The sequence below is a fragment of the Artemia sp. Qi Xiang Cuo genome, chromosome 9 (genome assembly GCF_049724085.1).
Source record: "Artemia sp. Qi Xiang Cuo chromosome 9, ASM4972408v1, whole genome shotgun sequence".
Taxonomy (NCBI): domain Eukaryota; kingdom Metazoa; phylum Arthropoda; class Branchiopoda; order Anostraca; family Artemiidae; genus Artemia; species Artemia sp. Qi Xiang Cuo.
Window position 1 is genome coordinate 52,393,002 of NC_142802.1, and position 125,367 is coordinate 52,518,368.

At 35.4% G+C, this 125,367-nt stretch overlaps 2 protein-coding genes across 11 annotated transcripts; one reads left to right on the plus strand and one right to left on the minus strand.

The window, feature by feature from the left end:
* The first annotated feature begins 15,618 nt into the window (after positions 1 to 15,618).
* PIP5K59B (Phosphatidylinositol 4-phosphate 5-kinase 59B) lies at positions 15,619 to 91,243 on the plus strand. Of its 7 annotated transcripts, none has more exons than XM_089094688.1 (16): positions 15,619 to 15,647; positions 32,044 to 32,137; positions 37,340 to 37,509; positions 44,646 to 44,894; positions 47,937 to 48,254; positions 58,220 to 58,354; positions 61,618 to 61,707; positions 64,379 to 64,527; positions 67,213 to 67,345; positions 68,910 to 68,997; positions 72,949 to 73,068; positions 76,147 to 76,329; positions 78,319 to 78,526; positions 80,362 to 80,507; positions 87,856 to 87,917; positions 90,321 to 91,243. In XM_089094688.1, exons 1-16 carry the CDS (start codon positions 15,624 to 15,626, stop codon positions 90,330 to 90,332), a joined length of 2,181 nt encoding a protein of 726 aa, XP_088950814.1. In that variant the 5' UTR covers positions 15,619 to 15,623; the 3' UTR covers positions 90,333 to 91,243. The 7 variants fall into 7 exon arrangements, with proteins under 7 accessions (XP_088950814.1, XP_088950816.1, XP_088950813.1 ...); XM_089094690.1 differs by having other exon boundaries at positions 80,362 to 80,465; positions 87,841 to 87,917; XM_089094687.1 differs by having other exon boundaries at positions 87,841 to 87,917; positions 90,321 to 91,242.
* Positions 78,430 to 120,557, minus strand: LOC148948788 (uncharacterized). Of its 4 annotated transcripts, none has more exons than XM_089094696.1 (5): positions 119,456 to 120,557; positions 116,879 to 117,067; positions 109,126 to 109,318; positions 103,225 to 103,784; positions 78,430 to 78,558 (listed from the first exon to the last, which is right to left on the minus strand). In XM_089094696.1, exons 1-4 carry the CDS (start codon positions 119,604 to 119,606, stop codon positions 103,340 to 103,342), a joined length of 978 nt encoding a protein of 325 aa, XP_088950822.1. In that variant the 5' UTR covers positions 119,607 to 120,557; the 3' UTR covers positions 78,430 to 78,558; positions 103,225 to 103,339. The 4 variants fall into 4 exon arrangements, with proteins under 4 accessions (XP_088950822.1, XP_088950821.1, XP_088950820.1 ...); XM_089094695.1 differs by lacking the exon at positions 78,430 to 78,558 and adding an exon at positions 98,385 to 99,012; XM_089094694.1 differs by lacking the exon at positions 78,430 to 78,558 and adding an exon at positions 98,385 to 99,073.
* Positions 120,558 to 125,367: the final 4,810 nt, after the last annotated feature.

Consider the following 125,367-nt stretch of genomic DNA (forward strand, 5'->3'; position numbering starts at 1 on the left):
TATATATATATATATATATATATATATATATATATTGGCAGAAACTTTACGTATTTTGGCAGATATACGTATACGTATTTTGGCAGAAACTTTCTCAAAATGCCTTTAAAACCTACTCGAGACTTCGAAATCTACTAGTAATTCCTATAAACATCTGAGCTAATTATATATATATATATTTATATATATATATATATATATATATATATATATATATATATATATATATATATATATATATATATATATATATATATATATATATATATATATATATATATATATATATATGGGTATATACTTAATAGGTATATCTGGGTCTATTTTTACCTTATATCCTGGAAGGTCATTTTTCCCTACATCATAAGGTCCAGTTGCAAAGGCTCGTTTCAATTTTAATAAGACTGTCTCTACTATTTGTTTTCTTTCTGAACTTAACGGACCCGTTTTAATTATCTTTAAAAATTCGCTGTCTTCCCATCCTATTTTATTGTCCACCATAGAGAGGGATTCCTCTTTACTTTCTATTACTCCTGCTGCTAAGAGAGTCGCATTCCTTAAATATTAATTGTTTATAACCTTATATGAACCGAAGGTTTTGCCTCATAGTAAGTTTAGAGGTTCATCGCACGTATTAAAGTAAACTATTTTTATTGCATTGTTATAAGTTTCACATAGCGAAGTAGATAAGTGTAATTGTGTCTGAATATTTGGGGTAAACATTGTAGTGTCACCATGAGCTACAAATGGTGCTGAGTGATTTGATAATTTGGCCTTAATGATTTTGAAACAATTGGCCTGAATACAGACCTGATTTGCTATATATGTTAATCTCCTTCCCGAAATTTTTTCCGTGAAAAACGCAAGGGAATTTATTTCCTCCGTACCTGTATTTCCTAAAGAAATTTTATTATATTTTAAATTTAACGTACAATCTAGTTTGTTTAACATATCATATCCTATAATTACGTCGAATTTCAAGTCTGGGACGACTAAAAATTTCCAAAATAATCTTTCATTCCGTTTTGCCTCATCTGTAATGCAGAATGCTACATTTATCTCTCCTATTAGTGGTAAAGTCCCTCCACTTAAAGATTTCACGTTTCGAGAGGATGGTTTGAGGCGTCTACGAACCTCTACTGGAAATTTTTGAAATATTTCCTCCTTTAACAAGTTTCTTTGACACCCGCTATCTATAAAACATTTTGAAAAATTTTGGTTTGCCATCTTGGGAGTTCAAATAAATGGGAAAAAACTTTGTTCAGTTTAATTTTCCTGTAACGCGCTAAAATAAATATCTTAATTTTAGTCTGTAAGAGGGTTTGTGATTTTATTTTCAGGCTTGGGACGTACCTGCTCTAAGTCCTGCGTTATTAGTTTTTTTTCAATAGGATTTGATGCCATCCATTTGTCTTCACTATGCCCGAATTCTTGGCACCTTATACATGCTAGACTTTGCCAACAATCTTTACGATAATGTCCGGGTTTTCCAAAATTCATGCACTTTGGAACTTTGCAATCCAAAAACCATACACCGATGATTAATAGGGCTATGTCTACATGATGAAATGTTCCAAATTCTTAAATTGTCGATTAAATCCAAGGAAACACTATGGTGCGTATGTAAAATAATCTTGCCTTAACTTTTTAAAACGACGATACACATCAAACTAGACATAACATAAAGAAATTACTGTAAAATAAGAGGGGGGAGGCTGGATATAGGCAAAGATCTCCTAAATCAAGATCTGCAACACTAAGAACAGAATATCTAATTATATTTGAATTAAAGTCATTATGAAAATGCAAGCGTCTATTACAGGCAAATAAAAGTCTCATACTAACGGGGATATATTCTGGGAAGGGCTTTATAACCGTATCAAAACACCGAGAGTAAGGAGGACAAAGTTCACAAGTATGGGAGTACCATAACATAAGACATTCAACTTTCTCACTGCAAATAGTGTCATGAGTATGTAAGATTATTGAACCTTCCAAAGTTTTAAATAAAACACACTTGTAACCTGCCATATTAAAAGGTAACTAAAGGACATAAAACAATTTCAGCAAAATGATTGGAAATCTGTTTGTTTGGCTGACCTTGTTTACAAGAGGGATATTGCTTAAGGAAACAGAAATACATAGCCGAATAGCCTTCAAGGATATTGGTCAGATCGTCCCAATTAACGGAATACATCAGGTAATATGGTATGTTAATACGGAAAGCCTCAGATCTGATTTAGACGATCTGAATTTGATTATTTTTAATATTGAAAATATTAAAATTATGGAACAAATAGTCAATAAAGACTTAGAAAAGGGAAAAAAGAATTTCACAGAACTAAGAGAAATACATGACCTAAAGGAATATGTAATAGATAAGTGCAAACTATTACATTTAGAATTAAGTGAAGGAAATAGAATTCTAAAAATATTAGAATCATGAATGACAGATAATACAAATCGAAACAAACGAAGTCTCTTACCACTTTTGGGAAAAACAATAGGATGGGTCACAGGACTTCCGTGGATGGGTCCACGGAAGAAAATGTAGAAAACATTCTTTATCAGGTAGATTATTTAACGGAAAAAAAATGAAAGGTTGCTACATATGTCGGACAGATCTATATCGTTAGTAAGTGACCTCGACAGAGAATTAAGAATGGAAAGAAACAAAAGTTTAGAAATTTTGGGAAGAACCTCTAAGAGAATTATCGAGTATATATCAAAGGAAATTAATGAAATAAATTTCCTAAAATTACAGATAAAAAAAGAAATGACAAAAGGTTCTATCCAAATAAAAAAGCTAGTAAAGAAAATAGAAACAGTAATCCTTTCTATTCTTCAAGCAGAAAATAAAAGTTTTCTGTTCATTGTCACAGATCCGGCAGACATGCCTAGGACAATTTTCGAAATTGAAAATTCACTACCAATAGGTTATATAATATCGGTAAATTGCAGACGATACGGCTTACTGGAGCTTTATAAATCGACTAGCTGCAATGTAGCGACACAACAATTGAAATTGTTGGTTATTTGTGATTTTTCTATATCAAATAAGCAAGATGGGTTCAGAATATTCGAAATGTTCAACATTCCGTTCCCAGTGTCAAACACTTCGTATTTCTTTCAAATACAAAATGAGTTCAAATTTTTTGGGTTAAGTAAAGATCAAACGAGATATTTTTTAGAAGATGATAATATAGAAAAAAGATGTAATTTAAAGAGTATACCACTATTGTGCAACCACCAATTTATTATTAGAAGCACACAAATAAGCTCCTGCAGTTTAGCAAACTATATGGAAAACAATGCATTAATTAATAAGGAGTGTCAAACCAAAATTATAAAGGAAAATAAAATCTTACTCCAAAGAATTGGAAGGGAAAAGTATACAATCACATCTCCTTTCAAAGAAGAAATAAGAATACATTTCGAATGTAAAACAGAGAAAAACAGTAAATTCACATATATAAAAGGCAGCTCAATAGTGAAATTGCCAGAAAAATGTTGTCTAACTGTAAAAAGGCCAAAGATGAACAACACGTATAGGGGACAGATCACTAAAGAAATGGCACCTTTAAATATATCGATAATTATCCTAGAAGGAAACCTCTACATAGCTTGTAACAATACTAATGGCGAAAAGAATATTAAGAGTTAATTTATATTTATTTCAAGAACTACACTAAGATCTAGATTGGCATAGCTGAGCTAAGAAAAATTCACCTTTACTAAAAGGACGAAAAAGGACGTAAAATGACTAGCTATTGGACATTTTTTTTCAATACCCTTAATCTATTTCTATCTTTATTAGGCCTAGTCTCTATTGGAATTATTTTTAAAACATTGAGAAAACTATGGTTAGACTATAGGAAACAAATTCTCAAGGATTCCACGTAAATGTAGAACAGGAAGAGATTGAACTAAATTGATTCTTAGCAAGTTATAGTTTCATTAAGAAAAAATAACTGTACTAAGAATTTTAAGTGTGGGAGGTTGTAAAAATGTGGGATACATCATAACCTGACTAAATTGTAAAGACAGTAAAGTATGACTTTTGCGTAATGATAAGAGTAACGAAGTATTAATTTTCTTTGTGTAAGGAAACAAACAACATTAGCTAGATTTTGAACAAGTGTACCCTTGATCTAACAAGGACCATAAAATGCAAATACAAATAGTGGACTGCCGCTTCAAACTCGAGGGGTCAACGACAATAAGATATTGCACGATTTGAATCACATGACCAAAAACAGGGTTTTTAATAGAGAAAGCGGATACTAACTTTTTGAACAAAGAACTATTATTAGGATGACATCAAACTGGTCTCTGACCACTGACAGGAAAGAAGAACAAAATAGAGAGAACTTAAAATAGGGATTGAGGAACGAAAACGGGGTAGTCTTTTTTTGGAAATGGAACAAAGAGTAAGTGTTTACTTTGTAATAACGATAAGCTACCACTGTCTGTCTGAAATTCTCCTTGGGGATAAAAGTTTGAAGATAAAGGTTAAAATAAGAAGAAAAACCTCTAAAGGGCTTTCTGTCACTTGGAGATAATTTTAATACGTATATAAGAGAAATTGATGATTTTGGGACTTATAGTTTCATTCGTATTTCCACCTAAACGAGGCTTGAGCCATTTGGACAAAACAGCATTTTTTTAAGGTTACAATAAGCCAATATTAAATTTCTTCCCAGAATTTTAGGCTTTGAATAAATGAGAGTTTAAGGGGGAGAGAAAACCTCAACCAAGAAGAGAAAGCTCGGAGAGCCATTTGGGCTTCCCCTTTACCGCCTAGAGTCCCTTGAGACTTAGCTTGACTTTACAAAGACCTTATATTCGAAATTGTATTTATCGTACAATAACCTTTCTTAAACCCCCCCCCCTTTGTGCACTCTTCAGACGTTTATACGAAGAGGAACACACCGTTCCCCTTTTAATCACTTTTTCATTTCGTTAATCCCGTACTGCATGTTTATACAGAGGTAACCTTAACGTTTATACAAGCAGGTTAAGGGAAAAAGGGGATCAATATTACCAGCTTAAGAATTTCTAAACCTTTATGTCCAGATATTTTCAATTAAGTTTCCCTGCTAAAATTAAAGCTTAATAAAGGTCAAAGGAATACACAATCCTATCAAGAAATTATAAAGTAGTCTCTTGGTTTGGGTTGATGAAAATTGGAATTAAAAGCAAACACGGTTACTCTTAGCCTAGCTCAAAAACAGCTTGAACTTAAGAATTCTTATAATCCAGAATTCAAACCCTGACTAGCTGTTCAAGTTTAACCCCTTTAAGCTGAAACACTCGTTAGCTTAGGATTAACTTAATCTTTTCTTTTTGGTATGTATCGTTGGATTTGAACAAGCAGATCTTTTGACCTTAGAAGAGATTTTGAAATAGTCAAAATAAATAGAATTAGAATAATTTTCATTTTATGGTATATTATAGATAAAATCAGTTGTCACTGAATTCTGAGTACCGATTCTTACCCAACGCCTCAGTTTGTATCACGCTACCAAATTTATTAGCCCTGCAAGGAGGGGCAACCTTACAGCTTCTAGCAATTGAAATACGTCGTCATCAAAGCCATATCGCACTTCAAGCGTTCTGAAGTATCTACGAATAGTCGGAAGTGACGGCGACTGAAAAATACCAACTTTCTTGACAGTCATATAAGAAGAGGGCGAGGTGAAGTAGAGCGACAAAGCAATTTTTTTCTCATCTTCTGTGTATGGTAGACGTTTTTTTCCTCTCCGAATTTCAGACTGGATCATCCTTACCGTAATACCACTAAGATGGGTGTTTGCTGCATCAAGATTTCTTTCTTTTTTGCTAGTTTCAGAAAGCTGTTTCAGTTTTGCTTTCATTACACAATTTCTAGCACGGCATCTCGATATAATTTTTTCTTGGTTTTTGATGATCTGTCTAAACCTCTTTTACGAGGAGTATACCTGACTTGATTTTGTATCATTTTCTTTTTCGAGCTTGGAAACTCCTCCGTGCACTCCATTTCTACCCTCTCCCCCATCCCTAATTTTCCACCTGTTGAGTTCTGAGGCAGCTCGTCAGACCTTTTAACTTTTTTAGGTAAGGGGGAGTTTTGTTCGTCACGATGTCTTTTCTTTTTTAGTTTTGTCAAAACGGATTTTTCACGGATATCTTCATTTTCACATTGTGGGGACTCTACATTTTCTAGGAGTTACATCAAACTGGTTATATGAGGCAAGAGCGTTTCTCTTGCCATTACGAAAAAGCCTCCTTCTTCCCGGTCTAGCAAGGCCATCACGGATTTCGGGAGGTCTACCCAGTCCTGAAGAATGGCATGCCCGGTTTGGTCCTTCGGGGAAACTTCTGGATTCAAATTACGAGTTGCGACGAAGGAACAGCTAAAAAAAATCGGCAAATATCTATTTTGCCTAGAAGAATCAGTTATCTCTGAAAAATGGGACACATTTTCTTCTTCGTTAATGGTTTCTAAGGCAGGGACGAAAGTGAAATTAACTTCATTCAGCTTGTGACTTTTCGGAATTACAACCATAGCATCACTTAAGGTTGCTTTGAAACCTTTTTTTATTGTCTTAGACTCCTTCCTCACAACACAGTCACTTGCAGAAAACAGCCTCTGGCCTTCGGTAGCCTCTGGATTAGTGGGTAAGAGCAGAGCTGGTATAGTATTGAATTTAACTTTCCGACATCTGCTGTGAAGACCCTCTTCCTCACAAACAAGGTCCGATGGGCCAAAATGGCGGTTGCACACGATGGCATACTTCCTTATATAAGCAGTAAAATCGGGTTTTCTCAAAATATCCTCCCGGCCACATACTGTTAGCCATTCTGTTGCCCTGGAAAATCAAATGTAAAATTAAGCGGCTGAAATCTTTGAAATATATAGCTAAAAATGTATCCCCTTTAGAAAAAAGTTTTAGAAATATATTGGAAATTGTGCCATAAAAGGTCTAAGATTATACAGACTCAGCAGTAAGAAATGCATATTATTTATTTTCTGGCAAACAAACTGGAAGAATATTCTATAATAGGAGCTTTTCTAGCGTAAAGCCCCGTAAAATTTTGGATCTGCCACTAAAATGTGTGATGTCCTTCAATTTTCTAAAAACTCACTAAGAATTTTACGAAAAACACTTCTTAACAGATGTTTGGTATTTTCTTGGATAGGGCTATTGTGGCAACTTTTACCACAGCAACCAATAATTAGAACCCAAGTCCTAAAATTGGTCTCTATCAGGAACCCTAATCGCTATATAAATTCACAAAGCGCAAATACTTTCAAACAGAGGTGTTTATTCTTTAAAGCTCAGGAAAGGTTTACCAATTTTATACGAAAAAATTGATGTAAAACTAACCGAGTTCTTATCTCTTCTCTCCGCAAAAAAATGTAATTAGTATTTTTAAATTAACACACTAACTAAATTCTGATAAAATAAATATAACGAAGTGAAAAAAAAATGATAAACCATCCAGTGTCGGGTCCAGAGATGGGGGGCAAGGCGCGCCCCCCTAATGTAGTCTAAAGTAGTGTAATTTACCTAATTAACGCAAGTTTGCTTTAATTAAACTTGCTCCTAACGTAACTTTATCATATCAACCTATTTTGCACCCCCCCTAAAAAAATCCTGGATCCGCCCCTGAAACCATCAGATCTATTCCACCAGTTATTAGAAGAAAAAAAATCCTTATGTTCACAAATTTCATCAACCCCCCGCCCTCTTTTTTAGAAATCCTACATGGGCCAATCAGTCAAGTCCACTGCATATAAATAATAGATTAAGTCATAATTTGTATATAAATTAAGTCATACCCGTGAGATGGGACAGTTGCAAACCCCTTGGCCGGCTCACCAAGTTTTTTCTGCTTTCGCAATTACGAATAATACAATTTCGAACCATTTCTCATTGATTGACGCATGGACACTAACCCGCTAATGCATGAAGAAGTGGGAGGAGCTTTTTGTTCGCGCCGAGAATGAAGAGCCAGAAATTATCTGTGGTAAAGTTACTGCTAATTATATATACAGCGGTTGAAAGTGATTGGATAGCGACTAACACCCCTCTCAAGCCCACCAATTTCCAAAACACAACCAATCAAAATTTTGAGATATCCATTTTGTTCAACGTAAATGAACGTTCTGGAAATTAGGTCTTTTAGGATGATAACCCCCTCAGAGCCCTCAGTGCAAGGGTTGTACGTTATGCCCTGGGGGTATATAAGGTTTATATAGAAAGTTGTTGTATAAATCTTAGGCAGCGCGATCACGCTGCCTAAGTAAAGAACGGGGACACTCGAGAACGAGACAAGAAACAGGGACTAAGTAAAGAGGAGGAAACTCCCCCACTACCCTCAGAGTAAAGGTTTTAAGTTATGCCCTGGGGGCATATAAGAACGTTGTTGGCAAAATTTATTATTTATTAATTTTTTCCTTTAGAGCAAGGCACTTCGTATCGAAGAAGTTGTCGTAGAAACTTTGAAAAGGGCTCATTTAATTGGAAATTGCAGTGGCTTGTTCCACTTTTTCATAGTCGAAAGTGATTGGAAGGTGACTAACACCCCTTCCACGCCCACCATTTCCCGAAACACATCCAATCAAAATTTCCAGATAGTCATTTTTTTCAGCGTAGTTGATTTTCAGAGAGAAATTATGTTTTTGACGACAGTCCCCCACAGCCCTTAGGACAAGGGTTGTAAGTTATGCCCTGGGGGTATATAAGGTTTTTTATAGAATGTATTGTCGTAGAAACTTCAAAAAAGGCTCATTCGATTGGAAATTCAAAGGGCTAGTGCCCTTTTTAATAGTCGAAAGTGATTGAAAGGCAACTAGCACCCTTTCCACGCCCAGAGAGCAACTAACCCGCCTCTCACGCCCATCTTTTCCCCAAACACATCTAATAAAACTTTGAGATAGCCATTTTATTCAACGTAGTTTTAAGTTCTGGAAATTAGGTCTTTGAGGTTGACAACCCCCCCACACAGCCCTCCGGGCAAGGGTCATAAGTTATGCCCAGGGGGCATATAAGGGTCTTATATAACGTGTTGTCGTAGAAACTTCAAAAAGGGCTAATTCGATTGGAAATTGAAATGGCTAGTGCCCTTTTTAATAGTTGACAGTGATTGGAAAGCAACTGACACCCCTTCCACGCCCACCATTTCCCCAAACACATCCAATAAAGATTTTGTGATAGCCATTTTGTTCCACGCAGTTCAAATTTCAGGAAGTTATACCTTTGAACACGACACTCCCCCCACAGTCTTCAGGGCAAGGGTTATAAGTTATGCCCTGGGGGTATATAAGGTTTTTATTAAAATATTTGTCGTAGAAACTTGAAAATGGGCTCATTCGATTGAAAATTTAAAGAGCTAGTGCCCTTTTTAATAGTTGAAAGTGATTTGAGGGCAACTAACCCCCGTCTCACGCGAATCTTTTCTCCAAACGCATCCAATCAATATTTTAGATAGCCAGTTTATTCAACGTAATTGAAAGTTTTGGAAATTAGGTATTTAAGGATGAAACCCCCCCCTCAAAGCCCTCAGGGCAAGGGTTGTAAGTTATGCCTTGGGGGCATAAAAGGTTTTCATTGAAAGCGTAGAAACTTCAAAAGGGCTCATTCAATTTGAAATTGAAAGGGCTAGTGCCTTTTTTAACATTTGAAAGTGATTGGAGAGTTACTAACGCTCCCTCTTACACCCACCATTTTCCCAAACACATCCAATCAAAATTTTGAGATATCCATTTTTTTTCAACGTAGTTGAAAGTTCTTGAAATTAGGTCTTTTATGATCGTAACCTTCTCAGAGCCCTCAGTGCAACGGTTGTAAGTTATGCACTGGGGGCATATAAAGCTTATATAGAAAGTTGTTATAGAAATTTCAAAAAGGGCTCATATGATTGGAAAGTGAAATTGCCCTTTTTAGTAGTCGAAAGTGAGTGGAGAGTAATTAACATCCCTCTTACGCCCACCATTTCCCCAAAAACAATCAATCATAGTTTAGAGATAGCCATTTTGTTCAACGTAGTTGAAAGTTCTGGAAATTATGTATTTAAGGATGACTAAACCCCCAGAGCCCCAAGGGCAAAGGTTGTAAGTTCTGCACTGGGGGCATATAAGGTCTTTATAGATAGAGTTGTCGTAAAACTTCAAGAGGCTTATTCAATTCGAAATTGATAGGGCTAGTGCCCTTTGTAATAGTCAAAAGTGATTGGAGGGCAACTAACCCCCGTCTTACGCCCACCATTCCTCCAAACACATCTAATCAAAATTTTCAGATAGCCATTTCGTTCAACGTAGTAGAAAGTTCTTGAAATTAGGTCTTTAAGACTGACTTCCCCCCCCCCCACGCACTCAGGGCAAGGGTTGTAAGTTATACCCTGGGGCCATATAAGATTTTTATTGAAAGTTCTGTCGTAGAAACTTCAAAAGGGCTCTTTTGATTGGGGCCATTTTTAATAGTTGAAAGTGATTGGAGAGCGACTACCACCCCTCTCACGCCAACCATTTCCCCAAACAAATCCAATCAAAATTTTGAGATAGTCATTTTGTTTAACGTAGTTGAAAGTTCTGGAAATTCGGTCTTAGAGGAAGACAACCACCCTAACAGACCTTAGGATAAGGGTTGTAATTTATGCCCTGGGGGCATATAATGTGTTTATAGAAAGCGTTGTCGTTTCCAAAAGGGCTCATTCGATTGGATATAGAAAGGCATATTTCCCTTTTTAATAGTCGAAAGTGATTGGAAAGCTTAACATTTTTATAGTAAAGATCGATTTGGGTATAATGCATTATTTGTTGTTGTTGTTGTTTAGACCAGGGCACTTCGTATCGAAGGAGTTGTCGTGGGATCTTCGAAAAGGGCTCATTCGATTGAAACTAGAAAGGGCTGATGCCATTTTTGTCGAAAGTGATTGGAGGACAACTAATCCCCCTTCCACTCCCACCCTTCCACGCCAACCCTCCCATTTGCCCATTATGTTTAAAAACTAAATGTTGTCTTAAGACTAAATCAAAATGCAATGTGATAATGCTAATTCCCAATAAGGCATCTCAGCAGTATCCCAAGAATGACTGAGGGTATTATGTTCAAACTTTCGGGGTTACTTCTGCTCTTAAAATTTAACCAAATCGAATTAGCGTAAGTGTATCCAAGATATCAAAGAAAGTAAACAGTTTTTTTTGCGAATGGTGTCAAGTTTTCCATTTCAGGTCAACTAAAGGATGTATGAAACTAAATTAAACAGTATTATTTGTGTCCAGATTTTTAAAAGGGTGTATATTGTTAAAAATTGCTGAAAATTTTTCTCCAGCATACAAATAGCAGGCCAAACTATAAAGTTTTAAAAAACAAAAAGTTTTGAAGTATTATTTTCGTTTTCCCTGAAAAGACTATGTCAATATAAAACGAACAGAAATTAATTTAAAAAACTTTTTCCACAAAAGTTTTCAAAGAAAAAAAGAGAACTCCATTAAACAAAAAATGAGTAAAAATATTACTATTATTCTCCATGACCACACTGCCTTTTCTATGACGAAATCAATAAGAATTCCGAATAGGGATAGGTCTTTTTATTAGACAGTCAAACGAAAATATAAAACAAAGACTCTAAATATTTCGATGACACAGTCGGTCATCATCATCAGTAGAGTTACTAACTTATCAAAATTAAAACAAACTGCTTTTATACTAAACAAAATAAGCACCTCCGGGTCAAAGCAAGTTACCGGTCCATTGACTTAAAAAGTTCACTAACTGTTCTTGAATTTTTTAATACTGCTTTGAATAAAGGTGGTACAAGTTTCTTCGAAATTGCAGGTCAAAGCAGGTTACCGGTCCATTGACTTAGAAAGTTCACTAGCTGTTCTTCAATCTTGTAATACTGCATTGAATATTCCTCCAATTAAAAATGAAAAAATGCTGAATTTACAGGTGTTAAATTTATCATTTTATTCTTCTAATAGCAAATGAAATGTTGCTGATTCTGAAGTTGGTCTGTCATCCCCATATATACGACGTTACTATTATTCTCCATGACCACACTGCCTTTTCTATGATGAAATCAATAAGAATTCCAAATAGGGATAGGTCCTTTTATTAGACAGTTAAACAAAAATATAAAACAAAGACTCTAAATATTTCGATGACACAGTCGGTCATCATCATCAGTAGAGTCACTAACTTATCAAAATTAAAACAAACTGCTTTTATACTAAACAAAATAATCAAATGAAACTCAGAGAGGAGAGAAACTAACAAAATGAAAAATAAAATCAAAAAGGGTTAAAAAACGAGGATTTTGTCAGCCAGTGGCGAACCATGAAGATGAACAAAATATAAGCAAATATTTCGACAAGGACCTCCGCCAAGTCGTCCTCAGTGCTAAACAAAAAAGAAGACAAAGAGAGAAAAAAAAAACGAAAATCTAACCTTTCGAAGTTTACTTTACAGACAGAACATACACTGAATAAAAACCAGACAACAATCAATGAAAATGAATTTACCAAGATGATTGGGCAAGGATCTTTTGCCTTGCAATAGTTTTAGCTGGTCTACAATTTCGGTTTTCATTAGATATGCAAATAGGTTCTTTTAAGTTATTGGTCTAAGAATGTATTTACAAAATAATCACTTCCGGGTCAAAGCAAGTTACCGGTCCATTGACTTAAACAGTTCACTAACTGTTCTTGAATTTTTTAATACTGCTTTGAATAAAGGTGGTACAAATTTCTTCGAAATTGCAGGTCAAAGCAGGTTACCGGTCCATTGACTTAGAAAGTTCACTAACGGTTCTTGAATCTTGTAATACTGCGTTGAATATTCCTCCAATTAAAAATGAAAAAATGCTGAATTTACAGGTGCTAAATTTATCATTTTATTCTTCTAATAGCAAATGAAATGTTGCTGATTCTGAAGTTGGTCTGTCATCCCCATATATACGACGTTACTATTATTCTCCATGACCACATTGCCTTTTCTATGACGTAATCAATAAGAATTCCAAATAGGGATAGGTCCTTTTAATAGACAATGAAACGTAAATATAAAACAAAGACTCTAAATATTTCGATGACACAGTCGGTCATTGTCGTCAGTAGAGTTACTAACTTATCAAAATTAAAAAAAAATGCTTTTATACTAAACAAAATGATCACTTCCGGGTCAAAGATGATGATGACTGACTGTGTCATCAAAATATTTAGAGTCTTTGTTTTATATTTTCTTCTCATTCTTTAATAAAAGACCTAACCTTACTTGGAATTCTTATTGTTTTTGTCGGAAAAAAGATAGCATGGTTATCGAGTATAATAATAAAATTCTATATATGTGGATTAAAGACAAACTTCAGAATCAGCAATATTTTATTAACTATTAGAAGAATAAAATGATAAATCTAGCACCTTTAAATTCAGCATTTTTTCATTTTTAATTGGAGGAATATTCAACGCAGTATTACAAGATTCAAGAACAGTTAGTGAACTTTCTAAGTCAATGGACCGATAACCTGCTTTGACCTGCAATTTCGAAGAAACTTGTTCCACCTTTATTCAAAGTAGTATTAAAAAATTCAAGAACAGTTAGTGAACTTTTTAAGTCAATGGACCGGTAACTTGCTTTGACCCGGAAGTGATTATTTTTTTTAGTATAAAAGCAGTTTGTTTTAATTTTGATAAGTTAGTAACTCTACTGATGATGATGACCGACTGTGTCATCGAAATATTTAGAGTCTTTGTTTTATATTTTCGTTTCACTGTCTAATAAAAGGACCTATCCCTATTTGGAATTCTTATTGATTTCGTCATAGAAAAGGCATTGTGGTCATGGAGAATAATAGTAACGTCGTATATATGGGGATGACAGACCAACTTCAGAATCAGTAACATTTCATTTGTTATTAGAAGAATAAAATGATAAATTTAGCACCTGTAAATTCAGCATTTTTTCATTTTTAATTGGAGGAATATTCAATGCAGTATTACAAGATTGAAGAACAGTTAGTGAACTTTCTAAGTCAATGGACCGATAACCTGCTTTGACCTACAATTTTAAAGAAACTTGTACCACCTTTATTCAACGCAGTATTAAAAAACTCAAGAACAGTTAGTGAACTTTTTAAGTCAATGGACCGGTAACTTGCTTTGACCCGGAAGTGATTATTTTGTTTAATATAAAAGCAGTTTGTTTTAATTTTGTTAAGTTAATAACTCTACTGATGATGATGACCGACTGTGTCGTCGAAATATTTAGAGTCTTTGTTTTATATTTTCGTTTCACTGTCTAATAAAAGGACCTATCCTTATTTGGAATTCTTATTGATTTTGAGTAAAAATAAAATGAAATAATCTATCAAGCGTGAAACTACCACAAATCAGCATCGATAAATAAATGAAACCCAAAACGAACAGAATTTACAATGAATAACCGAGTCAAAAATTTGCACTTTACTGAAAAAATACAACTGAATTTGCATTGTCAGTTTAATATACATATACTGATATTTAGTAATCAAAATGTTATTATTATTTGATTTATTAAAGTTATAAAAGTAAAAACATTTATATTTGTTCAGTAAAGTGCAGATTTTGTTCTGGCCTTGGGAAGGCATAGGGGTTTTACGGCCAACTTATGTTAATTTCTACTCGTTTTGAGCTTGACTCGGTTATTTATTGTAATTTCTGTTCGTTTCGGGTTTCATTTATTTATCGATACTGATTTGTGGTAGTTTCACGCTTGGTAGATTATTTGATTTTATTTTTGCTCATTTTTTGTTTAATGGAGTTCTTTACTTTTTTTTGAAAAACTTATTTTGTGGAAATTTTTTTTAATTAATTACTATTAAAGAATAAATGAAACCCAAGACGAACAGAAATTAAATAAACAATCATAGCGAAAAGTCTACAACGAGTAATAATATAAATAAATAAATAGATCTTGAATTGAGTAATTCTTAGTTTGAATTAATTTCAATTTAGATTGTTTGTTTAATTTCTGTTTATTTTGAGTTTCATTTATTCTTTAATAGTAATTTCTGGTCGTTTTGAGTTTGAATTTTAACAGGTATTTGTATTTGCTGAGCTTAAGTTTAAAATGGCCTTTACTTTTCTTTGCAAAAACTTATTTCTCGGAAAGTTTTTTTTAGTTAATCATAGGAAAAGCTAACGTCTGGGGATAGGTGGCTCAAGTACCCGGACTTCCCACAACCCATCAATAGAATTAAGAGCTTTAATTGGGATTATTGGTTTTTAAATGATAAGAAGACTTGGTTACAGAGGAGGATGATGAATTCTTGAATATCTGATGATACTTTTTGGAGAATCAAAGGAGTGAAAGGACTAATTGGTAGTTCCTATACCCTGTATGCACAATTTTGGATTTGGAACTGCTTCAATGTAGTGAGGGATCAGACTGACCATAACGGTCAATTCACCTCTTTAGGGGTAGTTTGTAGAATAGTTGTTATGGCTGGTAAGGACAAGTTATGTTTCAAATATCAGTGTCGCTCTTCTAAACGTTCTCTTATACTTTATTTCCATGAAAAAAGACTTTTTATATGGCATCGCTGTCATAGGTATTTCTTTTAATACATATTTTGTTGCCTTAAAAAGGGCACAAAATATGGAAATGCAAGGAATCAACACTGTAAAAATCGATTGTTCAAATACTTTAAAATACAGCTCATAAATTGAACCTATATTTTAATGTACTGCTATAAGCTTGTCCATAAAATTATGAATTTACATCCTAGCTGAATTGAACTCTTAGGTCTTAGCTAAATTAGTTTATCAAATTACTCTGGACTTCTTTTTCTAAAAAAAAACAAAACGCTATTTGTGCTGGAACGGTGAGTTCAAGTAGAAAGAAGTGTAATTTCTAAATCAATTTCTTTTTGGCCTAACGGCACTGCCATGGTCTAGGTCTAGTAATCTGGTAAATTTTTCACAGTTCATATTATTTGACTTACAAATAACCCACCCCTATATATACCAATTTAGGGTAAATATTTGCTCATTAGGGGGGGATGGGGTAAAGTTTAAACTTACTCATTTGTATCAGAAATTAACTGTAGGCCTACTCAAAACCTTTTAAAACTGGGATAAAGTTTAAATTAACATACTAATCAGATAGATAAAAAAAAACATACCACTAGCATCAGAATTTCATCCTGATTCCAAATATGACATTCACTTCCATCACAGATTATTTTCAAAATTACTTCTAAGCTTCTTTAAGTTTCTTAAATTTTCTCTTTTTTATAGAAGTGTCATGGCAGTAATTTGATTTGAAAAACACTAAATTTTAATTTAGTATTTCTCATATCAAATCACTGCTCAACAAGATTTAGTTTATTTCAATCCAAATTGGAGCTTTCAGGAAATTTAGGATGTTTCAAATCAAATTGCCACCATGACATTTCTTAAAAAAAAAAAAAAAAAAAAAAACATTAAAATTGAAGAATCAAAAAGTTTAGAATTAATCTTTAAAATAATTTATGATAGGCCTAGAAATGAGTGTCATATGTAGAATCAGGATGAAATTCTGGTGCTATTGGTATGTTTTTTTTTATCTATCTGATTAGGCTAGTGTGTTAATATAAACCTTATCCATAAATTGTACTAAACTGTCTCAAAATGTACACCCCCCTGATGGTCTCAAATAGGCTATAGCCATAGGATATATACAAAATAAAAAACATTAAAGCATTAAAATTCTTAGGCTAATTTAAACCATAGAAAATATTTCTATTATTCAAAATTGTCTTTTGTCAATAATTAGCATAATGTCCATATTGAATAGGCCTGCAATATATAAAATCACTTAGATTTTGGTACATATCTCACGCCAAAGCCCAAAACACTGCCTTTCATGACCCCCGAGATACGCAAGGAAAGAAACAGGAGGGGACAGTACTGGAGAAAGTACAATAAAGGAGGGAAGGAAGAACACTACCAAAAGTTTGCAAGAGCTCAAAACAAACTAAGAAGCCTAACTAAACAACTTTACGCATGGTACAAGTCCAAGCTAGCTGATGATAGTAAGAATAACCCAAAGAAGTTCTGGAAGTACGTATCAAGTAAGGACCACAGCAGACGGTCAGTAAAAGCACTCAGCACAGATGATTGCAAGGAAGTGACCAACTTGAAGGACATCACCGAACTCCTCAACAGGCAGTTTGCGTCGGTTTTCACCAATGAACCAGATGGTCCTCTTCCTCATAGCCCATCATACAACATCCCTAACCCGATGCCACCTATTCTACTCTCCCCCCCCCTGTTGTCCAAAAGCGACTTGAAGCGCTAGATGTCAATAAGTCCGCCGGTCGTGATAACTTGCACCCAAGACTATTGAAGGAGCTTGCCAAAGAAATTGCACAACCACTATGCAATATATTCCAACTGTCGCTTGACTCAAAAAGGTACCCAAAGACTGGAAGTTGACCCATGTCACCCCAATATTCAAGAAAGGTGACCGCATCAAAGCCTTAAACTACAGACCTCAGCGGTGGCAAAAACCCTTGAGCGGATTGTGAATGCTGATATTTTGACACATCTCTATAATAATAATATACTTTCCCCCAACAAGCATGGCTTTCTGCCAGGAAAATCGGTTGAGACCAATCTCCTTGAGACATACATCATCATAACAGATTACCTAGAAAAAGGAACCCCTGTGGACCTGATTTTGCAGGACCTTGCCAAGGCTTTCGACAACGTACCACACAACCGTCTCAGACTGAAACTTTCAGCAGCAGGTACCCACTCGGACGTGGTCGATTGGATCATGGACTTTCTGACTGGTCAGAGTCAGCAGGTTCGACTCTTCACAACTAATGGCGACAAGGTCTTCTCCGAACCATGTGATGTTGTAAGCAGAGTCCCCCAAGGTACTGTTTTGGGCCCTACCCTATTCCTTATATGCATCAATGATATGATGAACAGAACAGAAAACAACATCACTCTCTATGCCGACAACTCCAAGCTGTTTGGGCCTGCAAACCAACAAAGTCTGCAGTGTGACCTTCATAAAATCCAAATGTGGGCACAAGACTAGCTACTTTAATTCAACACATCAAAGTGCAGTGTCCTTCACTTTGGAAGCAACAACCCCCGTCACCAGTACAACATGTCCAATCCCAATTGCCGCTTGGGATGATGCTGATCCCTTGATGTGCCTGAGTTTGCTTGTTTGCTGTTAATGAGATAAAGCTATCACATTACTTTGAGGTTGTTTTCCTTTTGATCTTTACCCTCTATGGATAGATTTATAGTTAAATTAAATTGAGAGATCTTGTCCATTTCCTAGAACAGGTCTTTCCCTCTGGGTATTTTCGCCAACGCCATCTTTTTTCTGAAGTAGACTGGCACGCCATCTATATCGCCAATTTCAACATCAGTGCGTTCATATTATTAAATTTTACTAATAAGCGAGCAGAAGAGGGGAGTTTCTTGTCGCAAGGGCCGTTGTACCTGCCGGGAGTGTTACTCCCTTAAACTGCGGGGATCAGGTAGCAAGAAACTACGCCTCCCTCGCTTATTAGCTTAAATAGCTCTGTATTCTATAATTAGTAGAATTCGTCAGTCGTGCGCGCAACATCCCATGCTGCTGTGCATAGAGCTTGTTACGTCATGATGTTTGAACAGAGTGAGAATTTGCATTATTCGCCCGTTTTGAATTTCGTTCAGCGAAACAATGAAGAGGGAATAGATGATGAGACTATCAAAAGATTTGGAGCGGAGTTTTTTGATTGCTAAGTGATTTTGATCGCAAAGAAATGGCTGGGCTTGAAGCTGGATCCTGATGCGCTATTTCAGAAGCGAAACGGAACGAAGGCACCATCTAGTCACCTGGGTGATATCTTGGAAATGCTGAGAAAAGGTGATTCAGATTGTTTTACAATTCCGACTTTCGTCATTCGAAGCCCTTCGGAAGTGCCAGTTATCCCGGCTTCGGCTTACTCGGCTTTGCTCTCGAAAGTCAATGAACTGAACTTGCATCTAAAAACTATATCCAATCAGTTCGAGTCTTATTCAGCCAATTTTCCACCGCTACCCCAGCCTGGGGATGCTGCTTCTTCACTATCGAGTAGCCATGCTACAGTGATTGTTTCAAACCTCCCGCAAACAGTTTGCAACCCCAAAAGTCGAAAGGAATTCTTAGACCAATTGTCAGGTCACGAGTCAATTTCCAGTGTCCGCCCACGAGGTGACAAGTTGTATGTCAACATTGAGAAATCTGTTATTTCGGATTTCTGCAATTCAATTAGTGCAGCCGCATCGGGTGCTACCACTAAAACTGTGCTTAAGAGTCACCTTGGGATTGCTAGAGGTATCCCTGAGGATTTTGACATTGCTGGACTAAATTCGTACCCTGGTGTGACTGAAGCCACTCGTTTCGGCTCTTCACAAACAATTAAGCTAGAGTTTTCGGATACATTCGCAAAAGGCAATGCCATCAAGAACGGCCTGAAAATAGGTTACGAAATATTCCGTGTGTACGATTTCATCAGTGTACCCCGTTGCTGCTTCAAATGCCGATCCCCAGATCACATGATGAAGGATTGCACCAGTCCTGTTGAGAAATGTGCTCGTTGTGCCGGTAATCATACTGCCACTAAGGAAACGCCTTGCCAAAATAGCCCCAAATGTGCGAACTGCAACGGTGATCATACATCCTTTAGTTTGAAATGTCCAGTGCTCAAGTCTCGCGTTTCGAGTAGTGCCCGAAAATGATGCAGTCCCTTTCAGCTGTCTCGTACAACATAAATGGTACCAGAAGAAAAGAGCATGTTATTGACGAACTTGCATGTAACTATGACATTGTCTGTTTGCAAGAACACTTATTATCGTCGGCTAATACAAACCTGCTAAAAAGAAGTGCTAATCACGTCGTTTTCGTATCGGCGGCACGAACTACTTTCGGACGGCCGTCGGGTGGGCTTGCTTGTATACTGAACCGAAATAGTGTTGCTTGCTACTCGCCTGTGCTTTTTCACAGTGATCCTAACATTTTGGCCGTGCGGATTAACGATTTAGTGATCGTAAATGTTTACTTGCCTTGTGACAGAAAATCGGTTCAGTCTCTTAACAGATTCGCTAAGACTTGCAGTGTATTACAGAAACTTTTGGAATCCGTCTCAAATCAAGGTTATCGTTTTTTGATCGCCGGAGACTTTAACGCTGACCTGCTGTCATCGAATATTCGCTCAGATTTGATATTTGATTCGCTGCCGCAGTTTAAGCTGGTGGAAAAAACTTGTATATATTCTTATCTTCATCATTCCGGTAGTCAAAGTAATATTGATCATGTTGTTTGTTCTCCGGGCCTACCCGTTTCTACTGTAACTGTTCATGAAGATCATTGCGATTTAGATCACCTACCGATTTCGTTTGTTTTTCAAATACCGATTTGTACTAATCGTAATGCTTTACAAGCAGGACGAAGATGGGTTTTCCGTCGAAATTGGAATAAGATAAATTTATCGCTGTATATTTCTACGCTAGCTATGCTACTTGCTACAATTCAAGTTCCTTTCCACCTTCTACAGCTTAGTTGTAAGTCTTCAAATGATAAAAATACTCTAAATGATTATTATCTAAAATTAGTATCTTGCCTTAAAACAGCTGAATTGACCGCTGTACCACGGGAGCGAGTCAGGCGAAACACGCGTAAACCGGAGTGGTCGTGGGATCCTGAATTGAAATCGATTAAAAATAAAGCAAAGTTTTGGTTGCGGATTTGGGTTTCTTGTGGTCGTCCGTCTGAAGGGGTTATTCATCAAATAAAGCAAAAGACAAAATTAGAATATAAAAAATACCTGCGCTCGACTAAATCAAAAATATCGAATTTCCCGTTAAGTAAATCTGATTGGCAAAAGGTAATTAATTCTGAAAAACTTGATGATTCTTTTGCTACAAGCCCGATTAGTGCCGGTGGATGGCATAGTTATTACAGTAAAGTTTTTAGTTCAGTGAATTATCATGTCCATTCGGTTTTTTCGAAACTTCTCATTGCCGCACTTCCCGTATCGCTGAGCCAAACTCAGATTTTGTCTGTTGAGCTCTCTGTGGTTCAGCAGGCAGTAAAAAGGTTGAAATCAAATTCCCTCGATTGTGATGGCATTTCTGCCAACCATTTAAAAGTTGATTGCCCACTTCTTTTTCAACACCTGCAGTTGCTTTTTCAAATGTGCTTGTGTGCGTCTGCGGTACCGGATAGCTTCCTATGTGGGTCTGTAACATCAATTCTTAAAAGAGGAAAACCTCCTAGCGATTGCTCGTCGTATCGGCCAATAACTGTGTCATGCAATCTCAGTAAAGTTTTTGAATATGTTCTTCTTCCGTCCATATCGAGTGCACAGTTTGGCGAAAATCAGCTAGGATTTTCGTCTGGGGTGGGGTGCCAGCAAGCCCATCGGGTTCTAATTAATCTTCTTATCGATGCGACAAAAAAGGGATATGAGCTCCATCTTTGCGCCTTGGACCTTTCCAAGGCTTTTGACAGCGTCGTCCACTCACAAGCTCTGTTTTCCCTTTTTAGTCATGGCATTAATCTTTCTCTGGTTTCTCTCCTTCGTTATTGGTATGCCAATTCTTTTCTACGAATAAAAGCTGAAGGGGTTATTTCCGATTCTAAAATTCCGGTTCGGCGTGGTGTCAGACAAGGTGCTGTCCTTTCCCCTTCTATCTTTAAACTTTGCATTTCTTCTGTTTTATCTTCTATCCCAACCACTTGTATTTTTCAGGCGATTAATCTTTCTTACATAGCGTATGCTGATGATATACTTCTAATTAGTAGGACTAGAAAAGGTCTTTCTGTTTCTGTATCTACAGTTGCAACAAACATTAGTAAGATTGGTCTATCACTGAATTTCTCTAAATGTGAATATCTTTCTTTTAATAGTAATTGTAACTCTCCTTTAGATTGAGCTTCTTTTTCTGTACCATGTGTTTCTTCTTTTCGGTGGTTGGGTATAAACATTGCTAAAAATCTTAAATCTCTCCGAGAACAAGCCGTGGCGAATTGTAAGAAAAAGATCCAAGTATCTTATTCCAAAATTGTTGCCAATCGGGGGAAATACAGTAGGAAGACCCTTGCTAAATTGTATTCTGTTTTTACTGATCATTCAATTTTGTTCCTTTCTGGTGTTTATCCCATTCTTGGGCGAAAAAATACCCGGTCATTACGTTCTTATTATTTTCGGTTCTCGCGTTTTCTACTGTATTTGCCTCCATGGTACCGGAACCGTAACCTTGTTTCAGTTTTTGGGCTTCCAGATATAACTGAAAATCTAGTTGAGCTTGCTGACAAACTCCCCCAGACAGTGAAGGCTCTCCCAGCTCATCATGGGTTTGTACGCCTCCTTCATTGATTTAGTGTCTTTGCTGTATATTTAGTCGATTTGTATGTATTTTTTCTTTTCTTTTATTTATACTCCGCTTTTGTTACCTTAGCGGGTTAAAAATAAATTATTATTATTATTATTTGGATTCAAATAATGGACAACAAGAAGGAAAGTCATATTTTACCCATTTAAGGTCATATTTGCTCCATAAAGGCATCCTATGTCTTTATCTATGTCTGTTGTTTCGTTTATTAGTTTATCTATGTCTTTTGTTTATGTTGTTGTCTAGGATGTTGAATATGATGTTGTCTCTGTTAATATTTATCTATGTTGTGTTCTGTTTTTGTTGTTACTGTAATGTATATCAGATGAAAATGTTAAGAATGTTTTTTAGATGGTTCACATTTGTTAAAAAGAGCCCTTAGGGGCTGGGGGGGTGGTAGAAAGGTAACAGAACAATCAAATAATTTAGAATATATAAAAAATAGCAAGGAGCCTTTAGGATTCATTTATAGATTTAAGGAGGGACCCAAGGCCTCTTGTGAGTACTCTTGATCAGATTTGATAACAAGAAATTTTTTAGAGAAGAGGAAAGGGGACATTTTCTTGGGACAAAATTTAGATAAAAAAAAAAAAAACGTCCGTAACTTGTATGGAGAAAATAACATATAATTTCATATTTTGTACTGTATTTGCCCCTGTGGTACTGGAACTGTAACCCTGTCTCAGTTTTTGGGCTTCCAGATATAATTGAAAAGCTTGTTGGGCTTGGTGAAAATTTCCCCCAGACAGTGAAGGCTCTCCCAGCTCATCATGGGTTTGTCCGCCTCCGTCTTTAATTTCGTGCTTTTACTGTGTATTTGCTGTGCTTTTACTGCGTATTTAGTGTTTTATTGTGTATTACTGTGTATTTAGTCGCTTTGTATGCATTTTTTGTTCTTTCTTATATCTATACTCCGCTTTTGTTAATTTAGCGGGTTAAAAATAAATTATTATTATTATTATTACTGGCTAGCTTAGTACTAAAGACAAGTCCCGAAGAAAGAGATCTAGGAGTGCTGATAGATGAACAACTGAAGTTCCACGGCCACTGGCAACAAGCAGTTTCAAAAGCAAATTCAAGCCTTGGTCTCCTCAAACGCACTATAACCAGCTGCTCACGTACAGTCTTTTAAGGCTCTATAAGGCTATAGTTAGATCTGTTTTGGATTTTGGTATGTGTCTCACCTCCCCTTCTTATAAGAATGATACCAGTCTAATCAAAGGAGTTCAGAGACATGCCACGAAGTGCATAGCTGGCCTACAAGATCTCCTGTACAACAAGAGACTGGAACGCATGCAGCTGCCAACACTTGTCTTCAGATGCCACCGTGGTGATATGATGCTGACCTACAAGTATAACGCACAACCAAATAACCCCCTCTTTACCAAACATTCAAGTCAGCACCATACAAGAGGACACTCACATAAGCTGTCAAAACACGAATGCGGCAATACTTCTTCTCCAAGCATGTTGTCAACAATTGGAATAGCCTTCAAGCTGAAACGGCAACTTCACCTACGGCTGTGTCCTTCAAGTCCAGACTTGACAAGGAATGGAATAACAAGTCATGGAAATATGAGTGGGACTGTCTGTCCCACTCAACTACTGACTGATGTCAACTTTATCATAATGAGTGTCTTGCTAGGAGGCTGATGCTGCTTGTCATACCCAACCATCTTGCGTACTCAATCCAAAGTTGCTGTTGTGTGGTGGTGTCAGCTCTATACCACTGAGAATGGTCTTTACGGGCCATACCTACCTTGTGGCCACCACTACCAAGTGGGCTTAAATTGCATCTCTCAAGCAGACCTCTCCTATGGCGTGTCACTGGGCCCTAACACAGTGACAAATTTTTGCCATCATTGACCCGGAGCATAACATCCAGTATGGACCTTAATTTGCTCCAAAGTGCGAATTAAGGTAATTAAGGTAATATAACTTTACCTTAAATTGCACTTGCTAGCAATATGGACAAGTCTAGTGTATGCCAGTTAGTGATGATTGGGCTATAGGACATCAGCTTCATCCATGGGCATAGGGAGGGGGAAAGGGCAGGGGGGCAGATGCCCCCCCCCCTAGACCTTCAAATTTACATTAAATATGGCTGAAAAAGCAGATGGTTTGGAAAAAGCAGTTGATAAAACTCCATCACACTCTTGACTCCCCCCTTGACAATATGCTGCCTACGTCCATGGCTTCATCCCAATGAGTGAGCCATGGTTTGGTCTCCCATTTCTTATCAAGATTTGCTTTGAAACTTTCAATGGATAGTGAACTCACTGTCATTTTTCTCAGATTGTTCCAAAGGCCTATGATGCAGTTGGAAAAGAAATGGTTCCTCTTCCTTGTATTAGCATGCTTCTGAAAAAGCTTCACTGAATGACCCTTGGTTCTTGATGATAGGGCAGGCTGGAATAAGTCTTTGTCATCAGACTGAAGCAGTTTGTAAGTCATTATCATATCACCTCTTTGCTGATGGTATGTTAGAGTTGGTAGCTTGAGGCACCATAGTTGGCATGCATACTTTTTGTCTTTGAGCCCCATTACACATTTAGATTGCCAGTCTTTGGTCAGATTCAAGAGCCATCTGGTAAGTTTTATTAATTGGTATGGCAACACACTTTCCAAATTCTAATCTTGGGCTCACCAGGCTCCTGTAGAGTTTTGTGATTATTGCTGGGGATCTACTTGACCCCAGATCTCTTTCAGAGGTATTCTCAGAAAGTGGTTGTCTCACATCAGCATTTGCTGACATAGAGTATTGCCATCATGGATTGTTTCTTCTGAAATGGAGAACCTTGCACTTATCTACATTAAATTTGAGCCTCCATATCTTTGCCCCTTTTACCAAAGCTGTCAAGATCTGACTGTATTGAGGTTGCACCTTGCTGAGTTCCTACAGGACCAATGAGCTTTGAGTTGTCAGCATACAGGCTAAGTTTGCCTGTAAGGGTCCTTAGAGTATCATTAATGAATACATTGAAGAGTAGAGGTCCTAAAACTGTTCCTTGAGGAACCCTGCTTAAGACCTTTCTTCCTTTCTTCCCTTTAGGAAAGACATGATCCAGTCCACCACATCATCTTCAATTCCAATTGCCTTCAGTTTCAAATGAAGCCTTCAATGGCAGACTTTATTGAAGGCTTTGGCAAAGTCTAGAAAGACCATATCTACTGGGAGACCCAGGTCAAGGAGCTTGGTTATGTGCTTATACAAGTCAATCAGATTGCTTTCAACTGATCTGCCTGGTCAGAAAACATGTTGTTGTTTTGATAGAAGGTTATTTGTGATGAAGTGTCTAAGAACAGCAGTGTTGACGATACCTTTTAGGATTTTCCCAACAGCAGATGTAATACTGATTGGCTGATAATTGCAAGCTCTGCTCTTGTTGGTCTGTATTTAAGAGCACAGATCTTCATTATCAAAACAATCTGTATTGAAAGAGGATATACCTTCCAAATCCCTTCTGGATGTTTGATGGTATGAAAGCTAAGGGGAAAGATTTTCCTTCCAACCCAGCTGTGATGTAAATGGAGACAGTTCTTCTCGATGGTGACGGTTGCTTGATGGAAAAAATATAATTAATTCTGTTAAGAATACATATCTGTTAGATATTTCAACTATTATGCAAGGGCTCTGAAATGCCACAGCTATTTTGTTTCTACCAGATTTCTACTTCTCTTGATGAATAACAAAGTAGACCAGTGTCTAGGCAGTGACATGCAAAGTTTCTAACTTGTGAATAGGGCCAAATCTGCTATAGATTAAAGCTTGGATTTGAGAAAGACTGATAAAAACAAAAATGTTTGCAAACAACAATGATTGTGCCAGCAGTGCACTGCTGCTGCTATTTTTTGCCCCTGCTGCCACTAACCTTCCCTTATTGGCATGGCAGCATCCTTCAGCCAGGGTGGGGGGGGGTCTGGTGCCCCCTGCCTCCCCCCCATTATGGGTGCCAATTTTCCTCCCCCCACAAGAGATATCCTAAATATACCACTGGCTATAGCATATTTGGTACCATAAGAGGGTGGGGGTGGGGTACAGCATAAGGAAAGCAACCATGATGTTTAAAAAGAGCATAAATTAAGGAATCTAATAGAAGGCTACTAATTTTATTTTAGTATGATGTTTCCTTTAGAAGTGATCATGCACTACAACCTGCCTATTTTTAATTTTGTCAATAGCTCACAAGTGATTTTTCCAACAAAAATTTGACTAATTTTCAGTTCTTTTTTGACAAAATTGACTTGTTGTCTATTTTAATAACCAATTGTGTCTTCTCATAGCTCTCCAGCTATCAGATTGGGAAAATTGTTGCCAATAATTCTTCATCCCCTTATGTCTAAGGCAAACTTCATGTATAAAAAAATTGAGTCCACCTTTTTCTTCTTCTGATCTTGTGGTAAAGTTAAAAGATCTTGATGTGAAAAAATAGGCTTGTTAAACACAGTTTTTTTCACTTGAGACAAAGATAATACCCATCCCATTCTGGGTAATGGTGTTAATAGAACCCCTGTGCTTGTTTATGTATTTGACAGACCACTAACAATTAGGAGGGAGGCTATTAGAACATAAAGCTTTAATTGACAAAGCCATGCAGAGACTTGAGAATTTTGACTCTGTCTTGGCCATTATGTGACAACACAGGTTGTGTCATTTTGTATGGTAACACCTGCATCACTGCAACCATTAAAGCCCTCACACAAGTTTTCAGCAAGGTAATTACAGAGGTATATCCACCAAAAGTTGGCCTTAATTGATCCTCCCCCCCCCTCCCTATTCTTTGGAGAATTTTTTTTTTAATCATAAAGTACAAAAAACTCCCCCCCCACCCAGGACATAGAAAAATACCTTTTTGTATCATCATTTAAAAAAATATATTGTCCCTTTCACTGCATATTGTGAATTAGCACCAGTTTTTGCCTGTCTCAGACCCCTAGCTTTTAAATCTCACCCATAGAGTATATGTGTTTTGTAAACATGTTTTTTTTCTTAAATGGAAAAGAAACTTTGTCAACCCCCATTCTGATTGTTACAGAGTTTTGGTTCAAAAATACTACTCATGTCCAAAAACAATCAATTCCACAACATAGTAAAACCACAAAATTGCTGGAAAACCACATTACCACAACAACAATTCCATAATTACTGGAAAACCTCATTAAAAAGAAAATACAATGCTTAGTTTAGAAATAACTAACAAAAGCCACAGTATGCTAATTTTGTATAGTGAGTAAAAAATAATGGTCTACAAGTTAAATTCTTATTGGTCTTCACTTATTCAAAGATAGTTGCTTTTTATTCTGTTTGCCAGGCTTATGATTTCATGTAAGGGTTTCAGATCAAATACTTTAAGTCAGTATTGATGATTGCTTGCAAATAAACTCAACCAGCAATTAAAAGAAAAGCTATAAGAACAAGATCCATGAGATAGAACAGATGCAAATTTGCATTTTGAGAAAAAACACCAGCTTTCAAGTTACATTACTCTTGTTTTTCATCTATGCAAAGTTAGCTGTATATATTTTTTTTACCAGTTTTCTGATTTTATGATGATGTTTGAAATGGCACTTTAGGCCACTATTTATCTTTGCTTGCAAATAGACTTATCCAACACTCAAAAGAAAAACAATTCCCTGGCATCCATACAAAGTCTTTCTGTCATTATTGATATAATATTTAGATTATACCTTAGGGGAACCTATCAATCATTATTTTGCTCCAAAGTGTGAATTGAAGTAATTAATTAATTAAGGTAATTAGCTAAATCCCAAAGTTCATTTTGCTGGAATTAAATGTCATGATTTTTGGTCTAAATACACAGATTTTGTACTTCTTAGCATTGCAAAAATCTTGCAAGTCCTTTGGGGACCTTGAGGTGGAAATGTATGCTCCCCCTTTTTGAAAATTCATTTTATCCTTCCCCTTTTTGGAATCTTGTAAGTCCTTTGGGGACCTTGAGGTGGAAATTCATTTTATGATCCCCCTTTTTGAAAATTTATTTTATTCTCCCCCTTTTTGAAATCTTGCAAGTCCTTCGGGGACCTTGAGGTGGAAATTCATTTTATGATCCCCCTTTTTGAAAATTTATTTTATTCTCCCCCTTTTTGAAATCTTGCAAGTCCTTCGGGGACCTTGAGGTGGAAATTCATTTTATGCTCCCCCTTTTTGAAAATTCATTTTTTTTTTGTATTGTAATTATGCAGTGCAATGAAAACAAATAAGCCAAACTCCTTTCTGGCTCTTTAGGGGAGAGTGGTTTATGCTGGGACGGATTTCGGAGAACCTACAAAATGTATGGTTAACATTGGAGTAGAACAATGGTTTATGGCACAAATGAAAGCCCCAGGACTGCAGCATAAACTGTGATTTTTCCAGATTTTTATTTTTCATAGCTAGAAGGAAAAAAAGGGGGGGGGGTGTCCCTACTTATACCATTTGTCCCACTAAATACCAGGGGTGGTATATCTTGGGAAACGAGGTGGTATACTCAGGGACATAGTAAAAAGATTCATGTATTGGTAGAAAACTTTGACTATTCGTCATATAAAAACTATATTAAAACTTTTACTTCAAAAGTAAAATATCTTAGGCACAAGACAAGAGTACCATTCAGTAGACAAAAAGTATGATGCTGCTCTGGAAGCTGTACTGGGTGCTGGAGTAGGAGGTGACAACTTTTTCAAAATGTCTTCTCTTGGAAAAAATATTGAGTCTTCTCGATCTAGCCACTTCCACTTTCTTAGACCGGCCATGCACATGACACTCACTCTGACACTGTTCTCGTTTTTTTCTTGGACAGACCCAGGAAAATACTCTCCTTCGTAAACAACTTTAACAAAATCTCCTGTAGAGACACTGTGAAAGACCTCTTCCTCACTTTCATCTTCCAATTCACCTAGTTTCATTGAGTCATCACTGTCATCATCAAGAATCATTTTTTCATCATCACTTCCTTCTGAATCCATGAATAGCTTTTTTGTTGTCTGGTCTTTTTTTGCTTTTCCAGTTCTTCCAGCAGTCCCAACTTTTCCTCTAGCCTTACGACCCTGTGCTTTCTTATCTTTTCGTTTGGTTTCTTGTTCTTCAATCTGTCTTTTCACCGGAGTGTCAGTAAGAATATTTGTAGAGCCTTTCTTCCTACCTCTGCCACTCAGTACACGTGGCTTGGCTTTAGTGTATGGCCGAACTTGTTCTGGCATCACAACAACTGAAACGGGTGTAGAGGATTGTTCAGGCCCACTTGGACTGGGGATTTCTGCCAGGTTGTTTCCGGTTTCAACTGAATCCAAAGCACGAGGTACAGGTCTGTCAGTTACAGCAGAGGTTAGACAATCCTTTTCTATAAAGATGCCTGGGTTGTAGGACCATATCCCTGCCTTTTCGAAGCCCCTCATTATGTTGTTTGGTGTGAAAGATATGGGGAGGCTTTGGCCAACAAGAGATACAATCTCGCATATTGTCACAATCTTCCCTGGGATGAATAGCATCCAGTTGTCCACAGCCTTGTTGTATTGGCATTTGAAGGGAAAATACACAAATGTCCAGTGACTGCAACCTGTGGCTGCAGTGAGGTGATATTGTTAGCAAAGTGATATCAGACAATTTCGCAAACTGCACAACTGCATAACAAATGTGGGACTTATGGTTGTCCATTATCAAAAGCTTTGGGTTTTCAGGGGAAGCATGTGAGTAAGTCTTGAAATGTTTGAGACATTCCAGAAACAGTTCTTGGTATGGCCAGCCAGAAGGCAAAGCTCCTCCAGCACAGTTAGCAGGAGCACCAGTCAGCATGCGAGGTTGAAATTTCTGGGAATATAAGGTAGGGGGGATGGTACTGCCTGCTGTCAGAGATGGTTCCAACCATAGTCATAAGGACGTCACACTCAGCTAAGGTTACTTTGCCCACTATTTTCTTACCCTTCTTGGCAAAAACTTTTGGAGGAACAGTGGTGACTGAGGTTTCATCACAGTTGAATATGTTGCTTGCTGTAAATATAATTTTTTTGAATATTGAGTAAGTTTGAAAAAAACTTCTGTATATTTTGGTTGTTAAGGCTTGTGGTATGCCCCAAACTTGTTGTCTCTGGCTTTCTAAGTGAAACCTGTGGGTTTTAAGCCCGAAATCAAGCCAGCCAGTCTATGCCAGCTTCTTTGGAGTCTGTCCAGGCGTCTGGGATAGTCTTGTTGTTTGCAACAGCGTAGTTGTAAGCAAGGGTTCTGGTGTCTTTCCTGGTCAGACCATAGCTCATTCTGCTCGTTTGCAGTAGGTATTGAAAGAGTGATACTTCTTCAGGCGTAAAAATAGTAGCAAATCCAAAGTTTTGGGCACCACTGTTATTTCCTTTTTCGTCATCACTGAGTTTTGAGTACTTTTGGTAATATATGTGAAGGGCTGAGCTTGACACTCCGTGTCTTTCCTCCACTGCCCTAATTTTTAAGCCAGCCTCTAGGTCCACAATAGCTGCTTTAATCATAAATGCTGGTCTAATTTCTTTTCAGCAACCAATTTAGAATATTCCTTCCACTTAGCTCTTCGAAATTGTGGCATGTCTTCTATTCTGATGTCAAAGAGGGAGAGAGAGAGAGAGAGAGAGAGAGAAAAGAACTCTTACTGTATTCTCTGAACTCAATATAAGAACTGAAGATATCTATAAAACCTTGCCCCTAGAACAGCTAAGCCGCCTATGGGCTGTGGGTGGATTCTATTCATAAACATGGTATTTCCAGCCAATCCAAGCCCTCACCGGTTGCAACACCAACTCAAATGAATCAACTTTATTACCCTTTTCTCTCCCCGTCAATTTCTACCAAAATTTACTCACCCATAGAGCTACGCACTTACAATTTGTGACTTTAACTGCTTAGGCAATAAAAGAAAAAGGTGTTACCACTACTAAGAGAAAATTGAAGGTTTTCCACAAAGAAGAAAGTGGTTAATTACAAACCAAAAAAAGAGAAAAGGAAAGAAAATTTATCTTAAAAACAAGAACCAAAGGTTCCAACATGTGGTATATCATTTCCCACTACATACCACTTGTCCTTGTCCCAGAATATACCATGCAACCTCTACTTTCCAATTGTCTCCGATTTTTTTTTTACTATTGCATGTTTTTCCACAAGATGGCCACACAACACGGCCTGATGTTTTAGCTTTCGTTTGCAATCTTACACACATAGTTTCTGCAAACCATTACAAAATAAAACACAAAAACTATTGCCTAAATATTTTTTTGGGGATATAGCTGAAACTTTGAAGTCGATTTTCTCAAAAACGAAAATAGCAACTTCCCAAAATGATAGAACTGTCATGTCCGCCATTGAATGAACTATACTAGGTGACTTTATTGGATTTTTTAAAGAATGCTAGATGGCGGATAAGTACCATGTCCCACCTTATACCCCGTCCCTGCATATACCACTTACCCCTACTAATTAAAAAGTCCATGATGTGGGTGTGTCATTAATTATATCCAAATGTGTCTCTTCTTCTGTGCTGTAGATAATTTTCTTATGTGATAGTTCATTCCATCTCTTCAGAAAACATCTTGTATGACTAACTGTGATGTGTACCTCTATTTAAAGGAATTTTTGAAACATTTAGTGTTTATTGTGAGGTAGAAAGTGGGTAGTTATATTTTTATTTTGTTTTTAGAATGACATGCCTGAAGAAGTTAAATCCAATACTGGAATAGATATTCAATTAGAAGTTAACATCAACAAAACGCCTAAGGATGGTAGTAGTACTGGTAATTATAATATTTTTTTTTTGTCTGTAGGGTGACATTCCTATGTGCAGTTCTAGCCAATGTTCATGTTCTAGAACTGATTATGTTTATATACCATATTAGAAAATAATAATGGGTGATATTAATAATAGTGAAAATACCAAAAAAGCACACAACTATTCTAGTTATTATTTACATGCCTTCACACAAGGGACATGAGGGGGTTAAGGTGTAATAACACACCTTCTCCAAGATCAGTATTAATTAGTTTATAATGATAATTTGGATCTAAAAACGTGCTTATTTGGATTTTATTAAAATACAATTTAAAAGCTACCATTAAAATAGTAAATAATAACAGAATGCATACTTTGGAAAGTCATTACAGGATACTATTTTTCATCAGAAAATTCTGGTTACATACCAAATGTAAAAATTTGTGCCAGGAACGTTATAATTTTCGATATTTGATGTATAAAATTTGTTTTGTCAAAATTTGACAAATAAAAAGAATAAATTATAGCTTTGAAATCAGCAAAAAAAGTTCTGTCCAGATTATATTTTCCCAGCTAGATCATTCAATGTAATTGCAACCATGCCTTAGCATATATGGTTTTGGATTTCTTTAGAAACTTGGTTGGTTTAATCCTTTCATGGGGGTAAGGAACCACAATTTATTTTACTTCTCTATTTTTTTTGGTTTGACATAATTGAGGATAATTAAAGAAGGCTTAAAAATTATACTAATTAGTAAGCATCATTAAATGTTCATATGTGGCTCCAAGGTTTTTTTGTGGTAAAATATGTTGTTAAAAAAATATTGGTTTTTGTTTAAACTGCTTAACAGGTTTATTCTAGAATACAAAAGATTATATTTGGTAGGGCCTATGTATTTACATGATTTTTAACCTTTCTTCTTTTTTTTTGCCTAAATGTACCTGCAGTATCATGCAAAAATCAACTTCAGTTTCTTTGTGAGACACTATTGTTGTATGGATAAAAACTTGGATTCTTGTTATAGAAGTACAACAAAAGCATGAAAAGTGATTTTCAAAGGTTTTGTGTTCTGAAAGGTTGGGTGGAGGTGCCACTTACAATAGGGTTGAAAATTGTTTCTTTGATAAAACTTTCCAAATGTATAATCAAGACAGCAAAACTGCAGAAGTAATTCTTTTACCATCTGTTTGGCCTTGAGAAGTAGAGGTGCTGTTTACACCATCCACAACCATTGTTTGAATGTGAATATTTGGTATATGGATTTACATTAAGACTTCAAACAAACTGAAATTATCTTGTAGCATACATAAGGAGGGCTTAACCCCCCCCCCCTCTCCTTATCTCTGTGCCTGGATTTTAAAATGAAAAATAATTTCTCCATCAAACCCCCTTTCTTCACACTAAGTTCAACTTTTTATCATAATACTTTCATATTAATGCCTAATATTCCCCATTAAAAACTACTGTTTCTACAAGAACAAGAGGATTTTCAGCCCCCTCAGCACCCATATTGTTTGCTAAATCCAAATATATTCCTCCAAATGAAGGGAGGTCATAGGTTAAATCTGCAGTCTCCTTTAGCTGAAGCACTTCTCATGCACATTTCGAGAATTTTGGTGTGAAAATACACCTTTGGGGGTTTTACATATCCCCTAACACCACAAAGGAAAAATAATTGACATCTATAAAATGGTAGAATGTGATATCAATTGTTTGGTCACAATAAAACTGCACTAGAACTTTGAACTTCGGTTCAGACAAGTCCTCTCCCAATCATGCAACAACTGATTTAATGTAAGACCCTCCTTCTCAGGAAAAAAACAAAATGCCTTATTTTGTAGATATCAGTTTTAAACCTTTATTGTGTAGTTGTTGAACATGTTGGATGTCATGTTGTAATCTGCTTAAAAAGCACATCCCTTTTTGGGGGTGTTTGAAATCCTTTTCTAAAATTAGATAAATTTCTGTATGCTAGGAACTTTGTATGAGCAAGTTTAAACTTAATGAATATTACATATTTAGAATCAGAATAAAAGTAAGATTATTTTTATTTATGCATTGTAATCAAAGTCTTCTTTTTAGAGTTCTGGTTTTTATTGACAAAGATTACTCTTTACTTACAGTGTTTGTTTAATTTTTGTTTAACAGTGTTTAGAGAATGATAAGGTCTCTGAAGGTGTGTACCCAGTGAAATATTTCTTGAGAGATTGGGGCAGATCTGAAAGGTTGAAAAATTATTTTAGGGTTATAATCGTCACGTTTTAGATAGGGCTCACGTTTTTCATGCTTTAGATACCCCGTTCCCCTGCAAAAAAGTTCCATCGAGCCCTCTCCCTAATAGCTGATGGGTAAATATATACTACTTAAACTAATTGTAACTAATTGCTAATTAAAAATTAATTATAATTAACTACGGAAGTCTCAAAGGAATCATGTCAATCAATTGAAGCTTAAAAATATTTGTCTGTAGTAAATGTTTATTTTCTATGACTGTATATATCTTTTGGGAGGCATATGCTGCTGTCTGACACTATGACCTCTGCAACTGGGGTTAACAACCATACAAATAGCCTTTTGGTTGTTTTAAATTGATTGACTGTCTCAGAATTTTTACTCAATAGTGTTTTGGCCCTCTTTGATTTAAAACTATTGTGCATACCACAAAAATAGCAGAATCACCACTTTACTATTATGCAATGTATTTTGTTATTTTAAAAGGACACTGAAAATTCAAACTTCCGTTCGAATAAGCTCTTCTCAAATGTTCTATCGCCTCTGGTTCGATACAATCACGCATCCAACATTCCTTATCTTGCAAAAATAAGAACGTTTCGAAATTTTGTACAGTGGTACTTGGAACCTCAACTCTAGGAGTCTCACATATACTGAAAATGATGGCCTAAATTTCATCAAGATTGTCCACCTTTTTTAGCCGGAATTCCCACAAGCCACTACACTAACAAGAAAAAGGTGTTCTAAAAATTTCAAATTGCCGCACATCCAGAGGCGGATCCAGGATTTTTTAGGGGGGGGGGCAAAATAGGTTGATACGATAAACTTGCGTTAGGAGAAAGTTTAATTAACGTAACTTTGCGTTAATTAACTAAATAACACTACTTTAGACTATGTTAGGGGGGCGCGCAGCCCCCCTCGCCCTCCCTGGATCTGCCACTGCACACATCTGTCGAAAAATATGAACCATTCTTTACCCTAACCTCTTCCCACATATTTTTTCTTTTCCAAGGAGGACAAAATTGCTACAAGAGGCCATTACCGGAAAAAAAAATGCTTATTTAATCAACCTTAATAAAATTATCCTGTCTCCAAGCTGAAATCAATTCTTTTGATATGTATATTGTTATCAGAATCGCTCTTTTAGGGAAAGTTTTTAGTGGCATGGATGGTCTTTACTTACAGGTTGTATTACAGGCCAATTCCCACTAGTGATCTATAGGATGCCCTCAAAGAAAAACAAAGCCTGAATTTATGTTTTATGGAAACAACTCCATATCCTTTCTTTGATGACATTTAGAAAATCTCCAACATCGAATTTAAGAAATCCTTTAGCTTGAGGATGCTCCTGAATAGCCTCGAACCATACAGAGTAGAGTACAATCTTGAGGGCCATTTCAAGTTAGAACATATGTCAATTTTCAACTTACCATACTAAAATAAAATTTGTTCCAAATCTTGAACTTCAAAAATGTATTACTTTAATGCTAAACAAATCAAAATAATTCTAACCATCTTTTGTACCTTGGAAGGAGAGGCAATCTGTGCCTTTCTCATCCTCTGGAAGATCTTGGCTCCTCTTGCCAGTATTTTATTATTAAGAAGAATAGTAGGCTATAACATTTGGAAGTTTTTTAGAGAATTTTTTTTGAATACAGGAAAATTGAGCTTGTCATATGAGCAAATTTTGAAGCAGTGAATTAAGACAAATTGTTTCTCTTTCAGGCAGAGTCGATAGGAAGTTGTCCTTATATACTCATAGGAAATTTTTCACCAGTTTCTGTTAAAACCTATCAACCTATAGTGACAGATGTTCTGATTACAAGAACTTAAGCTCCCTCTCCCTATTCCTCGCTAAGGTACGATTGGCTCTGAACCCTAAAAGAGCAAAGTAGGATACTAGCTCTAACTTCCATGAAGTGTGATTTCATCTGAAAAACTGTTCTGGTAGATATAATGATGACAAGAACGAAGCAACCTCCTTAGTGTACCTTTTTTAGATGTAGGATTGTATCCAAACACAAAAAAGCGCAGCTATGACAGCAGCCATTTGCTCCCTAAAAAGTTTGGTTGTGATCCAAGACCTCCTTCTGTCTGGCTGTGATCTGACAACCCTTCTGGTAGATGCCTGACAGCAAGAATTTAGGGACTCCTTTCCCTACCTTTTCCTTCAAGTCTTGCTGAGAGCCATGAACCTGATCTTTTAGATGTTCTGATCCCTTTCATTTAGGGTTCCTCCACCTGTCCCATCCCCCAAAGAAGTAAATACAGTCCTGAGCTCCTAAAGGCATTACTAGGACATTTGCTCTAACTTCCCACCAAGTTTAGTCAATATCTGGCTGTTCCAATGAGTGAAGTTTAGACTCCCCAAACGAAGGTAAGTAGAAATGTACAAAAAGCATAGCTATTGCACCATCTCTTATTTCCTTTCAAATTTTATTGATATCTGGCAATCCTTGTGGTCGATTAATCTTTTGGGAATTTGGAGCTGTAATCCAATCTTTCTAAGGGATCGGGAAGGGGGTTCCCAAGTTCTTGTTATTGCCATATCCATGGGCGTAGGCAGCATTAGGCAGCATATTGTCTAGGGGGGGGGGGGCTAGTTGATAGTGTGATGGAGTCTTATCAACTGCTTTTTCCAAACCATCTGCTTTTTCAGCCATATCTAATGTAAATTTGAAGGTCTAAGGGGGGGGGGCAGCTGCACCCCCCTGTCCCCCCTCCCTACGCCCATGGCCATATCTACAATAAGAGGATATTAGATCCTAACCGAACTTAGCGGAAATTATGAATGTGTCCTAGTTGTACCTTTCAGGTTCCATACTTGATCTGTCCATCTTCTTTAGGAGGAGGAGTTCCCTAAATCTCGTCAGCAATTTCAATTTTAACTTGCAAAAAATACTTAAATATAAAACGTACTGTGAAAGGGCAAATACTCATACAAGTAGCAATAAGTATGCATGGTTTTTAATAAATCATTATAAACTATTACAGAAAATGTGGAGCGATTACCAAGAAGTGGAGAGGATAATGCACCAGTTGAAGAAGAACAAGCAGAAGAAGGAGAAGCAGCTGCACATTCAGCGCTTAAACCGTCAGCCACAATTCGAGAAAAAATTGGTCACAGAAGAGTTATGGAAGGTGGCCAAGTCACTTATAAAAAAGTAAGTCCGTTTTTCTATGAATGCTAATTTATTGTGCAGATCAGTCTGCCTAAGAAGATTACCTGCTTGAATAATTTTCTGACTAAAATTTTCTGCCTTATAGTGGTCCTGCACGCTATTACTAATTGAATAGCATGAAAATTAAAGATCTTCTGCTGGTAGCCTTCAAATTTCAAAATAAAAGTACACTGAAAATCATGCTATTGTTTAGCTTTCCAATGGATAGAATTGTTGAGCTGTCTCTTACGTTTCTACTGTGGTTGAAGTAGAACTCGATAAACTGTCAAATTCATATTCATTTAATTCAAAAACAAGACATAGCTCTCGTGGGCAAAGCCCAAATATGATGTCTCTTAGTCATAATTAGCAAAATAAAGTTTTCTGATAAGACTTCGTCAGGATAAATAAACTAAAGGATAAAAACACTTGAGATTGAGAATAGAATTGTCTGATAAAACTTCGTCAGGATAAAATAAACTACAGAATAAAAACACTAGAGATCATTGTAATATTTCACAAAACTTGGCACAAAGCTTTTACTGTAGCGCATGGTGTTACAGTGGACTGGGGATAGTTTCGGAACCTTCTCAGCCACTTCCCTGGGGGGACGAGATCTTATAGGGACAAAATGTGGGGGAAAGAATGATCGGTAGATGCGATGTTGAAGGAGGGAGGAGCCAAATCTTTGGCATAATTTGTCTCGGCGGGAAGAAAGGGATTCAAGTTTAAATTCTTTGAGGTAAAAGGAGTAAGGTAGAGGGGAACCGCCATAAATGATTTGCAGTGATCTCTTCTGAACTCGTTCTATTTTATCAGTTTCATCCTGGGTAAGGGCAAAGTGCCCAACCGGACAAGCATATTTAACTAAGGGGCGGATGAAAGTGTAAAATATTAGTTTCAGCTTGTCCTTAGGAACTCAAAATTTTTTCAGTGTCTTTAGCATTTGGATTGCGCCGTTAGCTTTTTTTAAATTGTCTTTGTATTCTCCCGCCATGAGAGGTCAGAAGAAATCACCACACCAAGTAAAGTTATTTTATGGCTTATTAGCTCGGAAGTGATAGGAGGTTCAAAAGAAGGTTGAGTATTCTGAAGTAAAGAAAATGTCGTGACCGAGCATTTGTCTTTACTCACGACCATGTTTAGTTCAGTCGCCTCTGAGGCAACTTGGTCGATGAAACCAGCAGCATCGCTCTTCGAATCTTTAGATACAATTTCCGTTCAGGACAAGTCGTCAACGTATTTCCATCTGTCCTCCAGCTCAGCAGCAATTTCATTTATCATGAGGAGGAAGCCCAGCGGCCCGATCACAGTTTCTTGTGGAATTCCACAAAAGCTGGCAGAGAAGTGGAAAATTGGTTTTTATACTTTAGTTTGCTCTCTGTTTGTTAAGAATCTCTTGATGATTTTAATAATAAAGCTGGGTATATTTTTTTCCGCCATTTTTTCTAAAAGGATTTTGTGATCAACAAGGTCAAATGCTTTTCTGAAATCAATTGCAATTAAATTTATCCATTTTACAGGTTCATCCAGGTGTTTTAAAATAAAATAAATTGAATTAACGAGGTAATGAACTGTCGAACACTTAGGGATGTTACCAAATTGCTTTCGATCAGTTACTTTCAAAATATATTTTTTCAGCCATGCGGCAACAAAGCTTTCGTATATTCTGCTAAAAACTGACGTAAATGTGATCGGCCGGACACCAGAGAAATCATTAGCTGCTCCTTTCTTTGGAATGGGGTATATTGTGGTATTTTGTGGTAATGGGGTATATTTCTATCTTGTGTAAGTATTGGTTCGCGGTTCCCACGAGGTCTATTTCTTATTTATTTATATCATTGATTTTTTTTTCTTTCAATATATATGTAGTAAGTGATTACAATAGTGAGTCCTGCCCAAACAAATCTGTATAGATTTTCACGTGGTAGGTCTGTTTGATATGATTTTTTTGTGAATATTGGTCTTTAATGAAAATGAATTCTCTCTCTCTCTCTCTTTGGAAAATATCCTGTTTTTGTTATATTATTGAAAATTATCTGAACGGGAAATGATAATTCTTGAGCAAATGCTTTAATGAGAGCAACTGGAATGTCAAAAGGGGCAACGGAAGTTGTTTTTAACGAAGAGAGTTTACTGATTATAATTTCTGATGAAATATCAGCAATTAGATTATCATCTGAAGGAGCAGTTAAATTTACTGGAGGATCCTCAGGTGGAAGAGGGGGGTAGGACTGCACAATTGAAGCAAAATGGGCACTTAAATCATTCGCAGTTTTCTCTAGAGGCTCCTCCTTCATGAAGTCAACTGGTTGAGAACTTTTGCCAGTCAGACTTTTTACTTTACTGAAGAACTGCAAAGGCGTGGACTCCAAAAGATGGTCAACTTCATTTTCATAGTAATTTGCTCGTGCCTTTTTGATATTCCATTTTATTTGGTTTGCCAACTATTTTGCTTGGTTCTCTTGACCTTTTCGTATTAGGTGCAATTTATGTTTTATCAGTTGCTTTATTTTTGAATAAAGAATTTTATTTCGAAAACTTGAATTGAGAGCTACTATTACATAAAGGTGTGCCAAGCCCACAAAGAAATGACGCATGGAAATTGCTCAGTATCAAAACACTGAGCTGATTTTCCATTTATGTTTAAAAATTTGTCCATTTCTGAGTGGGAGTATTTGAAATGGCCATCGAAGTTGGCATAAGATTACATATTCGAAGCAAATATTTATGTTTAGTGCCTACAGCATTTTTGGAACTTGGTTAAATATTCACTCATGTATCAGGCAATCTGAAATTGCTCTGAATTTATACGTGATTCCATTTAAATCAATTTTTCCTGTATATAATCTGACAGATCAATAAGAGATGTTTTTATGGTGGAAGCTCGTAGCCTGACAAACCCATCTGGTAGATGCCCTGAAGACAAAAACGAAAAAACCCCCAAAGAAAAACAAACTGATTTTGTAGTTGTCCTGAAGACAATTTTTTAAGACCCCTTTTCAATTCTCCTTCCAGGTGAATTGAAAAGAGGTGAATTAAGTTCCGATCCGCAAAAGGTATAAATACTCTTACTTCCCGCCAAGTTTTGTCAAGATCTGACGACTCCTTTTAGTAGGCTTTCTGATGACAGGAATCTATTAATTTCCTATTGTTCTTGCATTTTACATTGTCAGTTTCTTAGTGGAAGTCCGCACTTTTTTAATTTTTTGAGTGAGCTGTGATAATAACTTTTAAGAGTTTAAGTAGTTTCTATATTAAGTAATTCAATTTTGTTTGACCAATTTCCACTAATGTTTAAAAATTCTTCCATTTCTGAGTGGGAGTATTTGAAGTGGCCATCGAATTTGGCATAAGATTACATATTCGAAGAAATATAAACCCGTTTTATTATAATAATAATTTATTATGTTATTATCTCTCCCCTTCCCTCTTGGTACCTGCAAAAGAAATTTACGTCTGAGGAGCAAATTTAAGAAAGAGAGAGAAAATACTCAAGCATGACAGTAACACAGAAACAAGTCATGGGTGTATTGCAGTTTGACTCCGTGCATGATTTTCCTTCAAACTAGGTACAACATGCCTAATTTTCTGCGCAAAGGTCGGAAGAAGGAAGAATGGGTTTGATAGAGTTGCCACTGATGCACTTTGACTCTTTAATCATACAAATTGAAAAACCTTACGTGATTCTGGTTTTTAAAAAAGAAGCGAATAGTTGAAGCGTGGCAGGTGGGGGGGGAGAGGTGAAGAAACTGCCTTGAGTCCATTCTTAATTTCAGCTGGTTCTTGCAACGAACCAGGTTAAAGCTCGTTTTTGAGCACACCGATTATTTCATTTTTTTTTTGGCATATACCAATACAAAGTAGTTATCAACCCCTCAAAAATTTTAAACAATGGTGTACCTCAGCTACGAACCTTGTGGAAAAATTCGATGAAACATACATTCGTGGGCTCTTTAAAGAGTGCTGATCATCATTAAGAAGAAAATTGTATATCTTTTAGCTATAAAGCTGATTTTCTTGCTACCCGGCCAACTTTCTAATTTGAATACACCACGATTAAGAAACGAAGAAAGGGAAACCTTCAATTCCTTTAACAGTGAAGGAACTATTAAAGTTTAGAAAGCGTATGTCATACCCTTACTGTGCCTCAGTCCCAACCAAGGAAATAAAGTAACAAACTCAAACGGAATCACAAACGGGAATTAAAGTAGATGGCATCACTTTAGGACCTGCAGGAAATGCTTATTTTTGGATATCTACACTTTTTCATTTATTATTGATCATAAAATATTGTAGCAACAGGGCCAGGAGAATTTTTAAGGACTTTCAGACTTCAACCTAACATCAATTTGAAAGTGCCGCCTGCTTTGCTTTCCTGCTTGAGTGCAGAAGTATGCCTTGGAAAAACAATAGCTAGGAAGAACAGTTTCAGATAGTCCTCTATGATGCAGACTATAGAGCCAGTGTTTCCACTTCTCCCGATTTTTCGGGAGATCTACCGAATTTCTGATCAATCTCCCGACAAAAAAAGAAGATACCGAATTTATCGAAAATCTCCAGAAAACTTTTTCCCCGGAACGTTTCACTTTGTGGTCATTCTTTTTTTTTTACCTGGCAGTTGTTTGTGGTCTTTTAAAGATCTTCCTTAACGTCCCAGGCAATTGAGGCCGCATGATTTAAATATGTTGACATACGTTTGCCCATTATCCATTCTGCAGTGGTTACATCTATTTTCTATTTTTGATCTTTTAAGCACCTTCAAGGTTTGTAATTAACAAATTATTTTCAATTCATAAACTAACAACAGGTGTTGGGCTTGCACCAAGAAGATGGGAACTAGCACTATGTGGTTCCAGCTGATTCAGTAGGTTCAAAATGATCCAAAGTTACTACAAATTTAAATAAATATGACAAAAATTAGACTTTGTCTGCAGTTGTTCTGTAGAACTGAAGGGGTTTGCCTCAAACGATCCAATACAAGAAATAGAGACGAAAATTGCAGCATTTTGAAAACAATTTACCATTTTTGCTGGTTGACAAAATAGTCCCATTCCTGAAAAATATGCCGCATAAAAATGTTACTGATAAAGTAAGATTGGGTAAGCAGAAAGTGACGAATATAGTCCGCCAGGGCCTGTCATTGTATTATAAAACATAAAACCGCGAAGAAAGGATGAACACGAGCACAATTAGTGGTCGAAAAGTGCCATTGACAAAGAATAGCGGGAACATTTCGATAGTGCCAATGATTAAAACAGTGACTCTGACAGCCGTGGATTGCTGGAAATCGGCTTTGAGTACGAGAGAGCTCCTTGGAAACCAAAGGTAGCAAAGTTTATACAATACTTGTTCCTTGCTGTTTCTGAACGTAGCTTCATAAAGACTGTTCAGCTTACTCAAGAAGTAAAGACAGACAGAGGGAATCATTTGGTAACAGTAACTTTGGCTTCCACAAATCAGACGAAACTTGAAATGAAACGAGACGGAGTTACAGCAGACACACTGACGGTTGACCAACCCCTGAGAATGAGGCTGAAAGTAGTAATAGAGTATGCTAGCGCAGCTGAGTTACTGCATGATCAGAGGAGGCTGCTCATATAAAAAGCCATGCGATAGACACAGATAATGAATGTAATTCGGTATATGTATCTGAAAGTTATACTATTCTTTATACTTTTTTTTCAGTTATATCGATACTAATGAGCTATGACTTTGCGTTTTCTCTTTATCATTTGCGAATACCTCTTGGGATCGTGGTAAAAAAGATTAGGTAGTCAACTCAGACTGAATAGCCAAAGTTCTAGTGTCTCTAATCCATTCAGATTTTCTCTCCCATTCCTGAAATTAGTGGAATCTCGTGTGGAATCTGAAAGGGCGAGAAAAAGCAGGGGTCGATGAAGAAAAATGTCTTAATTAAACAGCTTTAGAGTCTGAATTAAATATGACTGCGCTTAGTTTAAAAACTAAATACATTTCAAGCTTCTAGCTGCTTCCTTTTGTCATGTTTGACAACGTTGATCGACGAATTTTCTTTCCGGAATTGCAGCTGGCTCCAGTAAATCTGCACTCCAAATATTTAGAACGTGGTAATTAATACTCAAATCGCTTGAACACCTCCATAAAGTCAATACAAAATACAAAAAACAGAAAATTCTACCAAATCCTGATATCCATCTCCCGATTTTCTCCCGAATCCTGAGAGCCGTCTTCCGATTTTGTCCCGAAAATTGTCAAGATTTTACAGATTGTTTGAAAAGATAAGTGGAAACACTGTATAGAGCCTAAATTTCCTGGGCTCTAGCTCAAGGGTAAGGGGAAACCATCATTTTTGCCCCAGGCAAGAACTATGCGTAGCTTTCCAAAATATAATATCATCGTCGTAAATTCTGTCTGTGACTCGCTCTATTTGTAAAAGTGGCAGTAAAAGCCTCGCCATTTTTTCAAAATAAAAATTTATCGGTGGCATTGAAAAAAACAGGGCAAAAAAGTGTTGCCCACTTTTAATGAAACGTTTGTGTTCGTACTGATAACCAACATCAATAGTTGTTTAAGCAGATTTTTAATCTTTCTTAGCCTAGGATGTCCACTTCATTGTGTTGAGCGGGGGCGGCAGGGTTTTTTCCGGGGGGGGGGAGCAAAGGTTTTTTTTTGTCAGATGAACGTCTTTTCTTACTTATTTTGTTTGCTAATTTTACTAGGGAAGGTTTTGCTTTTGGACCCATTTTTCCTTAATTTTTGATATTCATCGACATTCGAGCACACAGTGACGGTTGTGTTTGAAAGGAGTTCCATAGGGCTTTTAAATTTATATTTAAAGCAATATTTTTCAGAATATTTTTCTGAGAAGTTGGCCTATCCTTCTAACGTACTATAATGATTCCATAAGAACTGAAAAACTCTGGATTTGGTTGATAAGCTATTACAAGCTTTAACTTTGTTTTTGAAGCACATATTGGCCGTGTTTTTCATTTAGAAAAATAAATGAAAAATTGACTCATAGTTAAGCTCAAAGGACATAATAAAATGCTCTTTAATTTTTTTTAAAAGAGTTATTGGAATGCACAAAAATTCATTTAATTGGTGCATCGTGGTTTTATGGAACTATTTTAATGAAAAAATTTCCCCCTTTATTCTAGATTCAGTCGTCGCAAATTACTGGCTCCATTCAATTGGGGATTCACCAAGCGGTCGGAGGGCTCGCATCCAAGCCAGAGAGGGACCTGTTAATGCATGATTTTTACGCCGTTGAAACCGTATATTTCCCACAAGAAGGTTCTGGCAACACGCTTCGGCATGACTACTCGCCGTTTACGTTTAAGACCTATGCTCCAATAGCATTTCGATATTTTAGAGATTTATTTGGGATTCAACCTAGTGATTATTTGGTAAGTCAAACAAGATTCTATTTTGTATTTTGTATCCTACTTTTTTTTCTTTTTTTTTTGGCCTCTCAATTATGTATTTATAAGATGTAAAATTTAATTGTTCATTGTTAATCCATGTATATGCAAACTTCATCTACAGTTTGAAAGCATATCGTTTGAATGAGCATTAAAATAATGCATCTAAAATTATAGTAGTATATAAGAGGGATATGGGCTGTTCCCTCTCTACTTGGGGAAGTTACAAGTGAATGACGAAATGGTGTTAGTCATTACGAATGAGTGACGAATTATCATTAACAGTTATCTGACAAGTGTATAATCGACTTCTTTTTACTAATGTCAATTAAGCCACCCCAGTAATTCGGAAAAACACAAACTTTTAGGGATTAGAAAATATAATCCCTAATAGCTCTGGTTTTCTGTTTCTGGTTTCTGTTCTGTTTTTCAGACAAATAAAAACAGAAAAAAAACAACCGAGATAAAAACAGATATCTCTTTTTGGAAAAAGAGAATAATAACCGTATTTAAACAAAAAAGGCCCTTTTACCTTACTTTTGGAACATTAAGAATTGCAAAACTAGGATCTATACATCCTCTACACCCCAAACACTTCTTTGTGGGCCAATCTACAGCTATTTTTTCGTTTTTTGTCATAATGCTAGGCCTTGAACTATTTCATAAGATTCAAAATTGAATTATTTTTAGTACTGTTTTAAAACAGACCAGTTTTTTTGTTGTTGTAAATCCGTTAAGATAGAAGGAATCAAATGTAGAAAAGATGTATTGCGAATGAATACAAACGAGAGAAAGAACAAGAAGTAAAGGCAGGAAGACGATGTTACATACTCGTGAATGCAGTTTAACATTTGTAATGTTATATAAGAAATGTAATGCTTAAGTTGCCACTTAACAATCTTTTGAACTTGCAGCAACCCACAAGGAAGAGTATGTTATATCAGATAAACGGGGAATAAAATTATTTTCAAAATCAATCTAATGTTACAATTCGTCTCTGACGCGTTGATTTAAAACTAAAACGCCGAGTACAAACAGATTATCACCTTGAATAGTCACAAAATCATCCTTAAAGTTTCCTGCTCGAAAGTAGCTCCTCCCTTGCTTGGTTATATGTGATAATTTTTATTAATAAACAAATATTAAATGGATGTAAATCTGAATAATTTCGTTCTTTACGCTAGGATTGACAGGTAGTCTGACACAAACCAGTTTAAAAAAAAAAAGTAAGGCTTTGAATAAAGGCTTTGCAGACATAGCTTTTTCAAAATAGAGTCACCGTATTTTGCCAGTATGGGTTTTAGGGTGTCTAAAAAAATAAAATAAATAAAAAATCTCCATAATTGCTTCTCAAGCAATCCACCGAAAGAACTTTGCGTAAGAAAGTGTTGTTCAGGAGTCCACCCATTTAAAGATGCTATCTAGGACTAGAGACGAACCTTTCGTGCTTCGGAATTAAGGGGGTTGACGGTTTATCGTTCGCATTATTGTAAGCAACATCTCCAATGCTGACCAAAGGAGATAGAAGTAGAGTGAGCGCATTTGTTATCAAAGGTGCTTTGAAACGTAGCGTAAGCGGCACTGGTAAAAGGGGGTCGGGTCCACTGCACTGCTGACCAAAGAGAGTCGAGATGAGATGTAGCATACGCATTATCGTCTAAAGGGTCCCCGATTCATGTCGAGTCGAAACAGGTACGATATACCTGTTCTTTCCAAGCTGGGGATGGGGAGAATGTGTAGGAGATGGGCCCAAGGATCTCACTTTGGACCGTTCTGTCATACAGATTAAAAATCCTTGTATGATTGATCTCAGCAACATGCATAATATCCACCTTTATTTTAGAATTTATTTATGAAGTCTCTGTCTTATATAAACCATTTCTTAAAATAGAACCCATGCTGGGTGTTGTACTTATCATGTTGACTGTGAGGGCACTTGTTTCGGATTTAATTTTTGTTGTGAGGCCATTCGAGAGTGTCCGAGGACAAATGAGGCTCTGAAGATATGTCAGGTTACCCTTCAACCTGTTTTGACTTTTAAAAAGGTCTAGAACTAAGAACTTTTTATTGATTGTGCCCTTCCCCAAGTTTCTAGGGTCACTTCTATAGTGACAACAGGGAAAATGTAGGTGATAAATCGATCTAATAAGTCATTGGTGTTGCGTTTATTATGAAAATGTGTCTATGAAGCCTTTGTTTTATATGTCTTTTTGAATAATTTGAGGTTTTACCTCTTGGAATGCCCTTATTGTGTATTCTTCTCCCTTGAGGTACCCTTTTTTCGATATTTTGACCGTTTTGGTTTCGATGGTAATCTTGAAGCTCTGATCCAACGCCACGAGGGGAGGGGGAAATCGCTGTTCAATTAGTTTCGGACTACAAAATAAGCTCTAAAAACTTTATTTTCCGTTGAATGGGTTTCCCCCAAACTTCTAGGACTCTCTTTCAAATGTTGAAGCCATAAAAAAATGTGAAACATATTCTCCTCGCTAAGCCAATGCTATTGTGCTGACTAGGATTGACTATGATGTTACTCAGATTTGTTTGTTGCAAACGTTCATACAACATCTTTGTTAACAATATTCGAAAGAAAGTATTTAAATTTGCCGCAAGACACGGAATTTGGCTCTTATTATGTTGAAGCAACTGAAACATTTAAACTGCTGTTCTACAATAATTTCTATTCAAGATACACTACTACTACTACTAACAACTCACCGCAGCACCAAGCCGCCTGAGACCAACACAGCTACGCACGCCCCTTCTCCATCCCAATCTATTCAAAGCCTCCCTCTACACCCTCCCAGGAAGTTCCCATTTCCTTTTAATCTTTCTTTGAAATCCTCCCACCCCAACTGCGGACGACCTGCTCTCTGTTTAGACCTAGACGGTTGGTCAAAAGGACAACCTTCGGCAATCTGTCACCCTTCATCTGCATAAAGGGCCCTAGCCATCTTAACCTTTCTCTCATATAGAAAGTGGGGTTGAATTTCTTTTTACATCCCTATTGAGTTTCTTTTATTCTAGGTATCCCTGGCAGATAGACCCTTGAAAGAACTTACAAACCCAGGTGCCAGTGGCAGCATGTTCTTTTTAACCGAAGACGATGAATTCATCATTAAAACCGTGCAGCACAAAGAAGGAGAGTTTCTGCAAAAACTTTTACCTGGATATTACATGAATTTAGTGCAAAATCCAAGAACCACACTTCCCAAATTTTTCGGTTTATACTGCTATCAATGTAACTCCAAGAATATCAGACTTTTAGTGATGAATAATTTACTCCCGAGTGACATCCAGATGCATGAGAAGTACGATTTGAAAGGTTCTACTTACAAACGAAAGGTATTTATAGAAACAAATAAGGATATATGGGCATATAGAAGCTGGGGTGCATCCTCCTCTTGTCGCCATTTGTTATATCACTTACCTTAATATGAGTCTGTTTTATAATAGGCGCAGCTTGGGGATATTTGGGTCTTACTGAAACTAATTTTCTGCAAATGATATTAGCACAGGGGAAGAGAGATAGGGGAAAATTCCTTAGTTTTATTAGTCTGAAAAACCCCCTCTCCCCCCTAATTTCGGGAAATTTGGAAGATCCCTATTTTAAAATACTCTGATCATCGATATCAGAAACTGTTCTTATAGATGAATCTTCTCTCTAAAAACCCTTTTGAAATTTAGAGTTTTTTGATGCTCATGGCTACACTGTATAATACACAGCCATGAATTACTGACTTTTGATAGTATAACCACACTTGATATGCCTTAGTTTTAATATGCGAGAGGAGGTCAGAGGAGGTCAGATGCTGTATATTCGTGATGACTGGTCTTTTAGTATTCTCAGTGATTTGTCTGTATTTGATGAAGGGTTATGTGAGACTATTTTTGTTGAAGTTGTACCTTTGGGCTGTAATCCATTTATTTTCAGGTCTGTTTATCGATCTCCGTCGGGTAGCCCAAAAATATTTTTTGAAGTTTTTGAACCGCTGTTGAAAAATCTGGAAGCGTTGAAAAAACCGGTTATTATTTCGGGTGATTTTAATTTTGATCTTTTGAATCTCGATGTTGGAAATAATAAGGAGTTTTTAACTATGACGTTGTGTTCTAATTTTCTTCCAAGTATTTCTCTGCCGACAAAAGTTACAGCTAACACAGCTACATTATTAGATAATATATTTTTCTCTCTTGTTTTATTTAATGCTGAAAAATAGTCAGTAATTTTGTCTGATATGTCGGATCATTTTCCGGTGAGTGTTCTTTTAAATTTAAATAATAGTAATAAACAACATCGAGATTCAACAATGGATAATTCAAAAAAGCGATATACATGGATTGATTGTAAAGTTCTACGTCAGTTAATTGGTGACCATGATTGGAGTTCGGTTTATGGCTCAGATGACGCAAATGCTGAGTTTTCAGATTTTATTGATCAAATGATGTGACTGCGGGATCGGGATTCTTCAACACGAGTTTCGCATGGAAAGTTTGCGCAGAAATTTGACCCATGGATTACTGAAGGTATTTTGGCATCGTTAAAACATAAAAATAGAAAATTTAAGAATTATTTAAAATTACAGACACCTGAGTCGTGTGAAGAATTAAGAGTTTATAGGAAAAAGCTAAATTCAAATATAAGACATGAGAAGAGAAAATATTATAAAGAGAAATTTTTGGAGCATAAACCGGATATGTGAAAAATATGGCAATTGATAAATCAAAAGATACGCCCTCATAGTCGTAAAAATGCTAGTGTTAATTGCCTTGTTTTAAATGGAGAAAATGTTACAGAGCCCAATGAAATTTTAAATGCTTTTGGAGATTATTTCAGTAATATTGGTTCTAGACTTGCATTGACTATGAATATGCAACTGAATCCCCCTTCTGTTCCAGTTAATGAGCAACATGCAGAAAATTTGTTTTCTTTTTCTGAGATTAAGCCTCATGAGATTGAAAAAGTTATTCTGAAGCTTAAACGGAGTTTTTCTAAGGACGAATTTGGATTTTCGGCTCAAACCGTAAAGCAAATAGCGTCAAGCATTTCACCTTTGTTGGCACATATTTTTAATCTATCACTTATGCATGGGGTTTTTCCTGAGCTTTTAAAAAAAGCAAATGTTATAGCATTACCTAAAGCTGGGAGTTCAACTAACCCTTCAGATTATAGAGGCATTTCTCTACTTTCGGTTTTCAGCAAAATTTTGGAAAAACTTGCAAATAGTCAATTACAAAAATATTTATTTGATAGTAAGATTTTACACACGTCTCAATATGGTTTTATAAAAGGAAAGTCAACTGAACTGGCAATTCATGAGCTATTACTAAATATTAATGATTCAGTAGATGATGGTCAACACGCGTTGGCGATTTTTCTTGATGTCGCAAAGGCGTTTGACACCGTAAATCATTCGTTACTTCTTTTTAAACTAAAGTCTTATGGGTTTTCAACACAAGCTGTTAAATTTTTTTCATCTTACCTTTCTGGGAGACGACTAGATTGTGTTGATAAATCTCGTGATCTCCGTTCCGAAACTTTTCCAATTAATTATGGAGTGCCTCAGGGGTCTGTTCTTGGGCCTATTCTATTTATTCTTTTTATAAATGATTTGCCAGAAGTTTTGCCTCTTTGTAAAATTATAATGTTTGCTGATGAAGTAGTAATTTTTGCTTCTCACCGGGACCTATCAGTTCTTTTCCAGAACCTCGGAAGTACGTTACTAACTGTATCTGATTGGTATTCAAGGAATTTACTAGCTCTTAATGAAAAAAAATGCCAGTATATGTTATTTTCGCGAACTGGATCAGTAGTGTCAGATACCTTCTCTCTTTTTTGAATGGTCTTGAATTAAGACGGGTGGATCAGTTCAAATATCTTGGGATTATTTTAGATGAAAATTTGTCGTTTCATAAATATGTAAAAACACTGTCGTTAAAAATTTCCCGAAATATTTGCATGCTAACTCGTCTTTGTCACTTTTTTACTAAAGCTATTCTAAAATCTATTTATTATTATTTCGTCCACCCATATTTTATCTATTGCATTTCGGTTTGGGCATCTACCTTTCCGTCTGTTTTCAAATCTCTCCAAATACTTCAGAATAAAGCAATGAGGATTCTTTTTAATGTTGATTGCAGAACTTCAGTTAGACACCTATATGGGACTTCAGGAATTTTCTCTGTGGACCAACTTCATTTAATTTCTATCTCTAGTATTTGTCATGATTATCAATATAGTAATTTACCTGTAAATTTCTCCGGCATTTTCTCGACTAATTCTCAATTTCCTAATTATCCTACTACGCATCGTTCAGACTTTTCGTGCGAAATTCGCCCGACATCGAGAGCGGGATTCAGCATCCGTCACATTGGCCCAAAAATATGGAACTCAATTCCTGCATCAGTTCGAAAATGCAGCAATAAGCGACATTTCCTAAGATTGGTGAAGAAATATCTTATGACATGCTAAGCATTTTGTTCATTATGATTTTCTTTTTCGTTGTTGTAAAATTTAGTTAGAAAATGGCTGTGTATTTTCGTTGGCAATATTTTCAGCGCTGAAGTATGCCACCAGGCATGTGCGGTGTTTTGTGACATTTATTTATGTACGTGTTATAAATAAAAATATTCTACTCTACTCTATATATATATATATATATATATATATATATATATATATATAAATATATATATATATATATGTGCCTTAAGCACAATGAATTGCTGTAGATTATGTGATTCTAATGATGAAATATGAACTACTATCTTTTAAAAATGTGCCGTAAGCACAATGAATTGCTGTAGATTATGTGATTCTAATGATGAAATATGAACTACTATCTTTTAAAAATGTGCCTTAAGCACAATGAATTGCTGTAGATTATGTGATTCTATTGATGAAATATGAACTACTATCTTTTAAAAATGTGCCGTAAGCACAATGAATTGCTGTAGATTATGTGATTCTAATGATGAAATATGAACTACTATCTTTCAAAAATGTGCCGTAAGCACAATGAATCAATGTCCCTCTCGTGTCCCTATTAATAGCTGAATCTACGAACTGATTCTGTTTTATTTTTAAGACCTTCTCAACGTTCTGAACTAAACTAATGTTGTTAGAGATAAGGCAAACAGAATAAAGTTGTAGGAAATGGTGGGAATCTGACCAAATTTATTCACAAAATGTTATCGCAAGTATTTCTGGTTTTTGGTTAATCTTGAGAGCCTTACTCCCAAACCTATGCTGACAGATCTTATTTTTATTTTATTGATTATAGACAAGTACATCCATTAAAACATTTTCTACAAGAACAAGGGATCTTGAAACACCCCACCGTGCAGAAAACAGGGTATCGGATCTGTCCTTTAATTAAAATAAACAATTTAGAAATGTAATTTGTAGCCTTAAAGCATATGGAAATATTATGTTTTCCTAATGATCTTTTATATTTCACTATCACTTGGCAAATATGGTACAACCGTGAATCTTTTTCCTTTTATTGTTTCCTCTGAATTGGCATTGACTTTCTTTTTTCTTCGTGAAATTCTTGATACGAGTGCAAAATAACCATATTAACAGAATCTTCTTGGTAAAAATTGTGCAACAAGATATTTCTAATAGTCAAAACTCTGAATTTGCAAAAGGGTTTCACTGAGAATTTGGTCGACCAAAGAAATAACAAAACATCTTACAAAGGAAGGCAACAATCGAAATTTAGATAACGATCATCAATATTTTCTTTTCTCCTTTCTTTTTTTCTGGAAATTAGCGATGAGTGCCATTTTTATAGCAACACAAATTTCCAAATAAGAACCTTATTAAGGGATTCCAACTCTAATGCAAATGTAAGTATATTATCAAATCTTTTCAAATGTTTCGAAAGAAACGCTGTAGAGTATCTAACCAATACTCCTAAATTACAGTCCATATTCCTGAACCAAATTTTGCATGAAAATCTAAATCTCTCAAATTTGTCTAAGATTCAATGTGTTCTGAAAATAAAATAGATAACAATCTAGAAATGACCTTGTCACCTAACGAAACGTTGAACAAAGGAACTGTGTATAAATGTGGAGTGAAATGAGTAACTATTAATAGTCTCTACCAACCTCACCAAGGTATCTGTTGAGAGCAACTTTTCGTTCTTTTTTTATCCGTTTTCAGGTAACCTTTAACCAGCAAAGCTTCACATGTTTTAATTCGCAATTTATATCCATAGACTTAATGTTAAAACTAGCCAGGCTAAAACGTTCTTGTTTCTAATTAACTGCAATGCACCTTACCGTCTTTTGATGCTGGGTACTTGATTGTTGGAACCACTGGTTGAAATGTAATTCATGAAAAAAGTTGTGTGTTTGAGTTTTGAATTATTTGATTGCTGAACAGAAGTAATATAGAAGTATTCAAAATGGACCAATAACTCTGGATCTTTCCTTAAGTATAACTTAATATTAGAGCTACAGAAGAGATGTTTAGGATTTCTTGAGATTCATTTAACTACGCTTTCTGCAAAATACGAAGATTTCTGAAGCTCTGTTCTTGTTTTTCTGCTATTCAATTTTGTCAAAAGGACCAAAATTGTATGGTCCTAGATTCACAACTTCTTGAACTGCAACAAGCGTAGCTAACAAACGAAGATAAGCAGGCTCAAGCGTTTAATTCAAAAACCCAGGACACAGCCTGCAAATAAGCACACATAAGCAAAAGCAAAGCAAGCAATTAAAAAGCAAACACAGTCAAAATAAAGTACTAATTTCAAGCTAGATGTGTGTTACATCTCCCCTTTTCTCAATGAAAGTTCATTTACTGTGCTCTTCACTCAAGGGGGTAACTTCATCAAAGATTTATTCTTGTTGGTGGTTTGATTTGTCTTCCATTACGCCGATACTGTCTGTTATTCGGCGTTACTACAACGTACGAGCGGGGACGAAAGTCTTTCTTCACAACGACTGCTGACAGCCACATCCCATTCTCCATTCTTACTTCGACTGCCTGACCAGTTCTTAATGGATTTTGAGTCTTGGCATGAGCATTGTAATCATGCTCCTGGCTTTCTCTCTCTTCCATCCTCGAGGTTAGTAATTCAGATCTGGAGATGACTGTGGGAGTGAGGTGGTCTACTGTACAAGGGATGGTAGATCTGGTGTTTCTGCTCATTTGCAGTTGTGCTGGAGACACAAACCCGTTGACAGGTGTGTTCCAGTATTCGAGCAACGCCATCTGTAGATCAATCTTTGCGAGCTGCGATTTCTTGATCATACCTTTCGCAATTGATACAGCTTTTTCAGCCAACCCATTAGACTGGGAATGGTTTGGACTAGATGGGCTGTGATAGATACCCCATTCTTTCAGAAAGGTCTTGAAACTGCCTGAGGTAAACTGGGGTCCATTATCTGAGCTAAGGACATGTGGGATACCAAAGCGTGAGAAGTCTTGTTTGAGTCGTTCATTGATCTGGTTAGTGTAGGCGTTGGTGCCTAATTTGCCGATCTCGAAGCGGCGCCTGTAGTAGTCAATCGTACCAGAAACTGCTTACTAGACAGGTAGAACAGATCAATACGAACGTGTTCCCATGGGTATTTGGGTATCTGATGCTGAAGGAGCGGCTCCTTAGCAATCATCTTCTGATAGGTACAACAAGCATTGCATTTCTGGATGTATAGTTGACGGATTGACTCAACCCAGGCCAGTAGATAACAGATCTTGCTCTCTGTTTAGTTTTCCCTATGCCCAGGTGTGATGCATGGATGCTCTTCAGAATTTTATTCTGCATGCTTCTCGGAACGACCAGACGATCGTTCTTAATAACTATTCCATCGATGACGGTCAGATCATGTCTGACCTGCAAAAAATCCGTAATGTCAGCCGGTATTAGGCTTCTTGTTTCTGGCCAACCCTCTTGTATGATTCTCTGAAGAGCTTTAAGTTGTTCGTCTTTGGCCGTTTCATCCTTCAGTTCACTGAGTGGCTGAGCTTCTCACAACTTCGAGGAGTCCTCTTTTGATGGAATGTGAAGCCGTGAGAGGGCGTCTGGGACAGGAATATCCTTGCGGGGTCTGTAGGTTACAGAATAATGATAGGTTTGTATCTGCAGCAGCATTCTCTGGAGTCTGGCTAAGGACTTAATGATTGGACGGTCCATCAGTGTTCCAAGTGGCTTGTGGTCGGTTACTATGTTGAAGTGTCGACCAGACAAATACTGGTGGTAGTGACGGCATCTGAAATTGATCGCGTACAGTTGTTTTTCTATTTGGGAATGGTTCTGTTCAGTGTCTGTTAGTGATCTTGACGCGTGTGACACAACACTGTTGTTCTAAAGCAGAATCGCACCAAGCCCAGATTTTGATGCATCTACTCACAGCTTAATATTACTGCAAGTCGGATCAAAGAAAGCTATTCTTCCGCAGATGCACTCTTTTAGTTGCTGAAGAACCTGCTCGTGGTCAGGGATCCAAATGAACACCTTTTGCTTCAGCAACGATCTCAACGGCTTGTTTTGGGTAGCCAGGGTTGGAATGTACCGGGACAGGTAGTTGAGAATTCCAAGAAGGGTCTGCTGCTTTTCTCGTGATTTTGGCGAAGGCATTTCATGGATAGCCTTGATCTTATTTGGATCCGGGTGGGTACTCTCACCAGATAAAATGTGGCCAAAATAAGGGATGGATGTTACTTTCGGGATGTAATTTTCCTTGTTCATTTTCACTTCCTTCTTTTTAGCTCTCTGCAGCGTCTTTCGAAGATTGACGTCGTGCTCCTCTTCTGATTTGCATGAGATGATCATGTCGTCACTTATGACAGAAAAACAAGCCAATCTTGCAAAAACTTCTTCCATGTGTCACTGAAATTCGTCTTGAGCTAATTTAAGGCCAAACGGCATTAGTTTGAATTTGTATCGTCCAAAGGGAGTATTGAATGTCGTCAACTCAGATAACTCGTCGTTCAGACATAAAGACCAATAACCATGCCGAGCATCAAGTTTCGAGAAGTGTTTTGCACCCTGGTGCTTCTGGGTCGCTTCATCAAATGTCGGCATCGGGTGATGAGGCCTCGTGATCGCCTTGTTTAGGTCATGGGGATCAATACAAAGTCTAAGGCTCCCATTTGCCTTTTCCACAACAACTACAGAGTTAACCCAGTCGGTTGGGTGGGTGACTTTCTCAAATATGCCTAGACTTTCCATGCAGTCATGCCCTTGCTTGAATTTCGTTTGTAGTGTAAGGGGAATCCGTCTTGCAGGCTGCACTGATGGATCAGCTCCTTCTGGAAGGACTATTTTGCAAGTCCCTTCAATTTTGCCCACTCCTTCGAACAACTATGAAAATTCATCTAAGAGTCGGCTTGTATATGCTGGATTATTCTGAAGGCTGAGGACTAGTTTGACAAGGTTCAGCTGCTGACTTGCACCATAGTCCAGTATTGGAGTTGGAGCAGACTGCACAGCGAAGAATTCAAGCAAACCTTGACTATGATCCTTGTATGCACATTTCAATCTGCAAGTGCCAATTACTGGTATCTTTTGACCAGACCAAAGAAACTAGTAAGGACATGATTAGTTGCGTACATTTTCGGCTGTGATTTCAGCTTGTCGACGAAGTGCTTTGGAATTATATTGGCTTGTGCCCCAGGGTCAATCGTGAATCGAACACTAATCTGCCCATCGATTCTTATGCTTGCATATGGCTGATCATCTCCATTGTCTGCTGAGTTTTTTTTTTTTTTTTTTTTTTTTTTTTTTTTTTTTTGACCAAGTAATTACCCGTAATACATTAAAGTGTTCATCATCTGTAGTCTGATGTGTAGATTCAATAACATTGGCACTTTTCTTCGCACTGTGACAAACTTTAGCAAAATGATTTTGTTTGCCACATTTACTACAGGCGTTCCCCCTAGCAGGGCAGTTGTGACTCACTGAATATTGACCACCACAGAAATAGCAATCAGATTTGGATGCTTTCTGGATGCATGAGTTCGGGTTTTTCTTAATTGTATCAACATCTTGTTTGATTGCTGGGTTGTTCATGCTGCCTTTGGCAGACATTGTTCTCAGTTGTGCCTGGGCTTCAGTGTATGTTCTGGCGATTTTGATAGCTTCAGCTAATATCAGCGCTTATCCTGTCTGAAGAAGTTTTTCCCTGATCCTCTGATTGTTCGTTCCACGTACCATTTCGTCCATGGTATCAGCTGCATAGGAACAGTCACGTACAAGAATCATGAGTTTGATAACATATTGTTCAATGGTCTTGCTATCATTTTGATCACGCTGATGGAACGCATACCAAGAGAAAATTGGGTTAGCTTTTGGGCTGAAATAATCATCAGACTTCTGCAGGTATACATTAATCTTGTTTTTTCTGCATCAGCTAATGTCCAGCTTCTGAATATGTCACGTCCTTTTTCTCCCAGCCAGATTAACAGGTATGCACACTGCACTTTCTCCGACTTTCCCAATTCAACTGTAGATAATGGCGGTGTCCATGTCCGTCTATTTTGACACCATGCAACAAGCGTAGCTAACAAACGCAGATAAGCAGGCTCAAGTGTTTAATTCAAAACCCAGGACACAACTTGCAAATAAGCACACATAAGCAAAAGCAAAGCAAGCAATTGAATAGCAAATACAAACAAAATAAAGCACTAATTTCAAGCTAGAATGTTACAGAACCTCCTTACGTAAGGGCCGGGATGCTTGCATGTATTTTCGTTATAAAAGATGTTTGAAAAAAACAATTACGTTGAAATTAATTGTATCAGTGAAACTGAAAATGAGTACTTTTTTTCTTGAGGCTGTTTAGATGTAAACATTATCTTTGGTTACGTTCGATTTTTTTAATTTAATATTTATCTTTTATGTAAATCTTGAAGTAGTTTCATCATTTCCTGCTTCTTATTTAAGTCCATGGTTAATTTCAGTGTCAAACTTGAATTTGCGGGATGTTCTTTTTGGAATCATCCAAAGAAATAGAACTCACCTGTGGTGAAATGAAGCATATACAGGGAAATGGCTAAACTTAATAAGGGTTGATTTCCTTGTATTTTGTAAGGATTAAGCTTGTGAGGTTTTTCCAAATCGCAGTTACTGTTTCGTCTTCCTTGTTTCTTAGATTTAGAAAGCCATCACTTAAATTTGTGTTCTAAGAATATTTCAAAGTTATTCGTTGAATGGTTTAGCTGTTATTTGAATATAAGACCAACAGACAAACACATTCTAAGACTTGTATTTATAGAGAACTAGTGAAAGAGTTGCGTCCTTGATGATTCGTGCTTGGTAATGAATTTACAATCATACATCTATTATTATTTTTTTCAGGCTTCCAAGGAAGAAAGATCAAAGAAATCTCCAACTTTCAAGGACCTTGATTTCATGGAGATCCATCCAGAAGGAATCCTACTGGAAAGCGAAACCTATGATGCCCTTATGAAAACGATGAATAGAGATTGCAGGGTATGTTCCGTTCGTTCTTCTTTTCATTTCCATCACTTGTTAGCTCTAGCCTTTTTTTTATATGTTTGTTTTTTTGTGTCGCTCAAAAGATTAAGGGACACTGGGAAAGGTTGAACGTCAGTAACCTAACCTGGTTTAAATAGCATATAAAAATGGTAGTATAAATCAGAAACTGATGGAAAGTGCACCCTCCTGTCTGGTCTTCAAGGAGAGAAAAAAAATTCATATAGTGGCACCTTGAAAAATCGGAAAATTGGGCTTTTTTAGATGCCACCAGGTACAGCTTATGTAGTATAAGAAGATATTTGTATTGCTGCTTCGTCTGTTGATTTTGTTATGGGCACTTTTTCTGTTTTTGTTTTTGCTATTATGCTGCTTAGCTACTGTATGCGGCGCTAATATATTTTATCCCCATTGCTTTTATCCTCATGTAACAAAGGTATGATTCCATTTTGTCTCCTATTTTCTTTGAGTTTCGGCATAGACATTTAAATGGTACCCATGTGAGTTGAAAAAAAAAATTGGTTATAGGGACGATGCTGACGCGCAGTGTGCATCAAATCTTGTGGATTTAATCATCAAAATATGCTTCGAACCATGAATGCGAAAATAAATGATTTGATTGGAAGGATAGTTGTAGGCTACTCCGTAAGACCAACAAGTTGTTGATTTAAATTTGAAAATTGGGAAAATCTGCTTGAAATTTTCCTTACTGTTTTGGTTGGATTAGGACAACTGTCTCCTAATAAAGAAAATAGCTAGTATATCTTTTATATTAAGCTTTCGATGTTTAATTTAGTAAGTTTCAGTAAGAACACAAAATTGACGAAGCGGAATCCTATCAATTATGAGAATTGGGGAAGACTGCTAAAACCTTGAAAAAAATACTAGCAGACATAATAGTGTAGGTATAAATCAAATTTCTCTACTGTATAGAAAAACCCTGCGTTTATTTAGTATTTAATTAGTTATTTGATTTGTATGGAACAGTAAATTCTACAATCAAAAGCTAGAAAAAGATTGCCAGTTGTGCCTGTTGGTACAGGGTTGAAAGCTCGGACTAGTTACAAGGGAATGTTGGGGTCTACTCAGAAATAACAAAATAAGTCAGAACCCGGTGCGTAAATTTAGTTAAATCCATGTACCAGAATTTAGAAGTTGGGGTGCAAAAACGATTTAGATCGAAGCTGTATAAGTTTAGTCTCGACTCTGTGAATACAACGTTGTTTTTTGTTTTTTTTTTGTCCCTGTTCGGAACTCTTATTTGTTTCGACTCTGTGAAAAAATAAGCTAAACCAAACATACTTACTTGGATGGCGTGCTGAACCTTGTGTGAGCCAGAAGCGTGTAAAAATTTTTGAATCTGAACGATTTGAGGACAAAAGTGGGCCAGATGTCTTGATTGTTGATTTGATAAGGCCTGACTTGATTGTTCATTTTAGTTTGTCCGATTTAGCTTTGCAATTTCTGTTCTTTATAAGTTTGGCTTAATTATTCATTTAATTTCTTGGGATTTTGTGTTTCATCTTTTGTTTTTCATTTGTTAAGTTTGACTTAACTTTATTTCTACGCATTTCAGGTTTTAATATCATTGTTTTTGACAAAATTATTTTTGGAAACGTTTTTTTTCAATTAATTGGTATAATCGTTGGTTCGTAGTCGAGTTTCGGCTTCATGTATCGTTTCCACAGCTGATGTTTCAGGAGCTATAAGATTAAAAAATCGGATTTGAAACCGCGTCAAATGCAGAATAGTGTTAATGTAGTGACACAAAGGACCAGGAATTGGTCACATGATAACTTGCTCTTGGAGATATAAATTCATACGGGTTACAATGCTTCCAGACATTGATATTAAATTTTTCTGGATCCATTGCCACGGTTTTAACGAAATGTCTGTCATACGACCAAAACAGATCAATAAATAAGAATAACACTAGATTTTCCTCTTCAAGCTCCAGTATGTCTATGGAGTTTAATCAAGACCTGTCCCAGGGAAAACATTCATTCCATTCAAACGAACATGCTAAGGGAACTGACATTAATGGGGGTGCTACCATTTCGACTAACCGTCACAATGTGTAAACGTCATAACATCTAACCATCAGAACCACTAACCGTCATAACATCGAAAATTTTTTTATAAGTTTATATAATAGTAATAAGTATATAAGCACATCAGGGGGGGGGGTAAAGCATAGCATATATTAAATACGTAACCTAACCTAGGTACACTTTCCCCTCTAAGCCCCAAAAAACTAAAAGTTTTAAAATTTTAGATGTTATGACGGTTAGTGGTTCTGACGGATTTTTGTGTCGATGCTATGACGGATTTTGTCAATGTCCTGACGTTAGTGGTCCTGACGGTTAGATGCTATGATGCCTTTCCACATTAATGTCATCCACATGTTCAAGTGCGGGCACAACTGTACTTCTTTAGTCGCTTTTGCTGCCCGTCGATATTTAGACTCCTCCTGTTTCACTCCCGTAATGCTCTTAATGCTCTCAATTTCAAAAATGTCTTTTGTGGCAATGTCTAATGCTTAACATACTCGAATCTACTGATAAAGCCTAATTTCAAGTGAAAACTTGGGATTGCTTTGAAACATACTCTCAATCTGTTTAGTTTAATTTGTCTCTGTTTTTCCCGCGTGAGTCTGGCACAAAAGTATATCCCTCATTATTAAAAAAAAAATTAGCTTCTCTATTATTAAACTTAAATGAAACAAAAACAAAAAAAACAGACATACTAAATACATGTCTGAACCAAATTAATAGAAGCGGTTTATAACTTAAAGGTGACAATTGTCCTGTCTTTTTAAATGTAATCGGGTTTCCGGCCACAATTTGAAAAAGTTTCTGGAAGCTCAACCTTGGATCCCTCATGGAAACTCGTGTGGTCTTGCAGATGAAGCAAAATAAAAATTAATCATTTTGGTGAAACGGAATTTATAGACTGAATACGGCAGACTTTAAGAAGTCTAGGTCTTTTGGGAAAAAATCTCGAAATTTGGGAATAGATCTCCTCGGGAGGTTTTCGTGGAACACTTTGAAAAATTAACTCCTTTATAATCTGATTTACTATAATAAATAAAAGAAATTAGAACATGAAAATTCTCTCATATAATCTCAAAAATATTTTGTCTATCTATTTCTAGTTATTTTCAAGACAAAACGCCGGAGTTTAGGCTCTTGATTTACCTTGACATTAATGCATATCTTTTTGTTACGTTTTTCCACCTAATAAAAATATTATTGTTCCAGGTATTAGAGTCATTCAAAATCATGGATTATTCGTTGCTAGTTGGTGTGCACAATGTTTCAAAAGCTAGAAATGAACCAGTTATTGAGGAGGTACTTGCTAACATTTTTTCTAGGATTCAGTATAGTAAGTCGAACCATAGCGTTACTTAAGTCAAATGCTTTAAAAAAAAATGTTTAAAAGACTACGCTTATTTTTTTTTTTTTGTGTGGCCGCTTCCTCCTCAACCATCCCCAACTCCACCAGGCCTTCCTAAAAATGTTGATTGTTGAATTGTGATGTATGTACGAATTTTTATGCTCTTGCATTACCCTTAGGGACGTCCTTGAGTATTTTCTTGGATAGGTGAATCTTGGATAATACGCTAATGGTAAACCGTCATTTACATGCGGATTTGTTTATTTGCATAAACAGAGTAAAGATAGCAGACTGAGAATTCAATAGATTCTTCAGATATATATATATATATATATATATATATATATATATATATATATATATATATATATATATATATATATATATATATATATATATATCATTAAAGCTTTTCCATACATGTTTTCCCGTTCGCCGCAAGATGTGCTCAAGGCAGCTTATTATTTGAATTAGGTCATCAGAAATTCTAATTTTTTCTTTACCTATTAAGTTGTATATTTTTACACACTTTACATATTGTGTCTATCCTTTTAGCTTTATGCGGCCTGATTGTCCACTAGATTTTATTATTTAAATAGAAAGTTCTTAACCATGCCAAATTTAAAAGATATGATGGGAAAAGAAGCTTTTGGTGCCTAATTAGTTGCTTTTGTAAATATAAAATAATTTAGTATTTTATTTTTGTCTAGCAATTTGTTGAAGAAAAGGATTAGTCTAAATAATTGACTTAGTTGGACAGGAAGTATCCAAAAACACAAAAACAAATTGAGTTGGAAGTATAAACTTGATTGCAGGATACATTTTTGGCTATAGGAAAAGCTGACAACCTCGACAGCTTTACAAAGATTGTTAACCCTATTTTGACTCTGCGTTACTCTTGAAATATTTTAACCTTTCTAGATCCTTAAATCACCTCGGAAGTTTTTGTTTAAAACTGTCAAAATTTTTTAAGCGAATAGAGTTGTCCTATCTCGTAGTTTAGAGACTTTTTCCGCATCTAAGCCAAACCATAACATTCTAAGTGATGACATGTGATTTAACCGTTTTAATATTTCTTTTATCTGGGTTGCAGTGGTAGCTAGCAACCGAGTAAGAGACGATCAAGTCCAATGTTAAGAAATATAATAACCCGTAACTCCTAAAAATATATAAACAAGATGATTATCTATAATCATCTAATCATCTGTATAATACCACACGTATTTTCTGGCAAGAGATGTGATATCATAGTATAACATGATATAGTAAAGATATCATAAAGATAATATAACACCCTTATTGCTTTTCTGGGATATGATGCCAGATTTGAGGTTCTGCTGCCTAATTCCCTGGGATTTGTTATTCGCTAGATCCTGCCAAGAAAAACCGAAGGCTTTTTCCTTTCTGTGATATATTCATACATGATGAATGGTTAATATACACGTTTTAGTTTGGAGTTACATTTAATAATAATAATAGTATTGTATTACCCGTCAAAAGCAAACAAAAGAGACGGAGTACGCAAAAATACAAGAAAAAGAAGAGTAGGCCTAGACACAAAGTATGCGTAATTAATACTCACAAGCACGAAAAGACTGGTTAGACCATGGCGAAAACACAAATACAGATCTACTGAAGGAAGATTTCAAACCACGGATGGCGTTTGATATTGTTGTTAAACTTTGAGATCTGATGGATGGCTGAAGTTGGGTCTGTTTTATTATAATTCCTAATAAGAAAAGAATTTCGGGACCAAAGTGGGAGACGAAGTAAAAATTAAGTAAGTTGCGTCACTTGATGTTTTACATAATTTATCTTACAAGACCCGAACTTCGCAAGCCATTGGAAGCAAAAAATTCGATTCCAAAGGGCTCTTCTTTTGATGTCTTACAAAACATTAATCAACAACATAGCTGACTCATGGTAACAGGAACAGAGTTTGGTCAATGGTAACCGCGAATTTTAATTCGTATTTTGAAAAAAAATACGGCTATATTAGGAAGAATCGTCATTTAAAGCTGATTCAGGAATGGTAACTATGATTTCTTTACTTTAAAGAGCGGCTTTAGTAAATGTGATAGCTTTAAAATAAGATAGCCTACAATTTTTGACAAAATGTACATTTTTTGGGTAGCAGAGTAATTAATGACAATGCTGTTCGTTCTTCACTAGGTTCTTACTAAGATAAAGGCAAAGGCATTTTCCTGTGTGTAATGTATACCATGATTGCGGCATCTGCTGCGACCTAGTAAAGAGCGAGCTCGATCCATAGTAATCGAAAATTTAAAATGCGTTATAAAAAACTCAGGATAGGAAGAATCACCATTCGAAACTGATGTGGGACCGGTAGCTATTATTGTCGTTAATCTAATATTAAAATAATAGTTGAATAAGGACTTTGAAATATGTAAGAATGTCAAGCCGGAAATATTTTACAATGTATTTTTGTACTCCTGACAAAAAATGAGTTAACCTTTTCATCTTTTATGAGCGCATCAAATATATTAGACTAATAGGTGGCTAGACATGATTTACTGTCAGTTCGTAAGACCCTTGAGGTGACTAAAAGGGTAGAACTTACTGAAAACTTCCTAATTGGAAATAGTAACATCTTTATGATTTTAGGTTGAAAGAGACGATCAAATTGATGTTGAAGATTCTTCACGGCCACCTTTAGCGAGGTCCAAGTCAATTAACCGCCAGCGGCTCATTGCTAACTCCACTGCCTTAGAATCTATTCAAGTAAATAAAGAAGAAGATGAAAATGATTTCCCGTAAGATTTAAAAGGAATATTTGTCATCTATTTATGCTCAATGTGATAAAGCTGCTTTACTCCACCAAAAGTTGCACCTGGTGGTTTGGGTCGCTACGGTCCTCCTAACCTGAATTATTACTCATTTGTAAAGTTCTTATCATTTGTTTCATATGAGACTGGATACATTGACTGAGCAAAAGGGATAATTGTGTTCTATCAGGTTATGCATGTGATTATTACCGTGTGTTAAGTCAAGTTTCTGTCTTTCTGTCGATTCTCTTAATTTGTAGGTAAACATTTCAAGGTTGAAACGTGGATATTTATGCAAAATCATTTTGGAATCATGAGAATGGACGTAAGTTGTAATCATAAAAATGACAACAACCAAAAAAAACGGAGAAAGGAAGCTTGTTCGTGAAGGGCGATTGTCTAACCTATCGATCTTAGCTCGCAAGATCTGAAGACCCGAGTGAAGGGAGGAAGGCAAAGTGATGGTTTATTGGCGAGGGCTAAAATGATCTAAAACCTGTGGTCTACTTGAAAAGAGGGTGGCTGTAACTTTTGCTAAAGAGTTGCCGAGTCTTAAATCGGTCAATAGTATATGGATAAGGGCGGTATGGTCAACCGAGTATAATCATTCTAGGGATCAACCCAGACATTGCTTAGCTAAAAACTGGAGTTCTTGAGGCTACATAAAAGTATTTTTTTTGGTGCTACAGCTGGCCTGACTATCCCTGTTTTTGATCCTTTGGAGTAGTGCCAAGTGAGCTACAAGTACCCAAACAGGGACGGCCAGCCAGGATGACTGTCATTTGGCAAAAGAGAAGGATGATCGTATTGGGCAATAGAAGGCTTTTAGAGCGAAGAATTACTCCGATTATAGATGAATTACTCCGATGCGTTTACTCGAGTTGAGCACTGCAAGAAAGATGAGCTCAGAAAGCAATTCTTGAAAAACTTGGCTCCTAATTCTCTTGATGGTTTTGTTCTTAAAGACCTTTGATTAAGAGGTACACAACGTCTTTGTTTTTACTCTATTGAAAAGAATCTTCCAAATATCTGGCTATTTTTCAATCTCAAAAGATCCATTCTTTGGGACAGTCACAAGGGATGTTGTATCACTGGCAATATGACATAGAGGGTTCTCTAGATTGTCCGTCTTGTTACTTATGTTCATAGATCGTGGCATTTGTGTATAAGGAAGAGAGTGGGAAACCTACGGAAGGAAAATTGTCAAGTACAACCTTCATATAACGACCATTAAAGAAAATATCAAAGACCCGATGTTTTATAAAAATAATATTGCGTTTCAACAAAAGGGTGCTCAGAGTCCAAGTTTGGAGTTTTCCTCAATTCACAGGGATAGGACAGGGAGGGGACTATGACATACAGACCAAAATTTTTTTTCGGATAATTTAGTGTATAGCCATCTCAGGTGGCTGTCATTTAGTCTCATCTTTTGATGGGCAAAATAGGAGGATGAAACAAAAACGAAAATTTGCACTGATTAATTTGTGTTCCTAAGAAATGACGCATATGAACCTGAGAATAGCGGAAATAAACGCTGTAATGTTTAACGTAATTGGATTAAGCTTTGTAGATGCTGAGTTATATAAGACTGCTAAGCTATGCCAGTATAAACTGTGTGGCCTTGTGGTTTTGTGTCTGATTTTGTTGTATGTAGTATTAAATTTTCGTACTTTAGTTGTCCTTGTGTTGATAAACTTCAAGTAAGTGACTCGACTCGAAAATTCAAGTACGTTGACTCGAAAATTTGTGTTTGGGTGATAAAACTTAAAACGTATACTGTCTAATGCACAATTTTAGGCATAATTTTCCTTTCATAGAATCTCGACGTAATATTTTATAATGTGTTGTATTATTCAAACCTAAAATTTGTCAATTCAAAACATCTTTTAAAATGTTCCATGTTTGCTCTGTGTCTTGCTGAACAAAAGTCCCATTGGTTAGGCTTCAGTGGTTTCTCATGATGGATTAGCTCTAACGGTGGTTTCAGAAAATAAGAAAGAATCTTGAAAATGATCCAAACATGACTATACTAGAGAGAAAGTTACTATTAAAAGAAACCTACTTAAGTTTCATCTGATTTTTTTTTTTTTTGGTGTGTATAAACATTCACGTATCTTTATTGCGAACTCACTTTCGTATCTGCAAAAATTGAAAAACTATAGTCGTAACTGACACAAAGAAAAGCATTCTTCAGCTTTAACTATTATCTTACTTTAGTCTCTTAGGAGAGGGGCGAAAATAAGCACAAAATAAATACTATTTATATTTTTTCAAATTTAAACTAGCCCTTTTTGGGTCTTCCTCCGAATCCGGAGCATCCCAAACCCACGGGCTCCGTAGCAACATCCCTAGTTGTTTGAATATTGTTTTTGGGCGACGACCTGTAAAGGAATGTGTATCCTAAAGAAAATAATCAATTTTAATTCTTGGTTAGATGGAGGTTATTTATTTATTATTATTACGATAGTGTTCCCTGTACTTTTTCTTTGTTCTAGGTCTGGTATAATTCCTGCATGGAATGAAAGTGGTGATCGTCTAGCACTTTAAATACGATAGAGTTCCCTGTACTTTTTCTTTGTTCTAGGTCTGGTGCAATTCCTGCATGGAATGAAAGTGGTGATCGTCTAGCACTTTAAATACGATAGAGTTCCCTGTACTTTTTCTTTGTTCTAGGTCTGGTGCAATTCCTGCATGGAATGAAAGTGGTGATCGTCTAGCACTTTACCTTGGTATTATTGATATTCTACAGTCATATCGCTTCAAGAAGAAATTGGAGCATGCTCTGAAATCTCTAATTACCGATGGTGTATGTTTTTTATTATTATGAATATTGTTATTGTGAGCAAATATGTGGGATTTACTTTTGATTCTTTTATCATGTCGGTAAAATAATTCACAAGTTTGTTTCAAGAATCTTAATCTTAGATTTCAAGAAAACTTGAATCTTAGATTCAAGTTTTGATTAAATTATTGTATTTATTTATAATAATAATATTCATTTACCTACATAATCAAAAAGCTGGTTGTGAAGTAAAAATTAAGAAAACGAACAAACAGTAATAATCGTAAAAAAACTAGTAAAACAAACTGATCAAACTATGATTATCTGCAGGTGATTGCAGGTGACAATTGAACTCGGGTCTTTTACAAAATTATTGTCGAAATAACCTATGAGACTGAAGACAGTCGGGTCTTTGGTAATTTATCAGGCTCTTGTAGAAATGTCAATTACTTGAACATTTAGATTTTATAGATATTAAACTCTAGGTCATTTATTTTTCTTCTCGGATTGAATCACATTCACTCTTTACTTTTAACAGATAATTAATGAGGCCTAATAGCTACTAAATATACTTAAAAAAAAGATAGCGAAACTATGAAAGAAATTGTACCTTTTAAACCACAGTGCCAATTTTTCCTTTTTTAGGACTTACAATTCTTCAAACGATTAGTTCTTCAATAATTCTTATTATTATAGAATTATTATAATTATTATAATTATTTATATAATTATATAAATATAGAACTTATAATTCTTCAAACGATTAACAACCAGATTATTCTTGCAATCGCAAAGATTTAAATTCTTGGATTATCCAATTATTTTACTAGATTGTTATCTGAAGTTAAATATTTTATTTTTATAGTTGTGAATTTTAAATTATGCATGTTCTATTAGGTTTGCGTTGCTTTATTTAAGAATAACTAATGGGTGAAAAGTTTAATGGGTTACCAATATTTTACTTTTTTAAGCTGAAAAGGGGTACAATAGGAAAGGAGTGGTCTATACTCTATTCACGCGTGTGTGTATGTTTAATTGTATACCCATAGTCATCTTTACTTATTTTTGGTGTGGATGTCGCTCTTATGTTTGTGATCTATGGTGATTTAGACATATCAGCAAGTCCAAGTTTGATGGCTGTAACAAATCTTTGAAAAAACCTTTTCTTGTTAAAGAAAAAACCCGATTTTTTTTTTTTTTTTTTGCTCATTTCGATTACTTTTCTCTAACCTCTTTGTTTCTCATCTTGGGAATACATCATAATTACGTGAAGCCTGAGCCTGGGTGGACCACTAAATTATGAGTTAAATAAGAAGACATAAAAAAAGAACAGTATCTTATTGGGGTACCTGTATTTAGGAAGGGCACAGAAGAAATTCCTGCAATAGTTTGTCCGTGTCTAAGTCACTCCCCTGTCCCAAAAGGGAAACACTGAGAAATGTGTAAGTATTCTGATACTTAGTCTTGAATGTTAACATTTCTGGGAAGTGTCAGATCCCCCTAAAAAGGAAAATTTCCTGATTTTTGGAGTCTCAGTCTTTTGCACCTGTTTTTAATGGCACTTCATTGAATTGATTTTCTTTTTTAGGATACTGTTAGCGTGCATAGGCCCAACTATTATTCCAAGCGCTTTTTAGACTTCATGAAGTCCAGAGTTTTCAAAAAAATCAACACCCGTAAGTCTATTTACCTTCTTTTCTTTTTCGGATGCTTGCTTGCTTCTTTTTTTTTTTTTTTAGCTTGGTTATACTTTCAGTCCTTTATGCTGCCCAATAAAGCCCGAAAGACGTATTGTTATTTTCTGTTTTTGATCTACTGTGGAAATTGTTTTTCTAATAAAATATTCTTCGTTTTGGCAATGAGCATTTCACCAAAGCAAATAGTTACCGTTTTATTGCTCGTTCAAGAATCTCATTATTAATCATTCACCTTCAATTGAAAATAATCAGCTGTAACTAGTTTAGTTGAGGCAAATTAGTAATAATTAATTTAGTTAAGATATATTGGTTTTATTTAAGGCAATTTTTTGATGCAAGAACCTTTAAGGTCTTTTGTTCCTTAATCATACGTTGTTTTAATATTAGTTTGTTTTAATGATGGGGCCTGAAAGTCCCGGTATGTAAAAACAATTGCATGGCCTGTAAAATCTAAAAGTTGTTTTGCCTTGAAAAGCCTGCCTGGTTATTGGTCCTTCCTGTTTTTAAATTTGTTTTATCTATTTCTTTATTTCTAAATTCGTTTTATCTATTCCTTTATCTATTTTTATCTATTTCTGTATTATATGAATAATAATATTGCAATAAAAATATTGTTACCGTCGATTGGTACCGGTTAAAGTTCTAATAAATCTGCTGAAATTAAAATGATGTAAAAATATTGATACAAAAATTTGCAAGATATACCCCCCCCCACCCATAAAAAAATAAAAAGCTCTTCACCATCTACAAAAAATAGGATATTTAATATTTTCTGCATAATTTTTCGCCTTTGCACTTCCGACCAGTAAAGCGTGTTAATTAAGCTTTATATTGTCAAAAAAAAAAAAAAAAAAAAAAATGGTCCTGAACCATCTTTTGGGGTCATGCATTCATTGTGATTATTTGTGTAGGTCAAATCAATTAGCGTGTCGCCAAACTTTACGGCATTGCTTAGTAATTATGATAGTAATGAAAAGTAGGAAAAATATTGCAGTAAAAAGATTAGTTGGTACCGTCGTAAACCTTCCAAGAGCATTAGAAATCTGTTCAATAATGCAAAATGCTCCTGCCTCTAATATAGAAGCCATTCTATTTTTAAATATTTCATTGATGCACTGTGAACACTCTACTGTTTCCCCATGGTAGTTTTTACATGCTAAGCTGTCTTACCAGTAAGTCTGAACTTACCTCAAGCAATAACTTGTGTCACAAGTTATCACACATATTTCACATTTGATTTGGGGTAAGCAAAGTATACTTTACCCGGTGGGTCTTGATGAAAATGTTACAAGGTATGACCCTTACGCTAGGACTAAGTTTTTTTTTTATAACTTCGAATCATAATTCTGATGTTTTATAAGTGAGATATAGGTATAATTCTACGTTTCAAAAGCCCAGGATATTTTCTGATTTAAAGGTCTTGTATTGGTGTCCCAGATAATTATTGAAATATCGAAGTTTTCCATGACCAAAAGAAGAGAATGCCTAGCTGGTAAAACGCTTGCAACCTTAATATTTACAATGGTCGTAAATTCATAAATGTTTCATTAAAATGTCTCTGTGCCGTATAGTTTTATTTAGTCAAGTTTGAAAAGGTAAACAACAATTTATTGCTTAATATTTCTCAGTGGAACTAATTTGGTCTACCTTTTCCTTCTTTTTTTCTAAATTTTAGAAAAGATTTTGTTTAAAAATAGTGTAGGCTATTTATCTTTTGGTTTTGTGACTATCGATCATTAACTGACATTGAAAGACAGGGGATATTATTTGCTGAATAATCATAGCTGAATAAATTTTAAAAATTTTTGAATTCTTAAACTAGAGTTGAAAATATATGCATATTACAAGGAACTGTAATTTCAGAAAATTTTATTATGTATCTTAGCTCTATGGAAAAGCTGCATGAAATGCATAATTGGTTTTCAAAACGTCAAAAATCGTTAAAAAAAAATTTATTTAAAGTCATCGGTAAAAAAAAGTTTTAGGGTTGCAAATTTATATTTGCTAGCAAAACTTGTGTTTTTTTTACAATTGAAAAAAGGAGTGTTTACTGTCAGTCGTTCTTTTTACTTTGCGTTTTCATATATTGCTTATCTGTTGAAGCAGAAGTATGATAAAATGCAGGTGTTTGTATTTAGGCACTTTTTAAAGATACTAATGCAAGTGTATATAAAAACTACATACCAACAGGTATATTCGGGTTTGCTACATTGATATTAAAACTCCATTCCAATTTAGCAGCCATTCAGGTGCCGTTTTTTTCTGATGTTAATAGTAAATTAGTTATTATCCTGTTGAATAATTCATTACTCAAAATATTTTATTTTTCTCCACTGGCTCCGGGGTAGTAATTGTGACTTTAGCACTTGCTTTACTTTTAGAAGAACATGTTCATGTAACTAGGTTCGTGATTGTGGTAAATAAACCACACTGTATGTAACAAATATGATGCTGTCAAGCAAACAAAAGTAAATTCGTATAGAAGCTTAGCTTAAAGCTTCTTATTGAAACAGTGACTTCTTTAGTAACTTCGAATAAAGTAGTGCATTTAGTTTTCGCTGCAAATATTATAGGCAGTAGAATTTTAAATACTTTGAGAATATTATCCTGGTCAAGCTCAATTGGGAAGGATTCTAGTTGGGTGACATCAAAATAAACGATTTTAGTTTTAAGCGATGTTCTCGAGAGCAAGAAAAGATTAAGGGCTTGAAGCTGCAATCACTATAGGGTGACAATACGGCAAAAATGTTCCTAATGTTGTAGTATTATCCTACCCTTTCTTACTTCTGACAATCGAAGGAGAAAACCTAGCGGACAGTCACGATCTGTTTAATTTGGTATCAGGTGGACATTACCAAATTCGATTGCAGAGATTGAATAACACATTATTACAGAAAATGTCTGCAAGTGCCAATTCAATGACACATTTTTCTTTCTTCTTTTCTTTTCTTTTTTCTTTTTTTTTGCACGATAAAGCTGAATGAAATGCTATGAAGACTAGAGGATATTGTTTGTTGTTAAATTTCTGTTTTAAAGCGGTTTGTTATTCAGTTAAAGATTTTTGGCAGACCAGGCGAGGCTCCAAACCAAGAACTATAAAATGTCATACTGATTAATGCAGGGGATGTGTGCCCGGTTTGAAGCACTCCCCCCCCCTGAAATTTTTGCACGCAGAAACTTTGATTATCATTAATCTTTTTTTTGTAAAACCCCTCCAATTTTTTTGCCCCCCCCCTAATACAGAAATCTTGGATACGGTTCTGCTTGTCGGCATAGCATGTAGTTGACTCATTTCATTCAAAAGATTGTTCTTTCTTTGCACGAAATCAATTACCTGCCAGATGCTGGTGGAAAATTAGAATGATTTAAAGCTGTTTACATGATTTGAAATAAACCTGAGCAAAAATGGCAAAAACTTAGTTGAGCACCTGGAGTCATTTATGGTTGAGGACGCCTAGTTTATGCATAAATCCATGTTGTACAAATTTAGGGAGGGGAATTTAATTCATGAAAGCTGTATGTCACTCCTGTACTTAATTGGCTTAACATGCGTTAAGGGATAGTATATACACAAGTCTGTATATTCTGGAAAGCTGAAAGCTGAAAGGGGAATTTAATTGTGGAAAGCTGCATGTCACTCTTGGTATTTAATTAGCTTAATTTGCATTATATATTTGTATTAGAAGGATAGTATATAGATATGTCTGTATGTTCTGGAAAGCTGAAAGGGGCATTTAATTGTGGAAAGCTGTATGTCACTCTTGTACTTAATTGGCTTAACATGCATTATAAGTTTGTATTAGAGGGATAGTATATAGACAAGTCCCGTATGCTGGAAGCTTCTTGGGGAGAGAGGTAATTTGAAAAAAAAGAAAGCTGAACTAAGTACACTGCTTACGTTGCTGATGTAGTCTGCTTGTGTTATTACAGCCTTGAGACATTCCCCATCGAAGAAGAAAGCCGTAAACCGGAACCAGCGACTAAGTGAGACACTTAATTCGGTATCAGATCCCTCACAGCCCGGACCAAGCAGGGATGTGACAGATTCGAGTGAGTCTTTCAATGGCTTGCTTGCTCCCCTCACCCTATTTATTCATTTGCATGAGTTCACTGCTGTATCTACTTTGATTATTCGCTTTTAAAATTTTGCCTGATATAAGGTCAGAGAATGAATGTTGCAAATTCAATAAATTGTATTAGTAAAAGTTATACGTTACCAGAATAAATTTCCTGTAGAGTCTACTATGCTTTATGGTACCGTATTTTTGAAAGAATATATTTTACAGTTAATTGTACAATAATCTGTCTAAGTATTATGACTATATTGATACTGTTCATAGTATTTACTTCGCACTCCAATTCAATATAATGAAATTTATTTGTACATTTACTTAGCTTAGCGATGGTTTTGCTTTGGTAATAGCCACCAATCATTGCTAATCCTCCTTCTTTATTCACAATGTTGAACGTTTTTTACCTGTGATTGCGTGCAAAATGTACGGTTCAGAAGCCAAGTTGATTTACTCAGCCTTTTAAATTCTTTTAGATGTTAGTATCTATGGACTTAATTGACTCTTGGACTATCCTCGGATGGCGTCAATCTTGTCGAGTTTTCTGTAGTTGTTTTCTAACGACTTCTCTTTGCACTTTCTATAGTTTACTGCAATGCTGCTGGCTTCAAGATTAATCTGCAAAAAATTTACGCTTATTGCTTGAATAGCTCAGCTTAAGCATATCTTCTATCTTTTCCTATCTATATATTTAAAATCAGATGTATGTTTTTCTTTCTGTCTTTGTACTAATTAGCTACATTAATCGAGCTAAGATCTTCAATTTTTTTCAGAATAACCTTGGAGCCATAAAAATTAATTTAACCTGTAGTAATAAAATAAGTCTCTGAAAAAAAAGAAACCTCGGAAATTCGGACTTGAAATAATGTTATGGGAATGCCGAAGGTCAAAGCCGTCGGCTGTATTGTGCGGAGGAAGACAGTAAGAAATAATAAACACTTTCGACCATCGAGGGCTAAATAATTTCTTTGAAAGCAATTTGACTGAGTTAAAAATAGTCTGACGTCTAGGATGTTCTTAACAATATTTGGACCATTCTTTGTCCTTAAGTACTCAAAATAAACATACAAAGGAATCCTAGACCTTTTTATTCCACATGTTTGGCGCATTTGAACAAAGCCAGCTATGAATCATTATTTTTGTTTTTAATTCAATCCCAGATATTTTTATGGACTTGATCAGTTTGGCCTCGAAACGTTTCAGTGGTGCAGCAGAAAACTGATATTTCCATTTTTTCCTAGGACCACCCGCTTTCGTTGTTAAAAATAAAATTGCATGCCAAGTGTTAAAAGGTGCATAAATATATATGATACATCAGGGACAATGATTCCCTGTTGACAATGATTCACCAATAACTGAAATGATGGTGGCACGCGAAAACATACCAGAGGAGTTAATATGAATGTCACTGGTTGTTCTTTATACCATCGGTACGTTTTCTGATTGGGTGCGGAGGAGACGTGTCCCGTTGAATATGTAGCAAAGGGAAAAAGAAACTAGTTTCATATGCAACTATTAGCTTTATAATCTATACTTGTATTCTCTTTAGTACGTCGAGATATATTCCTAAAACTACATCGCATCGATAATGAGCCAAAGCGTCTTTCGAATGACGAAATTGGCTTAAAACCTTAAAGGTATAAGCTGAAATTTTAGTTCTAGCGCAGTGGGATAGGAAAACTTTAATGGGAGATTTTAAGAATACTTCTTCTTATAATTTGTAATTTTGCCCATTTTGCTTTGCTGACATCCACGTGTTTATAACTTAGAACAGTTAAGATGTTAAAAAGGGCTACAGTATCTGTTAGTTTTACCTGTAAATACTCGTAGTTGATGTTTATAATGAAAAGATAATCAATTGTATTCTGTGCATAAAGCATAAAAATGAAATATATCGCAACATATTAAAGGCAATGACTTCACAGAGTACCCAAAATGTGCAAGAGGTAAGATGCATTGAGGCTTTAAGAATTCATTGATTACGCAAGTCTGCAGGATAGTTGAAAGAAGGAATCTGTTGGTAGAAAGTTACTAGTATTGTCTATGCTTTTAAAGTAATGTCAGGCTAAAGACACAGCTTTCAATTATGAAAGACGATATTTATAGTTAATAATAACTACCCAAACTTTTAGTGTAATTGAACTTGGATCGGAGTAGTACTTTTGTAGTTGACTTTAAGTGACCTCTTCACCAGTTCACAAAGTAAACTGAAGAATAGACGAAAAACAATGCAGAATTTTTTTTTTTTTGCCATCTCGAAGATCAGATTAGCTAAGCCCTTTCTGCTGTTAAATGGAACGAAAAACTGACAAAACTCTTAACTAGGGAGTAGTGCTTACGGGAATCTAATAGGAGAGTACATTTCTTGTGTAGTGCTAAAAACGAACAATCCTAACCGTTTTGGATGTGGTTACTAAAATAACATTGTCTGGCCAATTGAAATGACAAAGAAAGAAGAAAAAATGTTGCTTCTAAAAAAGTCACTCTGAACTCCAGGTCCTGGAGTTATAGTCTCGAGTCTTGGAACTTGCCTGCAGAGTTCCGAGGCTGGTGTTACTTTTTTTTATGAAACCCTTGAAATAAAATATATACATTTCATTTCAGCTTAAAATATATACATTTCAGCTTAAAAGATGCATGAGTGAAATGGAATTATTAGCTCTGTTTCTTTAATATTTTTTGAACTGTTAGGATGCTTAGCAACATGGTAAATAAGGATAAGTGTATGTTTAAGTAAGTTTTTCTTGGAGAGTAAAAAACAAAAATAACAAATAGACACCGACTGCAGATTAGTGTTTCCAAATGATGCGATATTTGAAAGACTGTTCTAGTCTTTGAAATTAATGTAATGGCCTGCATTCTTCAAACTTGATGTGTGGAAGAGATCTATTCACTTTGCTTCGCCGTGCTCCTCTAAAATATGAGAAATAGACTTATGCCCATTTTACAAGACGGGACATGATGGGGTAGAAAACTGATACATTTTAAAGGATCCTGTGCCTGGTCGTAACTTAAAACCCTTTCTTCATTGTTTTTCTACTTTCTTTTACCTATATAGAGTTCCAGAGAGAGCCTCCTTCTGTCAGTGTTCCAACTTCGACAGCTTCTCCTGTCAACACCGTGAATCTACCAGCAGTCTTGAAAGATAGAGTCCCCTCTATGCGAATTGGCAAAGCTCCCCCTCCTCCTGTTCCACCACGTTCGCCAAAGCGATCAGTTGAAAGTTCGACCACAGCACCAGGTGATTTTGGTGTCTGCATGACAAACAGAACTGTTGTCTTTTTTTTCTACCCTTGACCCTCTATATCATTTTGCTCCGATCCTGAATTGATTAATGCATATGATTATTCAGCTTTCAAGTTATATGTGGATTGGCATGTTTTTTTTCTCCTTTTTTTCAATTTTACCTTTTGTCATTTTATTGGTGAATGGCTTGCTACGTTCTACCATAAATGCTTCTTTTTAGCTGAGTTGTGTATTCGCTCTAGTTCATACCCTCTATTCTACTTTTATGCTGTATGTAATTTATGTTGACTTATATTTAACCTTATCCTCTTTTTTTCTCAATATAGGAAGAGTGACAAGTTAGAATTGTGTATTCTATCTAAATTTTGGGCGTGGGAATCAGGCGCGTATATAGAAACTTATTTAAGAAATACTGATAATTCTTGGGGGCCATGGTCCAAAGTCTTACATTAAATTAAATGGACAATGGAAATTTTGGAATTCTCAAAATGCTATAAAAACATGTCAAAGAAAAAAGTAGTTTAAACCATGTCATTTGGGGTCTTCGGGTATTTATGACGCCACATTTTGTTTCCTTTGTTTATGATTACTGAATTTTTCAAATTTGGTGGTTTATTTAAGCTTTTTTTTCTTCTTTCTTTGTTTCCTGTTTTTGAACAGTTTTATATCTTTCTATTGTTGCTTTAAACTATATTTTGAAAAAAAATCTTTTGACAATTTAATATTGATCTTAAAAACCAACAATGTATTTTATCCCCAAACATTTTTATGCTAATTGTTTCACAACATGAAAAAGGCGGATCGATGCAATGTGTTCTGTGATCAATGCATTTTGGCTACCTGTTTTTTTTATGGAGGGCAAAAAACTATCCTGAACCTCCAATAATGCTTTTTATGATTTTTGTGCAACAAAAAGGATTGTTTGATTCTCCTTGCTTGTTCATATTTTTTCATTTCTGGGTAGTTTTAAAGCAGAAAAAGTGGTTTGTCTTTTCTTCATTTTTTCTTAGATTTCCACGTCAAATAAATTATTATTCTTAAATTAGTGAGCGTATAAGAAAGTCCTCGAAAACCGAGGAAGACCCAAATGACCAAAGAATGAAAAGAAAACATTTTAGGCCTTGAAAAATAAAGGAATTTTTACAAGTCAATTTGTGTGATCCATATTACTCTTGGTCAAGCGTATGTATAAGCAAACATACTAAAATCATGAACATTTTCTACAAGGTGATTAGTATATCATAATCCAGTACAGGATCTCATTTATTATTTTTTCCCCAAGATTTTATTTTTCAGAAATTGATGGCTTCCTCTAGATATGTGCTCAATGTTATATTATGTTTCATTTTGGTATACAGCTTTGAATTACCTGTCCAAATCGATGTGTTGTTATTTAAACCTTACTTAAGGATAAATGAGACAAAATAATTTTTCTCTTGGAATACATGAGGCCAATGTATCTGTTGCTGAGAAACGACCCTTTGTTATTTTTCCCCCGAGTTTTTTTTTCCAGCAATTGATGGATTCTGCTTGTTAGTCGCTTAATGTTTAATCGTGTTTCATTTCGGTAGCAGAAACTAACAGCTTCAATGAAATTAGCCGTCTAAATCGATTTTAGTATTATTAAACCTTGGTAGAGGATAAGTGAGACAAAATAATTTTTCCTCTTGGAATACTTAAGGCCAATGTATCCTGTTGTTGAGAAACGACCCGGATAAGTAATTTTAATCACCATAATACTGTTTCCTTGACACTTGAAATGAACATTTCGCCTTAGTAAATGCAATTGAAAACGTTTTACATAAATATACTTCAGTAAAGTGCTTGCCAGAATCAGGACATTTTTTTTTATTTTTAATCTCGTTTAGCTATTGTAGCTAAATTTCAAGCATAAGCATTGAAACAATTAAAAGGAACTATGATTTACTATGGAGTACAATTGAAAAAGTATTCAGAATTTGCCTTGACATTGCTTTTTATTTAGAGAGTTTCAAGACAACACGATTTCTGCATATAGATGGCATTCCTAGTAGTTCCTCGACACCACCTCCCGGTTTTGAAGAAGCTCTGGACTCAAAAGAATCTCCTGTCACAACGACTGATGCTGTCATTTATAATTCTTATCATAGAAGAACCGTTATGAACTCTGTTGCCGGAAGTCCTGGCTCCTCTGTTAATTCTGACGGTCCAAGGTATGATCACTGTATTATTTGCTTTTGTGAATCTGCGAAGAGAAATTAATTATTTTACAGTTAGCTCAGCATCTAAAATGAATAGTATCTGGGAGGAAACGTAAAAGCTTAGGAAGGAAAAATGTATGAAATGGTTCTTTTGCTATGGAACAGTTCATTTTTGAGTCTTAGAGTAATATGTGTTGTGGTTTTAGCTCATACTATTTTTAAAGGCAATATATTACAAATATTGACTTGATTTTTTACAATACAGAACAAACAACGTACGCTGCAAAAATTGTGTTTATGATTATTAAACAATTAACTTTTTGAAGCTGGATCACAGATATACATTGATGTATATGCACCCCAGATATACATGCACCCCAAAGATTGAGTGCAATAGGATGGTAAGGTGGAGCTGAAATAAAAAAAGAAGAAGGGTGATAAATGAAAGATAATCTGGTTTCTATCTTGTGCAAGACTGGCCATAAAATAAAACTAATAGATACCTATAATACTTAAACGGATCCCGCTTCATAAGATGCTCATTTTCGGTTTTTTTTTTTTTTTTTTTTTTTTTTTTTTTTTTTTTTTACTTATATAGATCTAGCTTTTTTTAAGAGAAATATTTTTGTTTTCTTACTACAGGAGACACATGAGAGATATTGGTTAGTATTATCATGTGCCTTTGCTTTTAGAAAGATGAGAAGGACTGTTCCACCTAAGAATAAAAAATTCATTGAATATATAATAAAGTAACTACAAATTCTTTTTAATTGCAAAAAAAGTAATTTTGTATGGTCTTTCCTACACCCTACATAGTTTTCTATCTATTGGGCCATTTAATGAAACTGAAATTGTAGCCCTGGCTCCCTGGTCCTTAAGTAGTCACTACACTAGCCTATGGAATATTCTTTCTCGAAGAAAGAAAAGGCACCACATAAATTTTCTTGGGGTTGAGTGAATTTTCTTGGGTTTTGAGTGAAACGACGGTAAATCTTTTTTTTTTTTTTTATTAGAACCATTTTGATATCTTGCTTTTGCAAACTATCCGTTTCATTAACCAATTACTATTTAAAAGCATTATCGTGATTAGTCTAAAGGGGGGGGGGGGCAGCTTAAGAAACGCCCTGTATGCAATATAGTGTCCAAACCTGCGCTCCAATTTAAATGACTTAAAAAAAAAAAAAAAAAAAAAAAATCAGATCGTTTTGTCTTTTTCGTTATTAATTTTCCGCCAAAGAATTATTTATGGACCTTGTGCGGTATCATCTAGAGATTTTCAAACTTTTTGGAGCCCCAGGGGTCTTTAAAATATATCAAAGAAATAAGCTAGTTTTTGTGAAATCATTTTACTTTTTTGGCCAAAACTATTGACAAGACAACTAGGCAGACTTTACATAGCCTCTTCTTTTGACCTATTATTGCTATGAAGGTCCGAGTTTCTTAGTTGTCAAGTTTCTGGTCTTTTATATTGTTCTTGTTTATCTTATCCTTCCAGTTAGTGCTATAAAGATATTCCTAGTCGAAAATTACTGATCTATGTATTACCAAATCAGTCCAGGGACATGCGCTATCAAGAAACGCGTTTGAGGGACATTTTTACATCTAATATTGTCACTTGACAAAAATAAATCTGTCAGTTTGTTACTTCTGGTTCGTCAATTTTGTTGTCTCTACCATGACACTAAAACATTATGTTAATCATTTTGTTGTCATTTTGTTGTCTATTATGCTAATCATTTTCTTATTCAGACGTATAAATTGGTTTACTTTGAATTCATAAAATTGGAGGAAAACCTTTTATATTGTTTTGCCGTATAGCTACGATTTTGTAGTTTTGTTGTTTACAGGGTTCGTGAATTGAGTGACATTCAGGAGCGTTGGGCTGGCAAATCTTCATCAGTAGGCAGCGATTTCCCACATTTTATCTCGCCGACTCCAACATGGACTGAAGGTACACCATCTTACACAGAATCTTCGAGTTCTGAAATCTCAGGTAGAACCCCTTTCCCCTCCCCCACAATTTATTTTTAATTTTTATATTGTTTCGGCTGTTTAGTTTTGCTATGTGGCCCATCTTTAATTTTTAATTGACGTTTTTGTTTTGTTTTTCTTTATTGTCAAGTAAAAACATAAAAAACTAAGATATGTCTGGTGAAAACATTAAAGCACCAATGATAGTGAAAATAAAACCTGATTGTTTGAATTAGTTAAGTGAAACATATATAACTATACATATATTAAAAAGTTAGAAAAAATTGGAAATTCATTTATTAATGAAACTGACAAACTACACGACAAAAAAAAGAAGAAGGAAAAAAAGGAATATGAGACTAAATAGAAGGTAGACATTCTCACGATATTTTCAAACAGAAAATAATTTTTAGCAAAGCATTTTGTTTGTCTCCCAATTGATTGCATTATCATTTGGTATTCCCTGTGTTTCATCAGGTGCATTAACTCCCTGAGCTACTGTGTCCAAGAGCTCTAGCTCCTGCCTTGCAACAATAGGTTGGGATCGAGTATAGATGGCAGCAGTGGATCACGTTCGCTATGAATGACCTCTACATGCACTTAGGTAGTTTCGTAGTAGTGGGTGCAAATTAAAAAAGGAAAAAAAATATGGGTTAAAAATCAGCCAAAAAATAAGCTAAAAATATTTGACGCCAAACAGCTTAAGAAGATGTCCCTTTCTTTTGAAGGAATAATTGTCTTTGGGAATCAAGAGACGGTTAATATTTGAAATTTTACGTCAAAAAGCGATGCCAAACTTAACTTATTATTTTTTATTATTTATTTTCACGCTTCAAGGTGGTAACACTGTCGAAAATGTTATACTCTTCTAAAACCTTTGTAATCTTGAAGCAACCGAAAGAAAAGTCTTAACAAATTACGCCTTTCAGTCATGAATAGACCTAAGATGGGTTTATGGGGCTAAAAATGCTCTGATATTGATGTCCTTGGTACCTTAATATTTTTAAGATTATATTTTACAATAATTGCTTTGGTTTGCTATTGTCTGCGTGCTACTTTGAACAAACACCAAGTAACTGCTTTTAATGATAAGGTACACGCATCTCCATTTTCTTATTGCGCATGCCGTTTTCTGCTTTTTTCACGTTGAAAAAGAAATCAAAGTCTAGGTATGGTAGAGCTGTCGACAGGAAAATTTTAATTCCCTTTGCGGCTTTCGTTGCGAATTGAAGTTTTTGAATACGTAATTTGACAAAGCATATTAGCAACCGATTCTTCGGGTAAAATTTAATTAGACCTTTTCGACAAATAAAGCGATAAAGATTGAAAGTCACATATATTTTTAAGAAGTATCAATTACCTCTTTCCAGAGATGGATACTATCAGAGTATTGGCGCTCCCAGGTATTAAAAGGATGCATATTATTGATATTATTGAAATCACTATTCGTGTTTCGTAGGCTTTTTCTGTGAAATAGTATAAAGAATGAAAAACAAATCTCATTTTAATACCGTTTTATCTGTTTCATATCCTCGTTGTCACGGCTAAAGGTTGTATCCACACTTCTGAGATAATTTCCTAGAATCGTTTGCTAAGGTGTTCTCATAAAGAGGGTCTACAGCCGTGACTCCCAAACTGGGACATAGGCCCCACCATTGGGGCATGCCAATATTTTCGTGGGTCATGTGTAGGACGTGTACCTATCGACTGACCTTAATCTAGAGCCTTAATTTTTGGGAGAAAAATATTTTTCATGTGAATGACGTTACATTTGTATGCATTTAAAGACCAAAAAAGATACATGGTAGTATTGTAATGACGTCATGCATTGTATAAAAGGTGTTGTATACAGATAAAAATTTAACTAATTAGCATTTTGTACGAAAAAGGAATTAGCATAAAACATGCCTAGAGGACGACTAGAAAAAGATACCAAGTTAATGGCGATTTGAACTTCCTTCAGCTGAATACGCAGGAAATTTGAGCAACAAAATTTAAATATCCCGAGGAGGCATCATAATTTTAGAAATGTATAGGTGGGACATGGCCCAAAATCGGCTGGGAACCACGGGTCTACAGGTTAATGCACATTCAATCATACTTTGATCTCCCTAATCTGTATTGTCCGGCTGACCCTTGTTTTGATTAAATTAAAAAAAAAAAAAAAGTTTTTTTTAAACTGAAAGTAAGGAGCAACAGTAAAACTCAAAACGAACATAAATTATTTCGTATACGAAGGGTTGCCCCCTCCCCAATACTTTGCTCTATACGCTAAAGCTGTTAGCACTTTTAAAAATGCTTCTAATTAAGCGGCCCATGTGTTTCAGTAGCCGTTCTTAAAAAAATACTGGCAAACTTTAGCGTAAAGAACAAGGTATTGAGGAGAGGACTACCCTTTATATACGGAATAATTTCTGGTCGTTGTTAGTTTTAATGTTGTTCCTTACTTTCGGTTAAAAAAAAACTTGTTATTTTTATCTAATTTCTGTTCGTTTTTCAAATAATGCAGGTAAATCTGGCTCACCCTTCATGAAATGCACCCCCCCCCACCCTCACGAAAAACTCCTCCGTAAAAATGTCATCAAAAGTAAAGCACACCCCCCCCCCCTTCAAGTTCCATCCAGACATTTCCATCTTTGCTGAAAATCCCACCTCCCCGTAAGATATCTTGCGGACGATTCAGCCTGAAAAATTATCCTTGGCATTCTTTCATTTGAAAAAGACTTTTATCTCTAATCGGTTTCTCGGTCACTCCGAAAATGCTCCCTTCTGGGAATTTTTGTTTCTGGAAATCAAAACTTGCGGAAAATAGCCCCCGGATATATCCTCCGGAACATCTCAACATGTAAAATTGAGTTGGCAAAGATAACGTAAGACAATTAAAGAGAATTTCGTGTAGGAATTCTGTCAAATTTTCCCGGTTTCCCTGGAAAATTCACCCCCTCCCCGGAAATTCCCTCCCCAAGGAAGATTATCTCAGTGGAAATCCACCCAAAGCACAAAATCCCCCCAAACTATATCTGTATACTTCCCATCTATCTGTATACTTCCCAATAACAAATACTATACGTAAACAATGGGCAAATTTCATAACTTACAGGCCTCTCCCCACGGACTGTGGGGGGGTCATTTTACCCCTAAAGACATAGTTATTTGATCTTTCAACTATACTGAACAAAATGGCTATCTCAAAATTTTGATCAGATAACTTTGGGAAACAAATGGATGTGGGGAGGGGGCCGTTTGTCCTCCAACCTTTTTTGTCACTTAAAAAAGGCACTAGAACTTTTAATTTCCGTTTGAATGCGCCCTCTCCCGATCTTTTACGACTATTTTTTCAATACGATCACCCCTGGCAAAAATAAATTAAAATAAACACTCAACCATGATCTGTCTTCTAGCAAAAATAGCAAAATTCCACATTTTTGTATATAGGAGCTTGAAACTTCTACAGTAGGGTTGTCTGGTATGCTGAATCTGATGGTGAGATTTTCATCAAGATATTCTTGAATAATAAGGGGTGTTTCTACATGGGCGCCCATATAAAGGGGGAGGGGGTTCTAGCCCCCTCCCCCCTGGCTGAATGATGCTGCCTTATATTTTTATATTTTAGTTTTGAGATTTCTATTATACAAAATTGTAAGTGCCGATTAGATCAGGTAAGCCCCCCCCCCTAGAATTCAGCTTATGGGGCCATGTGTTTCCCCCCTATTTCAAAAATCAGGCGTATTTTTTCAGGCTCGTAATTTTGATGGGTAACACTGCCCTTGATGAATCTTATATATTTAGAATCAGCATAATAAGCTGATTCTTTTTATGTTTCTCTTGATATTTTGGTCAGTATTGAGCCGAGTCGTTCCTTACTTACAGTTCGTTACCGCGAACTGTTTGAAATTAGATTAGCAAGCGCTTTTCGGCAATTATCTCAGTAGTTTGAAAATGTCGGATATGACCCTTAGGCATGGCAGCGACGATGAATGTCATTTCTTTTTTTGAAACATCTGAAAGTGAACTAGCCAAACATGAAAAAAAGGTAGGACGCAGTTCTTTAGGTAGTGAATTTCCCTGGTCTTATAAAGTGCCCTTATGCATGAGCTATAAGGTGTCCTCAGAGTGACTAATAAAAAAAAAACTAAAGACAATACAAACATAAAGAAAAATTAAGAGAAAACGGAAGAAAAACAAGACCTAAAGAGAATAAAACGAACATAAGATGTGCATCAGTAAGAATATAGCATTAGTGGTATACCAATAATGTATTAGTCGTGCGCTAATATCGCCGTGTTAGTTTTCGCCAAAGAACTTACAAATTTTTAAATAAATGTTTCTTGATTTTTTTTTAATAATTGTTAAAATTTCAAATTCAATTTTTTTGCTGAATTGGAATATTAATTTTTGTTTCGCATCTAGAAAGTTCGATCTTAGAATAGTTGCTCATGCAGGCGGAATATTTGTAACATTTCTTAGTTTGAACCGAAGGGGTTTAAGCCTCTTTTATTACCTCTTTTTCTTAAGCTTCTGTGATGCTAAATTTTTCTCTGTTGTATAAATTTAGTCGTTCTTTATAGCATTTAATGAAGTATCCTTGTAAACAATTGATAATAGTGGTTGAATAAAATTTGAATAGGGGTTGAACGCCGGATTCATGCCCGGCAGGTTGACGACGGAGCAAATTTTAACTATGCGCCAGTTGATCGAGAAGACGCGAGAGTTCCACCGAAAAGCGTACATCGCATTCGTGGTCTTTTAGGCTGCCTTCGATTCTGTTGATCGCCGAGAACTACAGGCCTATCCCAGAAGTGGGGCTTTATTTTTAATAAGCTGTATGACGATACCGAAAGCTGTATTTAAGTCAATGAAAGACGCAGTACCACATCCTCGGTTAAGATTGGTGTCTGAAAAGGTTGCTCCGCCTCTCCCGAGCTCTTCGACTGCGTCATAGACCATGTTATGACCAGCAAGACGAATCGCCTTCAGTTCGGAGACCGGCTGTTCTCTGATGCTGACTTCTTCGACGACATAGCGCTAGTTGCGGACACCGTTGAAAAGGTCACCAAAGCTCTCCAGGTGCTATCAGAAGAAGCCTTAAAAGTTGGACTGAAGATCAACTTGCAGAACTCCAAAATTATGCTCCCTGAGCCCCCAACGTTCCGTTCTACCGTAAAGGAAGTCAACATCGGAAGCAACCGAGTAGATGTGATTGAAGACTTCACTTACCTGGGATCTATTCTGTCGAGGGTTGGCTTGATCACAAAAGAGCTTACATCTCGAAAAGCCAAAGCGTTGGCACTTGTTGAGAGGCTGAACAGCATCTGGCGAAAGCCAAACATAAGCCGCTCTACCAAAATGCGCATTTACAATGCGCCAGTCAGCACCGTGCTGCTGTGTGGAGAGGAGGCATGGCCCGCTGTAAAATCTATCCTCAGCGCCGTTGATGTTGTACAGACGAAACATCTCCGAAGAATTTGAGGGACGTCACTGGACTGACTTCGTTAGCAACCAGACCCTCCTGTCACGTACGGCACAAACTCCTTTCTCGACGCAGCTCGCCCAGCGTACTGTTCGGTGGTACGGCCAACTCCCTCGCATGTTAGGTGACGCCCCAGCATGTGTCGCATTCCACTTCAACCCCACCATAAACGGATGGAAGCGACCCAGAGGACGCCCCCCCCACTAGGCGAAAAGATAAGGCTGATGAATTCTTCGCCCAAGCCCACATCCCAGTGGAAGAAGCTTCAAATCTGACAAGCAATAAGTCAACCTGCAGTTGCTTCGTCTCATCGTTCTCTACGCTAAACCCTCGGTAGGAGCCTTAAGTAAGTCAAGTCCGTTGAATAAAATTTTGATATATTCAATAATAGAACAAAGTTTTACACAAATAATGTTACAAGTTGCCACGATGAAAGTCAACTGATAAAGGTGGTAATAATTGTATTCTGATTTGAACTAACTGACAAGGAAGACCATATGGTGTGTCTTAGTAAGAACCATGAAAAACGTAACACGAGTCAGCCTTAAACATTCAATTGATGCTTATTTTTTTTTTTTTTTTTTTTTTAACTTCGTTTACCTTGTTTTGACTTTAGTTAATATAATGTTCTATATTTTCTAGGTACTTCTTTTAGCTTGTTATCTTTTTTTTTTTTTTTTTATTTATTTGTTAGATTCATATAACTTTTTTTTTATTTAACGTTTATGGTTTACTTTTTTTGGCCTTGAGCAAAACAATTTAAAAAGCTGAAACAATTAGAAAGAAAGAAAAACATACAGTTAAATTGTAAAAACCAGGACATCCAAATTCCTTTATGGTCTCTTGACTTGAAGAAAACCAATCTAAAGCATATGAGAATTTCTAATCTTCGAAATACATTTCAAAATATACTAAAGCTCTTATATCTGACATGGTTTACCTTTGTACCGTAGATCTCCATAAGGTGAACTTGATGCTACTTTACCCCTATGCCATTTTAATATCAGTCATTTTAAAAACAAGGTCACTTTGAAATTTTGGTATCACTGTTTTGTACTATACGCCGCTTAGAATCCAGATTGAATAACTCCATAAGGCAAGGCATGGACAAAAATTCAAAAATACAATATCAAGAATCATGCATTAAATTAATATATGTTATCAGTGGTATTATGGTTTAAATTAGGAACTTGCTTGGCATATCGAATTGCTATTCCGTCTCCGAAAATTGAATTGTGTCCGAAGATATATTTTCAAAGTTAAATATTCAGTGAAAAGCTAAAAATATAGAAAATTTGTCTCCTTGTCAGATTTCCCAATGAGGACCCTTTCTTAAATTTCAAGTTAAGCGATTAAATAATTCACACATGTTTTAGAGGGTTTTTCAATTTTATATCGTTTGAGGAAAACACAAAATATATCTAGCCTTTTAATTGGCCGATTTTTTCTGGATCTACCCGTTAGTATATTTCAGCATTCACCTGGTAGGAGGGATAAAATTCTTGAAGAACCTATTTTTATATCTTTTTGAAATAACTGTTTCAAATTTATCCATATTTATATAAATACTAGACGACAGAGGGGCATTACCCCCTGTCTAGTCTTATTTGCCAATATATTTGTCTTAAAAAAAAATATATGTTCAATGTTCTCGATGTACATGTGCGCCACTAGAAGACCCATTGTTTTTGGTTCACTCTTTTTGCGTGAAGAATGATACCTTATAAGTTATTGTTGAATATTGCGTTAAATCAACCAAAATGTGAAATTTTAAATATATCTTTGTTTTTTATTTTGGACATGGAAAAAACTGAATTTGATCCTTGTAGTTAATTGGTCCCCAGCTTTTGTTGCTTAATTGCTTCTTTCTTTTGTGTTTTAATAGCTTTATCTACGTCAGTGCGTTCTGGACAAAGATTTCAACATGTCATTGTTTCGAAGGAATCACAATCAATTGAGCTGGTAAGTTCTATACTAGCATTTATATGGGATTCGCTTCCAGTTTCAGTGGAGTGAAACAAATTAAAGGAAATTGACAAGGCTATATTTTGCTTTCGAGAAATTCCAGTCCTAAAAGTTTTTGCGTCGTATTTTGTTAACTGCAAAAAAAAAATCTTCAGTTTAATTTTTTATTCCGTAAGAAATTTCTTGGTTCACACCAACTTTCCATTTATAATTAAAATGAAACGAAAATTCAATAAAAGGTGAGAATTCAGTCAAGACAGTGAAAATTTAGAAAAAAATAATATGTGCATATACTAACAAAGGAGCATACCAATGAGTCCTTAATAAAATATTTGATCTTCACACCTGGAAGCCTTTATCACTTGAAAAAAAAAACAGAAAAGGAAAAAACTTACTTAAACAATTAACAAATACTAGAAAATAACAGAAGGATATGTGCTCCCAGAGTATTCTAATTCTTCTGTTGCAAGTATAATTTTTGTTATTTTTCGGAAGGATTGATAAGCAAAAAAAATATGTATAAACTGTTTACTAACAGTACTCCAAACATTATACATCTGTATTTGATAATGAAAGTTTATTCTAGCCACTCTTCTATTTTGTCCCACTTAAACTTATTTAACTAGAATTTTTGTAATTTATTTCATGTCCTCTTTATATGAGTTGTTTGTTGTTTGCTTTTCTTTTCTCTGCTTTTTGTCCTTTCTATTCTTTTTCTACTGATTGCTATTGTTGTAATTTCGAGTTTAAAACAGACAAAAACCTATTTGCTTCTTTTGTTTGGGATTTTATTTTTTAAACTTAAGACCACAAGTTTGCCATAATTGGGATTCAGCATTATTAGTCTCCCAAATTACGTTTTTGAAATTTGTTTCGCCTTTTTTTTTACATCGAAAAATATTTCAGAAATTCGTTCGAAAATCTAGAAAATATAAAAAATTTATTTGTTAAAGTATTAAGTGTTTAAGTTGATATTAGCCTCTGAAAAATATTCTACGTTAATCAATATAATAATACTGGTTCCGTGAATGAATGGATCAGAAACTGATGAATTTAATGAAGTAAATACCTTGTACTTACTGTATTGTACTTACTGTACTTACTAGTAAGTACCTTACTTACTGTGCTTACTAGTAAGTACCTTACTAGTTTTCTCAAAATATCTTATTTAATTCCAAAGCAACAGTAAGCCCAATTCACTTGGCTTTTGCTTTGTTTGTTCTTCTCAGCCTTTGTATGTTATTTATTATGCTTCTTGTTTACAAATTGTACTTAACAATTGTTAATTGTTGCAAAAATTTGTAGCTCAAGTAAGGAATTCAATTTTAGTCATTTAAAAAAATAAAAACGAATATATGTCTGTGTGTCTTGTATGATATACTGCACTGTTCATCCGTTCGCCAAGAAACTTTGATAAGTTGTTTAATACACTTTTACGAAGGTTTTAGGTACAATTCTCCCTCCCCTCCCCCAGGATTCTTTTAAGCTTTTCGTTTACTTTTCACGCTGACTGAAATTAGAGACCCTTTAACCGAGTTACTTGACATGTCCTTTTCTTCACATTTTCTGGATACTAATTATCCAACAGCACTCGATGGATAATTAATAATCCTAACCTAATTTTTCAAAGACTTCTAGATTTGAAAATATACTCCTTATATTACAAATTGAAAAAAAAATTCAAAGGGGTGAATTTTCAGTGGGGGGGGGATACGCCGAAGCCCGAACACAGTAGGGTTTAATCAATGGTGAAGAAATAAAATTATAGTGTTTCATCCAAATACTTTTGTTTCAGCTAAACCAACCAAAGATTGATGCAACAGTTCACGTTGCTAAAGCAGCATAATTTTTTATGTAGCATAGACATGATTTTAGTTTTTGTGTCCTCGAATTTCCTGTCTTTGAGATCCCAGCAACTCGTGACGGGTAAGATGGTTTAGTTATAAGAACCTTTATCCCGAAAACTATCTTTCTGGGCTTAATTCACTATTGCTCAAATTTCCATGCGTGCTTATTAATTATTTAGCCATTATTGGACTCCTCCCTTTTGTGTTTTTCTAGATTGTTCATTGGTATGAACCTATTCAACTCCACACTAATTTCTTATTCTTTTTATATTTCTGGAAAATAAGCTTAAATGTTCTAGATTGTGTTTCCTGAACCTTATATCTTAATGACTGAAGAGCATAACAAATTAGCCCCATGGGAAAAACTGAATACTCGAAAAAAAAAATCCATAAAACAGATGGGTAGTAGCCCTGTTCTTCAATTTTGATCAAGACGGAAAAAAGATCAATGGTTCGTCCCATCCTCTTCCCTCTTCACCCCCTCCCCACACACACACACACAAAAGGTTAACTTCAACAAATGTAATTTTTAATTTGATTCTTTTTATTTCAGACAAAATTGTGACTGACGTTTGAAGGTGAAGGATTAAGTATGCATCATTTATGGTATTATCAAACTAACAACTTGGTACTGTTGAAGCCTTCAAAGCCTTTTTTGCTGTTAGATTATCGTATTTTTATTTTCTTGTTGTTCGATGTAAGGTGGCAAAATTTACTGCTTCTTTGAATGCGATGTTATATTTAGAAGTTGAATTTCCCTTTATAAATGCGTTGCTTGAGTACCAATCAAGGATTTCGACCTAGTCAATCTGTAATGTAAATACTATGTGCTTAGATACATTAAACAGATGGGTTGATTTTGAGCTCTGGCTAACTGTTGAATAGTCTGGTATATTGTCATCACCTGGTTGAGATATAAGATAGAGGCGAGATTCAATTATATATATTTTTACTATTATTCTGACTTTCGGGTTAAACATTTGTGTTTAAATGATCAGTGAAATTATCAGTATGATTATATGTGTAGACTGGGGAATGTGTATGATTATTTTATTTAGAACAAAACTAGCTTTTGGTATGCAGGGCTTCTATTATAAAGACCATGCCTCCACCCCATCATAAGAAACGAAATAAGTGTAAAATAGGAACATTGAGAGAAAGCCCCTTCTGTACTCTGGGCCCTCCCTAGTCTGTACACATAATCGTGCTGAAAATGTCACTGATCACTTAGACACAAATGTTTAATCCGAAGGGCAGCATCATAGTAGATATATATATTATTGTGGAATATCGCCTCTATCTTATATCTCAACCAGGTGATGATAGAATACCAAACTCTTTAACACCATACTATTTAACTGACATGGTGCACCTGACGACGATAATTTCTAATTGTTAACAGAGGTGCCATTTCAGTTTTTCCTGAAGGGGAACAAGCCACATGATTTATTTGAGGTGGGGGAGGGGGGGCAGGATTGCGGAATGAAACCTATATATATATATATATATCATATATATATATATATATATATATATATATATATATATATATATATATATATATATATATATATATACATATATCATGAATTTAAGAATTTTGGTTCGTATAGTCCCCACGACCCTCCATTAAATGGTACTAATGGTCGGCCTGCCGGTTTGTGCCTTTCCAGGAATACTTTCAAACGAGATTTTAGACTTTGCATTCTGTTTAATTTTTCTTAATATTGTTCGATTTTCTTCCCTTTCCAGATGGAAAAATGCTTCCTTTTTCCAGAGGGAAAAAGGAAGCATTTGGCACGTTAGGTATAATTTATGCTATACTTGCTATTGGAATTCTTGGTTTTATCTTTCCTGAGAAATCAATGGTGATATTTCGCTTTCTTTAGTGTGTAAAGTTAATACCAAGGCTTTAGTTATACAAAGTTTTACTTCAATTTTATTTCGTTTTTTGTCATATATTTCCTCGAGCTGTGCATAGATTTGCAAAAATTATCTCAATTTTTTGCCAGGAGTTTATTTTTCCATTTTTTTAATACCAATGTACGAAAGATATAAGTGAACAACGACCGATTGCATCATCTAATTATACATGAAAGTTGAATAGGCGATTTCTGATAGCATTCCTGCAATGAATTGGATATTTTAGATTTATACAACTTTTTTCAGTGGTAACATGAAGTTACAGCTAATCTATCAATAAGTGTTTTTTTTTTTCAACTAAAAACTATGGTGAAAGTTGAGATTATTTTGAATTTCAGGGTAGTTTCTGATTTCGAAATTATATTAAATTACTTATTAATTCAAAAGCTATGTGGTTTCCACACCCTTGAGAGATGTTGAAAACGGTCGCCTATTTTTTTACTTCTGTTCCTTTATTTTAATTGTCTACTTAACATATATAAACATGTCTGTCACTTATTTGTTTGTATCTCATTAGTTTTTCTTCTTTGTTTATACTTGTCGAGTAGATTCACTAAGAATCGTAGTTTTGGTTCTGAAACTGTTTGGTTGCGTTATAGAAGCACCTACCATAGGTGTACAAAGGCCAATCCTTATATAGTGAGGGGGGGCGTGTGGCACTCGTCTTTTAATGTGACACAAACTAAAAATCTTAGTACATGGAGGTATTACTGTTTCGGGTACATAATACTAAATCGAACATGCGAGAACGCACTTGCTGCCTTTGAATCACTTTTCGTGATTCACTTTGAATCACTTTCTACCTGTGAATCACTTTGTGCATCTCTTTTTAAGGGAGCTAAAATCGATCATTTTCATATTTATCTATTTAGGGATAACTAATTTACTTAAACAGTAAATTATATTATTAGTAGAATTTACTTAAACTAATTTGTTTAAACAGTGACCAATAAAGACAACTCAAGAACTACAAAGGGTAGAACAAAATTTTAACTTTTCGATGAGTTTGCAAAAATTCGTGTTTATCTCTCCTCCTTGTAGCTGGTAACAAGGCGAGAAGATAAAACAAATCACATCATTAAGAGTCAGATTTCAGAATTTCAGAATAAAATCATACCATTAAGAGTCAGAATTCAGATTTCTGCTATTTCTCAGAAGTGTTAAATATTCCATGTCAAATCTTCCAGGAAAATTAAATTGCATTATATTTTCTTCTGTGCCCTCTCCCAGTTATTTAGATTATTTGTAAAAAAAAAAAGAATCCCAAAATAAAATGGAAACTCTTTATACCTGTCTTTTTGGATCGAATGTTTCATCTTAGACAATTTTGTTTTCCGGAAAATTATCCTAGAAATTACAGCACATACTTTCACTATAAACAGCAGCTAAGAATGCCCAGTTAGACCTGACTTTCATTGCCCATCTTGGCTGGATGATCAGCAGTGGACTTGCCCATATTACTCCAGAAGTAAAGAATCAAAGATACGTTTGTCTTTTTCTTGTGTCAATTTTAGAAGCATAATTGGTATACTGAAATAAGGCCATTATTTTGTGACTCTGGATGACCGATCGCTTCATCCAACAGCGCTAAAAACGATTTTATCTATGATTATCGAGTATAGTAGAATACTGTTTTCTCTGGATAAACTTCTCGTGCTCTAAGGAGGGCCATTTCAAGTTTTCTGCTTTATAGCAAAAATTAATTTTAATTTGAATTTCAATCATCCCAGTCTGTAAAAGATTGGACATAGCTGTCGCAATCCTACCAAGATATAAATGTCATTTTCCCAACTTTAGAGAGGAACGAGGAAGTGAAATTAAGTTTCCATAGATGTCACAGTAAAAAAAAAAATTGATGGTTTCATGCAAAACTTATTCTCGACAAAGAATAATTTACAGCTTCTTTTTTAGGGTATCCGAATGGGAAAGGGACACTGAAGTGGGGTTTTTCATTAACTTCTAATTTGCCAAGACAGTAACCTTTTTTTAAAGAGTAATATCGGTGATGTCTTTTGCACATTTTCTAATGTACTTTCTTATTTTTCCTCTTTAAATCTTTCATTCGCAGGATCAATTTTCATTCTAAGCCATTCACAAGTTTCTTAGCAATTGTAGGAAAAGCATGATTGAATAATGATGCAAGTTTGCTTTAGCTAATTTTATTGCTATAAGCCTAGTCCTAGAGATTGTTAATATAATTTTTGTAACCCCATAGACTGATTTATTTTTTTTTTTGTAACAAAGACCTTTAAACTCTTTGAAGCTATTCATTGCAATCGGAAACTTGTATAAAGCTGTTGGGGCGGTGAACACTGTTGAACATTAAATTGCGTCTCGATTCTAGTGTATGAAATTTCACTGTTGATCATATTTTACCGGCGCTTTATCATAACTGTTGTATAGTTATTTTTCATGTTACATTGTATGTCATCTAATTTCTATAAGAGGCTCTACTACTATTGAATACAATAGTATTCAAAATTAGCTTGCAGGAGGTTCCTTAGAACGCAAAATTATTTGCTTTAATAACTCAGTGCCAAAATGCAGTTTGGCTCTAACATTTTTGTGAAGCTTTCTTGAAGCTCCACACTGATGACAAAAGTACACTTTATAGTACACTTTCTGTAGCTTATGCGTGGCAAATAGTTGATATTCGTAGTTCTAAAATCGACAAAAAAAGTAACATTATCTCCCATGAATAATGATAAACCAATGTAAATAAAAAAGATGAAAAAATATTGGTGCACATAAGTGAGATTTCTTATTATTTGTTGATGCAGAAGAGATTTTGTTAATAAAGATGAATAGAAACTAATGGTCATCTTTATGTTGAGATTATCCTTTATTATTTACCACTACATTTTAAAAAGCAATGAAATATAACTTTTAAGTATTCCTGCTGCAATGCACTCTAGCATTAAGATAATTCCTTCAAAGCCGGGTTTATTTGTATTCAGAAAATTTTTCTCCGGTAATAAAACCTGCTTGTTGTGTGTGTATGTTTATCTTCTTTTTTTGCAACAATGAAAGGTGTTTACTAATTCTAATTGTATTGTCTTTGTTTTCTAGTTATGTGGAACTGAGTGAAACAATTTTTTTTAAGCATCTGTTGTAGCTTCTTTCGATCTTCTTTTTTCGAATTAAACGTTAATTATGTCGAATTTCTCACGAGGTTGCATATTATTTTGAAAATGTCATAGAAAGCTAAGCGTTTATGTCATAGTCATAAACGTCATAGTCATAAACGCCATAAGTTAATGTCATAGAAAGCTAAGCGTTAAGTTGTCAGAAAATTATTAAGAAAAGTAGGTTAGATATCTGAACAAATAATTTGTTATGAAATGGTACTTAGTGCTTTTTATTTTACCGACAACCATCATAGAAGAAAAATTTAGGCCTCACAATTACTAAGTTGGGAAAAGGGGAGACGTTTCTTATGGGGAAATCCTGAAATATTATTTTATTAGCCAAAAAGGGGTGCGTTGCGGGTCTTTTGGCTAGCAATCACCCAGCTTCTTGTCACTCCCTCCAACTGCTTGGGCCTTTGGTCCTGGCACCCATGTTACGGTGACACAACGTATCCTTTATTGGGGTGATGGTCGAGCCTTCGGCCCTTGCACACATGCCATTTTCTTTCAGATTAAATTCTGCTTTTAAACTTTATGGTCGTAGCATTTTTTTTCTCAAACTCGGAGTTACTACTCTTTCAGTCGGTTTTCGTTCGTATCTTCTGAACTATTTAACGAAAAATTTCTTTTCAATTACAAAAGTTATTAAAAGCCGTAAAAATTAACTTTCATTAATCACTTTTCAACAAATCTGTGATTTTCAAAAACATTCGTCACAGTTCTAATGAAACCTACTGCATAATGAAGCAAAGCTTTGCTAAGTAGGAAAGCTTCAGGTATCTGGCTATGAAGTTATATAAAGTTTATAGACATAGCCAATTGGTATATTGGATAGTTGACATGGAAGACATATTCTGGCCTGAAGTTCTGAAATCTATAAAGTGGTATAGCTCTCCTCTCATAGACTTCTTCTATAATTATTCTTAAGTAAAACAGACTAGCCTATTATTGTTCGTAGAGCTGACAAAAAGTAAGTTAGAGGGTAATATACTCCCAGTAATTTGTTTATTACAATCCATCCAAGATTTTCAACCTTTGTTTGCCTTATAAAGTTTTTTATATTAAATTATCATAAACCACGACAAAATTTAATTTTATAGGAAGCATACAAAGTACAGACATGCAATTTAAGGTTGTGACCTTGCCGAACTGATCATTACGGATCCTGAAATTTTAAGACTATACTTGGTGGGTAAGATGGATGGCGTGCATGTGTACATATGAAGAGACAGTCGTTTTCGTTTGCTGTTTTGAATAAATAAAGACCAAAGAGCGTTTAAAAACAAAGCGAAACTGAAGACAATCTTACTCTGTATTTCATTGCGAAATGAACAAGAAAGTTCAATTTTGGCTAAATTACTGTCGCTTTTAAAGCTTCATCCCTGATCGCACTCATAATGAGATTTATATAACGGATGGGGAGGGAAAGCTGATCGTCTGGAAAGGGGGAACTAATAAAAACGGACTTTCTTGTTTTCTCAATTTTTTTGTTTTTATGACTGGCTATAAAAACTTTGATTAATAACTGATTTTATTGTATTGGCTTTATTGTTTTAAATTATGCTCCTGGCCTCCCCCAGGCCACTCAGCGTGTCCCCAGGTGGCGATAGGGGAACGCCCTACAGATATGTAGGGTACCTTCATAGGAGGCAGGGACCAAGGGGGAACCTTGTCCCTGGGGGTCCATAATAGAAACTGGGCATCCTCACCCAGGGTCATAAATACAGTCGAAGGAGGAAAAAGGCCCCTCAAATGTACACTCAATAGGGTCCACAAGTCCCATGAGTTACAAACCTTCTCCCAGTAGTGGGTTAAATTGCATGGTGATGCACAACACCATCGCGGGAGGATCCTGTATATGAGGACAACTGCGGCAGGGCGTAAGATCCAGGTCTATGGACAACGGCCTCTGCAAAGGGGTGCGTCGACCCTTTTGGGGTACCTGCAAGACTGGGGAACTTGCGGTCAACTCTGTTCCCACTTGAGGAGTGGCGCCCCTCGAGGAAATTATAGCCTAGTAAATGACGCAGCATTCACACGGGGTTCTGATTAATGGACAATTTTTCTGGACTTAGTATGTTTTGACGGGCGTCTTCGGGCTGAAAAACCTCTTCCTAGCTAATTATATCTACTATGGGCTGCCTCCCCGTAGTAGCATAATATTTGTAGGCATGGATATATAATGAGTCGGATGTAATAGGCTTGAGATTGTCTACTCTTGTCTACTCCTGCAGGATTTCGACTCTTATTGATAGAAGAGTATCACCAAGTGCTGAAAACCATGTTGTGACCAAGATGGGCTCAGGATTGCACAAAGCCTCCATTCATGGAGGTCCCAGGGACCTCCATGGATAGCAAGAAGTCCCAGGGACTTCTTGCTATCCGGTTCTAAGCCGGCTTTAAGCACTTTGGTGTAGACTTGAGAAGATATGTGATGTTCGTCCTGCACTGGTATCCGGGATAATTGCTTTTCCTGAGGCCAAAATAATTTCAGTGATTTAAAGAACATGAAAATTGGAACTTGGAATGTTACGACGTTAAAAAATTACTATCGTATCGACATTTTGACTGACGAATTCAGACGATTCGAACTGGACTTATTAGGAGTTTCATAGACTCATTTCCCAGGGGTAGGAAGCATGAAATTAGGTGATAAAGAATTTGTTTGCTCGGGCAGGAAGGACGGGGTACATAGACTGGGAGTAGGGTTCATGATGAATAAGTAAGATGCTAAGTCTTGTTTAGGCTGGGAAGGTATTAATAATAGAATACTAATTGCTCATTTTATGACTAAAAAGTTCAGCCCCCCCCCCCCGATTGCCGGGATTTAAGGCTAATTATCATTGCTAGCGTCTGACCAGGGGCGTCCTGAGGATCATTTTATTGGGGGAGAATCTTCGTAAATTTTACCGAATTGCTACCTGATTTATACCAAATTTTCTGCAGAAATCAAGAATTTTGCTTAATTTCGGCCGATTTTGCAAAATTTCTGCCAAAATTTTCGCCTTCAGCGAAAATTTTACCGAATGCCAAAAAAGTTGGGGAGGGGGCGGCGAACACTAAAATAATTTTTGAAAACTCTGGGGATGTTGAGGTTTGCTTTACGAGTTGGGGTCAATCCGTAATACCTTCGAGATGTGTGCACCCCTTTTAAGGGGAAACTAATGTTGATGAGCCTATCAGGGTTATATCTAGATTTTTTTTTTGGTGGGGTGGGATTTATAAAAGATTTTTTTTTAGGGAGGGGGATTAAAGAAAACAAACTTTAAAAAATCCATCAAAATCTGTTTATATTCATTTCTTACCTTTTTACAAATCAGACAAACCTTTGGTGTTTTTGCGTGGGGATCAGACATAAAGTGTAAACTTTTCAACCGTGTTTATAGCAGAGTGAGAAACCACTGATTTTATTTTCTCAGAAAGGTAATTTTGCGTACAAACCATTCAGATTTTTGCATATACAGAAAACAAACTTTAAAAAACCCATCAAAAATCTGTTTATATTCATTTTGTTAGCTTTTTACAAATCGGAAAAACGTGTCGGGGGGGGGGGAGGGGCTCAGAAATTAAAGCATAAAATATTCAGCCGTTTTGATCACAGAGCGAGAAATTCGCAATTTTATTTTCTAAAAAGTAAATTTCCATTCCAACCATTAAGACTTTTACCAATTGAGGAGCACAAAATTTTGATCCTTTCTTCAGCCAAAAGAAATCTCGAAACGTAAGATGTTTCTTTTTCTTTTTATGTCCAAATTTAAAGGCAAACAATATATCTTAAAAAAACGAACATATCAAACGCAAACCTACAAGAATTTAAACACTAGCTTAACAAATAAATAATTTTGATATCGAAAAACTCAACTTAGAGGTCTGAATATAGAGTAGTTGAATTGCCCTATCGCCGGAGGTTTGTACTCGGAGGTTTAAAAGAGGTGCCATCTTTTTTTAATATTTTATCTATTCTCGCGCCAGCGTATGGCCCTTCTTTTCGGTATTTCATACCTCATGCAAATTGTGAGGTACAATTTGGTTGTTTGCGAATTTGCACAGTTACTTTTTCAAATGGGGCCGAGTCAGAATCTAAGGTAGTTGAATTTTTCCATCGTCGGAGGTTTGATCTTGTAGCTTCAAAATTTGCAATCCGTTCATATTTCTCCACTCATCTTTTCACATTTCCACTTGCTGACATGTTTCCTAGATTGTAAAATTTGCTGTAACTCTAATCGCAACAAAGTAAAGATGTCAACTCCTTTTGCTGAAACAAACAGTTATTTCACAATTAAAAATATCTTTCAAAAGCCAATTGTTTCTTAGGAGGCGTCTGGTAAACAACTGGCAACCAAGTGATGGTGTTGTCCAATATTTATACTGGTTGTCGGAAACTTCAGTTCCTTTTAAAACAAAACTTTCCGTGAACTTTAGCTTGTACAAATATAGGTTGAAGTTTGTAAAAGCTATTCATTTGTAAATGGAATCAAACAGTTCGTGGTAACGAACTGTAAGTAAGGAGCGACCCGGCTCAATAGTAACCGAAACTCTAAAAACCCGGAATTTTGATACCAATAGATAGATCAATTGAATCAGATTTTTATGCTGATTTCAAATATATAAGTTTCATTAAGTTTAGTTTTACCTATAAAAAGTTACGCGCCTGAGAATATTTGCCTTATTTTCGAAAAAAGGGGGAAAAACCCCCAAAAAGTCATAGAATTTTTATGAGAATCACACCATCGGATTCAGCGTATCAGAAAACCCTGCTGCAGAAGTTTCAAGCTCCTATCTACAAAAATGTGAAATTTTGTATTGTTTGTCAGAAGAAAGATCACGGATGCGTGTTTATTATTATTTTTTTTTTTTTTTCCCCAGGGGTGATCTTATCGATCCAGCAGTCCTAGAATATCGTAAGAGGGCTCATTCGAACGGAAATTAAAAGTTCTAGTGCCCTTTCAAAGTGACCAAAAAAATTTGAGGGCAACTTGGCCCCCTCCCACGCACATTTTTTTCCTAAAGTCACCCAATCAAAATTTGAAGATAGCCATTTCATTTAGCATAGTCGAAAATTTAATAACTGCGTTTTCAGGATGACTTGCTCCCCCACATTTGCCAGGGAAAGGCCTGGAAGTTATGAACTTTGCCCATTGTCTACATGTAGTTTTGGTTAATGGGAAGCATAAAGACGTTTCTGGAGGGATTTTTTTCTGATGGGGGGGTGTCGGTGAAGGGGGTTACTGGGGAGGATCCTTCCATGGAGGATGTTTCCTTGGGAGAAGGGACATTTCTATGAAGGGGGCGCCGGATTTCCCAGCATTGTTTAAAAAGCGATCAGAAACTAAATAAAAAAACAAGTTTTTTCAACTGAAAATAAGGAGCAACATTAAAACTTAAACAAACAGAAATTATTACGTATATGAGGGGGTTCGCCCCCAAGTCAATACCTCGCCCTTTTCGCTAAAGTTTGTTTTAGTACTTTCAAAAGAGCTATCTATTTTAATTAACCGGCCTTTGTGATTCAGGAGTTTGTGATTCAAACAAAATTCGAACTTTAGCGTAAAGAGCAAGGTATCGACTAGGGGGCAAACTCCCTAATATACGTAATAAAACATACGAATATAGAAGTTCGTTACGTAAGTTAATTCGTATGTTACGTCAGAAAAAAAATTTCGAGAAAGCCATTTAGCCAAAAAAAGTAAAATTAATATGCAAATTTCGTTTTAATTAGTCATGTACGGTGAGCCAAAATCAAAGCTGCATTAATTACATTCGGATATTACATAAAAAAAACAAGTTTTTTTAACTGAAAGTAAGGAGCGACATTAAAACTTAAAACGAACAAAAATTATTCCGTATATGAAAGGGGCTGTCCCCTCCTCAATACCTCGCTCTTTACGCTAAAGTTTGAATCTGTCACACAACTTTATTTTTTAAAACAATAAAAAACTTTAGCGTAAAGAGCGAAGTTTTGACGAGGAAACAGCCCCTTTCATATACGGGATAATTTTTGTTCGTTTTAAGTTTTAATGTCGCTCCTTACTTTCAGTTAAAAAAAAAACTTGTTTTTTTTTATTTATTAACTGAAAGAAATAGAAATTTTGCATGAATAAACAATTATAACGAAAAACAAAACAAGAAATGAAAAAAAAACAGAAGCAAGTCAGCAAATAGAAAATGTGAAAAACGAAGAAAAGTGAACAGTAAAACTAAAGGTAGAAATATCAAAATCAACATCCTGTAAATAAATATGAAAGATTACTTGAAGCTGAGGGCAGGAGAGAACTATTATGAATTAGTAAATAATGTCTATCCATAAATAAATTTATAACCATCAGAATTTTTTCTTTAGCGCTGCCGCGTCTGAAAAGGACTTACGGAGAGTGTAAAATCAACACATGTTTTTGGTTGCCACCAAAAACAGGTGTTGATTCCTTCAAGCGAAGGTTTCGCATATTTGCGAAACACGTATTAAACTGGGCAAAAGGTTAGTGGAGTATTGGGCAAACGATATGCCTTGTGTCACAAGGTGTTTTATAATAAAAAAGAATAAAAAAAAACGACCATTGAAGCCGATAATCTTGTCATGAAACTGTCAAAGAATGACAGAACAAAGAACTGATCAAAGAATAAAGAACAAGAAGGAAATACAGATACTAAGACAACATGCTTAAGAGTGGTAGGCAAGGTGAACAATCAGCATTAATAGTTGAAGAAATAAAAATCAGAAAAAAATACAAAAGATAAGAAATTACTTTTAAAGGAGTACGTTAACAGTAATAGATCATAGTCACAGTCTAAGGCCAAGAAGTATAAAATTAGAAGCGCATAAATAATTTTTAGAACTTATCAAAATACTATAGTCTAATTAAATTAAATATTTTAACTATTATCGGTAAAAAAAAGGCCTGACAGAAAAACCCTAGAATATATCCATATGAAATATTATATTAGGCAATTTTGATTCCCAATGCAAAAGCATTAGGCAGTATATTGTCCTTATGTCTTATCCTCCTAAACAACTAAATTGTTAGAAATTCCACTTTATGCCTCATTTCTCCAAACGCTAGAGTTCTTGGCCCGAAAGATCGTAATAGAAAATACGGTAAATCTCGAGCATAATAAAAATAATGGCAATTTTTGGAATTAGCGTATAGAATAGACCCTCCTAAATTGATGTTTGACCCCGTCCAAATTCACTAATTTCTGGTTATTACTGGCAATAGTTAAGTTCATATAAGTTTATTAATCCACACTCATAAACAAATAAATAAATTAAACAACACTTTCACGCTAGAGAAAACCTACGAAGGTTTGTGATCGCGCGAAACTCCACGTAACTACTTAGCTATTAACTTAACTATCTACATAAACCTCAACTATTTGATTAAAACTATTATAAATAAACCAAAAATAGATAAACTATATCCTATATATATATATATATATATATATATAAATACTAATATTATTAATAATAATAATAGAAAAAAAAAATATATATAACAAAATAAAAAATATAGAAAAATAAATAAATAACTGAATTAAAAATGATAATACATAAATAAAATATAAAAGAAAAAGAAAAATAATAACCAAAGTAGTTATTGAGGAGAACAGGCCCCACCCAAATTTAGTTTTGACCCCTTCCAAACTTTACCATTCATTCCTGAGTATTATTGGCAAAACAACTAATAATAAATCCTGGAATTTATTGAGGAAAATCAAATCCACTGAACAGAATTTTGACTCCACCCATAATTACTGATTCCTGGCAGTTATTGCCAATAATAATTAGTAATAATTACCCTCCCAAGAGTTTTTTTGTTTGACCCCAGATGTACGGTCAAAAAGGACGATATTTGGCAATATATCATCCTTCATCTGCGAAACATGCTTTAGCAATGTCAAACTTTTTCTAATTATAGCCCAAGAAACTGGAATAGAACAACATTTTTGTATATACAGTCACTCAAACGGGTATCTAAATCTATCTATAGATAACAATAATTACTTCTGGAGGGAAAAGACCCAATTCAAATTGACTTTCAGGTCCCTCCCGAATAAACTGGCAGAAATGTATCCAAAATGAAGTCTTTCATCTAGAGCTCTGTTTCCAGGCCATCCACATCCAACACGGAGTTCGACACGGGTTGTGCAGATTATCGTTTGAGTGAAGTGTATCAATACGGGTTTGGCTCTTCTCAGAGCCCGTGATCAACCATGTTATTCTGGCACGTTACAATATTGAATAAGCCGTGTCCAACACACTTGGATAAAAACACTTTAAAGTTTGGCTGGGTTATAGACGGAGAACCTGAAAACGATTTTTGTCGAACCCACTCAAAATACGCTTCAAACCAGGTGCCTAAAAACACAACAAATTCTATGGTTAAAAAAAAGAACAAAAAGGGGTACCTAAATAGCATCCGATTAAGGGGTCTCCATCGTAGCCGGGCGCACACTGACAAATAGGCTGATGTTCCTCCACACGGCAGACAGTGTGAGGTCCACAGTTGCACGGATCTTTACATTATGAATTAATGCAAGCTTTATCAGATGGACACTCTTCATCATAGGTGCATCCATCCACAACTGGCGCCAATGCTCTGCAACTACCTTCTTCACCTGCAATAAATCCATCCGGACATGCGCTAATAAGTGGCCTCATTGGCACTGTATTGACAGATCGACACACAGCTGTGTTATGACAAGGATCAAGAGTGGCACACGGTTCCACGTAAAGGGCGTTAACACACGCCTCTTTGAACGGGCAATCGGAGTCCACTGTGAATTCGGCGACTGGGACGCGATCACATCTAATCTTCGCATTGCCGGTAAAGCCGGGCGGGCAGCGACAGTTCGCACGGTGCACTGCAGGGAAGCACTCAGCTCTGGGTCCACATTCGTCGTAAAGACATGGATTAACACACTTGCCATTGCGGCACGCCGCTTCTTCTGGACAGTCTTGATCAGACCTGTAAAAATTACAAAATCATGCCTAAGTCTCCGAATTAATGGAGACTAACAACTTTTGAAGATGATGAAAAAAGGAACTAGGCGACCGAAGAATGGATATTTTCAGTATGAATGAGAGGGAAAAAGTTATCATTCAAATCCAATTATGCCTGAAACATGATTATTTATTGCAATTAAACCAAATTTATGTTCATATTTTCAAGCAGCCGACAGAACTAAGATTAAGAAAAAGAAAGAGAAAAAACTTATCGACTTTAAAGCCATTATCAGCTGCTGGAAAATCGAATAAAAAGTACCTACTTCACCATTTCCTTAGTTACAAAAGACTTTTTTGAACCTTAGTTTCTTATCTTACTTATTATTTATTAATTTCCCTCAAATTCGAAAAGTATTTAAAATAGAACAAAGGAACGATTTACAATAGGCTTAAAACATAACTGAATAAAACCTATGGTATAAAAACAAAATAATTCATTCCTCAAGCATTTTCTAATTCTGAAAAAAGGGGAAAGGTTACGCATAGAGAGAATATTCTCAGGCTTATGGTAAAAGTTATATATCTTAATGTTAGGTAATTCCAACTGCAGTTTAATTTAAACCTCGAAACTAATTCACTGCGACTAAAGCAAATCGGAAAACCAAATTAAAATTTAGTACTACCACAAAGCCATATTATTGAACCAAATGCCTTCCTATTTTTTTTGCTGTTGAATATTTAAAATTAGCATCCACTTCGAATCCCGAGCTGAAGCAGAATTATACAATTTCGGAGACCACACTACCTTTCCATGACGATAAATAAAAAGTTCAAATAGGGATAAATCCTTTTAATAGATAGTGATAAATAATTTCTTAGACCACACTGCTTTTCCATTTACAAAAAATTAAACGAGAAAAACGGGTTTTAATTTCTGTAAAGCAGTGAATACAACACATTTAATTGAACACAAATATTCCGAATATTTCGGCCCCACATACTTGAGCCTTTCTCAACGGAAAAAAAATTCTTACATAAACATAAAAAATATACTAAACAAAACAAAAGAAAAAATATAAATAAATAGGAAAAGAAAACTCACATATTAAATAAACGAACTCCATTCACTGCCGTATACAATCGAATGTTTATATTGGCGCACCTTCTCACAGAATATAAATTGACATCTATCAAAAAATGAGAATATATTTATACTTAAACTAAACAAAAAAGGTCAGCTAACCCCCGGCTCATAACCCCTAAATAGATCTCACAAGTTCATCACCCAATGTTTGAATTATAAATTGAACAGATTCGTTTGCTTGCAAGCTTAGCTGCAGTTCGTTTACCTTTCCCAGCATTTAACCCAGTCTGACCTTTGTCCGCAAGGTCATCATTCGTATCCGAACTATTATCAAAAATAGTACTGGTTGAAAATTTTACCTGCTTCTTAATTAAACTATTATAAATCGAATTGATCCTAAAGTCCCCTTTACCTTTATTGATATTAATAACCCTATTTAGTATGTTTTTTATTTCTATAATTTTCCTGAAGCTTTTTATAAGCCCTACAGACGTAACTACTATTTATGTTTGATAAAATAAAATAATGTGATGAGAAAAATTATAAACATGTTCTGCAACAGCTGACTCAAACGTCTCTGGTGTTTTGTTTTAGAGCGCAATCTATTGCATTCTTGTCTTGCTGTAGCCTATTTTCTAAAATCTGTTGCGTTCTTCCCACATAAAATTTACCACAAGAGCATGGAATTTTGTATACTCCCTTTTGCAAATTTCTCGGTACCTTGTCTTTCCCTTTATTTAACAACGAGCTTATATTTTGTCCTGATTTAAATGCTGTGTTTATATTACGTTTTTTAAATTCTCTTCTTAATTTTTGTGATAATATTGGGATAAAAGGCAAAGTTATGTAATTTGTTTCTTGGTTTGACCCATATTTTTCTAATATTTTTGGTTCCGTCAACTTTTTTTTCCTTTTTTCAATTATTTGAGAAATCATATTTTCTGGATAGCCATTACCTATTAGAATATCCTTAATAAAAATTAGTTCATTGCTTATATATTCTGGTGATGTCACTTTATAGACCCTATCAGCTAAAGTAATAACTACGCCCCTTTTTACCTGGATCGGATGATTTGATGTGAAAGACAAGTAACGGTTGTTATTAGTCGGTTTACGGTAAATTGAAAACGCTAGTTTGATATTATTTCTATGGATCAAAATATCTAGAAACGGTAACTTATTCTCTGTTTCCTTTTCAATTGTAAAAATTAATTCTCCTCCCAGATTAAAATTTAGGTTTTAAAAAATATGTCTCTATAGCTAAATTTTTTACATACTCTACATAAATATTTGCTAACAACGGACTTAAAGGCCCTCCCATTGCTAATCCCCTAATTTGATGGTAAAAATTATATCTAAACGTGAAATAATTAGTATACCTGCTAGTTATTCTGACTAAATTAGCTATAGAGACATATTTTTTAAAACCTAAATTTTAATCTGGGAGGAGAATTAATTTTTACAATTGAAAAGGAAACAGAGAATAAGTTACCGTTTCTAGATATTTTGATCCATAGAAATAATAACGAACTAGCGTTTTCAATTTACCGTAAACCGAATAATAACAACTGTTACTTGTCTTTCACATTAAATTATCCGATCCAGGTAAAAAGCGGGGTGGTTATTTCTTTAGTTGATAGGGTATTAAAATTAGCATCACCAGAATACATAAGCAATGAACTAATTTTTATTAAGGATATTCTAATAGGTAATGGCTCTCCGGAAAAATGATTTCTCAAATAATTGAAAAAAGGAGAAAAAAGTTGAAGGAACCAGAAATATTAGAAGAAGATGGGTCAAATCAAGAAACAAATTACATAACTTTGCCTTTTATCCCAATATTATCACAAAAATTAAGAAGAGAATTAAAAAAAAATGATATAACTACAGTATTTAAATCAGGACATCATATAAGCTCGTTGTTAAATAAAGAGAAATACCCGGGACCGAGAAACTTTCAAAAGGAAGCATACAAGATTTCATGTTTTTGTGGTAAATTTTATGTGGGAAGAGCACAACAGATTTTACTAAATAGGCTACAGCAACACAAGAATGCAATAGATTGCGCTCTAAAATAAACACCGGAAACTTTTGAGTCAGCTGTTGCAGAACATGTTTATAATTTTTCTCATCACAGTATTTTATTTGATCAAACAAAAATAGTAGATACGTCTGTAGGACTTTTACAAAGCTTCAGGGTAATTATAGAAATAAAAAAAATAATATATGGGGGTATTAGTATCAATAGAGATGAAGGGGATTTTAGGATCAATTCGATTTATAATAGTTTAATTAAAAAACAGGTAAAATTTTCAACCAGTACTATTTTTGATAATATTTCGGATACGAATGATGACCTTGCGGACAAAGGTCAGACTGGGTTAAATGCTGGGAAAGGTAAACGAACTGCTGCTAAGCTTGCAAGCAAACGAATCTGTTCAATTTATAATTCAAACATTGGGTGATGAACCTGTGAGATCTATTTAGGGGTTATGGGCCGGGGGTTAGCTGACCTTTTTTGTTTTAGTTCAAGCATAAATATACTCCCTTTTTTTTATGGATTTCAATTTATATTTTGTGAGAAGGTGTGTCAATATAAGAATTCGATTGTATACGGCAGTGAATGGAGTTTGTTTATTTAATATGTGAGTTTTCTTTTCCTATTTATTTATATTTTTTCTTTTCTTTTGTTTAGTATGTTTTTTATGTTTATGTAAGAATTTTTTTTCCGTTGAGAAAGGCTCCCGGATGTGGCGCCGAAATATTCGGAGTATTTGTGTTTAATTGAATGTGTTGTATTCACTGCTTTATAGAAATTAAAACCCGTTTTTCTTGTTTAATTTTTTGTAGATAGTGATAAACTTCACAAAAATACTAGATATTTCGGTCACATATGCAGTGACCGTCATCAGTATTAATTACATCAGTATGTTTAATGATGACAGTCACTGCATATCTGATTGAAATATCTATTATTTTTTTGGTGAAATTTATCACTGTCATATAAAAGGTTTTATCCATATTTGAACTTTTTATTTACTGAGCCAGAATATAAAATAGCCCCAGATAAACAACAGTATCAAAATTCGAAAATGAGATAATCCTGTCGCAAATTCATTCAGCTGGGATTTTAACTTTGACAGCAGTATGCTTACTAGAAAAGGGAATTAAAATTCTTAATTAGACTAGCTTTAGAATGACTCAACAAAATGATATTATCAGAATATGCAATAAAAGACACATCCCATCCCCAACATATAAGGGTTGTAGACAAGACCGAAAATAGGGGGGGGGGGTACTGGATTCGAGCCCCCCCCCCCCCAAAAAAAAAAAATAAAAAAAAAATATCGGTTCGACTCCTAAAATTGGAATAAAATGCATAGAAACAAATTTTCATGCGTTATGTACGGTTTTTTTGCAACCCCCCAAACAAAAATCCTGGACATGCCCTTGGTATAAGATCATTTCCAGTGAGAAAAAATTGACATTTGTATTGATTCAAAATTGATTCCGGAATAGTAACTACGATTTCGATTAGTCTTGTAAGTAAAACTGCTATTTTGAAAACAAACTTGAGAAATTCGAAAAATATTACAGTATAAAATATTAATAAACAAGTAAAAACTATTGGAATCGCAATCGTGCGTAATTTTATAATTATCTACAAGTTGGATTAAAGTCTGGTTATAGTCTGGACTAGATTAATATTACTATTAACCAATGAAATCAATCAATTAAACATAATATTAATATTAAAAGATTTAAGCCGAACTGCCAGCCATGACAAAAACAAAGAAATGAATATAAAGATGACAAGCGGGTCTATGGCCAGTAAATGAAAACGAAGAGAACCAACAAAAATCAAACGAATATTTCGCCCGTATACAACAAGGTGTCTTTCGCGTAGAGAAAAAAACTAGAAACTAAAACTAAAAAATATAACTAGAAAATAATAAATATAACTAAAATAGACTAACATAAAATATATAATATACAATTACTACATATTTTATGTTAGTCTATTTTAGTATTATACATATTTTTGGTTTTAGTTTTTTTTTCTACGCTGAAGACGCCTTGTTCTATACGTGCGAAATATTTGTTCGACTTTTTTTTTGTTATCTTCGTTTTTATTTACTGGCCATAGACCCATTTGTTGTCTTTATATTCATTTCTTTGTTTTTAATATTATTATTAAGTACTGTACACCAATAGAAAGACTAAAGGGTTTAAAAGAGGATACTAAAGGTTAGAATAAATAAAAGGGATCAAATCTCACTTGCATCCAACTACAAAACATCCTTCTCCTGGGTTCCCTTCCATCCCAATAGGGCATCGACACCCAGCTTCGTGATTCATTCCAAAACGCTCTGCAGTTGGGGCACAAGGGTCAGAAACCAAACACGGGTTTACGCAGTTGCCATTGTGACAAGCCTTGTCAAAGTCACAATACCCGTCACCACAGCAACCGACTGAAATAGTATTTCATATAGCATGATACTCATGTGTCATCAACTTAAAATAATGAAATAGTTGAGTATAATGGTAAAGGCCGTATCGAGGATTTTTTTTTCGGGGGGTTTTACACAAAAAGCACAAAAAACGCATAATTTTTTTGTATATTCGTTTTTACGAGTCAGACAAACACTTCAAGAGGGGATGTTCAAACCCACTACCCCCCCCCCCCCGTGGGTACGGCATTAATAATGGGGCCTACACACTATACCGTTCACACTAGCGTAACTTAAGACTTAAAGTTACATTATTCAGCCATACGGAGCACATTTGGTCCATACCGTAGGCACTACAGGCTCGAGATCTCCACATAACTTTATGTTATGCAAGATTATGCAATGTTATGAAAAATTCAAGGGGGTGGGGGTTCTGGAGGAGCAATTAATAAACTTTTGAAAAAAAAATATAAACTGTACCTAAAACGCCTTTGACGCCGTTTTTTCATCACATGAGATCATCATCAGAGCTTAAATTTTCATCTCCATTCCATATTTTTAATTTTAAATAGTGTGTTTATGATGATTATAACGATTTTAGACGATGCTCCTAATGTTTTAGGGATTTTAACGTTAGCCTAGTGCGGATGGACTTTTTCAATTATGAAGGGTTATACTCTATGGAACGTAGCTTAACCCTTTAGCATATGAAACTGACTATGTAGTGCCAAAGCGGCTTGATATAGAAGAAGAAGAACTAAAGCACCATATATAAAATTAATACATACAACAGCAACCTTATAAGAAAATTAAAATATATTTCTTGTGAATTATTATCGCTTCTAATCAGCAGTTGTACCAAACCAATCTTGTTCCTCTCATCCTCCGAGCTATGCTGTATTGTTTATCCTCTCATTAGTATGGTGCCGATGGTTTGATATTATTATCTTATCCCTTCTTGTTTTAGTTTTGTTTTTTTTTTGTTTACAGCTTTTTCAAATAGGAGATGTTTAGAAGTCCTTCAAAAAAAAAAGTCCCACCAGATCCCAAATCAAATTCCAGTGAAAGTGCCATAGTGAAAGATAACCATCTTGGCTGGTCAAGCACACTATCTCAAAGTTCAAATGATAGCTCCAATTCGAAGAATAGGACAATGATAAGTGTAGGGGCTAATGTAACCATAAATGATGATAATGGGTTTCAAGAGGTCCTCTCTTGAAGCTTTAAAAAAAGGAAAAAAATCTCCCCAATCAAAAGCATTTCCCCTCTCCCTGCCCAAAATCTTCCCTCCAAAAACTTAGGAATTTACCTTAAAATTACTCCTACTACCCCCTTTGAAATAAAAATGATCACTGCAATAAGAGTTGCAATTTTTAAATTGCTAAAATCAATGTTCTCTCTTAATATTAACCGTGATGGATCTCTGCTAATAGCTGTAGAAGATCAGAAATCAGCAGATACAATAATTACCCTAAAATCCCTTCTGAATACCCCAATTATTGCATCTAATTGGAACCCAAAACAATCACCAACAAAAATAGTAGCTTATAATGTTGCCCCAGAGATATCCACTCAGGAGTTAAAAGAAGGCCACTGAGATAGGGCTGGAAACACAATCCCAGTTGAGGTTGTTACCCAACTTGGCAAACCTAACTCTAATGGCCTAAAAACTAGTAGATCCTTCTTATTCACACTGAAGGAAAAAATTAATATCCCAGAAAAATTATTCCTATTTGGGCAAATCAAACCACACAAGGAATTCAAACCTAAGCCTATCCAGTGTCAGAAGTGTCTCAAACTGGAACACACGACAAACAAATGCAATGAAATTCTCCGAGGGTGTAGTAATTGTAAAGCTTTCCATCCTAAAGAGCTGACAACTTGCAACAAAACTCAGCCTACATGCATCAATTGCAAAGGCCCACATGAATCTACAAATAAATCATGATGCCCTGCATACAAGAAAAGAGCTCTAACACGCCAAATATCAACAGAGAAGGCCATCCAATACCCCTTTGCATCAATGGAAGAAAATGCTGCCAAACAATAACAAATAAAGCCTGTAATGAAACCAACCAAAACCCCCAAGTAAAAGCCCCCAATGCATCAAGCACCCCATATAAAACACCATCTTCTAAGCCCCCTAGCTCAAATCCCTATCAGAAGGAATCACCACGCCAACAAGCCTCTTTGTCCGGTGAGATGAGGTCAGCCTGGCCCCCCCCTCCCAAGAAGAAAAAAACCAGAAACACTACCAGGAATCAATCCCCTAACTGACAAACAGGATGCACAACCATAAATATATACCCAAATATATGCTTATTCATTCTAAACTGTAATGCAGTTCAGGCCATGAACATACGAGAAAACATCAAATACATAAAACAAAAATCATTACAGAATTTGAAAAAATCTACATCCCAGATGATATGCTCATTCAAGCAAAAAAAGATCTTGCTTTACTTTTAACAAAGCTGAACATTAATACACAGCCATATGAAGAATAAATCAACAACACAACATATATCAATACTCCAATGGAATGTAAGATCATTCACAGAAAATAAGCTAAATGAACTAATATCTTTTATGAATAATAATTCCATTAATATTGCTTGCCTCCAGGAAACTCATTTAACCCAAAATCAACAAATTAAGTCTCTGGGATATACTATCTTCAGAAAGGATAGATCTTCAGAGAGAAAAGGAGGTGGGGTAGCTTTATTCGTTAAAAATAATATAAAATTTTGTGGCATCAATTTTCCAGATTTTGCAAATGATGTTGATGTAATTGGTATCAGTGTTTGGCCGAATAATTTAAAAACCTACATAATAAGCTTTTATAACCCTAATGGCCAAACTACAGATGCCAAGGATTTCTTTAATTATATAAATAATTCTAATATGTTAAAACATATCATTATTTGTGGAGATTTCAATGCCCACAGCCTTTTGTGGGGGAATAAACCATCAAATAAAGCTGGTAAATTGATTGAGCATATGACTTCAAATAATAATGAATGAGCTATTGCTGCCCCTCGAAACCTGAACACATACTTCAACCCCAAAAGTGGCATATTTTCCACAATTAACGTACAAATTGTGTCATTATTTTTTGAATAAAATTTTCATAATTAAAAAAGATAGTCAATCTACTAACCCCTTTGCTATAGTTTGCTCCCTAAATGAACCTGCTGAAACTTTATCTCATACCTCAAAATATATCAACACTAAATCAAATTTGTCTATGTTCCAAAATAAGCTAAATGATTAAATTACAAGTTTCACCCAAAGTTCATGCATTTCTAACACAACAGTTGACAAACATCCTGAAGCCTTGACATCTTTACTAATAAATACAGCTAATCATGCTATCCCCAGGACAACACCTAAGAAAACATTCCTTAAACAAATTCCTAAAGCATGGTGGACAAATGAGTGCCTAAATAAATGGAGGATAAAAAAGGCAGCTAGGACAGAATTCATAAAAAAACCATCACCTACTACATATTCAAAAAAATTACAAGCAGAATCTAATCTAAAAAGGACTATAATAGATGCTAAATATAAATACTGGAATAATTTTGCAAATAATCTATCCAGAGAAACAAATGAGCCAATTATACATAAAGTCATAAGCCACATCTGTGGGAAAAAGACTTCCCCTAACCCACTCCTGTATGAGCTTATACATAATAATACCCATTATGACAATGACAATGGAAAACCTAACATATTTTCAACCCTTTTTATTAATAAGGGAACATCAATTAATCAAAACAAACTATCCCCAATTCCTATGAGCCCACATTACCAACCATGGCCAGGATCCGAGTACATAACTAACCCATTTTCAATCCAGGAATTGAATAATGCACTACATCATATTAGAACCAAAACTAGCAGCAGCTACGACAATATACACTCTACATGGATAAGGAATCTCACACCTTCATACAAACAAGAATTGCTAAATTGTTATAATCACGCTTGGGCATCTTCTAGGTTCCCCAATATATGGAAATGTTCGTCGCTCCTACCAATCCTAAAGAAAAAAAACAAACAAAAGATAACCCGGAGTCTTATAGGCCCATAATGATTACTCCTGTGATGGGGAAAATAATTGAGAAACTGATATATCAGACTCCTCTGGTTTGTTGAAAAAAAATAATAAGATCGCTCCTACTCAAATTAGATTCAGGAAACACCATTCCTCAACAGATGCTTTCATTTTGCTAACAAATGCAATAAATGAATCTTTCTCAAAAAATAATGTCCTAGTTGCAGCTTTCCTAGATTTTGAAGGGGCATATGGCAATGTGAACCACCAAATCCTTTTACACAAACTTGCAAACCTTTGAGTACCCCCTAAGCTAGTATCTTTTATTAAATCCTTCATAGAAGTGCGAAGTTTCATCGTCTGTGTCGGTTCAGCCTCTTCACCCCAAAAGACAATAACCAAAGGCCTACCTCAGGGAGCAGTCCTCAGTTGCCTCCTGTTTGCCCTATATCTCTGGGACATGAACCTACCCCACACGAATTTACAATATGCTGATGATCTGATGCTATGGTCATCTGGTAACACCTTTCAGATAGCACAGTCAAATCTGCAAAAGTCGCTTTTCCAGTTTGAAAAATTCTCTCAACATTCAGCTTTACCTATTGCACCCACCAAGTCAAAAATAATCCAATTTCACCAGAAGCGAAACATTTTTAATGCAAAGCTAAATCTAAATGAAATAACTATTTCAGAATATAATCATAATTATTACCGAGGTTTACCGTCTCACAAACAACCTAATTTCCACCTCCACGTTTCAAACATAATAGAAAAATGTTATAGAAAAACAAATATATGTAACAGACTTCTTTTAGCGCCACGAAAATATCAGGAAAAAGTCTTAATCCAGTTTTATAAGTCTCATAACAGACAACGGATTGACTATGGAATCATCTTCTATGTTAAATGAACAAAGATCTAGATGCAAAAAATTGAAACAATGCAAAATGATATAATGCGTGTCATATTTGTTCATAGGAAACCCACAAGCACAAAGTTTTTGCTTATGGAGAGTGGATTAACAACAATAAGGGAGAGACGTAGGTTTCTCTTGACAAAACATCTTACAAAAATTGAATCAAACAGCTCACACACATTACATAATTGGTTAAGAAATCCAGCCATGTATAGAGGCATTCCAGATGAGTATGCCAATATTCAGAAGAAGTTCCCCATACCAGCAAAGTCTATTGCACCCACTTTCCCCGATCCCCCCCATGGAATTGGTCAAGTCCCATAATAAATAATGAATTCTCAAAGTGGAATAAAGATTTAACCCCCATTGCTTTTGTCCAGAAAAAATTTGCAGAACTTAATACAATTACCTATAAAATCACTTCCAAATATTTGTTCATGGGTCAAAAATGAATGAGAAGGTTGCAACTGGCGTTTCCCTTCCTCACCTGAAAATTGCAATGGGTGAGAGATTATATAAGAATTTATCTATAATGTCTGCTGAGTTAAATTTCATAATCATGGGATTAGAACACCTTATGGAAAACCATCCCTTGAGTGCTAATTCAAAAATATTATCATATATTCCAACTCTCTATCAAGCCTTGAGTTGCTGGCCTCAGCTCCTCAATATAAGTTGGACATTGACACTTATCATTGTCACAGTATTATTGATAATCTTGCTTCAAGTGGCATAAAAACTTATTTTCAGTACATTCTTAGCCACTCTGGCATAAGTGGTAATCATCAGGTTGATGAAATAGCAAAAACTGCTATAAATATTGACCAGCCAAGTGGGCGACCAATCCCAATTAGAGATATTTACCGATGGAGGCTATCAGATATTAATTTTAATAAAATTAATCCTATCCTTTCCCCCTTTCCCAATACGTATCTCTCTAAAATTTATCATAGAATTCGTTCTGGAACAAATGGACTAAGGTTCCCTGCATTCGCATATAAGTTTTCTAATTCAAGTGGTTCAACTCCCCAGTCCCCTCTTTGCAGGCATTGTAATATGAATAATGGAACAATTGACCATTGCCTATTTGAATGTAATATGCTGACGTCTGCACAACATACCTTGCTTTGTAAACTGTTAAAATGCTTCAAACACCACAAATCTCACTATCAGCCAGAGCCTAGCCAACTATACCTGCACACAGAGCACAGAAATCGATATATATCATCTTATATTTGAACTCCTTGAGTCAAAAGATCTACTGAAAGATATCTGAGAATATCTAATAAATAAGAGACAACCAAGACAGTAGCTCTGTAGCCCACAGAGTGAAGCAAAAAGAAGAGGGCTAAATAGTACCAACTGAATAGCCCGCCTGCTGTGAATTAGAAGAAGAAGAAATACATTTAGGACTAAATAGTATTGACTGAAAAGCCTATTTCTCACCTAACAGAAGAAAAAGAATGCACAACACTAAAACTAAAAACATTACACAGACAAAGAAAAATTAAGCGAAAATCACGCTTGATAAATCCTCTTCTCGAGGTCGTTAGGTAAAGCTAATAAATATCAAGGAAATTTCCTAGGGAAAAGATTGTTTATCCTAGCTCATTTTAGAAGAAGGCTGAAATGCCCCTTTTAGACTCGGCCATGGCGACGTACGGTGTTACGGTGACATATGATGTTTATGGTTTTCGGCATGATAAAACAAGTCACGACCCTTATACAGAAAAAAGAAAAAGGGTTATTCGTTCATCAACTGAAACAGATTTGCTTCAATCTTAAAATGAATACACCTCTTATATAATTCCAAATTTGAATTTCGATTAGGATTAAAATTGGAACATATTTCTAAATTAGATTAGACGAAAATAGGATTAAACTTGTTGAAAGGATTAAAATAAGATATTACTTTTGGTGAGCTTGTAATTTCAACAATGCAACTTTTTCTGATAATTAGGGGAATTTTAATTTTAAATTTAAATTAGGAATTAAAAATTTCATTTACATCGCTCTCTTGTTTTCTTTACAGTACCCGGAAACATCTATACCCAAGGATTTATACCGGGTTATAATACCTAGAAACATTCCCATGAATCTATATAAAGACAACAGATATTTACCCCAAAAAACGAATTGTTTACCCTCACACTACATTATTTTTTTTTTAAAAAAAAAAAAAAACTTAAAAGGTTAATCTTTCATCGACTGAATCAGGATTCGCTTCGATCTAAAAAATGAAACAACTTTTTAGAGTTTCAAAATTATACCAGACTTTGAAATATTTAAAATAGTATATTATTGTCGTTACGCTTGTAATTTCACCAGGGAAATTATTCCTGAGATTGAGGAAAATATAGAAATTGAGACTACTACTACTACTAACAGCCCACTACAGGACCAAACCACCTGAGGCTAACTGCAAGACCAATTCTCCGCCATCTAGACCTATTCGAAGCTTCACTCTTTACCTACTCCCATGAAGCTCCAATTTCCTTTAAATCCTTTCTTATGACCTCTACTGACCCCATTCATGGACAACCTGCTTTTCATTTGTCAGCAAATAGATGGCACATATAGAAAATTTAAGATCAGTTAAGCTTACCAGCATAACATCCAGTTTGCGGATTGCCTGCAAAGCTTTCTTGACATAAGCAAATTGGGTGATGGTTCTGCACAAGGCATACAGCGTTCCTACCGCAGCTGCACGGAGATCTGCAGTGGTTATTAATGCCCGCTTCAGTATCTGGACAATCAGAATCAACAGTACAGCCAACATTATATAGTATTTGAACTAAAAGAAGAAATTTAGAGGTGTCAATTGATATAAATACCCGGGATAAGACTTTATTTTGTCTTTGCTAAAAAAACTCCAATATTATATATAAAAACATCGATAGTTGAAACTGCCTTTGAAAAAGGAATCATAGGCAGCGAAATCGTGCTGCCTAAGTAAAGAACGATGTTGGCACAATGCATTACTTTTTTTTTCATACCAGGGCCCTTCGTATCGAAGGAGTTGTCGTAGAAACTTCGAAAAGGGTTCATTCGATTGGAAATTGGAATGCCTAGTACCGTTTTAAGTAGTCCAAAGTGATTGGAAGGTAACTAACACCCCTCTCACACCTACCATTTCCCCAAACACATTCAATAGTCGAAAGTGATTGGAAGACAACTAACACCCCTATCACGCCCACCATTTCCCAAAACAGATCCATCAAAATTTTGAAATAGCCATTTTGTTCAGCATAGTTGATTTCCAGATAGAAATTATGTTTTTGAGGAGGACACTCCCTCACAGCCCTCAGGGTAAGGGCTGTAAGTTATGCCCTGGGGGCATATAAGATTTTTTATAGAAGGCGTTGTCGTAGAAACTTCAAAACAGGCTCATTCGACTGGAAATTTAAAGGGCCAGTGCCCTTTTTAATAGTCGAAAGCGATTGGAGGGCAACTAACCTCCCTCTCACGCCCACCTTTTCCCCAAAAACATCCAATAGAAATATTGAGATAGCCATTTTGTTCACGTAGTTGAAATTTCTGGAAACTAGGTCTTTCGATTCAGGAAACCCAGAACTCACAAAACCTATAAAAGTCCATTCATTTTGCTCACACTTGGATGCTTAAATCGTCAGCATAATTCACGTCCAAGAGAATTTTTCCTCCCCATTTTATTCCGTGGTCTCCCATTACCTTTCCTGTGCTCCTCAAGACAAAGTCCATCAAAATAATCCATATAAAGGGGGATAGAACACGACCCTGCTTAGCTCCTGATTTAATGCAAAACCAGCTGCTATCCTCATTTCCTAACTTAAACGCAGCAGTGTTATTCTCGTACATATCACTAATCACTTTAACGTAATTGTCTGGTATATCATACAAGGATAAACCTTTAGTAAAGCTCTTCTATGAACAGAATTGAACGCTTGCTCATAATCTATAAAACTGAGGACCAAAGGCGTTTGACAACTCAGGCACTTCTCAATTATTAACCTAAGAGTGAAAATTTGGTCGACACATCCTTTACCTTTTCTGAAACCGCACTGTTCTTCTCTTAAAACTTTGTCTACGGCATCTCTCAGTCTAAAAAGTATCATATTACTAAGTAATTTACTACATACAGAAACCAGACTAATGCCTCGATAATTACCACACTCACTTTTATCACCTTTCTTATAAAGTGGCTTAATTAAGGTTTTCCTAAAATCTTTAGGTACTTCCCCTTTTTCAAAAATCATAATAATCTTCAGTAACTTATTTATAACCTCAGAGCTACCATATTTAAGAAACTCATTTACCACCCTATCAGCACCTGGAACCTTATTATTTTTTAATCCTTTTACTACTGTCGCTAGTTCTTCCTCACAACACAAATCTTCCTTCACATCCAAGGTATCACAATTTTTTTCATTTACCTCTATATCTTTTCGTGCAACTCTATCTCGGTTTAGAATATATATATATATATATATATATATATATATATATATATATATATATATATATATATATATATATATATATATATATATATATATATATATATATATATACATATAAATTCTAGTACCATGCCATCTTTACATCTGCAAGGGGTTCCCATCTTTCGTCCATCGTGTCTATTTTGTACTAATAGCCTAGTTCATCAACCCGACGCAGAATTCTGCTCACCCCAATAAAAAAATTTAAAAAAGCGATATAAAACCCAATAAAAAATATATAGTTTTATATAAAACAGATAAAAAATATAAATATAAGTCATATAAAAATATAAAATAAAAAAATATATAAAAAATATAAAATATATAACATAAAAATATAAAGAGTACAAACACTATTCCATCTGGTATCATGCCATCTTTATATATGCAAGCCCATCGTTTGTCCATCGTTTTTCCAATAGAGTGGCCCTACCCAAAATCCTATACCTAACCCCATTTTCGGATGTTTTGTCAGATTTTGAAAGGCGTTCATTGTGCAAACCCAATTTTAAGTTTGCTAAATGTCATCTCCAAATCCTAATTTGGCTTAAAAATGCTTATATTGTTTGACGTTTTGGGACGTTTGACGTATGGAGTCCTCCTTGTTGTCCGTTTACGGTTGAATAAATACTTTCTGGGGAATTCCCTAGTTCATCTAACCTACCCAAATAACCTCAATAAATCAGCCAAAGAAGATAACAAACCTGGAGTACAAACACCACTCTCATCTGGCACCATGCCATCGTTGCACTTGCACGCCATCGATTTAAACAGTGAACTGTTAATGACCACACAAAGAGCGGTCTCATGATAAGGTTTAGTCTCCAAACATAATTGTTTGCATCTGCCATCCATACAAGTAAATTGAGATGGACAATCGTCACCTGCTCTACACTCTGGCTCAGCAACAACCAGGAATTCTTCAACCCTACTAGTTGCCTCGCAGCCAATAGCTGGATCTCCGCTTGGAAGGTTGTCGGGGCAACGACATCCAGCAGAATGTTTCTATAAAAAAAATAATGTATAAGTGAATAAAAAGTGGTTCTCATCGAAGGACAAGAAATCAGCTAGAACAAACAGAGATTCCCATCCCTCCAACTAAATAAAAGGTATTCTAAATCCCATTTTTTACAAAATTAAATTGTTAAATTTATCTATTAGATCTCAGCCATTGACTAAGATTGACTAACCAGAGGTGTTCAAAATTCTTTGGGTAGTTTAAACCCACCTCCAAATTGAGAAACTGGCAATTTCGGGTGACTTTATTTTTATTGAAGGAGTTTATTTTTATTGAAGAGATATTGTTTCTGAAGGGATTGTCTTTGTCCTTGGGAGTGCTTCGAATATATGCCTAGCTGATTCTATATAAAGCATTATAATTAAAAGAGAGAGAGAGAGAGAGAGAGAGAGAGAGAGAGAGAGGGAGAGAGAGAGAGAGAGTGAGAGAGAGAGAGAGAGGGAGAGAGAGAGAGATATGCTACAGATAAGGTAGAATTTGCCTCAGCGAAACACTCTGCAGTAGGTGCACAGGGGTTATCAGCAAGACAAGGATCATCACAATTCTTCTCAACATAGGCTTTAGCTTAAGGACAATCCCCATGAACCCGACAACCAACGGCAGTACATCGCACGCGGGGGTCTCCTTCTGTACCAGGTGGGCATCGACAATTAGCCTGGTGATTTGCTGGGTAGCACTGTGCCTTTATCGCACATGGGTCATCAATGACACAAGGGTTGATACACCGTCCGTTGTGGCAAGCTGTGTCTGTCGAAAATTCATCGTCAGCTCGACATCCAACTAAAATAGATTCATTTATTAGTTAACATCAGAACTGATAGAATAAGAGAATGGGAATATGAGATTAAGAGAAGAGGATACGAGAATATGAGTCCGAACGATATAAAATGAGTAGGATAGTTTTTACCCGAAATTTACCAGAATTCGGGATTCCATGGGGGTGATTTCTGAGCTTGAATTTCCTTGGTTTATATCTGTGACGTATTTTCTGAGTTTGAATTTATATCTGTGACATTATTTCTTATTTCTGGAAAGACAAGTAACTCCACCTTTTAAAAACCTGATTGGTTGAATGATTTTATTACGTGACTGCACCTAACAGGTATTTCACTCTAATATACTATTTAACTACATTTATACCCAAACACTAAAATTCTTACACGAACTGCAAAAAAAAAAAAATTATAAAAAATGAAATAAAAACAACACATTCAAAAAACCATCCTCAGAAAACTTTCACAATAACCTCAAACATCAAATTTATTTGTGCTGTACAGGACTTTCTTCACTATATTCCTAACATTTTATCACCAATTATCAAATTTAAATCAAATGGGAAGCTAACATTATGTTCTCTCAATTCAAAAATCATATTAAACCTCTGACCAACATAAAAAGGACAATCATACAGGACATGCTCACAGTTTTCTATACGTCCACATTCACACGTTGGGCTATCAGTTATGCCTATTCTATGTAAAAAAAATAATTCAGTTTTGAATGGCCTGTTATAAACTGAGTTAAAATATAACTTGGTTCAAGTTTTTGCGCACAAATTAAATCTTCTTTACAATTGAAAAATCTAACAGGCTAACTACTCATATAATTTTCAAATATTACCTACCATTTATTATATAGAGAATTTTTTAAAACACTACGGCTCAGTTGGAAAGGTGAAAAATCATTTTCAATCAGAAACTCAACTCCTAGCAACTGAGCAACTATTTCATCGGTAAAAACGCTATGATCAACGGAATATCTATTTAAAGGAAAACTAGGATGCACAATATCTGACCAAAAAGGGGGACGTCTGTTTTTAACAAACCTCATCACTGCCAGTTCTATTGCTCTTAGACCGATTGGAAGGACACCAGAAAGGGCCATAATAACATAATTTTGAGCATACAAATACAAAGGGTTGAACATCTTTGTGCTGACTGTAACATATTCTGTATATTTTTTTTTCTTAAGGCCCCAATCCATACTGGAGCCGCATGCAAATAGTAATTTCAATTACTGACCTATACAATTTTCTAAGAGTGAAAGGCTTTAAGCCCCAGGTCATCCGTGCCGGGCTTAAAAGACGAGTCGAATATTTCTTAGCTTCATTAATTCTGCACGTTACATGTTCTGTCCAAAGAAGTTTCCTATCTAAAATTACTCCCAAATATCGAACTTTATCCTTAAGTTCAATAACGTCGCCTCCAAATACTAAATAAACGTGAGGGGTTTTATGTCTATTTGTAAATAAAACAGCCTCTGTTTTCAATGTGTCAAATGTTAATTTATTATTTACTGCCCATTTATCAAAACTCTTGAAAATCTTATTTGCTACTTTTTCCAGTGTACTTACATTCTTTGCTGTAATAATAGCACATATGTCATCAGCATATGCTTGAATCAAACAATTTTCATTTATATTAATTTCAAGAATATCATTAATATTAACAAGCCAAAGAAAAACAGATAGAATTCCACCTTGTGGACATGACTTTTCTAGTTTATGTAAGTTTCCATTTTCATATGCAACTGTTCGATCTGTTAGACAACTATGAATTAATTTTATTAAGCCAGAAGGGCATTCTTTTTCCTTTAACTTTTTAATAATTCCTGGATGCCAAACATAATCGAACGCCCCTTTTATATAAAAAAAATATGCACAATGTACATAACTTCTTCTTTTTATTTTTTTCAACCATAGTCACCAAATTATCAGCCGCATCTACCGTGCTTTTATTTTTCGAAAAACCAAACTGATAATCAGAAATCCAATTTTTATCTTTACTTTTATTCAGTCTACCGATTATTAACTTCTCAAAATTTTTTTCTGAATTAGGAAGTAGACTTATAGGGCGATATGATCGAGCTTTACCGTCATTTTTCTTATCCATTTTGTTTATTAATATCACATTGGCCTTTTTTCATTCTTTTGAGAAATAAGAAACATCCTAACACATGTTTAAAATTTTCAAAAGAGCTGATTCAATTACATTCATATTTTTTTTCAAAATTAAATTTAAGATTCCGTCTGGGCATGTGGCTTTCATTGGTTTTAATTTTTTGATAATTTCTAAAAGGTCTTGAAACTGAAAATCCTCGCTATTTTCTACATCTTCTTCTAATATCTGATTTACTTCTTGTCGAATTGTATGATGATAGCTATTGTCATCTAATATCTCATCTTTCGTGAACCACTTATTTAAAAGTACATCCCCAGCTTCAGTTATTGAATTCGTAAAATTACCATCACTCTTTTTATAGGCTTTGCAGTCCCACCCTTCAACCTACAAATCTTATGAATTGTATTCCACGGATCCGTAGTCCCTTTTTCTTCACAAAAACGCCTCCAATCTTCTTTTTTAGCCTTCAAAATTTCCATCTTATATTTGCTTTTAGCATTTTTTATATTTAATATTTTTAGCATAGTTCCCTTAATTGTGGTGACCACCAGCGGTAATATCTTTTTAAAAAATTATTATGACACGTAGGAGTCGATTCTTTTATAGCATTATGTAATAATTTAGTTAAATGATCAACGGCTGAATCACTTGCTTCTTCTGAAGCCAAATTACATTCAAAAAATTCATAAATACGGTTAAGTAAAACAGCACTAAATACGTCCCAATTAGTCTTCTTAAAATTATATCTCTGTTTCATATTTTTATCTCTAATGTCATCATTAAAACTAAGATCAAAACTTATATACAAATGGTCTGACGGTCAGGTAGGGTCTTATAGGACTCCAATTTTTAATTTATATATCAACAGTTGTACTATACTAGCAATCGTTAAATCTGGGCTAGAATAATAATGATCATATGTGAGTGAATCAAGATCATTAGTAACAATAAATTGTTTACATGCTACAAAATCCTCTAATTATTTTCCTTTATAATCTGTAGAAACGCTATTTAGCCACATTGGACTTCTAGCGTTAAAATCCCCACCTATCGTATAAAAAGAATTACACATTCTATCCAAAATACTCAGCTGATAATCTAGGGACTGGAGCGAAGGGGAGCAATATACTGATGACACTCTAATGATTCTTGACTTCAAATAAATAGAGACGGTGACAAACTCGTTTGTAGACTCATAATGAATATCGCACTTAAATTCTTTTTTAACTAATACTGCAGCACTGAAGAACCTTTTCTCAAAATCAAACTTTGAGAATACTGCATTATTACTTGGTACACATGTTATTTTTCCGAACTTGTTGACATACGGTTCTTGTAACAATACCACATCTGGTTTTAAGTCGCAAAGTGTCTTCTGAAACTGAACTAGTGCGCTATAAGAGTGCTGAAGGTTAATCTGAAGAAATGTCAGTTTGTTTGTACTAAGTAAATCATTTTGAGTATTCAATTATACTGAATGTTCTTCTTGAGACGATCCATGATTTCGCGAGAAATTGGGCATTTTTTAAATTCATAGGATGCATGTGGCTCAAATTTGACATTTCTTTTATTACATGACCGACACACTAGGCCAGTTGTAAAAGGTTTTTCACAGTCCTCGTAAGCATGGATATCCATGCACCATGATCACGCAACATCATCCTTACAAACAGAACGTTTATATCCATAGAGACAGCACTTCGTACATCGAATGATGTTGATGTGATCCTCGCAATCAACCATTAAAAAGCCGAACTTAAGTCCACGATTTGAAAGGACTTCCTTCCGTAATACTGGGCTGACTTCAATAATCACGTTTTTTCTCGTTCCTCTTTCCACAACACTGATAACCTTGAAGGTTTCACCTTTCGCTACGAGGTCTTTAACTGAGGGGTTCGAGTCCATCACACAACTCATACATTCTTCGCGTGTTACGTAACCTGGTATTTCTTTCGCTACCATTCGTGGGAGACGCTTCGTGATTGGTTTTGGTTTGAACTGCAACTGTTCAGATTTTTCTGTTAAAACCATGAGGGCTTCATCTAAGTCATTTTTGCTCTGCATTTCAAGAATATATTTACCTCCTCGTCCCGGTACAATTTTCTTTGCTGCAAACTTTGTGTTATCCCCCTTTAGCACTTGGGATATCTCTTTGGTAATATGTTCAGTATTTTGATTTCTCTCAGATCTGTTCCTTCCATCTTGGTTCTTTAGGGTAGTGTTCATTGGTTCGAGGACCAGGCAATGAGACTCTGGTCTTTTTGCTGCGCTGGCATACGACCGGGCACAATTCTGAATGATGGGCGAACTTCGACGAATTTCTTGCAACTCGGTCTGTAGTTTGATAATTTTTTGCGGGTGTTTATTCTTGTTAAGGAGAAGTTTCGAATGTTCTTCTATTACAGTCTGGTGCAAAACCAGGATCCAGTCACATATTCCTCTAACATTATCTTTCCCACAAGGGACTTTTTTTATCGTTTCCGAAGACCTCTTTCAGAAGTCTTAGTAATGCAACGACACTTCTTTGTTGATCGATGGGACATAACTTTTTTCTTCATTTTTGCCGCCGGTATCATTGCCCGAAGCCATAGTCACTGTCACTGTCGAAAGCGAAAGTCAAACCCGGTTAACAAAACTATGGTCTTGCCTTGGGAAGCTGATGTTCTGGATTGTTTTCATAATTTGCTGGTGATTAATA

What these genes read in the sequence shown, in the direction of transcription:
- PIP5K59B (XM_089094687.1), top strand. Translation starts at nt 15,624, where the DNA reads ATGGAAATGCAAGGAATCAACACT. An exon ending in TTCAACCTAGTGATTATTTG is followed by an intron (nt 44,895 to 47,936) that starts GTAAGTCAAACA and finishes CTTTTATTCTAG; the next exon opens with GTATCCCTGGCAGATAGACC. An exon ending in GAAGATGAAAATGATTTCCC is followed by an intron (nt 64,528 to 67,212) that starts GTAAGATTTAAA and finishes TCTTTGTTCTAG; the next exon opens with GTCTGGTGCAATTCCTGCAT.
- LOC148948788 (XM_089094696.1), bottom strand. Translation starts at nt 119,606, where the DNA reads ATGGATGGCAGATGCAAACAATTATGTTTGGAGACTAAACCTTATCAT. An exon ending in GAGTGGTGTTTGTACTCCAG is followed by an intron (nt 117,068 to 119,455) that starts GTTTGTTATCTT and finishes TTCTTCTTTTAG; the next exon opens with TTCAAATACTATATAATGTT. An exon ending in TGTTTTGTAGTTGGATGCAA is followed by an intron (nt 103,785 to 109,125) that starts GTGAGATTTGAT and finishes TAATTTTTACAG; the next exon opens with GTCTGATCAAGACTGTCCAG.